Source organism: Poecilia mexicana, unplaced genomic scaffold (genome assembly GCF_051168715.1).
Source record: "Poecilia mexicana isolate PSO_F unplaced genomic scaffold, ASM5116871v1 scaffold_19, whole genome shotgun sequence".
Lineage (NCBI taxonomy): Eukaryota > Metazoa > Chordata > Actinopteri > Cyprinodontiformes > Poeciliidae > Poecilia > Poecilia mexicana.
In genome coordinates, this window is record NW_028263388.1 from 7,869,012 (window position 1) to 7,991,978 (window position 122,967).

General features: G+C 39.6%; 3 protein-coding genes across 5 annotated transcripts; all 3 read right to left on the reverse strand.

Moving 5' to 3' along the window:
* Window positions 1-31,028: 31,028 nt before the first annotated feature.
* Window positions 31,029-33,781, reverse strand: LOC106903763 (uncharacterized). The gene is made up of 2 exons (XM_014967748.2): window positions 33,270-33,781; window positions 31,029-32,977 (listed from the first exon to the last, which is right to left on the reverse strand). The coding sequence occupies exons 1-2, from the start codon at window positions 33,673-33,675 to the stop codon at window positions 31,992-31,994; spliced, it is 1,392 nt and encodes a 463-aa protein (XP_014823234.2). The 5' UTR covers window positions 33,676-33,781; the 3' UTR covers window positions 31,029-31,991.
* An 8,525-nt stretch (window positions 33,782-42,306) lies between these two features.
* On the reverse strand, window positions 42,307-47,809 carry wfikkn2b (WAP, follistatin/kazal, immunoglobulin, kunitz and netrin domain containing 2b). The gene is made up of 2 exons (XM_014967736.2): window positions 47,021-47,809; window positions 42,307-44,886 (listed from the first exon to the last, which is right to left on the reverse strand). Exons 1-2 carry the CDS (start codon window positions 47,204-47,206, stop codon window positions 43,339-43,341), a joined length of 1,734 nt encoding a protein of 577 aa, XP_014823222.2. The 5' UTR covers window positions 47,207-47,809; the 3' UTR covers window positions 42,307-43,338.
* A 9,076-nt stretch (window positions 47,810-56,885) lies between these two features.
* abcc3 (ATP-binding cassette, sub-family C (CFTR/MRP), member 3) lies at window positions 56,886-117,163 on the reverse strand. 3 transcript variants are annotated; one of them, XM_088000917.1, is made up of 31 exons: window positions 116,774-117,163; window positions 98,925-99,101; window positions 97,622-97,747; window positions 95,426-95,563; window positions 90,637-90,762; window positions 90,477-90,538; window positions 87,430-87,561; window positions 84,290-84,544; window positions 82,237-82,414; window positions 81,722-81,883; window positions 81,543-81,635; window positions 80,247-80,450; window positions 79,263-79,409; window positions 79,091-79,175; window positions 78,817-78,883; window positions 78,602-78,728; window positions 76,935-77,111; window positions 75,683-75,850; window positions 75,229-75,412; window positions 75,029-75,137; window positions 74,764-74,914; window positions 73,496-73,703; window positions 70,443-70,756; window positions 65,866-66,065; window positions 64,729-64,855; window positions 63,814-63,915; window positions 62,754-62,900; window positions 62,506-62,664; window positions 60,751-60,917; window positions 60,470-60,664; window positions 56,886-58,179 (listed from the first exon to the last, which is right to left on the reverse strand). In XM_088000917.1, the coding sequence occupies exons 1-31, from the start codon at window positions 116,849-116,851 to the stop codon at window positions 58,068-58,070; spliced, it is 4,677 nt and encodes a 1,558-aa protein (XP_087857043.1). In that variant the 5' UTR covers window positions 116,852-117,163; the 3' UTR covers window positions 56,886-58,067. The 3 variants fall into 3 exon arrangements, with proteins under 3 accessions (XP_087857043.1, XP_087857041.1, XP_087857042.1); XM_088000915.1 differs by having other exon boundaries at window positions 84,290-84,547; XM_088000916.1 differs by lacking the exon at window positions 70,443-70,756 and adding an exon at window positions 72,827-73,137 and having other exon boundaries at window positions 84,290-84,547; window positions 116,774-117,162.
* Window positions 117,164-122,967: the final 5,804 nt, after the last annotated feature.

Consider the following 122,967-nt stretch of genomic DNA (forward strand, 5'->3'; position numbering starts at 1 on the left):
GTACATTATGAGACAGATGATCTGTGAAAAGATCGATCTCCTCCAGCTCCTCCCTGAGCTACTAGTGTCGTCTGGAGAAACACACCGCTCTAAAAACAACCAATCAGAGCCAGGAGGAGGGTCTTAGTGCTGTCAATCAGTCTCATGCACTCGCTGCTCAATGTGCTAATGGCAAAGAAACAAACTAACGTTACAGGAAAAGCATTTTTCTGCCGTTATCTGTTTCTAGGCTAACTAGCCTCAGAATTCATAGTAGACTCTTTTGTGTTGAACCAGCTGTACCATAGCAGAGAGAAAGGTGGAGGATGTGAGGTGATTGATGGCACCAAGACCCTCCTCCTGGCTCTGATTGGTTGTTTCTGACTGAGCAGCAATTCTGTAGTTAATGCTGGGAGAAGCTCGATCTTTTAACAGATTATCTGTCTCATGATATACCAATGACATAGCGACAGTTTTAACGAAAATTGGTAAAAAAAAAATATGTATTTTTTTTAATAAAAGTTACATACTGCTGCTTTAACTAAGTTCAAGATTGCTGTTCACAAATGCTTTCCACTCAATCTACTGAGCTAGCACTACTTTGCAAAGAAGAAAAATCTCAGTTGGGATCGATGGCTAAAAAACTCGCAATTAGAAGTGCAGTAACATGTGCAAGGTACTGTGTGTGTGTGTGTGTGTGTGTGTGTGTGTGTGTGTGTGTGTGTGTGTGGGTGTGTGTGTGTGTGTGTGTGTGTGTGTGTGTGTGTGTGTGTGTGTGTGTGTGTGTAAAGTAAAGTTGAAGGGGTGTATAAACGCGTTTGCAAGGCGCCCTGTCTTCTGTGTCTTTTCCTAGGAGCTGCAGTATTATCCTGTCCCAGTTACCACTGAGGTTTCTTAGCTTCTTGGCAGCAAACTAATGCAAATATGAAAATTGCATCCCCTCCAATGTGACAACCTAAAGGCAAACAGCTAAACAAATCAGTCTCCAGACTCTGAAGGCAGAGCTCGCCTGCTGCTCTTGTTTAATGCAGGAGGCATTTTGCAGTGCGCGGATGAATAAAACATCAGAGCACCTTGTTTATTTCCATCCTTCAACCGTAACTCGTTCTTTACATAATTGAATTCTATCTGGCCCGTTCGAGGCAGTGCATCTAATTGAACCTCTAGCCGTTAGCTGGGGAATGATTTGTTTCCATACGCCGACTCTGAATTCTCACCAAGCGGAGCTCGGCGGCCTCTCGTAAGGGTCTGTATCGGGGCCTTCGGTCCCACCTGTGGTAAGAGAGTGGATTGTTTGCATCATCTCCAAGCTCTTGCTGGAGGGTTTTCCAGCCGCTCGTGTTTGCTTCTGCCTGGTGTCGGGGATCGTTCAGTGTGTGAGAAGCCATTCTCACGCCGGCCAACACACCAAACAGAATCTCCGCCTCGCTTCCTTCCCTCCTTCCTCTCCTTCTTCTTCCACACAATGTTTTTCTGTTCATGTGGAATGTGTTGCCCGATCTGTTATGTTGCACGTTGCAGCAGACTCTTCCTCCCCACTTGGCAAGCTTTGCTTGTGAAAGATGTTTCCCTCACTCTCTCCTGACTTCTCTATGGATGCCATTGTTGCCTGAAATTGATGGTCACATTCAGGTCCTGCTTCCTCCTTCTCACACAGGACAGCGCCACATTAGGATTCAGCACCAACATGGAAATAGGGGGAGCCACTTGTGGACACATGTGGGAAAGGGATAAAGGAAGAAGGGCAGCTCTTAAAGGAGTAGTTCAGAATTTCTAAAGGGAAGTATTGTTAAAGTAGTAACAAAAGTCATTATCTAGTCTCCATAACTTCTTCATTTAGTAGAGATCTGAGGTTGCTTTTAACAAGACTGCTGCCTGGAAACTTAACGGTTTTTCTAGGATGTTGATCAGCAATTCCAAGACGCCTTTCGTCAGCTGTAGTTGTCATGCCAGGCCAGTAGATGGCACTGTAATTTTAGCATGTCAGCGAATGTGCTTCCACCTTATTGTAAATGTCTCACATGTAAAACATATATTCCTTATCAGAAATTGTGCTAAACTGAACAGGTAAAGTAGCACAACGCAGCACAATGCTATCCTCCATTGTTTTTGTTGCGACACACTTACAAACAAATATGTCAAAAACATACTGTTATGAAAGTTATATACTGCAGCTCTAATGGCAAACATTTTCATAAAGTGACTCGGCTTGACTCAAGAGAAATCCTGGGAGGTCAAAAAGGTCGATAGAAGATTTACAGGTTCGACATCATTTGCATCTGAAAAGCTGTCAGGTGACAAAAAGGCAAACAGTGGCTCAGTGACAACCAGTCAACACCACTCGAGTGAAAGTTAGCAGAGTGTGAGAGGAGTTGTCCGTGTTACTGCAGCCAGCTGGACCCGGAGACACTGACCAGGTCCTGTCTCTTCCAATTAGCCCCACTCAGCCTCTCACTGCTCCTAATTTAATCCTTCTGCTGAGCTCAGCCCGAAGTAAACAGCTCATGTGCTCAGGCTATTTCACTACTAACCCTCAATGCTTCTCACTGCCAGCAGCTGTATTAAACAGGTCCGTGTGCAACCGATGTGTGTCGAACAGGGTCTTAGCAGCTATTACCGTCCCTCACTCCCTGCTTGTCTCATATAAACACCCAGAATGCCTGTGGATCAGCAGGGAAGAGCGGTTGTTAGCTGGACTCCTGGTTCTAACCTGTCCTGCGTGTCCTTGGGCAAGACACTGAATTACCCATTGCCTGTCTGCAAATTGATGTGTGATTGTGTGAGCATGGGGGAATTGGACTTGTTGTTGAAAAGTGCTGTGGCTGGCCGGTAAAAGTAGCACACTGCCTTGCAAAAGTTTGCATAACTATTGAGCTTTTCAGCAATAGGTCAAGTTCAAAACAAGGAATTGGTGGTTAAGCGATGAATCAAATAAGGAGTGGGTGACATTTCAGGATTGTTGAAAAGTAGTTCCATCATGAAGGTACGCATTAACTAACATGGCCTTCTGTGAAAATGTGATTGTCCCCTGTACAAAATAACTGCTTGTGCTACTTGCTATAATCGACAGTGAGTCTTTGACATTGTTGGGGAGGACTTTCAACCATTTCTTCTCTGCTGAATTGTTTCAAATCCGCCACAATGTAGGACATTCAACAGGAACAACTTTCTAAAGTCGTGACACTGAATCTCAATCAGAACTAAGTGCAGACTTTGACTAAAACACCCCCAAAACTTTCCAGAGGCAGACCCGCTTGTGAACTTTTGCTCATTGTCCTACTGAATAACCCATGAAAGCCTGAGCTTATGACCACAAGCCAATATGTGGATATTCTCCTGCAGGATGTTCTTCTAGGGAACAGACTTCAGTCCACCATCACTCTGCTTGACTCTCGATGTGATGTTCTTTTCTGTTAGTTTTATGCCAGTTATAATAGGACGAAGACCTTGAAAAGCCCCCCACTCCTTTCTCTTCTGTACACAGGATCTCTGAAGGTGGGCCTTTGTTTTCTTTTACTTCAGCAGTTTGCCTGGAACTCTAATAGGTTGCCGTCTTGGCCAGTTTCTTTCTTATTGTTAAATCTTGAACACTGACCTTAACAGAGGAAAGTGAGGCCTGCGGTGCTTTATATATTGTCTTTAGTTATTTTGTGACCTCCTGGATCAGTTGTTCATGAACATTTGGAGTCATTTTGGTAAGGTTCGCCATTATTCGATGTTGTTTCTAGTTGTGGATAACAGTTTTGATGTTCTGAAATATGTAGCTACGACCAAAACGATAAGAACATAAGAAATCTGTATGAAGCCAAATACTTTTTTATGGTTGTAGAAGATATCCAGTATCTGCACAAACCTACTGGTTGCCAATTTGTGATACAAATGCAGAATAGTTTTCCCGGTTGTGGTGGGTTTTGTAAGCTAACGTGACCGAGGCAGACATTTTCACTCCATTCATACTGAATGGCAGAATCAGTCTCGGAGTATTTACACTACCACCATAACACTTTATAACATACATTTACGAGCATGTCAGCTTCTGAGGGCAGACTTGACTGATGCTGTCAATAATTATGAAAATTAAGATTCTCTAAGTCATCCAAAATGACATAATTCCCCTGAGAAATAAAAGCTTTGAAGGTTCAGAGATCCAGCCCTCAGACAACGCGTACTAGAAAACAAAAAGTAAGTCGATCCTGATGTTTTGGAGTAAAAGAGGATGTGGCGGAGGTGGAGGTTACATTGGAATGAATGGAGCGGCCGAACATGTGGGGATCATGCATGTGCTAGTTGCCGTTGTCGCGGTGACTGACGGCCGGTTTCAGGTGAACTGGAGTGAAACCAGAGACTTGGAGGAGAACAGGCGCTCACAGGCTCAGGTTGATTGGGTCAGTGTTTCCACTCACACCTCACCATCCTTCAAAGGACTGTGCTGCAATGAGACACCCTGTCTAAGCAGGTTGTTCGGTATTCAAGGAGGTAAAGCATCTCTCCGACTCAGCCCGCTGGAACCTTTGCTAGGCTCACATCTTCGTTTTCTAGCTGTTACTTATCATCCATGTGAGTTATAATAGAATCCACAAAGACAAAAATCCCTAAGTGCCGCACCGTTTTATCACGGATCGTCACAGGAATGCATCCACCCATTCTCTTGGGATAGCTCAGCACATTTTACTCATCTATGCGTGATTTCTGAATGTCGTACAGCCTCCTATGATTAAACCACAAACAGTTTGGACAAATCGGAGAAGACTCTGCTTTACAGCCTCTGATAACCTAAACCCTAAACACCAACCAGCAGTAAGACCTGCCGTTGATTAACTTCCCTTCGTGATTCTGATTGATTGATTGATTGATTGATTGATTGATTGATTGATTGATTGATTGATTGATTGATTGATTGATTGATTTATTGGCACAAGTTGGGAAAGTCCTGTGGAGCAATATCTAAGCAACTCCAGATTCTAAGATTGGAGTTGCTCTACAGAAATAAAAGTTATTTGGATCTGTCACAATTTTGCCAAAGCATGGAAGGTAGAACCAAGCTGTTTACTTCACATGATGGGAAGTTAGGATATTCATGAATAACAAAGGACACACAAAGGCTTAAGCCTGCCATTTTCTAGACCATAACAAAACATTGGACTGCCTGTAGGGAAGCAATTCCTGTCACCATTCACTGAAAAAATGACAACAAAAAAAGCATAAAAAACTGACACCTTCAAGACAAAGATCAGTCAAAAGATATGATTAGAGTTTCAAATTTAATGAACTGTGAAGCACGGTGGTGGTGGTATCATGCGGTAAGGCTGTTTTGCCGTAAACACTACTGGTGCAGTGCACAAGGTGACTGAAATAATAAACAAGAACCTCCAGGTTCTTCAAATTTAGGATCGGAGATGTGAAAGTTGGACAAAGCCAAGTGTTTCGAAATGACAATGATCCTCAACCAATCGAAACTGCTTTCATAAAGGAAAAGGAAAAAGGAGGCATGCATAAAACTATTGGAAATATGCTATTCACATTATTCCTAAAGTGATTAAGACATTTCTGGGTCTGCTGGTCAACAGCTTTTGAATCATTTTCCTACAGCTTTGCTATCCAGTCCAGTAAATGTGCTTCTTAGTCAACGTTTTTCCCAAAAGATTATATGTTAAACAGATTCAGTCTCATTTGTCTTAGTAGTTAGTTTAATGTTATTGTTTCTTCTTTGCTCCTGGATATCTTAAGTCTTTTTTATTTGCCCCTTTAGGTAGTCTTTACTGCCAGTGCTCCCTTATTAAACAAACCGTTTGACAAAAGGCCATTGTAACCAACTTCAGTCCTGGTTGGATGTTTTATGTTTTCCTGACAAGAAAAGGTGCGACAAAATTTTTTTTTTTATTCTTTATTTACAATAAATCTCGGCAACTCGCTCCAAAGGAATGAACTCAATGACGACATGGCGGAACCTAGAGAAACACCAGGCAGCAGATCTGCTCTCTTTCTTTAAATAGACTTTCCAGACACAAGGCAGACTGCACCTCGCGTTGCCATGGCCCCTTTATTTGTTTACATTTTTAGCTCATGACATCATGCATGCCGACTGTGTCACGTGCCTTGGCCGAGCCCCAGCAAGAATTTGTAGCTGTTTAACCTGATCGGAATAATCTGCCACAGCAAAGCGCTTTGTCTCACAGCAAGACTCGGAAAACAATGGTGATCTAAAACGATGACGGCATTAGTGACTCAAATGGGCTATTTTGGATTTGAAAAGGTGTCGTATATACATGCACAAGCCACATGTTTGATGAATAGTGAAAAGTTGGTTGCTGTGGTGGCGCAGGGGTTTAGAACAACCCACTTAAGGAGGCCGTAGTTCTCGATGTCACAGGTTTGAGTCCCAGTCTGATGGCCTCTGCCGCATGTCTTCCCACTCTCTCAACCACTCTCAAATAAAGGCCACCTATGCCAAAAAGCCTTTAAAAAAAGTGAAAGGTCTCCATTGAAGATGGGGTGACGGTAGAGATGGGACAGGATGTTTGAGATATTTCAGTATGTCGCCTCCAGGCGATAGTAATCAGTTTTCTCCACCATCTGAAACAAAACTAACTAAAAATCTCTGCTAGCAGCTTAAATGGACTCTGCATCCAATATTTTTCACTCTGCCCCACGAGACAGCTGTTTTTTATTCGATGTTAAGAAATTAGCATCGAATAAAAAACAGCTGTCTCGTATTTCATGTCCTTTTCTTAGACATCAGTTGTCTCCCCACAAACAAAAAGCTTCTCACTGTGTTCATATTTACAATTTTGCTCTGTGTTGCTCCGATGCGCCAAAATGTGCTGTCTTTCATGCTGTTGCGCAAAAAATTCAAAAAGTATTGATGGTTTTAGAGAGACGACTAATCAGGTGGATCGGTACATTTCAGCTTAAGTTGTTTTAAAAGAAGTACAGTGAGGTTCAGGAACACAAGTTTGTTTGAAATTAAATGTATTGAAGTGAATTATTCCTAGAATAATTACTAGTTTCCATTCATTATCATTATTATTAGTAGTAGTAATGACCGATCTTCATATTAAAGAATTGCTACCATATCAAACTCTGCCTTTCGATGAAATAAGATTTGAACCGAAAATGTTTTATTTATCTTTAAGCATTTTCTTCACTCAGACATCGTAGGGTTCATAATCCCAAGCTTGAGGTTAGATGATTTTTTTTTAAAGACCAGTACTTTTTCATGAGCTCCTGGTCCACTATAGACTCCAAGAAACATTAATGAGAAAAGTTAAACTAACATGAATAAGAGAAAACTGGCCTAGCAGCAAAAGATTAGCTCAGAAACGCACACACACATACACACACACACACACACACACACACACACACACACACACACACGCACACACACACACACACGTGTTAGGCTGCAGCTTAGGTACAGAGAAACTAATACACTCGCAAAAACAAACTATCTATCTCATTACGTCCAGAGGAGGAGTTTGGAGGGAGTTGGATTGTGAGCAAATTAGTTTGTACCCTGAGGGCTGAGTCAATGCCAGCCTCAGGGACCTTCTCAATGTTTGTGTGTGTGTGTGCGTGTGCGTGTGTGTGTTTGTGGATATCTGTTGTTGCTCTGCCTGAGTTTTCTGGAGGTAGAGGACATCACACTTGCCCCTCTGTCTCTGCCAGAGTCCAAAAATAAGTGGGCACCTTTATCGACCCCCTTGTTGATGAATTCATCTGGGGGTAAATGTCAGCGGTGTGTCAGCAATGGGTATTATATTAGTCTGCTCATGTGTCTCTATCTACCCTTCTTCATCAGCCGTACATTGCCTTGAACAGTCCCCCCCTCGCCCTCCTCTCATCTCTTCTCTCGCTCCCTCTTTGTATTTACTTTGGGAGCTGAAGTGGCTCCTTTTAATTTTAGCCCGGTGATTAACTAGATGGCAGGGCTCAGGTTGTAAATAGATGTTGTTGTCGTATGGTTGTTGGTTTTTTTTCCCAGTTTGGAGACGAAGCAGCTGACTGGAATACCTGCAGAATACTAAACACAGCAGGCGCTGTGAGGCTCAGGGTCAACGCGAGTAACACACGTACAGAAATGGTATTCCTAGCGCCCAAGCTTCATGGGATTTTATGTGATAGACCAACATAAAGTAGTCAACAGAGAATCGTTGAGGTGAAGGAACAGTGCAGACGGGTCAAGGTTGAGGTTTAAAGCTGAGTTAGGTTACATGGGACAATTTCTTACTTCATGTCAAAAATGAGATTTCTCTCTTTCCTCTTTTTACCCGACTCAGCCAATATTCACCTGGAAAACCCACTGACCTCGACACAAGCCAAGAACTCGGCTGTTGTGTTTGTTGAACTTTCATGATTGCAAATTCCCTCCATCATTACCAGAAAAGTTTGGTAATGCTGCATATTCAGTGATAATTATTTTCAGCTTGCGAGGAAAAAATTCCTCAAACCTTTCATTCTCTTCAGTATCTCTACTGCTTCAACAATCTCTCCTCACCTTCAGATGATCACCTGAGACATTGACCTGGGACACAAGTCTTCAAGGTTGCAACATACATCTTTCTCCACCTTATCTGATGGTTCAGAGTCCCAGTCTTACCTCACAAAACAGGCAGCATGGTCAAATCCACACTGAATCCACAATGATCACACTCCCAAGCTTTGAGTTTGTCTTTGTCTTCTGATTAAAACCATGTACACCAACCCTTTGCTTGGCACACAGTTTTCAACAATGGAAGTTAAAAATAACAAGCAAGCAAACACATCCCCGAGAAAATGTGATAATTGGAACAGATTAGTTTGCCACACATGTGCATGGAAGTGCTTTTATGCACATTTGTCTGTTGATCTTTGTTGTTTGACGTGTTGATGAGCATTTGTGTGTTTTGGGGCACTTTGCTGTTCCTCTGTTCTTCAATAAAAAAAAAAAGACTTACAGCTGACATACACAGTAAGGAAGAGTTCAGTAAAACTGAGACGCTTCTTTACTTTTGCTTATTTTGGCCATAATCAATCTATTCTACTAGACCCGGCGTCCTCAAATCCAAGCCTTGAAAGTCTGTGTCCTGCACCTTTAAGATGCGTTCCCAGTCCAACTCACCTCAATAAAATGGCTGAATTACCTCCTCAGGATGCATTCAAGCTTTCCAGAGTCCTGCTATAACAACCTCAGTGTTTGACTCCGGCGTTTTGAAGCTGTAGCACATATACAAGTTGCAGGTCACCGGCCCACAAGGCCTCGATTTGAAGACCCCTGTGCTCGACCTTCTCCTAAAAGTTCTCTGTGTAGGCTTTGAAACTCCTCTAGAGTTGTTGTCAGGTCCAACAGGTCCAACAGAGAGACATATAACCTTGCATTGTTGCTCACACCCACACCTGAGATCAGTTCAGAATGGCTTAATAACCTGGCACTGAGACTGAGTAGCAGGAATACCCACGCATGTACTTCACATATAGAGCCGCATCTCTTATTGAACTAGCCAACGAATTCAACTAATATTCAGACAAATGGCCCACTTTCTGGTAGCTATAACCTTAAAGACTAATATTTAACAACTCTCACTGTTTTTACCCTGCTCACACTGGACAAATACCACATTAAGACACAACAAATTCAACCAGAACATGGATAGTTTTTGATCATTCTGGCTATGGTCTTTAGAATTTGATTTGAGAAAGTTCTGCCTCTCCAGGACCTGGCACCTGGTGTGATTACAGGGGGCTACATGGTAGGAAGACTGTGGGAATTAACTCTTGATGAATCTTAACTACAACACTATGGATGGTGTACTTTAGTGTTATTGCAAAAATCACCTTCTTTTTTTTTGTTGTTGTTGTTTTTTTTTTTTTTTTTTCTATTTCACCATCAATTGACAATGCAGATTAAGGTTCAGTTCTCAACAAAATTGTCCAAGGGGTTAAATTATCTTAATTAATCAAAAAGCATGTCAGGCAGTGTCAGTTCGAGCATTCACGATGCTGATGTGAGTAAATCTCCATCGATGCAGACAGAGTGTCTAAAGAGCATAGCATGAGATTGCTCAAGGTTAGGGTTAGGGATCAGAAGTGCAACATTTTACCAGCGCTTGTTGACTCCATGTCAGTTGCAAATATATGGTGGAGTCTTAAAGTTGCAAAATGAGAGTTGTTCTTGTTAACAAATGTATTCCTTACCTTACCTATACTTAAGTCACACCATAACACCAAGTCGTACACCTAACCTCACAGAAGGGGTTGACCACATTAGGAATGGACATTCATCCCTCTTCAGATGTTTAGTGAACCTCTTTTTAAGAACTCGCCTACCCATTGCCAGAAACCTTTTGCTTTGGCAGCCATGTCAACACCAACTTGTCACATGATGGGGGACGAATTCAAACACCCAGCTGTCTGCATCACCTGATGCCATGGAAAAAATAACCGAGACTCCTGAACACATGGCGGCAGAGTCAGATGTTTAAAACAGGCTGGGGGTTAAAACGGTGGAGACGGTAGCTGAGTTTGGCGCCTGGCAAGAGAAAGACATAAAAATAACAACAATAAGCGTTTAATAGACATTCACAATCATGACGCAAGGAAAGACTGGGACAAATAGTCATGCCAACTTGATGCCAACAATAAAACTTCAAGAATGGTGGTGTGTGGTAATGGTGGAGCTGGTTTATGATTTCAGTGACAGGCTAAAGAGGTTAGCATTGGCATCCTTTCCCAGAATGCTTTCTTAGAAGCTAAAACTGTTCTATTGAAGTTGGGTTTAAATACCTCAGCCTAATTAATTTCTTAAAAATATGTACTAGCTTCTTTCTTACTGACATCTGCTGAAGTTACCATGCTAACTAGTTAGCACTGATCCCTGTCAGAATAATACTAATTTACAGAAGCTGAAACCTGATGCTGCATAACAATATCGCCTTTTAAAATGTACGGTTTAGCTCTGAGCCCCAATAATACTGTTAAAGAACAAAATCAGTGACATGACTGCTCAATAGCAGACAAAAATAGGCTTAGTAAATGCAAAAATCATTACCCAAATAATGATTTTATATACTAAAGAAAAAAAAACTATCAAACATGAAGATACACCAATTGAAAGAAACTGTGCTGTGTTTCTTTTAGGTTGCACTCAACACATGATAGCCACAGCAAAAGGATAAAGCATGGCATTTTATGGACCTGGACATCAGTTTCACAGAAGCAAAAATCCATGCAGACACACACACACACACACGCACACGCACGCAGAGACACATTTCCACGCTCCCACTGCAAGTGTGTGACATGAAGAAGTGTGACGCCAGCACCGCACGTCACAGACTTAGTGGCTAAATTTGGCGGCTCTGAGTGGGTGTCGATGACAGCGGCAGAAGCCCAGACACTCTCTGCACATCAACAGGTCAAACACTGTGAAGGAAAATATAAGTGTGTAGCTTTTAAATCACCCTATGTACTGAAAGGCAGAGAACAAACTTCCCCCCTTGAAGTTATCCACACTTTACTGAATTACAACCGCAACATTCAGTGTATTTCTGAGGGCACTTTATCTCACAGATGAACACAAAATATATAATTGCAAAGTGAAAGGAAAAAGATGAATGTATTTTAAAAGTGTTTGACAAATAAAAATCGGAAAGATTAGGCATGTGTTTGCTCTGATATCCACTTTACTGTCTACTGTGCTGCAGCTTCTTCCTGATAGCATAACCTGTCGTGAATGCTAAGGCTAGTTAGCATAGCCGCAGATGACAGTGGATAAACAGTTTTCCTGCAACAATAAGTTGTTTCTCAGCCATCAGCACATACATAAGCTTGACTGACAGCGCTAAGACCCACCTCTTGGCTCTGATTGGCTGTTTTCGATCAGTTACTTTTTCAGACGGATTGATCTTTTCACAGAATGTCTATCTCATCTATGCTTTCGGATATGATGGCAGTTTTAACAAATATGTAAAAAGCATATATTTTTAATAAAAGTCACACACTGCAGCTTCAATACACCATCCCCACGGTAAAATATGACTGTGTTAGTATCATGGAAGTTAGTTAAACTGAGTAGCGATGCATACTGTACACTTAATATTTAAATGCACAACTGAAGCATCTCAGTTATGTTCAATGCATTTCCACTCTGACAGTCAGAGTTTTATGCGGACAAGTAATATTCAGACCGGAGCATCATTAGCATTCACTGTGAATCCAGACGACCTTGCTAATCCTCTGACCTTTTCCTCAACTGATTAGCGATTTGTTCATCGTGCCAGGCGTTTCCATTCCCTCCATCTCATCTGAATAAATGTCTGTTTCTTTTATTTTGTCACCTTTAGCCCTTTGATCCGGCGTACATCATGGCTGAACTGAATTGCGGATAATTTTGCCACAGCTTGGTGCCGACGAATCAGAGGGTTACATTTCTGCTGCTCTCTGCTTTGTCCCTACAGAGTTAGAAAGTCTCCGTTCAAACATCTGAAATCCATATGTCACTATGTCTGCTACGCTGATGCTAGGTGTTTGATACATGCTGATTTGTCAGCTAAAGCATTAATATATTCAGCATATATGTAGGTAGAAAATGTAAAAAAAAATATATCATTCATCTGGTCTGGTTGCTTTAGGGTTTTGAAATCATTCCCATGTTTGCACCATCAGATCATGATGTCTGAAGACGCCTACCTCAACCTGACCCACAGTCTGCACTCTGGTTTAGATGAATCACGGATCACACAGGAGTCAAAAAGCAACAAGGGAATGCGTCATGCCTCGCAAAAGTATTCACAAGCCTCAAACTTTTCCGAATCTCACGATGTCTCAGTCTCAAACTTCAAAGTTCTTCTTGGGGATTTTATGTGACTGACCTAAGCAGAAAGTAGTTCATCTGTACGGAAAGCAATGCAGAGTTTTCGCAATGTTTTGCAAACAGAAAAATAAGAAAAGCATGGGTAGATTTGCGTTCAGTCCCACTGAGTCGGCCGTTTCTAAAACCATCTTTTCCTTCTGCAGATTTACGTCTGTAAATCTCTTGCAGAATGTCTCGTTGCACCTCTGGGGACTCAACCTTTGCACCCAATCTTCTTTGCAGAATAGCTCATGGCTAGTCAGATAAGATGGAGAGCGTCTGTGGAAATCAATTTTAAAAGTTTCGCCTTCAAATTGGTTTTATGTCTGGGATTTGACCGGGCCGTTTACCAGATGAATATGCTTTCATCTAAGCATTTCTTTGTAGCTCGGGGTCACTGTTCTGCTTTGAGGTGATCAACCACCACCACCCAGTGCCAGGACTTACACAGACTAACAGGTTTTCATCCAAGCATGTGCTGAATTTAACTCCAGTCATCGGTTTCCCCGTCTGTTATTAAGTACCACAAGAAATTTCTAGAGTGTTCTTCATAGATTCCCTGGATATTAATGGTAACCTGACACTTATCTGGATGTTTTTATTTATAACCACCACCAAATTAAACCAAATTGCGCTATTTGTGGTCAGAACCCCTCTGTACATGCATCCAGTTTATCGAAGGCCATGGATTTGTTTCTCATATTCTGTTTTATTAGTTAAACAAGGCAAGTTGATCCGGTTAGCAGCCACTATAAATCAAATAAGTTATCATTTATTAGTCCCACTTTATCGCACTTGGGAGAAACAACTTGCAAACAAGTCCTTGGGGTAAAATGACTTTGTAGAGGAGACTGTTTTGTTTTGCAGGCTTTGTTAATGAAAGCTATAATTATCACACAGCAAAATCAATATTCTCACTTCCTTTAAGGGGGAAAAGAAGCAGGAAGAAGGAGGGGGGTTGGGGGCGTTGTTTCAGTAAGCCTGGAATGAGCCATGGGACTTTGGCTCTGCAGGGCTGGGCAATAAGATTTATGAAGAGGCTGTGTTCATAGCTGATTGGCCCTAATTGTCTCCCAGCTAAGCAAGAAACCCCATTCTGCTAAATGAGCCAACGATCAAATTCTGATTTATTTATTAGCTGGCAGAATCACAGAATCTCTTCATCATGCAGAGGAGAGAGCACCGACAGCATTTTTCAGGGTTTTGGGATGACAAATACGCCGTGTTTAAAGTACAACTTAAGTACCTTAAAACATTTCCGTGACTTGAACTCTGAATCTGTGTCGCGTAGAGTCTCTGTTTGTCACTTAGTCGTTCGTCGACACTACATTAGTTTTGTTAAACATTCTTCTGATCAACAGCTGTTTCATGGCAAAATTTCTTCGAAGAAAATCCCACTGATTTTTTAAGACATTGTTCAATTCTGATCACTGATCCAGCTAAGTCCGTTTTAATGAGGAAAGGAAAGCCCTCTTGGCAATTACTGAATAATAACTTTCATAGCTGATTTATCGAACATTTGGAAGATTATTGTTTTGTCTTATTTTTGTTATGTGTTGCTGCATACAAGCCAGTTCATCTATTCCTTAATTCCACCAAATTAATTTTGTAAGACATCTGCCTTGTCTGACAAATTTTAATGATCTGAGTGTCGATTTAGCAAAAGCAATAGTGGTTTGAAAAATTCATTTCTATTCAGTTTGGTGCTGTTTATGCTGGGCAAGTTCAAGACAAAATGCACTTTTAAAAGACAGATACTTATCATTTATTCCCTACTAATTAAATAAGAAAAGCCACACAATTACAACTCCGTCCAGTTAGAGTTCAGTACTGGCAGAAAATAGGATCCGATTTTTCTCCCTTTTTCAGTAATAATTTGACCTTTTTTAAATTTACGCCCCACCTACCTCTCAAAAAACCAGATGAATCACCAAGACCGTTCTGAGTGTAGCTATAAATGTTCAACAAATCATCTTTGATGAATGTTCCTTTTTCAATAGCTAGAACACATTTGAAATGGTTTGTCACATTCTTTATTGTGCAGTATTTCTTTTCTTCTTTTTTTTTTTTTTTTTACAAAAGTAAAGGAGAAGACTTTCTTGAATCAAAGAGCCACTTACATCACTTTTCAAAGTAACCTGATAGTTCAATTCTGAAATTAAGATGAAAATTATTTCCAGGTGAATTAACAACTAGACTTACATGTTCTCCCAAGTAAATTGGTTCATGTCAGATAGTCAGATAGTCTATTAAGTCAGATAGTCTAATAGCCAGTTTGGCTATCTCAACGGTACGATACAGTATTGTATGGTATAGTATGATACGGTACGGTATGGTATGGTAATGTATACAGTTTGTAATTTTACCATCTGATCTGGTCTGGTATGGTTTGGTTTGCAATGTTACAGTATGATGCAGTATGATACGCGGTATGGTACGGTTTCCTATGACTGGTATGGGATGGTCTGGTATAGGATGCTATGCTATCCTATGCTATCCTATGCTATGGTGTGGTATAGGATGGGATGGTATGGTACAATAAGGTATCGGACAGTATGTTATGGTACTCCTGTGCAGTAATACATCCTGGTCAACCGTGCTGTGAAAATGGAAATGGACCTTTAACAAAATAAACCTCCAGAATAGGTGACCGCCTGCTGACAGCCTCAACCAGGCTGATGGGGCCTACGTCTGCATTACTAGTTCTGCTTTAGCCTCAATAAACCTTGGCCTTTCTTATTATATTGGCCTCTAATTTCCAATATTAAAAGTCTTAAAAAAACACTCCCTACAATAGTGGTCTGTTTAAATAGTTGCCACATGGCAAATAAAACAAGTGGTTGATAAATATTTCCACTATTTAAGGCTTTGCCTCATTGACGTTTTGAACAGCCACTTTTCTAATTTCCTGAATGGGTTAGTTGTGCTGCCACAGCTCTAAACCTAATTAACGATTGACAGGAACACCAAATAAAGATTTGGTTTCAGCTCCTTGTTTTTTTTATTAGCTATGTTTGTTCTCCTCTGTCACAGCTACCACAACTAACTACTTTTCTGGTAGCCTCTCTGCCAGCACTGTTAATGTTACAGTATCATTCAGGCACCACAAGGAGCTCTTGTCTGTCTGTGCTGCACTTTCAACGCTTAATCCTACCAGGATTTTAGAAATTTCCAAGATATTTACATCCCTGTGGTGTTCCTGACATAGGCGTGTCATGAATATATCCCTGTTGAGCTTTGACTGCTCTGCCTCCACCTGACGACGCCCAAAAGGCAAACAGCTATCTTTTTCATTTGATATCAGCTCCCAGACAGAGATAATACATTCTGCACTATAAACTAGCAGGATATGAATACACCCTTAACAGGCTGTAACATGATGCTGATAACAAACATCATAAAGCCACAAACATCTGACTTCAGAGCAAACACACACTATAAACTTTTTCTTTTAGATAGTACAAGTTAGGACACATTATTTCTTTTAATGTAGGATCTGTGTAAAAAAAAACAACCTCCTTTGTATATTCAGAGCTATTAAAGAAGTCAGACACTAAACCAGCAGAGACTGTTTGTCTGAAAACCATCTTGCATCCTGGATGGATTCAGAAAAAAATAATGAGAAGTCTGCTAATGAGGCCAAAGGGTCACTAATGGTGAGTAAATTATTTGTGATGCAGCCCTGCTGTATAATGAACACGTCTCTGTCGACACCTTCAGAAAGATTCATCTGGCTCGGATTTCACACTTGATAATTACTTACGCTGCAGCAAATGGAAATAGATATAAGTCTGCCTTTTTGAAGCAGATGCAGTGAATTAGTCACTCTGTGGGTGTGAGTAGAGATTGAGGGACTTAATTAATGATTTAAATCATGCATTGGTTTCATGATAGAGGCAACATAGTTTGATAGATTCACATTACGAAGCAGTTCTATCAGCACCAAGACTAACTTGTACCTATACTTTTTGTTTTGGGAAATGGAAAGAAATAAAGAAAAGTCTTACCAAATAATTTCATTCTACTTGTGCAAATATCTTATTACACTTTAAATAAGACAAAACTAAATTACAGGGATCTTTTTAGCAAGATGTAGGAGCTTGTTTTCAGTAAATAATTCCTTAAAATTAGTGAAAAAGTTCTAGTTCCATTGGAAGACAGATTTACTTATAAGACAATTTCCCCATGTTATAAGTAAAATAATCTCCCAATGGTCCTTTTTAATCAATATCAAGGAATTATTTACTTGAAACAAGTAATTTAACCTGAGTAAATACAAAATACAATTTTTAAATAATCATTTTACTGAGGAAGAAAATCAAATCAACCTGGCCGTATTTGGAAAAAAAAAAAATTACCATCTAAGTCCAAAAGCTGCTATTAAGTTTTATGATAACAGGCAATTAGTCTTTTATGTTGCTATGGAGAAATCACAGCCCACTCTTTTCTGCAGAACTGTTTTCACTGAAAAGTTAATGCGCATTAACCTCTTATAAAAGGTCACGCCATGCCGTCTCAATTGGATTTCAGTCCATACTTTGTCTAGGCCACTCCAAATTTTTTAATTTTAAGATTTTTAGGCATTTAAAGGTGGAGTTAATGGTGTGATTTAGATTATTATTATTATGCTGTATAACCTGAGTCACAAACTCACGTCCAGACGCTCTCCTCCGGGATGTGATGCTGGAGCTCTTGGTTTCATCAGTGAACAGGTGCTGAAGCAGCAACGCGGTTTCAGATCAGCAGTACAGATGACTCATTAACACCGACCTTTACTTAGGGCAGCGAGGGCCTGCAGTGTTGCATCTGTTTGCTTGGGGTTCTTTGTGACCTCCTCGATGTCGATACCAAACCCAGAGAGGCTCACCACTTCACTCCTGTGACCGCTCACTGCATCTCGTTTGGTGGTTTTAACCCCGGAGGAGGTGTGTGTCCGTGACAGAAGCGGTTTCCCGGTTGGCAGAGGAAGTGAACAAATAATCAAATCTTAGATTATTGCCATACCAAAGGACGTGTGAGTAATTAGGAGCAGAAACACCGCGCTGTCACTTGTTGACCTAATTAGCCGTGACGCGCCGAATGATGACAGCCCAACATCAATTCTGTCGATAATCATTCGACCTCATAGAGGTTCTTAAATAAGTGATTTGTAGCTAAAAATGCTGTGCTGTCACTTTTTGATGATACAGTGATATTTTATAGCAAACTTGCCCACTCAGTGACAGCTGTAAGTGTGTAAAAAAACATTTTTTAATGATCTGTTCAATGACAGACGTTTCCCTCCGCACCAATCGTCTCCCATCCACGTTCTCTACTGTCACAAGCCGGTGAGCCTGTTGCACATCTCAGCTGTCACCATTTGCTTCTCTGTGTTGGTTTTTGACGTAAAAGTGTGTTAACAATGTAATGTGATGTGGAGTATTAATTCTACGCAGCATCAGCAAACCAGATTTTTTAAATCTAGATTTTATAGTCCCCTATTAATACTGAACTCAGCTTTTTAAAAATGTGGTTAATCGCAGGTACATTATGACCTGTGAAAGGGCCAATTTGTTTTTACCAACCGCTTGATGTTCTGAGAGGATTTAAAGGGGCAGTATTCTTTTTTTCTTTCTTTTAGCTTTATGTCATGTTATACTGTTATTCCCTCATGAGTGTTGCTTTGATTCTTTCATGCATGTTTGAGAAATCCTTTAATCTCCCGCGGCAACCATTCAGCTGGGCAAAACGCTTGTTGGGACATTCGAGGCGCAGCTGCTCCTCAGAGCTGCAGTTTCCAAGCTTCCCAGCTCCTGCATCACAGAGCAGCCCTCCCACACTCAGCTCCTTCAGACTAGCCAACAGCAATTAGCAAACACCTGGTGGAACTGTGCTTCTGCTGAGCTTGTTAGGAGCTTCTTTTCAGAGCAGCACTGGTTAAAAACATTGTTAAAGGGTTAATAGAGGAGCCATGTTGTGATGACTCCCTGAGTTTCAGAAAGAGCAGGAGCTTCTTAAAGAGACAGAGGTCCAATTTCAAGGTGTTAAATTGCAATGTCAAATTTCTTCTAGGTCATATTTGACATTTGCAGCATTTTTATATCAACTGAAGGTAACATGGATCCCTTCTGTTGTGTTATAAAATGTCACTATGTGGCTAGAAAATACAGAAATGTATTTTTAAAAATATCAAAATGGAAGAAGTGTGTTGGTGGGGAAATTCGTTTTTATTGTTTCCAACACCGAGTTTGTTCTTGGTTATCTTCTCTGTGTCAGAATCAAGACGTTCATCACCGAGCCGCCCTCGGGGCTGCTGCAGTTTTCTCCTCCATCCTCTGTGGCCCCTTCATCAAACACATTTTTACTCACTATCTCCCGGGTAAATATAGCAGACAAAATCATCCATGTGTGCTTATTTCCAGTCCAGACACACACGCACACACACACACACACACACACACACACACACACACACCCTCACACTCTCTCTCAGGGCAGATGTGCAGGCTTGAACGACACATTGTCTTTGAGCGGTTGCTAAAAAAAGCCCCTCTATCCCCCCTCTCCCAAAACCCTCTACCCGCTCAGAGGTTAGAGACAGAATTGCATAACGGCTGTGATGTCAGCGCCGCTCCTTGCAGCGTAACAAGTGACGCTGATGGCCATGAACACAGAGGGTGGGGGAAAAACAGAGGGAAAAGCTCAGAGTGGCAGAAACAGGGAGGAAGGACGGAGAACATCTGATGTCACGCCGCAGCTTGCTGCTCGCCCTGAACATGTTAGGCGTTTGTTTGCAGGCTCGTCTTCCTCCCACATGAAATGATGACTCAGAATTAAGCAGCAAGCATTTTTCATGCAGCAGCGATCGGTTGGTGGAAACTTGCCCTTGAATGTTTTTCTGCTCCGTCTCTCGCTCCCGGTGGGTGTTGGAGATCGGTAGACGTTAGTAAGCACGCTGCATCCATACGGAACAACTGTCTGGATTCTTGTTTTTTGTTTTGTTTTGTTTTTGTTTTACTCAACCAAATCCAAGTCTCGTGGAATCCCATTTCACACGTCGGGTTTGAATGCATCGTTGAGGCGTAGGGTTCATTTGAGTTATTTCATTGCGAAAGAAAACCGTCACACCACCGCTCAGGCCTGGACGAAGGCATTTCTTCCACTGGTTTGTGCTTTGCAAAAGTATTCACATTCTGAGAAAAGCAAGGATGTATGCAGGGATTTACACTGGGTCACTTTGCAGAAAGTCTGTTTATTTCTCCCTCTCTGGTGCCACATTATTAAGGAAATAACTAAATTACCCAAATTCTTGAGACACCCTCTAGAAACACTTATTTTAACAGTTCAGACTTATCGGAATATGTATAAATATGCACAGTGGAACCTGTCTTAACACTATCGCAGAAGCCAATATCTACCATCTTCTTTACCTCTGCTCTTGGTGTTTCAGCCAATCAACACCAAGGAAAGTGAATGGAGCTCCAGGATTGGCTGCTTTGCAACAACCATGGAATCAATCAAACTGTAAGGTCTGCAATTAAAAAGAAAAAGAAATAAATTAAAAAGTGCAGAATCTGCATCGCTAGTAGCTTTCCTGACCATGGTGACCTGATGATGCCGACGTCAGCTTATGGTTGTGGTGCCTCGGCGGACGGCGTCCTCCTCCACTCGTCATTCTCAAATGGTTGCACAGCTCCTTTGCTCACTTCCCCGCCGACACGCCGCGGTTGTGGTTGTTCCTAAACGACGCCTCCATCGCCCTGTCAGGAGGAAGAACTGGTTTGAGTCTGTGCACTTGTGCAAGTGAGCAATGACCAAAATAAGAAACAAAGGGACGCCATGTTTACTCGTGGAGCTGCACGTCATGTTTTGACTGTTCCATCTATAATAATTGCTGATTGTGATACAAAGCCCACGTTGCCAGCTAGAACCATGGATTGTGACTCATGATTTAAAAACATATTCAAGCACTCACTTTCATAAACTAATTTTTTTTTATTTATTTATTTTTTTTGGTCACTCTTCATCAAGCAAATTTGTGGTGTAATTTGATGATTTTGTGATTATTTTCAATAAAATATCAAATGTTTGTGGTATTGATTTAGAAACATTTGCTATAATTTCACATATGTATGACAGTAAATGCAACGCTGTATTCCTCGCCGTATAGATCACGGACTATAATTTGACATCAATTAAGGTTAAGGCAGCTGTTTCGTACAAATAAAGTTTTGTACGAAACATTGCATGTTTTTCATCGTTTTTGACCAAAAACATTTGCAATAATTAGCATTAGCGCAAGAAAAAGAAAGGGGTTTTGATTTTGAGTGAATTTCCACAAAAAATTGCAAGAAACTGGAGGCACTGATTGACGTAACCTGGTAGTAAGTTGATAAAAACTGTTTTGATAAAATAATATTGAAGCACACTATTATCTTGGCAGTTCTTGGCGTCCCTCTGAAGTCTAGAGGGCCACGTAAAAAATTAAGGCGGGCCTTGAGTTTGACACACGTGCTCTGAAGGCTTTCAAGTGAATTTTATGATAGGAACATCTGTGCTTTCAGCCAAAAAAAGAATAAAGAAAAGAGAATTAGCATTTTTATTTGGAGAAATATCCGCCTAATTAGAGAACAAGATTGAAGAAATAATGAGAGAGCAGTGGATCGCAGCGGGGACGGAGGAGGTAGATGGCTTCGCCTGTATTGTCCTGAGCTGTGGAGAGTCCGGGTTAAGCTGCGGTCTGACGAACAGGCAGGTGTTAAAAATAAAACTCTTTCCTTGAATACAGGTGAAATTTAGAGTAAAGGCAGTTGCTTATTTCGGCACTTCAACCTACATTGTGGCTGTTGGATTAAAAATCACCCACCCTCCCTCTCCCCTCCGTGCGGTGCAATCAGAAACCTGTTTTATTGCTTCCAGTCGTCCAGACAGGAAGCCCAAGGTGCTGCTATACTGGAGACGGAGTCCAGGCGCTCGTCGTCCCGACAAATATTCCACCGCTCAAAGCGAGCGGAGAGAACACCGGCGCTGACGTGAGGCCGCTGATGTCACGCTCTCTGCGTGATGGCAACAGCAGCAGTTGTTCCCCAGCTGTGAATGTAATCATGTCCCCAACACACACACACACACACACACATGCACAATCTAATGTTTAGTTGAAGCCTGGAGATAATTCCAAATATAGCATGGGGGTGAGGGGGAGTTGAGTGAATCATCAGGAGCTGCTAAATGTGTGTGTGTGTGTGTGTGTGTGTGTGTGTGTGTGTGTGTGTGTGCGCGTGTGTGTGTGTGTGTGTGTGTGTGTGTGTGCGTGCGTGCGTGCGTGTGTGTTTGCCTTTTGCTGAGCTTATATTCATCAGCTGTTCTCTTTGAAATGCACACACAAACATTTTAGCAAATATCGGTTTCTGCATTTTTTTTCCCTGTTACAGTTGCCTGTGAAACTATTCCTGTATTTTGAATGTTTTTTTATACATTAGGTGAACTAGGGTGAGAATTTATTGTATCATTTATCATTTATTGTGAACATTTCTTGTCATGATAAGAATTTTGATTTATCGCTGTCTTGATAAATTTCAATTCTAAACTAAACTAAACTAAACTAAACTGACATTGGAAATATTTGTAGTATTTTCTAAGCTGTTCCACAAGATAAATTAACAGCGTTAGCTTCTGGGTTAACACAGAAGTTAACAGTGTTAGCTTCTGGGCTAACATGGAAGTTAACAGCGTTAGCTTCTGGGCTAACATGGAAGTTAACAGCGTTAGCTTCTGGGCTAACATGGAAGTTAACAGCGTTAGCTTCTGGGCTAACATGGAAGTTAACAGCTTTAGCTTCTGGCCAGGTATCGCCTCTGGAAGCCCACAGACAAGATGCTCCAAAATATGTAAAGAAACTTGTAGAATATTTTTCTCACTTTCATTCTCTATTCAATACTTATTTCATTTATTTAGCATACATGATGCCCCATGCATACCAATTTTAGTTAGCTATGCTATGCCAGCTTGAGATCAAAGCGTTGATAAATCTGACTTGCAGCCAATCAGAAAGATGAACATGGCAAATAGCATTTCTATAAAGTATTTTAACTTATGCTGTATGATAATGGTTGAGAAACAAATTAGATTTTATGATTTTTTTAAAAATGATTAAAAAAAATATTAGAATTAATTATTTTTGTTGCATTTTCTCCTCTTATCTTCCCTCCCCTTTTCTTTTTTGCTTGATCTGCTCCTTTAAACCCTGAAGAAAGGCTCACAGTGTATGTCACATTGTGAAGGTTAAACCCGCTCCGGCCACAGACACGTCCAGCCTCATGAAAGAACATCATGTACTGAAGCCTGTACGCGTGAGCAGCCATTAGCGTCCACCGCTGTGGAGCAGCTGGAATAAATGCACAGGAGAATTGCATTCAGAGTCAGAGGACTTCAGAACAGCAGTTTAGCCTGAAGGTTATCTTAAGAGACTCTGGGGGGGAAAAAAGGAAAAAAGAAAGGAGATTCACATTGGCAGGCTCCCCGGAGACAGAACTTAAACCTTGAGAAAGCCTGACGAGCTACATGAAAAGGCAGTGACTCATCTAATCTTGTTTTATCGCCGTGCCAATCTGTATTCATGCAGACAACTCATCCCAGTAAGTCTGCATGTTCGCCCCCCTGCTCTGCTCACTGAGCTCACGTTGCTGCTGCTGCTGCAGAGGCTTCCTCTCAGGTTCGGTAAATGTTCTGTTTTCCATTTTGCCGACAAGCTTATCGAGGATTCATCAGGTATAGCTCTGGAGGGTTCACGACCTCACATTGGGGAAGGTGGGGGGGGATGAAGGGGTTGGGAGGAGGAGTGTTGTGGCATCAGCTCAGATGGTGTCTGACAGCCGACTTTACAGAACAAAGCCTTCCTTTATCTCCTGCCTTTTTACGCAAATATCTTCATCACATTACATCAAGAGTGGAATGTTCCAGTGCTGGGTTTCCTTTACCTCTGCAGGAAAGAAAAGACCTTAATTCCCTGCAGGCCTGGATCAACCTAAGGAGGGGATGAACCTAGTTTATTCTGTTTGGTAAAATAAACTACAATATTTACAGTATGAACTACAGATGTTTGTTTTAGAAGCAGTAGGACTTTCAGGTTATTAGGCAATAATCCGATTCCAACCTTGACCGTGTAACAATGGCGTCTTTATTATTTTTTATTCTTTATATATTGTTTATATTCTGATTATTGTTGCCTTTGGACAACCTGGACAATAAGTCAATAACAATATATAATGTGATAGGCATGTGATCAGTATCAATGAATAGCACGTCTAGAATGTTCTGTAATTTCACTGAACCGCATTGCATTCTGGGAGATGTAGACAGAAGAAACGCTCTGGCTTCTCAACCGCTCACGGCTAGCTAAGCAAGGTTGGTGGCATCAACTAACTCACTTACTCTTTGGTTACCTAGCAACTCGCTCTCTCTTTGGTTACCTAGCAACAACCCGTTGAGTAACCTGTGCAGCAGCAGTTTCAGGTTTTGCCGCATCCTGCCTCATAAGTGCTTAAAAATGAAGAACAGTGGCGCGGTGTCACCGGGGAAAATGAGAACAACGACTCGAGAGGAAGCTGTGGATGAAACACAAATGGTCACATCAGCTGTTTGGCAGAATTTCAGATATTTTACAATAAAACTATTCAGTAATTATTGATATTGACTGATATAAAATCCTTATCGCAATGTGTTTTTCAGCCCTAGGTAAGACTAACTTATAACTTAGTTTTACATAACATGTTATGTAAAGTTATAAGTTAGTTTTACGTATGGTTTCACATACTTAAGTAGCATGTAGAAGCTTATTTTAAGTCAATAATTCCTTAATATTGTTGAAAAAGAAATAATTAAAAGTCAAATAATCTGCCAGTTGAACTAATTTTTTCATTTTTATTAAGGAATTATTGACTTTAAACAAACTCCTATTTCTTGCTGAAAAGCTACTTATCAATTAACTTATACTTATATTTCAAGTGCACCAAGATATTTTCACTGGAAACCAGACCAAAAACACTTGGTAAGATTCTGTGTCTCATGCAGTGTGCAGAATAAATAGTACAACCTGTTTAACAGTTTTGTTTTTGTAATTTTTGTTTTGTTTTTTTGCTGAAACTCTCAAAAACTGTGTAACAATTTCCTTTCACTTAAAGAACTATGCACTTCTTTCTGTTGGTCTATCATGTACAATCCCAACAAAATATGTCAAAGTTTGTGGTTACAACATGACAAATTATGAAAAAGTCCAAGGGGTGCGAATCCTTTTTTTTCCAACACTCTTCAAACATTTCTTAAAGGTGCAGATATTTTATGATTAGTTCTAGTAAACTGCAAAACAAAACTCTCTGGAAAAACGATCCCTTTAAAGCATTTCTTTTTATTTGTTTTCCCAACCTTCAGATAGTAAAAGAAAGGACAACACAGACGGGAATGAGAACGCCGAGGCTTCCAGCGCCTGCTTTGTGAGCTCCTGAATCGCGTATTGTTCCTTTAACAGGAATCATTTCCCACCACACTCAGATCTGCTGCAGTTCCTTCCCATCACATCTTGTGATGTAAATGAACACTGAGCAGATTAGCTGTAGAAATAGAAATATTCTTTAGTTCCAGTTTACATGAAGCAAACACTCATTGCTTGTGTGCGCGCGTGTGTGTGTGTGTGCGTGTGTGTGTGTGTGTGTGTGTGTGTGTGTACTGGTGTCAGTGCGGGCTAGCAGATTGTTTTCTGTGTTTAGGCTGTTATGTGTGTCAATATGTCTCAGAAATTTGGAACAAATTTGAGCGTGGGAGTGTTGGCTCGCCAGCCCCCGTGTGCCGTTGCATGTATGTGTGTGTGTGTGTGTGTGTGTGTGTGTGTGTGGGGGTGTGTGTGCGTGTGTGTGCGTGTGTGTGTGTGTGCGTGCGTGTGTGTGGTCGAGGGAGAAACGAGAGAGCGAACACGATGTACCCAGGCACAGTTTTCCTGGCCCGTGTCCAGCTGCAGGAGACCGCTTTGGGCTGTGTACTTTGGGGACACCTCCTGTCACGTCTCCCTCCCTCCCTCCACTCTAACCTGATCCGCCCATGTGACCTCACCTCTCCAGACACCCCCACCCGTCCCCCCCGTCCTCTCCCCTCCCCTCTCACATGTCCTGCCACCGATACCCGTTCACACTTCCTGCCCTGTCCCATTTCTTCCCTCGTGCCCACTTCCAGTCCACTCCTGGTTTCCAGGCAGCCCCTTAATCACCCGACCTCCCTCAGCTCCTGCTTGGGTTTCATCCCCTGCCGCCTTTCTCTTGTCCTCTGAGAGCGTGGAGGAGCTTCGTCGTGTGTGTGCCAAGCCTGCAGGAAGACCAAACAGAGCACTCACACTCCTTGCCACCACATGCACCATGAATTTAAAAGCAACATCCTTCAAATCGTTTTAAGTTTTAAGTTCATCGACAACCTGTCTTATGAAGCATCTTTTCTTTTCCAAAAATGTACTTCATTTCAAATAAATAATTTTACATTGAAATATCTTCAACACAGTAAGTACTATAAGATGACATTAAAGATTAAATAATAAGCAGCAGGTTGACATATAAACATCGGCTCAGTTTCCTTACTTCTGGGAGATCGGTCAACGCTTCAGTGTGAAGCAGATCTGGTCCACCGATCTTATCGACAACTGCAATTTTAATGTATATCTCCTTGTTTGCTTAGTTTGGTTATTTTATTTTATTGCTGTTACTCATTCTATTATCTGGTCAATTATTTTGTAGATCAATAGCCCTTCTTGCTTTTTTTCAGTTTGTCATGTTTATTGAATACACACTAATTGGTGAATTATATATATATATATATATATATATATATATATATATATATATATATATATATATATATATATATATATATATATATATCTCCAGCAGTGTGCCAGCATCCTGTCAACATAAAACTGCTGACTAAAGACTTGGATTGCCACACACACACACACACACACACACATATCAAGAGATTTTATTTATTTCTACTAATCTGTTTAATACCAAAGAAGCTTATGGAAAACACTCCCCCAGATCAGGGAGGAGAGAAGTACATCCAGTAGTAATTAGCAAACACTGCTACCAAAAGACCAGAGGAGCGGGGAGGGCGACTGAGGGAGGGGTGAAGAACGAGGGAGTGAGAGAACAGGCAGGGTAAACGAGGGAAATCAGGGTTTAAGAGCTTTACTGCGCTTTAACTCCAGCAAATTATTCCGAGCCCCGAAAACAAAGAGGGGGGTGGGAGAGACGAGGGTCTCGGCTGAGATCAACACTGTGTGTGAATTAATGAAGCTTTATGCCGACACACACACACACACACACACCAGAGACTTCAGAGTCTGGAGGCCGGAGATGCTCTCTTAATTGTGTTTTGACAAAACAGAAATGTCTCATGCCTCATTTTCCAATTATAGCTGCTGCTCCGATTAGGATGAGGTATCTTTTTTTTTTTTCCGTGTAACTCGCAGGAATATTACCTTGGGCTGAGCACAAACATCTTTATTATTGAATAATTATTGAAATCTATAATAAGGAGTGTCGTAAGCAAACTGTTTATTGGAATGAACATAATCTCTGCAGTGCTGTCTGTTCTTCAACCTCGTCTTCCAACTAGAAAGCACTTATTAAAGTTCATTTATAGGTCTGAATGGACAAAGATCACATGGAGTTCCTCAAGGCTTTGATGTTAGACCACTTCAACAAGCTCCCTCTGTTTTAGATTACAGAATACCAGATTTCATTTTCATTGCAGAAACGCTCATTCTATTAGTTGCTGACTGCGTTTTTTCAGACGCACTCCACTTCATGAGTCACTGAGGAGTACGTTCATAATTATTAATGGATGTGCTGTAATTTTCAAAAAAAAAAAAAAAGTTATGGCCTTAATGGATATTAACAAAGCCTAAGAACAAAGAGCAGGTAGGCCTGTCATAATGAGAAATGATGGAAGATGATAAATTGTCCCAGAAATTATTGCAATAAGTAATAATGTTGTTTTGAGAAAAACTTCAGAAATGATCAATCTAAAAAGACTTCTACTTCTGCTGCTTGCAGGTATCTGCAGGTTAAATGCGTAAATAAAAAACACCGGCTGTAAGTCAGAAAAAGAGAAAACTAGCTGCGTATATTAAATATTTAGCAATACTGCACTGTTTCTGGAAATGACAGAATCAGCTAAAATCTGTCTGCCATCCACCGCTCAGGAGTTCTTCAGACTCACCGTACAACATGAGATCTTTCCACTAAAAAGTAGGGAAACTATCATAATAACTTCAGAGAACCCAACTTAAATGTCCCACCTGTCTCTTCAACATTTATCAGTCTACAGGTGTTTGCTAATGCATTTGAAACAAACAGAAGTTGTTCAGAAACTTTTTTTTTTTTTTTTTTTTAACGCAACCAGCAGAGCTAACTTACATCATAAATTATGTCACACAGATTTAGACCGAGGTGGGTCAGGCCCGCTCGGCTAAATATACACGTTTTTTTTTTTTTTTTTTAGCTTGGCGAAGTTTATTCTTCATCACTGTTAGAGGAAATTTGTCTATCACTGATCCTTCCACCGCTGCTGACCGTGAGGGTGAAACATTGCTTTTGTGTGTGACAAACCTGATAGATCCCTTATTGATCTTGAACACACACACACACACACACACACACACACACACACACACACACCGTGTACTCTTGCAGTGTGCCAGCATCCTGATTAAACTTCTAAAGCAGATTGCATAATGCGCGCAACAGAAGCAGGGCAGTGGAGATTTAGAACAGCAGCAGCCTCTCTGCCTGCGCTGAAGGGATTGCATAAGGCGAGGAGAAGGGATGGATTCGGGTCACGGAGGCTCCAGGAGCCGTCGTGACTGATTGGACCAGACACACTCAGGCAAGCGGAGCTCACTCCGCGTCTGGACGAGAGCGAACGAGGGAAGGCGGAGAGGAGACCAGCCTTCCAGCATGTCGACCCCTTCCACTCGACTGCTGGTCTATTCCTGACCAGCTGAAAATAAAACGTTAGGAACAAGTGGGCGAGTGCAAACATTTCCCTTCCCTCCCCTCACCCGTTTCTTTACTGAGATAATTCTCACATGTCTAATTGAGTTCATGAGCAGCAAAAATAAATAATTACATTGTAGGACTCTGAGGAGTTAGGGGTCCCCTCAAGGTGTATTGATTAAAACCTTAACATAATTTTCCAGCAACCTTTAAAATCCAAAGAGCCATTTTTGCCCTCAGTCCAGCAAAAATAAATAAATAAATAAAAAAGCAGATTTAGAGCTGCAAATATATCATAACCTTCTGAAAAAAAAGACACTGTATACATTTTGTTAAGTATCTACTACAGGAAATTTGTTATAATGTTTAGAGAGTGACCATTTTATTCCTATTTTTAGGTTTCAATATAAAGAAAAACCTAAAACTTATTTTAATGATGGCTACATTTTCTTATGTGGGATGTTGATAGTCACACAAAGTGTCCAACATAAAGCAGAGCTAAATTAAAATGAAATAAAAAGTACTTTGTGTCATTCTGTTATGAAATGAAATGTTATCTGCATTTGTTATTGTCTAGCTGTCTATATACCTTTTAATTTACTTTACCTATTTTAGTTTCCTTATCAAAGCAGTAACTAATTAAGTAAATGTGAACAGTACTATTTGACTTGGTAATAATTGATAATTGACTCGCTCTAGTTCCAGGATTAAGTAGCAAAACCAGCATGAATAGCTATTTGTTATGCTAGCAGTGACAAGGCTAACAACTATTAGCAATATTGGTTAATTTGATATATCTCTGTTGTTTATTCATGCAAACATTGAATAAATCTGTTCACAAACATTGTGTAGTGCTGTGCATACACTGGTTTAACGAGATAGTTTAGAAGCATGAATTAGAGGTACAAATAAACTGCAAGTCTTGAATAAACTGTTTTCTGTGTCTTTAGGTTGGAGTTTGTGAGAAACTTTCAATTTTCCAGGTGGCTCTGACTTCTTGGTCTACTGGAGCTGGATGTTCTGACTTAGAGTCTGTACATCCCAACTTTTAAGAACAAGCAGAACGCACCACAGTCACTCCAGTTAGCCTAAAGCTGAATGCTAATGCTATTGTTACTCCAGCCTAGTGAGTCAAGGGGGAGACAATTAAGTTTTTTCCAAATTCTGATAGGAAAGTTAATTACAAACCATTCAAGGGGTAAAAGTGTGTTTGAAGGTGTCACATGTGTTGCCATAGCTAAACAAGAAAAACAGGAAGCTAACATGAGTAGCTCTAACTATTTATCTACATTCTAGAATCAGCTAATGACCTGCTTAGCGTGGGAACTTTTAAGGCAGGTGTTCATGTATTTAAGCTCTTAGTTACCAACATTCACTTTCACTTGTTATATAATTAATGCTGTTGTTTGCCACTGCTAAGCGTTTCATACTGTGCCTCGCAAAGTATTCATAAAACCAGAACATTTCCTTTGTTTGACGTGTCACAACCCAAAACCTCAATGTACTCTATGTGTTGAATACATGTGAAGTGGGCCAAAAAAATCTGAAAATTATTGTGTTTGTGTTCAGCAAGCTTGACTCTGATGTCCCAAAATTAAATCAAATCCAACCAGTTGCCTCTTATTAGTAAACAGATCTACATATGTATAATCTAACTTTATTCTACATTTTCTGTTAATGTATCGCAGGTTCTTAGAGAACATTTGTTAAAATGCATCATAAAAACCATGCTGAACACAGCATACAAGTCAGGGAGAAAGCTGCTGAATGATTTAAATCAAAGCATATGCATGTGTTAGAATGACCTAGTCAAAGTCCAGATGTGAATCCTACAGATAATCTGTTTCAAGACTTAAAAATTCATGTTCACATGTTGTTCCTCCATACCAACAGAGATCTACTGTCGGGGTATGAAAACGTCTGAAACTAGATGCACGCCACACTTTTCAGATCCCTTTTTGTTATGGAAAAAGGGTAAAAATTGAAACTATGTATCCTCTACCTATAACTTTACAATTATGCACAGGAGTTTTGGACATAATACGTCAAAAATAATTTTTAAAAAAGTTTGACAACATGTTTTACAGTGGATACTTTATCAAGGAGCTGTTCGAAGAGTTTTGTTTTGCATCAAAAACAGCTTAATGCCCATGAAAAATGCAGGAAGACACCAATCAGTTCCACAATTCAGTCAGGAGTCACGCATGTTTCAGAAAGTTTGTTTTAATATTTTTATGAATGTCAAAAAGATTTACATAAAGAGTGTTCTACTTTCATTTACTATGAGACGATCACTGCTTTCTTTGCTTATCGCACTCAACTGGAGTCTATACTTGTATTACATCATTTGTGGGATGCAAAGTGTGTGTGTGTGTCTGTGTGTGTGTTCCTGTTGTCCATTACATAAGGAGAGCATCAGTAGCCGGACAGAAGTGACCCTGGGCTCAGTAACTCAGTTTGCAGAGTGAGGTTGTAAAAACCATAATTGAGCATTTGGATGCGGGACAGAAGTCTGCGGTCCATTTGAACAGTTCCCCTTTGTGTCTTTATTACATAGTCAATTATCTGGGTCTTAGATAACAGAGCTTTTTTTTTTCCCCACCACAGGACAATAAAAGTGATGCGCCAACAGAACCACAGTACTTTTCCTGAGCGGTTTTCTGCATTGCAGATGTTAATGGCTCCCTGAGTCCTCTGAAAGCTTTCCTGGGGAGAGCAGGACATACAGATAACATACTGACGTTATTCACTAACACTACGACGTCTCTAGAGTTTAGCATGGACGCCAGATGTAGGAGAAATGTACGGGCTTGTGCTGCCCTCTAGTGAAATGAAGGGCACACTGTTTTAAAATGGGTTTAAAAAGAAATTGAGTTTTACTTTGTTTTGTTTTTTTTAAACACTGCATTTATTTTATGCATAACTTTACATTTCACTTATCAACTTCCCTATTTTAAATCGGCCATTGCCATAAAAATCTTAATTCTTAGTTGTATTTGTTGTAGTTTTGTTTCTTTGTTCAGTCAGAAGTGTGTTAAGTTAGAAGACTCAGTCTCTTATTAGCTGTTTACCACCTCATAGCCTGCGCAAGCTAGTGCTAGCACTAGCTTTGTTTAGCAATCACATTTTAGTTAAAATATGATGAATACAGAGATAATTTAGTCTGCAACTCAAAATGGGCCTTGATAATTTGCCAAAACACAACAGTTGTGCCAGATTTGGTTGACAGATCCTATTAAAGTGAGAGGCACCGGAGAATCCCAGATATGGTAGCGCTTAACTCTAGCGATTGCTCGCTCTGCAATGATCTGCAGTCGAGCAATGGTCTGGGTCTCCTCCGTCTCTTTCTTGCTGAACTGCCCAGGATGCCTAAATGGTGGAGTGGCGAGTTTGGCTCCAACTTTATGAAGGAGGTCTTGAATGAGGAAGCCTTCATCCGCCATGACTTCATCTGCCGGCTCAAGCAGAGGAAGGATTCCACTGATCTTCGTTATGTCTTTGTCTGAGATGCAGCCTGTGTACAACGCTGAAATAAATGTCACCAAGCCACAGGGAGCAACTCCGATCAGCCCTTTCAGAGTGGAGTGGTTCTTGTAGGCAGAGAACGTTTCAGACTGTACGGTGAGGAATGATGGCGCCTCCAGAACAATTTCTGTGCAGTCCAAGATGACACGGACATTTGGAGAGAACTTCAGAAATCTCTGAGGCATACTGGCTTTTACCTTCTCACGACTAATCCACAGGTTGATGGAAGAGAGCATAATGAAGAGGTAGTTGGCCCAGGTGATGGTCACTCGGCAGACAGTGTCTATGCTGACTTGAAACATGTCAGCAATGAGCTGCTCCTTCATGCCCACTGCTACTCTGAATGAGTACATCAGGAACTCATCAATCAGAGGCATGGAGCGGTCAGGGCTGGCTTCAGCACACGCTTCCTCTCCAAGTTCCTGTGCTCTGGTCCAGTACACAAGGCGTGACGCAGAGGGTTCAATGGACTCCCAGAAGATCCAGAACACACGTTCAGATGGAAATTTGGTATAGAATCGGATCTGGTCATCAGAGGCACAGTAGCGGCTGAAAAGTGTGGCAGACAAATCCTCTTTTTGAAGTCTGTTCTCCAACTCCTTGATATAATCCAGAGCTTCATCAAGTGCACCTGTAAAACCACAAAATAAAACAACATAACATACGGTTAGCAAGAAGTTTCAATTATATCAATGTAACATTCCTTCTCTGAAGATCAATACATGTTGTGAGTCCGAGCATGTATGTATGTAGCCATTGACTTAATCTCTCCACAATGCATAACCACCACATAATCTCATAATAATGATTTAATTATTATGTGATCTTAATAATAATCACATTATGATAGTAACAGTTATATTTGACTGAAATTATCTTACATGGCAAATGTATACAATGTACTATCTTAATTTGATCTTTACCTGTGGGTGGATGTGCTACATAATCATGGTCCGCAGTAGCATCTTCAGCCTGGCTAGCTTTCTGAGAAAGGACAAACTCCTGTTTCTGATCCCTCTCGAAAGCAGACTCTCTCGTTGCTGCTGCAGTGAAGTTATTCCAGGCAAAAAGGGAAGGAACAGCTCCACTTTTAAGGCGGGTGGTAGATCCGCTAACAAAATCCTCCAGCGTGAAATGGCGGCTACATACGTAAGTGCTCCCTCTCTTGATACAAAAGTCGGGACCTTCCTCTCTTCGGATCGCTTGGATCCACTGCTTCCGTTGGTCCGGGTCAGTCGGGAACCCATGATAGGACAGATATGGCTGTTTTCTTGCGCCACTTGAACAATGAGGGACTGAACAAAAACAACTGCGCCGAGACTGTGCCATTTTCCTAGCCTTGTAATGCTAACGCTATTGCCACCGGAAATGGTCAAACCCCACATCCGCTTTGAAACGCGGAAGCGTGAAAAAGGTCTATTGGTCATAAACATAAGCTGTGTCCGAATTCAGGGTCTGCATCCTTCGAAGGACCGGTCTACGTAGGACGGGTCCTTCGAAGGCCGGGAATAAACTAAGACCGGAAGAAAAATATCTGTGGATTCGAACAGGTCTAGCCTTCACCAACTGTCCTCGTCCCCACCTCAGCGTAACTCATGTTGCCAAGCAACCGTGACAGCGTGAAGCAGAGCGGAGAAGAAAAAAAACATAGACATAAATACGTAGACGCCTCATAGATCGGCCCGTTGCTGCGATACGCAACAGCGTCCGCCATATTGAATGTGGAATATGTGCCAGTAAGCTAATACAAGTAAATGGACCTAACTTCAGAAAGTGCCGTTCTACAAAGTATTTTAAGTTAATACTTTGTAATTCTCACTCACATTAATATATTTGGCAATCAAAGAAAGAGATAAAGAAAGAAAGATAGAGTTTCTAACTTTTGATGTGATTATTTAATTGTTTTGAGGCATTTCTGAATAGAGCACAATGTTTTTATTTGATAGAAATTATTCTGATCATTTTTATATTGACATTGATGAACTGACACTTTTACAGTGTTTAATTAAATAACATATTTACATAATTCCATAATTTAATGTACATTTAACGTTTCAAGACAAGAAAATTATTTTTCTTGCATTTATTTTTTATACATTATTGAGAAATCACTTTTGATTTATAAATCAGTCATTGTCAAACATAAAACTACATATTTTTCTTACTTTTTTCCAGAGAAAAAAATATTTATTACATCAACTCTGCTATTGACAGCAAAGATTGAAAATAATTCTAACAGAGTAAATTATTTTTATTTCATTACATAAGCTGTATTAATACTTCAGACTGATATATTTAAAAATACACAAAAAGTTAAAGAATAAAACATTTATTTATTATACTGGGAACACTGGTCACAGGCAGGGCTTCAGTCTGCTGGTCACACTGGGAGAACTCCAATGACTTCTGAGACGTCCTGGTTCACAGCCAAGGATAAAAGAGAAATTATCCAAAAGTGTAATAGAAAATACGTATATGTTTCCTTCACATTCAGAAAAAGACATTTTCAGCATGTTGGGCTCTGACTCGTAGCTTCTTTATAGCTAAATACCGACATGGAGAAGCTGAGCTGGAAACAGACTGAAGAACAGCGGCTCCAGCTCTGATCCTGACTGATCTTTCCTCACTAAATCCTCTGGTTTTTTAATGAACTTCTCCTCTAACAGCGGTTTTTCATCAGCTCTCTCATTAGAAAACAGTGTGAAAACATTAGCTGCTAGGCTAACAATCAGCGGTTACTTCGGGCCAATTAAACTACATAGGAAATATTTTTCGGTTGTTTAGAAGCGAATTTCTGGCTGCAAAGTCAAGTAATTCTGATCTTTCATCCTTACCTGTGAAAGGTAATGGCAATGAATCCAGTTTGTTTCGTAAAACAGTTTAAACAAGTCCACACAGCACAGGACTTAAGGAGCTCCGATCGCCCTCCTGCCACATAGAAGATGGCGGACGCTGTTACGACTCAGCGGTCCATGAGGCGTCTACGTATTGATGTCTATGGTCATAAATGACGCTTTATGCATCGTTATGTAATAATGGGCTCTTTGCACCTCAGCTTCCGCGTTCGGGGTAAAGCGGCTCGATTGTTTCCGATCCAATACAAATATCATTTACAATAGGTGCTTTCAGGGCTTGGCCAAGGTTTGTACATCGATCCGAAGCCCCAACAAGTCAGCTGGAGAAAGGTTTTAAGATGTTCGCCTCGTTATGCATTCACTGACACGAAGGTGAGTTTTACTTAAACTTTGTGGCTAACATTAACGTTAGCTTATGCTAGTAGGCAATATTCTCGGACATTGTTCTTGTAAAATGTGCTATTTAAGTATCTAAACATTCTAACAGACAATGTATTTATCTAATTTTCAAGTATATTATGTGTGTTTATTGTCGTTAGTGTCACAGACTAACGGGGAAGTTACGGTTCGGTCTTTTTACTTCCGAAGCCTGACGAAGCTCAACAAGCCTCATAGCTTAACAGTAGCGCAGCTCTGGTGTCAGAGATCTGGTTCAGCTGTTCAGGTTCAAAGTTGCTGCTTTTAGAAAAATATGACCGTGTTGCTTCATGTCTCTGTGTTATTTCGTTTTATTACCTTTGCATGTTTCTTGTGAAGAGCTCAGGACGGTGTTTACAGCAGTATGTACAAGCGGATCAATTGCTCGGCTGTCTGGCTCTGGTCTGCTCTCTCGTTCCCATAAACTCTTTCAGGCTGAATATAGAAGTGATTCCATGGAAATAACTCAGGGAGGCTCCTTTATTTACCATCCGTATCTCCGGTAGTTTTAGGCTGGTCCGGACTGAAGTGAAGGCTGCAAACTTTGCTGTGCGGCCTTAGCTGGTAGCGACAGATATTTACAAGCCAACTTCTTAATTCAGGATCGCTTGGAAATTAACGAAAACTTAAAAGCCCATTATATTAGGAAGACAACAATGTTAATAGTATTGTTTTTTTGCATCTGAAATACGACTTAGTCTTTTCTACCAGTCATGGTAACTCAAAGCGGAAAAAAGTGAGCCGCATTAGCTCCTGGAGATGTGACGTCAACGCCTTAGGTGCAAAGAGCCCATTCTAATATCTGGTGTTCAAATGCTTGTCAATAAATATCTTTTCAGACATTATGTGGTTCATCATTGTTTTAGGTTTTTAAATCTGCTAAATGTAGAATTAAAACTCATTTCCATTTATTTTTACTTGAATATGATGTGTTTAGTTACCCAGGTGTTTAGATTCAGCCCAGTTTTAGTTACTTTAACCAAGTATTAGGGTCAAACCCATAACACAACCCAGGGTTTAATAATTAAACCCTAGGCTGGAAAAAGTACCAAAAAAAGTACCAAAACTAGTTTCAACCTTTTTAGAATCCATTTGTACCATATGATTTACCCAAGTCCTTTATTATCATTATTATTATTGTTGTTGTTGTTGTTGTTGTTGTTGTTATTATTATTATACTGAACACATAATGTATCAGTAGTAGTTAATTATAGGTAATTCCTATCACAAAATTATAAAGATTTTTAAAAAAAAAAATCAAAATTAGCAAGAAAACTTTTTAATCCAAGAATGCTGACAGTTCTTGATGTTCCATTGTGGTCAATAGGAAAACAAAGGTGCATTGTGAACCGCTGACACTAGAGGGCGCTGTTGTTACTGCTCCATCTTTAACCAAGCAAGGCCAACGTATGCAAAAATGAGAAAAGACAGCGGCTCAGCCTGAAAGCTGCTACTTTCAGGCCATTGTTACAGGCTGGGTCCTGTAACAATGGCAGTATGTACATGAAAAAAGATCCTTATGTTTGGAGAATGTCTTATTTTAGTTTTTGGAAATTATAGAACAGAGCAGAATCTTCATACCTTGTTTGGCTGATTTATGTGACTGTGAATGTGTCATAGTGAAACTCCACGTTTACAGTGAAACAATAACAAACGTTTTGTGTTTTAGCATGATAACTGCAGACATGTTAGGCTAGTGAAAAACAGGTTTTTGTGAACATATAAAATAAACAAAAATAACTTTTTGTTTCAGTCACATGTTTCAAAGGGGACTATTATTGCAGTCGGGCGACATGCTTCTTTTTAGAAAAAATGTGATGAACAAAAGACCTCAATGTTTGGGACAAATCAAACAAAAGATGTTATCAAAATGCTACAGTACACCGTTAGCTTAGCATCACAAAGCAATGTGAACAACAACGATGGAAGGTTCTGATTTTTCAAACAGCTTTTCCTGCAGACATATTCAACCACTTTTTTCTGCTAATGGCAGGAAAATATCTAGCGCAGGCTTACACAAAACACATGAGACACTCTCCTCATTTCCTGCAACAGAAACGTAAGGTCCAATCAGCACATGGCAACACCACCTCCTTGTTGACTGCACATATTTAAAACCAATGGAAAACTTCATGAGAAAAAAAATTGAGCGATAGAAGATATATTTTATCATAATTCTGAGGCCTCTTCCTTTTTATTGTTGCCGTGGGCAAATTTCTATAAGGTCCATATCAACCAAAACAGAACAGGCTGATGATTGTGAGCATCTTTATGCAGATTTTCAACAATCACCAAAAATGAAATTGTCTCCCTTTTTATAACTTGTTCTCATAAAGGAAGCACAAGTAGGAAGCACAAGCGTATGATTTTAAAATATACTTTAAAAGGGATTTTGTACATCAACTGGGACATTGTGGACAAACTTGAGTTTCTAAGGTGCATTGTTCAAAAAAGATAAGAAAAGCTCCATTACAGCTTTCTTCATCTTTTTTTCTCTTTTTTGTCACTACTGTTTCAGATCATCAGATTTTAAAATCAAACTAAGACAAACTGAGTCATTACAAGATACAATTTTAAAATGACAAGGATGCAGTGACTTTTATTTTTTTAAATTGCTTTCTTTTATATATTTAGAAAGAAAATAACTCAGAACAACGAAGGCCCGAATGAGACGATGGGCTCAGGATTGCAGATAAAAGTACCAGGAAATAATGGTTGGAAATGGCAAACGTTGGGCTTGTGTATAAGATTATATATTCAGAGAAAACCTAACTATTGAAATATTCAATATTTGCAGATTTAATCCTGACACAGCCTCTGTGTTGGGTTGTTTTTATGTCAATGGTGTGGGCCATTCTGACCAAGACCACTGCCAATAAAAAAAAAAAGACGCATCAAATCATCATCCAAGAGCAACGTTGGGAACAATTTGGGGACGATCTGAGGATTTTCCCACATGATGTAGTGTTTCACTGTGTCGCAGTACTTACATCGACAATATATCAACATTTTGAACCTACGTCCAGAAAACCCACCAGATTGTAACCCCACTGAGAACCTGTGGTCATTTCTCAATCCGTCAAATTGAGTCATGTTTCTGTCCGACAAAAACTTTGATCATCTCCAAGCACCAAAAAACATTACTCTCCTTAAATCAGACGAGTTTCAACATGTCAGAGAAAACCAATTAAGTTATTCAATCCAATTCTATTGAAGAAAACCTCACTCATCCCAAAGGGAAATTAAAGGTTGTGAGGAGCCTCAGAGTGGTTGCGGATGGTCAAAGGTCAAGGACATCATCAGTTGTTTGCTCTTTAAATCTCTGTATTACTGTAAGAAAACTGCACAGAGAGACTTTCTGCAATCTGTGAAAAAGCTAGAAGCATCAATTGTTTTTATAAGTTTTCTGTGTTTTTGTTACATTTGTGTAATTGTAGAACTCTTAGATGGATTTAAGTGTTTTTTCCAACTTTTTCCCCCCCATTTTTTTCTCTGCAGGTGAAGAGCTACACTCTTCACCTGCCAGTTTATACAGTAAAGTTATTTTCCCACGCACAGATCCAAACATTAGTTTCAGACCCGCTACCACCTACCAGCTTCAAACCTTTCGGCTCCCTCTGCCACGGAATGATATACCGTAGCAGCTCCAGTCAATGCGTGTGAGGTGGCCGCTCTATCTTTTCAATAGATCTTCCGAGTCATATGAACATAACAGATGCAGGGTCATGAATCAAAGGTCCTAAACCACCCATCTAGCTGATCTTTTCCACAGGCGCTCCTGTCCGATCTCGCCCGGATCCAAAACACGGATGCGTTTTCACAGATTTACACGCACACACACACACACACACGCACACCCACACACACACACACACACAGAGAGAGAGAGCTGGAGAGGCTCCCCCAAACCGAGCCTGTCCTCCTCTGTGGGTCCGTTCTGCCTGACCCAGCTCTATGTGTGAGCTCCGGCCTCGTGTGAACTGAGTCTGTGAACGCAACGACCCCATCGGATCGACAGAGGAAAAGACGTAAAAAAGAAAAACTGTACGCGAGCAAAAAACTTCTGCACCGCATATCAAAGCATAACTCATGTACCCCTTGAGTTGGCCCACTGCAAATTAGAGAAGCATCAAAGTGCGCGGGTGTTTGAAAAATGGAGATCACACATGTTTCAAATATGTCTGAATTTTAATTGATAATAAATTGTGCTTTTGTAGACCCCGAACCACACGTTAAAGTAGTTAAAGGTGTTTTTTAATAGACATAATGTTGGAGAAATAACTGATAGTGTGTTGTTTTCTTTTTTTCCCCCTTCCTTTTTGTAAATGATGGTTGTTTTGTTTTTAATAGTTGAACTCCTCTCCTCAGCTGAACTGTTGGTTGTAACTATAAATGTTTGGCTTCAGTTCAAGGTGCTTGATGAGACAAGGTTGTGCAAATGAACCGATGTGGAAATAATTATGACTACCCCTGACGTCCATTCTGTCGAACCTCTGCGTGCCACCAAGATAGATCTGACACGGCAGCACGTTGCGGCGGTACCTGAAAATATCATAAGTTTGGAACTGGGTGCCAATTTTTCCTTTGGAACATCCCAAATCATTTGTTGCCATGTTTAGAAAGTTAGTAGATACACATGGTTGATGTACGGAGACGTTCTGGACATTGTCAGATGCTTCGACCAAGTTCATATATCCAGTTCATAAGATGATACCGTACATGAGGCCAAAAAGAAATCGATTTTTAGTAGGTCTTACGAACAGAGAAACATAGGGCTGAGCAAAAAGTGGCCCATGCAGCAGATGGAGACCTTTTTGTATTAAGAGACCATTTCTAACTGTCAAATTGAAATCTTTTAAAAATTAAATATGGTAGTTTTCATCTTTTAACAATCACGCATTTTTAAACATTCTATAATAAATAAGACCATTGCAAAGGTACCTTTCTCAAAACAAGTTAAAAAAAATATAGAAAAGTTTTTCTTGCAAGTGAAAAAACATCTATCGATGGAACTAGTGCTTTTTAATCAATATTTAATAATTATTGACTTAAGCTTCTGTATTTAGATGACAAGTTTCTTGCATGTTAGTTTTATTTTACTTGAAGTAAAATGTAGTGAAGTATTTTTGCTGTGGAAACTAGACAAAAATACTTGATAGGTTTTTGTGTTTTAGCAGTGTAAGAATGTCCTTACACTGCTAAAGGATATGCCATATATCTATATATATAGTTTACACATTATAGAGCTGTATGTATACTATATCAGATTTGATTACTTAGAAGAGGTGAAAAAACCGTTTTACTTTAGGGCTGTTACGATGTTCCGTAGCAGATGCCAACGTTAGCATTTTTGACTGCTAACGTTTAGCTAGCCTTCTCACAACCCTTTTGTGTCTTTGTTCTCTTTCTGTTGCAGTGTTTTATGTACAGGCACCCATTATCAACCTGCCGATCAAATGATTTGTGAGCACATCTTTTTATTGTTTGCTAACCGTAGATTGGCAGCCAGTCCGACGTGCCGTCCTCATTAGCTGCCTCTGCTAGTCAACCAGAGAATGATTAAAGAAATACTTCCTCCATTTCTTAAAGGTAATGACCAGAGGTGTATTTCCTTTTTTTAGCTACTCTGTTGTTATGAAATAAAAGAACAGGAATTTAACCAAAAGTTTTTTTTTAAAGTCATACAATGAAAATGATTCTAGAGTTTATATTTTATGTTTGCAGTCCCATCATTTAGCGATAAGAGTAGTTAGCGCTGCTAGCATTTAATAATAATAAAAAGCTGTTTGGTTTGGCTTTTGCTATCTATATAGTAATGTTTAAAAGAAAACAAAAAACACCACTTATATGTTACGGTGGAGCACACTGCAGGGTTCAAGATAATAAAAATGACCTTGATTTAAATTGAAAAAAACGTTTTGAAATTTATGCATTTTAACATAAACTATGGACCACAGCTTTTCTTATATATTGTGTTTTCTCACATTAATGTATCAACGACAGTGTATTGTGAAAATTGAACACAAAATGTAGATGTTTCTCCTCTGTGATATTAATTGGAATGATACATTTCGTAAATAAAAGCATTTCCAGGCGATGCATTGCCCGGCAGCCCCGTGAACATTTCGCAGCTGTTAAGTTTATGTTGCTTATGACTTTGTCATTGGATCCCAAAGTGCTGTAGAGCTAATATTTCTTCACTCAACAGCAGCCAGTAAAGGAGCCCTGTAGTTGCGGTAATGTCCTGCCTCCATCGCCAGTGTGGATGGGGGAAACAGAACCTCATCTGGGAAGTGGAACACCCTCGTCGTAGCCCACCAAGGCCTTTTCCTAGGAACCCAGAGAATTCTGTTGGCACCGCATGAAACACATAACTCCTCTATGGGAGTGGATCTGAGGTTTACAACTCGGGCTCCTCACCCAATTAGGCTGGACCTCGCAGGCAAATCAAAATAGGGTGAAGCTTTTTACAATGCCACTGGGGTCTTTAGAATGAATGGTTCTGTTTTGAAGTTTTTTAGGGTAAGCATTGGGGGGGGGGGAGGCAGCTGGGAATGTACAACTCCCAAGTCTCTTTTATCAGCCTGTCAGATAAGCCACAGAGGTAGAGAGAGCTTAATGTCAGCGCACAGGAAGAATCCTTCTCATGGAGTTATGTGTGTGTAGATTATGCACATAACAAAACACATTTAAAAAACAATCAATTTATTTATAGAGATATTACATACACAATAAAATACAAAGCCTATATGGCAATAAATAGCCCCAAAAGAAAAGCAAAGTTAATAAAAAAAAGAATAGAATTGGTTGTAAAAAAAAAAAAAGTTGCAATAACAAATCATTTTAATCAAACAAATCAAATCTTATATTAAGTTTAACAGGTACTTTGGTTTGATATAATGTGTATATACAAGGTTCTTGATTGGAAGCAGAGCTGTAATAATAGACTATACACATACAAGGCCATTTAAATTATACAAAAATAAAAAAAGATTAGTTCTCCATTCTGATGGAGGTCATGAAAAGTAACAATAATTAGTAATAAGCTAGTGGATTGGCCCCCAATAAATTTCTGTTGTTTTTGCTTATTCTTTTTGGTTCATTAAAATTTTTGGTATCATAAATTTTATTTTTATATTGGACAGAAAACTTGGGTGAATACAAAACCACAAAAGCATTAAGATTACAAATGGCTCCGTAACCGTTTCCATACTGAGAAGTTGATTGAAAGCAACTTTCCAAAAAATATGGTCAATTGCAGAAAATTTATTATTTAGCATTTGTTACATTTTGTAATTTTAAAATTTGTTCAGTTTTATAGTTTAACAAATTTCCACCTTAAACAAGGTTGATTTTTTTCTTCTCTAAATAAATAAAACAATTTAACACTGCATTTAAATGTTTTCAGGTTATCATTAGGGTTCTGAAACCATTAGATTTGACAAAAGTAAAAGCAAAATAAATCTGCAATGCGGATGCCTGTTCACAGCACAATAAGACAAAAATTAAGGACATCTTCATCCTATATTATTAAGCAAAACAGAAACTAAAATATACAAAATCCTAGATGAACAAGATACAACTGGGGAAAATAAACGAGCAAAGAATTCCAAGAAACATGAACTTTCGAATCAAAAGATTCAAACAACGCCTCAGTGAGGTCGAGCTCACAAGAGTTTGTTACAGTTTTGTCAAGTCCACGCTTTGTGCAGTGAGAATCCTACTGAGGGCTGTTGGTGATTGCTTTGAGGATGTTGCAGGTGTTCTTCGAGATGACCTCTTTCAGTTTCCGTACCCGACGGGGAGTGGAAGCGCCCACGTAGCTCTCAGGCTGGAGTACGGCCATGCCTTCGCTGACGTTGCCCATGATGATGACCTGACCTTCCGCGGCCGTGCCCGTTATGTTTGGGCATGGGCAGTTCCAGTCCATGTTGAGGAAAGTAACTTCGAGAGGTTCTTTGCCGAAGAAGCGCAAACCCATTTTCTCGTCCTTAAAGATCTCCTCCACAGTCACGAGGGCGTGGCCCGAGTCTTTCTCTTGCGTAATGTCCGTCATGCGGCCCAAGACCACAAAGTCGCTCCGGCAGAAGCTCGTCACCATCTTGCCTCTCGGTTTGCAAGCTTTGCATTGGTGGTTTTTCTGGAAGGGGCACATTTCCTCGCAGAGCTGTTTTGACTCAAAGTTGTTGTCATTTCCCTCACAGCCTCCATAGATGAAGGACTGACACTTGCCCATGGTGCTAATGTACGCCCACCGGGGCTCATAGGCCTTACAGCGGCCCTGCAGGGCAGGCAGTCCGCAGGGCCTGGACAGCTCCGGTCCACAGCACTGTATGCAACCCTCGTATGTGTCAAACACTTTTCTGGGTGACTGGTCATTGCTGCTGTGACAGTGTCTGAAGGGAAAGCAGTTGTTGGATTTGGGCTCATAGTACCAGCTGACTTTCTCCAGCTCCGTTCCACAGTCCTCTGGGTTGTCAAAGGGGTTTTGGCATTCTTCAGGGAGGCAGCGAGTCAAGTTCTTGGGGCCCAGAGTGCTGAACACCTCTGCTGAGAGCACAGTGAGCGGGTGGTGGACCTGGACTGAACCAGACGGGTTCTGAGCTATGCAGGTATAGACCCCAGAATCTTGCAGCCGGGTGTTGTAGATGACCAGCTGGCCAATGTTTGTGACCACCATGTTCCCCAACACATTATTGGGCCTCATGATCACCCTCACGTCTCCCAAGGGCAGCCGTTTCTCCCACATGATCTGAGGCTGGGGTTGACCGGTGACATCGCACAGGAAGCTAGCTGTTTCACCCACGTTTACGGTCTGATGAATGGGGCTGGTGACCAACACGGGTTGTTCGGGTTCCAATGGTAGCGGGACGGTGGGCTGAAAGGGGGTAGTCGTAGGATGAACCGTGGTCAACTGGGGAAGCAAAGGGCTCATGTTGGGCCAGGTCAGGTGAAATCGACACAAGACAACTGAGAGGGTGATGCCCTTAGAACATGCCTCTGCATCCATGAAACACTTGTTGTAGTAAGTCATGCCATCTGAGGCACAGGTAAAGTTCGGCTCCTTCTCGCAGCGGTCCCGGCATTTACACAAGGGGCGGCCCTCCCAGATGACACACTCGGAGCCCTGCTGGGTGCACATGAAGCTGGCACACGATGCTTCCCTAGGCATTCCCACAGGGCCCTTCTTCCCATCCACGTAGCGGGCAGCAACGCAACTGTGGTTCCCACAGACATTTTGGCAACACTTTTCAAAGGACTCACATTCCTGTAAGAATCAAAGAGAAAATTGCTCATGAAGGATGTTCAGTGCATGGGGTGGATTTTACAAGTGAGGAGTAGGAAGTGCTTTGCACACTCCAATCAACAAAAACAATACGACACCTTGCAAAGCAGCCCAACGCCTGGCACTTTCTCACATTTTGTCAAGTTGCTTCAACTCATTTACTTGGATTTTATGTCAAAGACCAAAATAAAGTATCACATCATTTCAAAGTGGGTTTTAAGTAATACTTGATTTTCTGTGTATTTCTTTTTTAAGAAATACTAATCTTAGGCATGGATTTCTATTCAGCTTGTTATACACATAAATAAAATCCACTGCAGTTAATTACCTTCAGAACTCATGTAACTTGGCATATATAGAGTTAAATTGTGTGTATTTTACTCTTGCTATTTAATCAAGATGGTTTGTGAGGGACTAAAGACTCTCTCATGTATAGCCAAACAGTCGATGCAGTGTCAAAGGATTGCAGGACATTCATATTTACACACAAACCCGTCATACATGGCGCAGACCACCTGGGGAACACTCCTTCCGATTCAGTATACATCAGAGCCTTAGAGATGAACATGTATAAATTCACTGAACAGGTGGAGGAAGGGACGATGTTGGCTGAGCATGACAATGCCATTTGACGATGAATTATACAACTGTACCTAATTCCTCAACTTGAATGATGTACATGATAAGCAATCCTCAAAAGTATTTGTGTCGCCGACACAAAAACCAGATAGTGAGAGTGGACTGAAGCGTAAGATCAACATTGCGGTCCGCAAATGTCTGACCAATCCCACAATACATTGCATAGAGCTCTGGCCAAATAGACCAACCAGGGCCTAGTGTCAAGAAAAAGACTATTTTTGTCATGCACCTACCTTAATAGCTGCGTTTCCATAACAAATGTGTGCAAAACTTTATCAATATACTGCTAATATTGAAAATCACAATTTCACATTTGTGGTGTTTCCATTAAATAAGAAGCACAACTAAAACCACACGTGAGTAAGTTTGTTCACGCGATACGTAATTAAAAAACACGCTGCTTCATGATCCCCCATCTACTTCCTGTTGCCGTCTTCTTTGTGGTTTGCGCCAGTGGCAACATGTGATTGGTGATCATATGAAAAAAGTGTTTCCATTGCAGTTCTGCAAAATAGACCAATTTTTATATGGCTAAAAACAAACATCCTCATCCTAGAGACAAAACTTTTGATCAAAAAACATTTTTTTCTAAAATGTCAAATTGCACAATTATATGGTCGATGGAAACGCAGCTAATGAGAATCAAGTTCAACACTTTGGATGAAGTATGGGAGAGGCTTCAGAGGTTTGTTAGAGAATATTAGCAAACAAGCGACATAAGGAAGACCAAGGAACACAGCAGAGTGGCTAGAGAATAAGTTTAAAAGCAATTTAAGTTACATAGCCACTTGTAGGGCTTTGAACCTCTCAATGAAGCACCTTTCAATCAATTTTCCAAGAATGAAAAGAGTGAACACAACTCCTAACCTACATAGAAGCCAGGCAAAGAGAGCGTTAGGCAGAAAAGCAGCCGAAAGCTCCTTGGTAACAGGAAGAACTGAGATCTACACTCAGGTTGACAAGACAACTATTAGTTGTGGAACATTGTTAAAAGAAAGCCATAAGAAGTTCAATTTCAGACGACTTATAGATAAACATTGTGAGAAGAGATCAAATTTGAAGGTTCAGGGCTACTTGGCAAACACTGTGTGACAGAAAACTAACAAGCCTAGAACATGGCGGTGGGGCATCATGACCAGGTAGACTGACAGGAAGCTGATCAGAGACATCAGAGTGATGCATGGGGTGAAAACTGGTTAGAGGACGCAAAAACGTGAGATTTTTATTTGTAAAAAAAAAAAAAAAGAAGAAGGAGAAGAAAAAGAAAAACAGAAGACCCCGATGTGTCGATTTCATTGCAATTATATAATATTATTTATCGGTCTTTCAATCTGTACTCATACGGAAAAAAACATTATCAAGTTCAAAGGGTGTGAATACTTTACGAAGACACTTCATAGCCCTAAAATACAGATTTCAAACTTTAAAACTCTTCTGCCTACCAGTGATTAAAAACAACAAAAAAAACATAAACTACCTCATCAGAATCACATTCCCGCGTGCAGGTGCTCATGGCATCCACCCACAGGTTGGGGTTCATCTCATTGGGGCAGATGCCCGCGTGCGAGTAGGTGACACGGGGCAGAGCTGCGCCGCCGAGCTCCATCCGCGCGGACGCGCACGCCAGGAACCAGATCCACCGTGGAAACAGCATCCAGCGCATCTCAACTCGACAAGTGGTGAAGATCGGAGACAGAGATGCGGGTCTGAGATCCAGCGACCCCCTTAAAAAAACAAAACAAAACAAAACAAAAAAAAAAACACTTACACTTGTTCAAAGAAATGCCGGCCGACAGGAAGCAACCTTACACGATCTGAGCTGATGAGTCCCGGTGAAGTCGCGGCGCTGGCGGTCTGCTCTTCGCTCCCTAATCTGCGGCCATCACTCGCCAAGTGGCTCGCAATAAGACAATTAGGAGTTGCTCCTGCGATGCAGGAAGAAGCTGTTTTAATAAGTCGGAGCGCCACTTGGGGTTGGGGCAGAGGGGGGGCACCTGGCCGTTAAAGGGATTGCTGGTAACCCCGTTTAACCCTTTGCGGTCTCCAGCGGCGCCAGGGCGCGCGGCGCGCCAAGACGCGCGGAGTTAAGAAAGGAAACGTGTTGCTTTGAGAAGATTTATTTAACGTCTGCTGACATTAAAACCAGATGTTCTGTTTATCCGCGGTCTTAAGGTGGAAATGAAAAATTAAGAGCTTTGCTCTAGAGCAGGAGTGATGTCGACGCCGCTCGTCCTGCGGCAGAAGGTCAGGCTGACTTAACGTACGTGAGTCCAGAATGATTGAATCGTTAAATCCGCTGGCGGATTTACAGCCGTTTCTCAGTCAGACATGCAACTCTCTTGAGCAATAATAAATTTTGAACATAAAAAAAATCACATTAGCTTAAATTTTCATCAGAAGGTGCAAGGCATCAGGTATTTATGCTCTTCTCAGTATATATTGGTGTTAAAGCAATTAAATCTTTCTTATAATTTTTATCCTAATTTTCCTCTTGTATATTTATGATACGTCTTTGTTAATGATCTCCAACTTTTGAGTTCTGTGCCATCACCCTAATCTTTTGTTTCCATCTAAAAAAAATTAATTTGGGACTCTGGCTCAATACATTAATTAAAGATTAATTAAAATCTAAATCTGCCTGAATCATTTTGAACATAACTGCATAGATGGCATTAGAAAGCTAAACATGTCCCATGAACATTTTCCACAAATCCATTTAAGTTTGTGACAAACAAAAACTTAAATGGATTTCAGTTGGAATCCATGAGATGCGTCGTAGTGATGAAAGGCTCCAGCTGGGATCTGAACCTGGCATCACCAGGCAGCACCGGACCATTAACACTGAATTTGCCCCAGTCAAAGATGATCTGTTTTAGATTTTCATATTTTTTCCACACTGAAATAACATCAAAGATGGGGAAAAAAATAAAAGAAACTAAACTGGTAGAAAGAGACATAAATGATCTCAATAAGGCAAGATTATAATTTCCACTTAATTAAGCTTAAGTGGAAATGTCCTTAAGCTTAATTAACCCTGAAAAATCTTCTGAATTTGGCTCATTTTTATTATTATTATTTTTGTTATAACACTTATTGTCCACTTCAGTCTGATTTCATTCATCTAATGTCTTAACATGACATAGCGATGGGCCTGAAAACACTAAAATGTTCAACTTCCATCTGATGATGGGGCTGACTGTGACATGATAATTCATTTTCTAAGAACAAGAACAACTTTTTTTTCTAGACTTCAGTATAAGTTATGATGAAAGAAACATTGTAATAAACATCATACTGATATAAACCAACAGCAGGGAATTTTTATTTAATAGGACACACAGTGGAAAAAAAATGTTTTTGTTTTTACAAATCAATCAAAATCAACGAAAGTGGGCTGTTTTGACAAAAAAAAATCATCTTTTTAATGTCAAAGTGACAACTGATTTCTACAATATAATGAAAGTAGTAACAATATGCAGAAAGAGACAAATAGGTTGATCAGTGCTTTCAAAATCCCAATTGAAAAATGCCCATTATACTACTATATAATTTTAGATTTGCTTGGTATGTTTGTGCTCATTTTCTTTTGTTGTGGTAAAAAAAATCAATAAAAACATGGGACACAATCAAAATGATATCCTTTATAAGTTAGGTTTATGTGTGGAGGCTACAGTCCTCAACGTTGTTGGTTTGATTCCCGGTCTCGGACCCTCCGCTGCACGCCGTTCCCCTCTCTACATTCTGTTTCCTGTCTATTTACTGTTCAGTAAAGGCCGATGGTGCCATAAAAGATTTAGAAATAAAATTTGTTTCCATCCATCAGTACAAATATACAAAAGAATGTCATCATGTTCACCACTATTTTCTCAAATAAACACCAAGTCTTTATCTGCATGTTGATGTTAAAGCTGCAACATGCAGAGAATAGAATGAAATTAGTTTGTTTGTACTCAAATTAAAATCAAATTAAGCTGCATTAGAGTTTTAGTTTGTATTTTCTGAATTGTTTGTAGTTTTTATCATGTGTGAGATGTTTAACTAGCTTAAAACACAGTGGAAGTTTAAATCCCATATAGCCCAGACAGTTAAATTTTGTAAAAAAATAAATAAAAAAAATTAAAAAGTGGAGAAAATACCTAAGTTTTAATTTGGGACATCTGTAAGATCTGTGTGTAGACTTAACTTTGGAGTTCAGTTTGTTGCTCTAAAAATCTTCTGTTGGACGATTTTTAAATTGCTAAAATCAGACTAAATTGTGCATTTTTCCATATGCTGGGCTCTGAGGACTTCAAATGTTTATGAACATTTGTCCGTCTGTCTGTCCGTCTGTCTGTCCATCTACCTACTACCTGCAGCAGGCACTGGATCTTCTTCGGATCTCGTTTCTGTTATCATGGCCGTAAGTGAGTCTTTGGACCTGGAGGACTGTTAAATGAAATGCTTCATGCCTCAGCTGAGCCCACAGTACAGCAGACGAAGCCCCAACCCATCTCCATTTTGACAATATTTGTGAGAAAAACACCAAAAATACTCTAACTTTTCCTTCAGCTTGAGGTGGAGATGAACCCCCGACCTGGAGGGAAGAACAGTCCATCAGTTTTTCCAGCATGGCCCCAGAATCAGAGAAGCTGACTCTTACTATCGCCACCTCACACTCAGCTATTAATTACTTGCCTGGGAGGTCATGAAAACAACAACAACATCACAGGGAAAATGCAAAGATAAGACAGAGAGATTCTCAAACCAGAAAACTGACCGTGTCCTGAGGTCACAAACACCACATGTGTCAGGTTGTACCAGCAGTAATGTCTGTGAGATGTAGAAAAAAAGTGTTAACATTTAAGTTTTGTGAAATACACTCATTTCAATACTAACATTAAGCAAATTTATTTTCAGAATTCCAATTTGTGCAATTATATGGTGAATGGAAACGCAGCTGCGGTACACTCATTCTTAATACTACTTGCTGGGTTCCCATTAACCACAGAATTGCACAACTTGAAATTATGAAAATAAATTTAAAAGAAACACAGCAATTTTGGAAAAACTCATGGTTTTCTATGGAAAGGTTTTGTGGTAGGATGAAATGGTTTTTCAGCCTCATCGAAACAAAACTGCAATGGAAAAACTTTTTTCACATCAGGAGTCACATGATCGTCAGCTGCACGTTACTCCTGCCAGAGACGACATAGAAGACAACAGGAAGTAGTAGGATGATGACTTTTTTTAAAATAAAAAGTTGTGTCTCATTTGAATGTATTGAATTTATAACTTTTCTGTAAAATTACCGACTACAATTTCCCCAAACCGCCACACAGCTGCGCCGAATTATTTACCGACGTCCCTTCTGATTGGCTGATAGATAAGAGCGCGAGCGCCTTGGCCAATTATCAGTATATCTCCCGTAAGCGTTTACCTCCGTTGCTGCTTCATTTTTAATGACTTGTTGCGTTAACCAGCTTATTCACGTGCGATTTTAGTTGAACTTCTTGTTTAATGGAAACGGTGCATTAGCGTAAAATGTGTTTTTCGACATTGACCGGACATGGAAAAGGTTTGTGCACATTGGTAATGGAAACAGCAGCAGGTGTTCCGCATCACTGAATCAAATCATCAACGAGTTGTCCGTAGAGACTTAAAATAGCAAACATGAAGGCTCACAAATCTGAGTTGTGAAGCTGCAGAGGTGAGATGAGGACAGTACAACTTATGAAAAAAAAAAATTACTTTGAAGACCAGGAGACGTTCCCCTCAGCAGGCGTGTGTGTTGGCACGGCGTTTAATGAATGAAGCTGTTATTATAATTTGGGCTGCTCATTCCTTTCCTGTGTAAACCGCTTTGAATGGTTTCCCCCACAGTTCAGCTGAGGACAGGGGAGCTATTAGTCTGCCTTCCAATGCAATAACTACGGACTCACGCTGTGCCAGAGTGTATGTGGTGGGGGTTGTTTGTTCTTGATGCAGACACTGATTTTTCTGAATATGTCTATGTTGCAAACCTCTGCGTTTTGTTTGTGTGAAACAAGCAAAGCCATTGTTTATCTGGGATCTTGAAGAGCTGGCAGAGCTGAGGCTCTCAAACCTGTAAGAAGGATTATAATTGTGTTTCTCCACTAATCACAAACAACTGCTCATATTATGCACGTATGATTGCTTGTCAGCTTATCTACTCTAAAAACTTATGTCACTGACACCTGAACAAGCCGGCCATTTGACGTAATAAACATCAGACCAAGAAAACACGTTGTCCTTTGCTGCCTCTTTAGCGATGGCATGTTTTTGACGGAAGCTGTGTGCGCAAATTTGTCACTCTAAGGAGCAAAATACGTTTTGTTCAAGTCTTCATTATTGAGCTGAAACAATCTTATTATACAGATGCCTCTTGGGTTGATAAATTATGTCTAAATGCATTAAGTATTAATCTAAAACCCCTTTAAATATGAGGTGTCAAATAGCATTTTTTCTTAGGTAAGGATCCTGCTAGCTTAGGACGCAGTAAGCTGCTGAAATCAATGCATTCTTGAGTTGAGCCGGTTACATTTTATACCGTGTGCTTTTGGCACCGACTGTTACAAAGAAATGTAAACACCAGGGCTTTCGAATCCATCTTTCTTAACAGCTATATAATGAAACATGGCACCCTTTGCTAAAATACTGTGGTTGGCGGCTCCCAATGCTGGGTCAGCCCTACGGGACATTAAACCAGAGGGAAGAAGAAATATGGTTGGAATGAAAACCAAGCCTGACCCATTACTCTACAATTCAGTTGCAAAATAGCTTTCGTTTACTGTCCTTTTAATCTTTAAAGTTCCAGGAAGTTTCGTCGTATCGCCTTCATGGTCTTCTTGTATCCAAGACGAGTCCCCAAATTATCCAGCAGGATTACTTTTAGTGTCTCTTACATGTTCAGTTGTGATTTCCAAAGATAGAAACCACCAAGACGTCCAGACTGTACCACAGAACCAACAGACGGAACAGTTGACTGAGCTCCAGAACCCAGAGCAGAATCCAAGATGGTTGCAACTAATTAAACCATCATCTGAACCAAACATAAGCCTTGCTCTCGTCTTGTTCTAGACTGCAGCAGTTCATGTTGATGGACCTAAGAGTTCCTCCTTTTCCAAACCGACTTGCACCTAAAACTTTTCTGCATTTGTTTCTCAGAGATGAACATTGATGTACATTTGATAGTCAAATCTTTAGGTACGCAATTTTACTCTGAGCATTCGTCCTCTGTCTAATTGTGAAAACATGAGGGTTATTACTGATCGGTTAAATGATCAATATTTCCAATATAACCATTCAAGTTCAACTGAATTGGTTTATTTTCTATAAAATATGCAAGTAGAGCTCATTGACAGAGAATTTAGTCTAGACAGGTCAGTTTGAACTAATAAGTTTTAAATAAAACTTTTTTTTTTAAATTGTTGTCTTAAGGCTATAGATGGCTCACAGAGGAAATCCCCAACTTGTTCTCTATAATCAAGTGGGAATGAGCTCAGACACTTGATAGGCATGCCTTCAGGCCAGGTTATTTAAGGATTCAATCTTTGATGGCAGTTTGTTAGAGCACAAAAGTATTTCAACATTACTGGGAGACCAGGATAAGGACTTGTTCTACAACATGGAAAGAGACAGACTAGAGTCCACTGGTGTGGTCAAGAGATTGCACTGTAGCTCAGTTTAGTAGTTTGCACTGTTTAGACATTTGAAATGTTCTACATTTTTCATAATTTGTCATCAATTAACAATGGTAACTTGTGTTCACTTCATATTCATTTTGTGGTTCGATAACTACCATCCATCTCAAAATGGATTAAAGTCATTTAATTTCACATGGACATGGAAAATCTTAATTTATGAGCTTCCCTATTCCAAAGTTCAGAAACTTCTTAAAAAGTCATTTTGTCTGCCTGTTCCCAGTGTCCTTGATGGCGGCCACAGCACCCCTGGTGGGAGCAATGGTGATGGCACCCTTGACAGCGTCATTGATAGTGGTGGTGGCGACGTTTGCCACAATCCCCTTGGCGGTGGCAATAATTGGCTTGATGGCAATTAGACTCCCATTGGTGTAAGTCAAAGTCTTCTTGCCTGCATCCACAGTCCACAGTTCTACTGGCACCAGCCACAACCTGGCTGTCTGGACCCACTGTTGCATTGGAACCAGCCACAGTCTTGTTGCCTGCAACGTTCACAGTTCTATTGGCACTGGACCCTGTCTCATTACCCACAATCACAGTTCTGTTATTATCATCAACCACAGTTAAGGTGATGGCGTTGGCCGTAGTCATGTTGCCGTTAACGCTTCTATTAGCAGAGGCCACCACAGTCGCATTGCCAACTAACACAGTTTCATTAGCACTATTTGCAATGGCCACAGTCCTTTTGGGAAGAACTATTGTCCCATTGGCAGCATTGCCACAGGTCACCGACTTGTTGGCGCTGGCTACTGTTTCCTTGCCCATAGCAATACTCCTGTTGGGTTCAGTGACAGTCATTCTTGGCCTCTATGCTCCTGTTGGCATCAGCCACAGTCTTGTTGTTGCATATTACAGTCATATTGCCAGCAACCACAGTTTCATTGGCGCTGGCATTAATCTTGTATTTGTATGGCACATTTGGAAATGTAGGTTAACCAAGAAAGCTAAACATTAAACTAAAACATCCATTCACCACATTAAAAACGATATAAATATGAAATGTATCAAAAAGTCACACTAAAGTTGAGGATGAAATAATTGTTGATCTAAAATGTAAAAAAGGTCTTGCCAAAATGTTTTTAGGTCCATTGGCAACAAGAGTCGGGGATGGGTCAGTGGTAGCTGTGTTTATCCATATAATCAACGGAAGCAGAAAAATCGTTAATACAAAAGGACTCCTGTGTTGTGTCTAAAATAAGAAGATTATTTTTGTCAGTGAAAATCTCTCTATGAAGAAAAATAAAAAGTAAAGTGGTGCATCAGCATCAACCTCCAGAGGGCCACAAAATGCTCCTAATTGTGCTCCATCTCCCTGGATGTTCACTGGTGTCAGTGTGATGTGGTCTGTTGGCCACTAGATGGCAGCAATGTGTTTCCAATATGATTGTCGGTATGTGTGAAATAGGCATTTTTGAATAGATTGTAAGCAAAGAGAGCTAAGACTAATCTATACATGGTGATGAGGGTTATATGATAGTGTTGAGGCCAATCTGGGGTTTTCTCTAGGTCCTTCTGACCATTTGAAAATCTTCATGTCAAGGTTAACAGGCTATTCTCACTTGCCCTTTGGTGTTTTCATTGTCATATTACTAAATGTCAGTGCTACATAGCAGAACTGATCAAATCAAACTACATGGCAGACTGGGATTGCTTTGTTTCACTACCCTGTCATAAATTTGATTTAACAAACACATGTGGGGTTCCTCAAGGCTCGGTTTACGGCCTACTTCTTGTCACATTCTCTGAATAGCTCAGATTGTAGAGTAGCATAATTCAAAATATTTTACCACATGCTGATAACACTCAACTTTTTCCACCCCAACAGGACCACAGCGTCTAACAGGAAGAGAATGAGCCTGATCTTACTTTTATGTCAGTGACGGGAAAGCCCAGGACTTCCAGTAACTTATCGGAGAACTCTGGAGAGTGAAAGAACATCCTAATCAGATCATATTTGCAGACATAATATTCAGAAACATTCTGGCAAATTCTGAATTAAGTTTTCTAAAAACTTCTAAACTTTTTCGTCAGTCATGCTTTTATGTCTGAGTTAGGCGCCTGTGGTACGAAGTGCTGGGGCAAGTCAGAACCCCAGAACCCAACTCTCCTGCCACTCCAGATAAAATTGGCTATGGGCATTACAGAAGATTCTGGCAGCAGAGCTCTCATTCACCTCAAGACATCTCAGTTTTTGGCACATCAGGGACAAAAACAGGGTGTGTACATAATCAGTTTTTATAAGCTATCATCAGTTAGGAGCTTATAAAAACTCCAAATATTAAGTTTGGAGGAAATATTAAGAAATCCTAGCCGCAGATTGCCTCTTAATAGAACAAGAGGCATATCTTGTCGTAAGGGATCTGAGATCTGCTCTTCCTAAAACTGTTGCTACCTCTAGCTCTTTTACTGGGTCTGGCTTGTGGAGTTATCAAAAATAAAACCCACCCGGGTTAGTTTTAAAAATGACACATTTTCCATCTGTTTCACAAACACAAAACAAGCAGGTACAAGCTGCAGAGGTCATTTCAGGTGTGGGATTTTCATTTGGAATCTTTCTCTTTTTTTTTTTTCCTGAAACACACCAAGCAGTCCAAGGAGCCTTAAAACAGGGAGCAAAACAGGCCACCGTCAGTCAGACTGCAGGAGGAAAACAAGCCCTTCGGGGAGCTAGTGAGAACATTCTTAGAAAAGCACGGTGAGCTTAGAAAAAATGTTTACCGAGAACAACGGTGGTGGGTTACTGCAGGATCCCAAAGAGTAAAACCTCTCTGCAAGAGGGAGGCTGGTAATTACCAAAGTGTGCTACACCTGGATATGTGAAGACTAACAGGATTGTTGTTTATCTCCACCATACTGTTAATCCAAACTTCACGTTGCCTGTAGATGAGCTCAAGGACATCGTACCGTAATCTCATTGGAATAAGTTTAGATGGCTGAACTTACATCACCAAGTGCAATGTAAACATTCGGGTGCAGTGGTTTAAAGTTTAAAGAACGCCACCCCTGGAGTAAAAGCGCCATCTGGCGTTTATTATGCGCCTTTGCACGTTTGATAGACTGAAATAATGTACTTACTAAGCGCCACCTGGCGTTCAAAGAGTATAGCAGCACCATCCGGTCGAGGTACCATTAGCAACTGTGCTAATGTTTTTGGTCAGCTCTTTACGAATATTTTAACTCACAATATGCACCTACCTACCGGGTTGTTTGTTTTAAATCAGGTTGACCGGGTTGTTTTGTTTGTTTTAAATCAGGTTGACCGGGTTGTTTTGTTTGTTTTAAATCAGGTTGACCGGGTTGTTTTGTTTGTTTTAAATCAGGTTGACCGGGTTGTTTTGTTTGTTTTAAATCAGGTTGACCGGGTTGTTTAGTTTGTTTTAAATCAGGTTGCATACACAGATTCAGGAATTCAAGATAAATAATACTTGTGCTGTGAAAAAGTTTCAAACCAATCTAAATGTGTCTCCACTCAGACACATTTAAAATGACATTGGTTAAGTCTCAAAAAAGCCAAGAAAACTGTTAAAGGAAATAACCCAAAGACTTCAACCCAAAGAGGGGGGCAAGAAAATTCATAAACAAGAAATTAAATATTTATAAATGTGATAATTCAAAAATAACTGCAAGTAGACACATTAAATATTTCAAGTTCAGTTCAGGTTGTTTAATGGTAAAATGGGGAATTAACTAATTAGACATAATCGGATATTGTTTTTGCCCTTAACACAGAAATCTTCAATTCTGTTTCATTCCTTCAAATTTTCCCAGAAGAGGACCATTTGTGATACTTTAAAATGATTTTACTGAACAGTTCAATTATCTTCTTGAGGTATTTCAAAGTCTATAGCTGGTTTTTCACTCAGAACATAAATTTGTGTTAAAACTTTCAAAATATACATAAAAGGAGTTTTTCTCCATTTTAAAATTTTACCTTTTTTTCACACGATGTGACAACACAATTTAGTATTCTCAGAGTTAGTCATAAAGTGAGCCACATGTTACCACATCAACAAACATAGTTTTTATCTGGTAGAGCTAAAGTCAGGAACAAAGCACACACTGATTAATCTTCCGTTGTTGTTTTTTTGTTCTGTTTTTAATAAAGGCATATCAATATTATTATTATTATTTATTTTCATATTTTTGTGGTATAGAATTCAAGTTTTTATACATTTGGTTCACAGAAGAATCACACATATAACTGAAGCATCCCTAGATGATACAAATCTCTCACAAGTAGTTTAAATAAAGGTACAGTACAAAAATAACATGGGTTTTTATCACAAAAGTGTATTTTTTTTGTCTCTCGTGAGGACGGTACAGTGGCACAGTCTTCTTCTTTGAATAGTAAAATAAAAGTTCCTCCTTGTTAGCTGTTTTGCAGCAATGAGCCAAGTTTAAATATGATACATTCACTGGCTTATCACACTTATCACACTGGCAGAAGGCACGAAGGAGCAGGCTTGGGTCAAGCAGCGTCTGCGTGTATGGCTTTATTTTTTCCTGTTCATGAGACAGAAGGACAGCTGTAAGAGTGGCTGCAGGTGTTAACAACCACTCCGAAAAAGAAAAGAAAGGAAAAAAGAAAAGAAAAGAAAAGAAAAGCATGTCTTCTGATGAGAACTAGAACTTTTCCCCCCCAAATGCAATTTGACCCAAGCCTGCAAAAATGAGTTCAGGCTTCATTCAAAATGAGCAGAAAGTGCTCCTAAAGAAAAACATAAACACAATCATGTAGCAAGTCCAGGTAAGAACAAAGTGATGAACAGCTCTGCTGCCATGTTTAAAGCCCAGAGTCAGGCTGCGATGAACTGAGCTGATCCTCTACTGTGCCAGTCCTGCGTCTTTAGCCATGCCGTAGAAGATTCCTCTCTTTGATATGAGGTTTGTGGGCGTATCAAACTCTGCTATCTGTCCCTTGTCCAACACCAGCACTCTGCAATGAGAGAGAGAACAAAAGGTACTGACCATCTGTGGCTGTTCAATCAGGACTTTACTAACCACTAATGCACCCTCGCTAGCTAGCTAGCTTTTTTGCATGTATGGGTAAGTGCAAATTTACCGTCAGCTGTCAGTCATTCCCTAGATTAGGGCTGGGCGACATGGATGGAAAACGTATTGCGATATAAGTGTTTCATGTCAGTCGATATCGATAATTATTGATTTGGTTTTCATTTTGTTGTTGTAAATATCTGAAACACTGCCAAGCTGGTGACTTTCCTCCTTTATTCTTAAAAAACAACTCCCCGCTGTTGTTTTTTTAAGCAGCTATGAGGCACGGTGGCAAAACCTGAAACTGTTGCTGCACAAATTACTCGACAGGTAAACCAAAGAGCGAGTGAACTGATGCCGTCAACCTTGCTTCGTTCACCGTGACAGGTTAAGCAGATAAAGTTCAATGATCACGTATCTATCACGTTACCCTAAATTTATTGTTTGTTCAGTCTAAATTTTAACTGAAGGTGGCATTAGAAAGGTCTTTAAAAGCCTTAAGTTTGACTTGCTACCAAATAGCGGTTAGCGTTAGCCTCAATTGCCTCTAGACACAACGCAATGAAGATGGGAAACTTTTGGTTGACAGAAAGTGACATCCATGAGAATATACGAGATGAAATAATCCTGCCATGACAAAATGACAGACCTTAATTTAAAAAAAAAAAAAAAAAGACTTAAGGATGCGTGGACACCCTGACGAACACACCATGAAGAGACGGACTTCCTCTGTTTAGTTAGAAATGGGAAATCTTAAACTGTATGCCAGATTCATATTTTGACTTGCACTATGCATAATAATGTTTCTCCTTTACAAGGAGACCATCTACTTTGTATTGGTCTCCAGGTTCAGTCCTGCAACTTTTACAACTTTTCTCTGCTTCAACACATCCGAGTCCAACAATCAGGTCATCAGCAGGACCCTGGAGAACCTGACTGCATACTGAGCAGGTGATACGGCTATTTGATTTAAATCACACAAAACGCTAATAAAATACTCTAAGGTTCGTGATCATAGCTTGTCAAAATGTGGGAAAAGTTCCTGTTCTGGTCCCTTAAACGTTTAGTCATAACACAGGGACAACACCACATGTTGGCCGTGTTGCCAGCTGCCACTTTCTCAGCATAACAGCAGTGAGGGACAATGATTTGCAGACGTCAGTCTCCATCAGGCTTAACCGTAAATGTCAATGGTTCCTTTTATTATGAGTCCTGCTTCCTGCTCCCCAACGAGAACCCAGCATCCGCCGGCTCTGTTCCCAACGATCAGAACTCCGCTCGATTCCCCAAGATGGATGTCGGCAGCAGAAGCTGGGAGATGTAATAAAAGCCGGGTTCGAACAGCTGATCTTCTTTACACTCGTGTTGGCGACGGCCATTACCGGAGGTATTAAGGGATCATTCAGAGGACAGAGGCTATTGTGATCAATAATTCACGTTAATGTGTGACAAAGTGTTGACATTGTCCATAAAAGTGTTCGCTTTACCGTGACGTCAAAAGACTGTAGCTTAGGAACAGACGGGGACTCTGATCTGTGTCTTCACTCTGTGTTTTTCCATCGTCAGTCGCTCATTAAATCGTCTTTTTCTGATCGAGAGTCTTGGATTTTATCGTGATTTTTCTGTGAGAAGCAGGGCTGGGCAATTAATCGATTTGATCAATTAATCGCATATTCATTAAATTAATTGCATATTCTGCCTTTGAAGACTTAATTTTTGGTAAATCTTGATTTATTTTTTCACTTTTGCACTTTTTGGGTTTCCGTAGTTCAGACATCAACAGGCCCATGGTCGCCATCTTGTTTGACAAGCGTGCTTCACAGCTTCTATTTATTTGGGCTTTAAGATCATGTAAACTCACAGACAGGATGATTGAACTAAAAACCAGCTTTTCAAAATATCTCCATTTGTAATTTTTATTTATTTTAATCAGAGATGTATGAGAGAAAAATAGATTAAAATTGGTATGAAAAAATCTGATTTTATGTTTAAGCCGTATCGCCCAGCCCTAACACAAATCAGTGATTGTCAAGTGGAAGATGGATTTAATAATCTGACAATCTAAAAATTGCTTTTGTATCAGAGTAATAGGGGGCTAAATGCAAATGCACACCACACTTTTCAGATTTGTACTAGTGAAACGTTTTGAAAACGTTTGTTTTTATATTAAATTACAATAAAATACATTCAAGGTGGTGAGAAGATGTGGGGGAAAAAATCTGCCCTTTTCTGACCTTGTGTAGTCCATAATAGTGTTCAGTCTGTGTGCGATAGTGAAGACGGTGCAGTCTTCGAACTGAGTGCGGATGGTGGACTGGATGAGGTCGTCCGTCTCCAGATCGATGGCCGCCGTCGCTTCGTCCAGGACGAGGATCCTGGTTTTCCTCAGCAGAGCTCGAGCCAGACACACCAGCTGCCTCTGGCCCACGCTGCAGATCAAAGACCAGCAGACGTTCAGTAACAAGAACCAGATACACATCTGTTCAGCGGCTCCTTTTTAGTCTGCTGAGCGCACCTGAGGTTCTCTCCTCCCTCCGAACACTCCAGCTCCAGCTTTGCCGGCTGGTTGCTGACGAACTTGTGGAGGTGCGAGTGCTCCAGGGCTTTCCACACGTCGTCGTCGCTGTACTTCTCAAATGGATCCAGGTTCATCCGCAGAGTCCCCGAGAAGAGCACGGGTTCCTGAGGAAGAGACAGACACCGGCTTGTTACAGACAACGAATATGGAAAATCTTAAAAGACAGCACATTTTCAAAATATCGCAAAAAAAGCAAATTTGGCGTATTTCCATCTGTTGGTTTGAAGTAGGGATGCACCGATCCAATTTTTTTTTTTACTTCCGATACCAATATCTGAGGTTTAGTATCGGATTGATGCCGATCCGATGCAGAAACACAGCGTTGAATTGACTTCAAAATGTTTCTTTTTTTAAAACACGGACATAAATGTTCTGAATTACAAATTTATTTGATAACTTTGCACACCAGTAGCTTCACAAGCTTGGTCAAACATGTAAAAACTTTAATTTGTTCAGTCAGCACACTTATGGGTTGAACAGCAAACGTAAAATAAGTAATAAATAAAACTGAAAGTGACAAAAACAACTTGGTCCAACATGTAAAAATAAACTCCAACAAACCTTCCTCCACTATGGTTCAGAAAGTTCAATTAGGAATTCTGAATATAATGCAAAATAAAAAACAAAACATGATGCTGCTCAGAACACAGAGCATAGAATTTGACTGAATAGATCTGCTCTTACACACGGTCACTGATACCCAGTCTAGAGTTTTTATCAATATCGTGATTGATATGAATATGAGATCGGAGCATCTCTAGCTTTAAGTGAACCAACCAGGATTAAAGTGTACCTTTGCCAGATGTTGTTACTCATGCCTAGGAAGAAACTCAAATTTTCAGAGTTTCGTGTCCATAGTAAGGCTCAAACCCACCAGTGGATGAAAACCAGAGGTTATCCTAAACTTTTCTCTTGTCCATCATTTTACCAGATAAAAACAAATCTGTCGTATTCTATTTTTACCTGTCACTTTTTAAAATAATAATGACCTACTCAATTAAATTGCATATCATTTGCTTTAATTAGTATTTAACAAGCTGAACAGACAATCCACACTGTGCAATCGGAGGTCACACAGATCCATACATGTAACTCGCACTTAAATTATGAAGATGGACATGAATTGTGCAGCTGCTTGTGTGTAATCAAATGTCTGTGAGCACACAGACCTACCAGTGGATGAGAGAGTTCGCTACGTCAGAACTTATTTGGTAAATGTGTTTCCATCTCCCCTTTAGCGCATTAACACCTTTTCACAAAATCCAAAAACCACCTCAACCGGGCTTTAAAACATTTTTGCGAAATTTAAAATGTTTTTTTCCATCAACCTTTTCCCCCAGTGGACTATAAGCCTGGCGGGCCACCAGGCTTTATTTGCCACCCGACCAGACTGAGCGTTGTTTGTTTATTTTAAATAAAGTTTTAGAGACCAGCAACAGTGGCAGTAAAGACAGATTCATCTAAGTTTATAGTTGACGCTTTCCTGCCCCTGCATCTGCCCGTTGGCCTCACACACATTTCCAAATTATGATGCCTGCTCACGCACCTCTTCATCTTTGTAGCTTTTAACATCTTCAACACAAAAACATGGTGGAGGAAACCCCATTTCCTCCCAATACTTCAAAAAATGCATCAAAAACCGGTGACAGAAACACGGCTGGTGTGCCTGCGGCGTAGTGACGGGGTTTGTACCTGAGGAATGATGGTGAGTTTGGACCTCAGGTCATGCAGGCCGATCTCCGATATCTTCACGCCGTCAATGGTGATCTCCCCTCCAGCGGCTTCCAGCAGTCGGAAGAGGCAGAGCGTCATGGAGGACTTCCCAGCTCCGGTGCGACCCACAATGCCGATCTGCTCAGGATCAAACCGGGTGGTCACCTTTTCCGTGCCTGATTAAAAATCCATATTAATTTAAAAAATAAAAATAATATTGTCGCTACCTTCTCTCCTCCCTTGACGCTGAGCGTGATGTTCCTCAGGACGAGGTCCAGACCCTCGCGGTACCGAACACTGTACTCGTTGAACTCCACGTTGCCCTGCATGGGCCACTCCGGAGGGGGCTTCTTCTCCTCCACCTCCCATGGGGCCTAGAAGAGAGAACACACCTTTTTCTGACAGGAACACTTTCTGGTAACTTTTATCAGAAGGGACATTTTCTTTTTTTTTTTTTTTTTTGTATTTTGCTTTTAAACCAAAGCATTTCATCAGGCGTAGAGCAGCTAGTGAACGGAGGGAGCCGTGCTGCTAAAGTACAGCATGTACAAAACGCAGTGTTTGTGTGGGGCAGCAGGCGGGGGGCTTGTTGGAAGCAGGTAATGTAACATTTCTGGATCTAGTTACGGTTTATAGGAGCCGCGCAGCTCGAGCTGAGCAGCACAGCAGCTTTATGAAATGTGGCTGAATTCCTGCGTTTTTCATTCTAGCATGGAGTCGGTCTGGAGGTGTGTGTGTGTGTGTGTGTGTGTGTGTAAGAGGGCGGGCGGAATCACTGATTTAAAAGCAAACACATGCTCAGCCCTGCATGAGCTTCTGTGGAACATGAGAAACAAGCATTGCTTCTAAAAACATTTTAAAAATAAAACAATGATGCAGCTAATGATTATTTTCGTAGCGATTAATCTGACGACTAATCGATTAATTTCATAAAAAAATGTGGTAAATTCTGCAGCTTATTTTATGTATTATTAGAAAAACATAAGAACAAAATTCCCTTTTCAGATAACAAGAATAATCATATTGCCTAAAATGCAATAACAGCATTCCATTAGAGAATATATTTACAGACACAGACGGTTTTTCATCTTTAATGCAAAAAGTTTTTATATATTTTTAAACAGTTTTGGCCTAATTACTGCTCCGAACTGTGTAGTTCTTTCAGCAAATGGCTACTTAAGATTCTTTATACTCCACTTAATGATTATTGTTGCACAAATAAGTAGACGATTATTCCAATAATCAATTAATCTGATTAATTGTTTAAACTGAGGATGCTCCACATACCTCGGTCTTGGTTTCGGAGTATTCTTTCACTCTCTCCACCGCTACTATGTTGTTCTCCAGGTCGGAAGTCATCCGCACCATCCAGTTCAGAGACATGGTCACCTGTTCGAATAATCCTGGTTTTAAAAGTCGCTCAAGGCCACATGGTGAAATCTACTGACCAAGATCCCTGCTGACTGGGCTTTACTGGTGCAGCAGCACAGGCTCCCACTTTTGAGGGGGCGACCAAAAAAAAGTTGTTATTTTTTTTGGGCACAAACATCCCACTGCTTGGGCTCAGTTCACTGGTTGTAATTTTAAAAACATCGTTGGATTTTAATTAATTTAACACTAAAATATCTTCAAATATAAAGATGAAATTATGGCACGTCTTTTTGGGACCAACTTGTTGCCACCTTCCATGAATAAAATATATTTTTTCGAGGGCATAGGTCACCAGAAGTGGCTCCAGGAAAGAGGCCCTTATTCTTCTAAATCCGGCCTTGGCAGTTGAAGAAAAGCATCACCACAGCATGACACTGCCACCACCACGTTTCAGCATAGAGCTGCTGTGCTTAGGGGGATGTTTTCCTCCAATTGTGGACAAAAACTCATATCTCTGATCAGGACTTGATTTCTTTTAACAATAACTTTCCTCCTGCCTCTCTGCCATAACTTTCAGTTCACTAATTAACTTCTGAAGACACCTGCTTGTTCTGGATTTTATTTAGAGGCATTAAAGTAAAGGGAACATGTCACACATTTCATACATAGATATTTTTTGTAAACCTTTTCCACCCACTCCCCAATGATGCTCCTCTGTGTGTTGGTCTCTCGCTTAAAAATAAATCAAAACACACAAATTTGGAGTGGAAAAGGCTCTGCAAGTGCAGCACATACAGTAAAAAGTTGCTCAAATAGCAAGAGTTACATCACCTGGAGCGCGTATGACACGGACAGACCCACAAGGCCAGGGCTCAGGGTTGCCTTTCCCAGCACAGCGAAGAGAGCGGCAAACAACACGATGCAGTTCCCGATGAACTCGATACGAACTCCCAGCCACCTGCGTGACAACGGGCGTCCAGTTAGAAACCGTCCCACTTTATACTGGCATTATGCAAAGACTCTGTGTCAGGGTGAAAAGATAACAATAGGCCAGAGAGGTGATGGTCGGTGCGCTGAGAGGAAATGAAACGTTTCGTCATCAAGATGGTTATAAGAAATAATTACATCGAGTAGAAATGATTGTTGTCTTGCATCTTGTTGGCACTTGAAAACAGATGACCTTAAACAGAACTTTGATTCTTTTTCTCATTTACATGATACAACATGACTGTACATTTCTAAACAATTTCTAAATAGTAAAATAACTTTACAGACATCAATGTTTCCACTGACTGGGTTTTGGAAATGTTAACATGTTTGGAATTTAGTGCCAGAAACTCAAACTATTTTGCAAGTGTCCAAGTTGTTAATTCCCACTTTATTTTCTTTACTAATAATTACTATTTGCTTTGTGAATCAGAGGCTGAGCAAACAGTGGGAATGAAGACAGGGAAAAACGGTTCTGTGAAGTCAGACATTAGTGGATCTGGGTTGGTTGCATTTTTTTTTTTTTTTTTTTTTTACATTAATACAAATTGTAAAGTTGAATCAATCTAAGAATATAAGCTAGTTTTTGGATTTCTTAAACTATATTCCCCATTTGTGGGCTTCTTCTTTTACAAACAGACACGGTGTCCTGACCCGTCTTAAATGAATTGCTAAACGATTAATCGATGTCTAAATTAGTCGTGATTTATACGATTAATCAGTTCAGCCCTACTTTATTTAAACCCTATAAATTAAAAAGAAAACATTGAATGAATTCATATCTATTCAAAGATAGGCAAGCAAATAACTTTGGAAATACAGTGTAAAAACAGAAACCTTGCTCTATTTTAGTGTTGGGATTAAACCGCCATGATTTCACTCTGCTAAAGTTGCTCGGTCAAATATTAACATTTTCTACAAGCGTTTCCTCATAGACCAAGGCAGTTAGTGTTTCCTGACTTAAACCGGAGGGAGACTTACCTGTTGGACACGATACCAGGGTAGTAACTCTTTTGGTTCTCGTCCACCTTCATATCGCTCATCAGGACAAAGGCAGTGTGTCTGCCGTAGGCTCGGATTACGCTGGAGCCGGTGATGGTCTCAGAGAAATGGGAGTATATGGGAGAGCGGCTGACCGACTCCAGGCGCTTAAGCTGCCGTGACGTGGCAACGTAAAATCTCTACAGGCGTCGAGGATGGAGAGAGACAAACATGGCGTTACAACCTGACGAGGCCCTCGCACGTGTTCAGAAATTACAGAAAGACAAAAATGCACAAAGATGAGTTCAAACACACACACGTACACACACACACACACAAACATGCGCACAAATAGTAATAATAATAAAAGCAGCTAAAAAAAAAAAAGAACAAAACACCTGCAGAGTTATTTGATATTCCGGGTTTCAGATTTGATCATTTGCCAATCGCCATCAGCTCGTAAGCAGCACGCTGACCTCAGGAATGCTGTACGCTCTCTGTGCTGCGGCATGTAAACACTTTAATTAATTCGCCGGTGCGCTGCTGGATAGTAATGTTGCAACAACAACTCAGCACCAGTGGAGTGGAGCTGCTGGTGTTTTGTTTTTCATTACAGATGCAGCATATTGTCTTAAAAAAAAAATCACATTTATAGTCTTGTAAAGAGGATTTATTATAAAGTGTTAGGAGCCTACAAGCCTTTAGTATTGACAGTATTTCCTCAGTTTGTTTCCCAGATCAGTTCAGGGAAGGAGGGGGTAAAAAACAAAACAAAACAGAAGAAGAAACAAAGAGTCATGCAGCAAAGAGCAGACCATGCAGGGTGGATGTTATGAAAAAGCAGCAGGACAGAAATTACCCTGTTATTACAGACTTTGCTCATTTGGAGGTCCAGGTAGAATCACAGCATGAACACACACAGAGTCTTCCTTCGATAACCACCAACTCTGAAGCCTGGCGCGTAAATACTGATGTGCTGGTTTTGATCCCAGACAGCCAGCGCTTTGCAAAAGTGTTCCGAACCCTCGGCATTCTTCACGTTTTGTTTCCTCACAGCCACAAACTTGAATGAATCGTAGGGATTTTATGTCGCAGACCAACAAGTAGGGCATGAAATTTGATTTCCAAAGATTTTTTTGTTCCCCCCCACTGATGAAAATCTGTAAAGTGTGGCATATATTTACATTCAGGCCTTTTAGTCTGACACCAGCACAAATGAAACAAACAAATAAATGTCTGAATACAGCTAATCTAAGCATTTAGTGCCACTTTTTCTTTTTAGCATAATCAAGTAACTACCGTGTTTCCCCGAAAGTAAGACAGTGTCTTACTTTCTTTTTATCCCCAAAAGCCCCACTATGTCTTACTTTCGGGGTATGTCTTATATTGGAAAAAAATTGTTGAATTTTTTGTTTTAACCATAAAACGCGGAAGTGGGCAGGAGGCGGCGCTCATTAAGATCAGAGGGAGGTGGCAGACGCGGCGACGTATAGAGAGGGGGACGGTGCGGACGTGGGCAGGAGGCGGCGCGCAGCTAGATGAGAGGTGTTTCCCCGAAAAGTAAGACGTATGTCTTACTTTCGGGGTACGGCTTATATTAGCCGACCCCCCTGAAGCCCCCGATACGTCTTACAATTGGGGGTGTCTTACTATCGGGGAAACACGGTATGTTAACTTCAGTTGTTAAAAAAATGCCATAAAAACACACATATAACTTAAACAAAATGACCATGTAGTTTAATGCCTTAAAACTGGGAATCTGTCTCTTTAAAAACTCCTGTTCTTTTAGAAACTCCGTCCTTCAGGAAGCTATCACATTAACCTTTTTACCAACGTTGCTCTGAGAAGTAGCTCGTATGATGAGCTCTGCAGGTGTTTGCTAATTGCTGCTGGCTAGTCTGAAGGAGCTGACTGGGAAGTAGCAGGGAGGGATGCTCTGTGAGTCAGAAGCTTGAAAGCTTGGAAGCTGCAGCTCGGAGGAAGAGCTGCGCCCTGAAGGCAGTGCTAGATCTGACCAAGCATTTTGCATAGCTGAATGGTTGCCAGATGGTCAAAAGATTTCTCAAACAGGCATGAAAGAATCAATCAACACTCGGGTATGTTTTTGATGAGGGAATAACACTATCACTTGATGTAAAGCTCAAAAAAGTCGATTTTTGATTCAGCAGATTTGAACGTGTTTCCATTTTGTTGTACTTTCTGTTGGTCTGTCAAATAAAATCCCCAAAAAACAGACTAAAGTTTGTGCTGGTAAAATATCAAAATAACAAAAGGAGCATAAACACTTCTGCAAGTCACTCTTAAATGTTCCTAAACCAAGCCCCATGAACCACTTATGCCCAGTTCTCCTTCTGATTGTCAATATGATGCATCAAGGAGCTCAAATCCCTTGGTTAGTAACCAGCAGTTTCAAACAGTTGTAACAAAGCACTAAGTAGCAGCTGATTTTTTTTTACAGTATTCATTTTTTATTTGAAAATCGCTCAGTAAAAACGTGATTACTGCGAGGATAAATGTTCCACACACAGAATGTAGTTCTTTTTAGACGTCAACAACAATGACTTGGTAGGCTACTTTAGTCACTTTGTGGACATTTTTAAATAATATTTAGCCAGACAAATTATATTACAACAAATATTGCGAAAAGAAGATGTGTACCTTCTAAGATAATTGCCAAGCTAACGTTTAAATTAGTCTCTGGAAACAGTGATATGGGCAAATATTGTCATATCTTCAAGACTGTGAGGTATTTAAGTGAAGCAGAGAAGCAATGCTGCTGGGTTGAAAGTGTAGAGAAATATATATAATATATGTAAATATTGGTTATCAGTTTTAGCAGCAATATCAATATTGGATATCAATACAAGCCCAAATGTTAATATCGGTCCATCCATACACTTAACTAATCAAAACTTGTAGAAGCTCTCAGAAATCATACCACAAGTTTTGTCTGAGCATAAAGTTCCTCTGGTAGGAAAATCTAATGTTACACTATGATTTCTGCCTTTTATAATTGGAATGACAGAAAGTGTCCTTCGAATAATCTTTTTGCAGCTACATCACTTTAGCAGGCAAAGCCTCCCAAGTAATCTCTGTATACAACAGAGGGACTTTCAGCTGTTGCCATTCATTAGCACTGGATGTCTTGCTAATGATGGCAGAAAATAGACAATGCTGCATCACTGGCAGAAACAGTTTATTTATAGTCTTCTGAATCACAAATTTACTCAAAAATGGTCATTCGCTTATGGGAAATTAGACAGATTGGGTTTACCAGAATGGTTTCAACTTCCTGTCCAGAAAGAATTACTCTACTTTTCTCAAACAACATTTCTCCCAGCTTCCTTCTCCTTACTGGACAAATGACCATACAATTATTTGCGTTTTAAACCGGAGTTTTTTCTATTACTACTTTTCTGGATCTCCATTGTGTTAAACTTGATACTCTATAGTTGGGTGTTTCAAATCTCAGGAAGCTATGTACGGCACTTATTGTGTGTTTATTTTGTTTTTTTGTTTTGTATTTATTTTTGTCATCAAAAATAAATACAACTAAGGTAAGCTCAAACTTAGGCCTAATCTACATTTCATCCACACGAACACGCTGTTTAATATTTAATAAAAACAATTATTTATAAGAACTATGACCAGAGCGGAGATTTAACAAAAAAAACTGTTTAAGTGTGAGCAAAGAAAAACTTAGATTTAGAGTCCCGTGCATTACGGTGATTTAAAAAAAAAAATCCAGTAATAAATCCACAGACTTACTTTGACATGATTCCCAATTAACATTTTCTTGTGTTTTACTAACTTTATATTCTAATACGCTACTTAAAAGTAGGACTTGTAAAACTTACACATCTGTTTACACAAACGAACCTCCTGGCGCCTCGTTTAAATCCCAACAGTAAACTGTGGTAGTTTTGAAGCAATCTGATTGGCTGTCAAAGGTTTTAGCTTTGCTCTACACTGCCCCCTGCGGGTTTGGCATGTTTAAAACAACGCTCAGGAGCGGATCTGTGCGAGTTCATGCGGATGAAAACTTTTCTGAAACCAATCAAGTGTGTACGATATATTCTTAAATGTCATTAAATGAGTTACTCGTTTTTATACGTGTGTACAACGCCACAGTTGAAAAAGAAAAGCTATTAGTATGATGGCAATAATAGACCTTTGATGTTAGCCTTTAAAGAGGATCAACAAATTTATTTGTGCCATAAATAAAACCCTGCCTCAAATAATTCACTGTAGCGAAATTCAAATTTAAATCCAAAATTTCAGATTCTTCAGCTAATGTTTTGCTGCACATCAAATACGATTTGTTGACGTAAACAGCCCAGCTAAATTCTGCTACTAGCTAACGCGCTCCCGCTCTAACCTTCGAAGCTACTACACGTGAAGCTGCTACTACTACAAACTAGCAGAAACAAATCAAACCACAGCCGATCTAAAACACTACGGCGGCAACGATTACTGCCTCAAACACATACAGCAGTCTATAAACACCACACTCGCTCGGCAACACTCACACCCATGCATGTTGTATTCATGAGTTAGCACACTTGTTTCCTATTTACCTGAACCCACCAATAGAACACCATTAACGGGGCTATGACTATGAGGAACATTGGGGTGAGGGCAGAGCATATGAGCAGCACATTCAGTGTGTACCAGAAAGTGCGCATCCATATGTCAATATTATCGGGGATGTGGGAGTCTATAGCATCCACGTCTTTGCTGAAGCGGTTCAGTAACCGCCCAGTCGGGGTGCTCTCGAAGAAGGTCTGCGGGGCTCGCAGGACCCCCTGCAGCATGTTGCAGTGTGTGAGCTTGGCCGCCCGCAGCATACAGTAGGCCCGGCACAAGAGGCAGTTAACCAAAATGAGCACACCTGCGAGAAGGGGGAGGACAACACAACAACACCTGTGTTAAATAGTTAAGGATCTGCTCCGACTGTCTGTCGTACACAACAAGTTCAACTTTCTCAGATCAACAGAAAACTATTAACACCTGATGAAGTGAGGGGAAAAAAAAGTTAAATCTGTATTTTTATTTTTCATTTGGCACAGGACGTTTTGCTCTGTGGAAAAGTGGCATTCTTCACCGTTCTGAGGGATTTTCTGTGCCTGCAGAAAAACATTGTGACTAAGAATATCAGCTGTTTCAGTAAATCAGTTTGGCTTGTTGATTGTGAATAAAGTGATGAGTGCAGGCAGTGGTTAACTGAGGCAGAAACACTTTATAATCCACCTTACAAAAACTTACAAATAACTCTGAGAAAGAAATTTATGCCATCCAGGCAGCTGTATACTGCAGGTAACATATTGACTGGTTAAAAGCTCTCCACAGAACCCCAATTTATAAAAATATAAACTACTAGGAATTGACATTGACCCTAAAACAAATTAAAATGTGTACACCTAAAATTCATAGATTCATAGCGTATGCAATGAAATACAATGCTTTAGTATACATCCTTCTTAAAATGTTGTATATCTTGTTATATTACAAAGTAACTTTTTTTATTAGGATTTTTTTATCATTAGCATAAAGTACAAAATATTTGGGAAGTAGAATAAAATTGATAAACTTTTTTTTTTACACAAGAATCTGAAAACTGACAGACTGGATATATGGCGTCTGTAAGTGTCAATTTTCAGGTTTTGCCACAGGTATACAGCTGGATTAAACTCTGGACTTTAACTGGGCCAGTTTAATACTTGATATACTTTTATCTAACCAAGTAGCACAATTATTAAAGTAGCACAACTATGTGAAACTACCTAAAACTTTAAAATAAACACATTGAAATTTAATGGCACAAAATGTGAAAAATTCAAGGCTTATGAAAACGTTTGCAAACCATTGTAAAATCCAAAGCAGTACGGCACTTATTGTGTTTTTGTTGTGTTTATATTGATTTAAGGAAAAAAAAAAAGTGAACTCTGATAGTGTGCACAACAAGCCTATGTAAACATGGGAATCCTTCATTGTTTCTAATCAAAGCAAATCTTTAAAATGTGGCTGGCCTTGTCTAAAAATGAAACCGCTTACAAAATCTTTCAAAACATTGATGCACTGTGGTCTGAAAGGAGGAAAATGAGAGGAACTCGTATCAACCCGGAGCAGCTGTTATTACGCCACGGGAGATCTAAGATGCTCTAGGTTTCCATGGCGATAACCTAAACATTGCACAACATTGTAGAGATCGTGAGAATATCACTGATGCAGCAGTGATAACCAACCTGGACACCCTAAGAGTAGAAACAGCGGCCTACTTTAAATTAGGCTGAGATGCATCATCATGGATCCACTAGAGGGCAGTAATGAGCTATTTAGGACAATTTCTAATACTTTGACAATGTCTTTTACCCTTACAGGGGTGGGCAACTCCAGGCCTCGAGGGCCGGTCTCCTGCAACTTTTAGATGTATCTCTACTTCAACACACCTGAGTCAAACAATGAGGTCGTTAGCAGGACTCTTGAGAACTTGACTGCACTGAGGAGAAGATTCAGCTGTTGGATTCAAGTGTGTTGGACGAGGGAGACGTCCAAGAGTTGCAGGACATCGGCCCTCGAGGACCAGGATTGCCCACCCCTTCCTTAGAAGGATTATGAGATATGTGTGTGTTGTGTGCGTGTGTGTGTGTGTGTGTGTGTGCATGTGAAGGGTGTATGGCAGCACGCTGTAGGCTGGACAGAAGTGTATTGGCTGCAGGGAGAGAGCAAAGTAAATCCAGCAGCAAAGAGGAGTAAAATCAGCAGCAGCACGAGGCGCTCATCATCGACATCACATGCTAAGGGAAACAAAAGCCGTAACTGGAAGGTTAAGAGATTTGCTGCACCAAACATGCAGGCCGCATGCCACTCCAGGAGGAGGAAGAAGAGTCAGACATGAGCGAAGAGGAGGACAGAACGCTTTTACGGCACAGCAGACGGAGGATCGCCTGCCGTAGAGTACCTGGACAAAGACGTAAATGAAAGCCAGGGGGGCAATGACGACGGCGAAAATGGGCGTGCTGCTAATGATAACGATCATGGTGGAGAGGGAAACGAAGAAGGTCCCGAGGAACATGAGCACGGTGGACGGCAGCGCCTCGTCGATCACGTAGATGTCCTTGGAGAAGCGGTTGATGATGCGTCCTATGGGTGTGGTGTCAAAGAAAGACTGGGGTGTGTGAAGTTTGTTGTCGAGCAGGTTAGCGTGCAGCTTCTTGGCTGCGCCAATGTTCCCCATGGCTAGAGTGAAGGAAGAGATCATGACCAGGATACCTGGGAGGGGGTTGAACCACAGGAGAGGGAGAAGAAATGAAGGTGCAAGGTGGAGACACTGGCAGGTCGCTAGGAGAGGAGGTGCGGCAAACACCAGACTTCAGATCCACAGCCTCCTCCGTGCAAAAACTGCTTTCTGTCAAGCATAATGAAATCTCTCTGCACAAGAAAAACAACAAACTACCTGCAAATCAAACCATATCAGATTAATTTTCCAGCACCAAGAAGCTGTGTGGGTGGAAGTGACAAGCCGTAGCATGAACTCAAAGTGTCTATGCTCAATTTCAAGACAAATAATGAGAAAAGACAAGTTTAACTTTTTAAAAGATGCTTCGATAGTCAGTGTCTGGTTTCTTACCTTGTGTAATGCCCAGTGCTGCGTACACCCCCACCCTCATGTTAACGTTTTCCTTGGTCTGATTCGTCAACGAGTCACTGGTCCACTGGCTGAGCCAGATGTTGGCGCCGATGGCGGCGGCGCTCTGGCAGCCATAGAGCAAGCAAATGATGACCGACAGCACTAGTCCCACTGCCTTCGCGTACTCCAGGAACACTTTGGTTTTTACCTGTGTCAAATTCACAAATGTCAGCAGCAGGATGGTTTTATCAGCAGGTTTAACTAATTCAAGTTTAAGACCGTTTAAGACCATTATGAAAAAAATTTAAGACCTGTATCGGAAAGGAATTGTACAAAAGTGTCATATTTTCTATATTTTCTGATGCTCTCTACAGTCGTTACCCCCGTAGTTCATCCTTGTATGGGATGGCGACAGAAGACGAATGTTGTCCAGCAAACTGGCGATAAATTTGAACTTCCCCATAATAGACGCAAAAAAACTTAGCTAGCTGTCCAGCTACGTAACAAGAGTAAATTAGCAGCTTGTCACCGGTGGGGGCAACCTCCTCGAGTCACAGGATGCAATAAAGATGTCTGCAAGCAACTCAAACTTTTGCCTGAGAGAAAAGTCCTGCGAGAAAAAAAAGTATTTAACTAGCTAGCTAAATGTTAGCATGTTTTCTTTTCCTTTTTTTTTTTAAAGATTTAGTCATTTGGCTTGTTATATTTTAATGACGTCTTTGTTAAAAATTTGAAGAGAAAACATTATTGTGCTTCATAAATTTAGTACTACGCTTTGAATGTCATAACATTTAGTGACTAGTGTTTCAGCTGCTCTCTGCTCAGCTTTCCCCTATAGCTGTCTGGCTCACAGGTACGGTCATTATGAAGGCTAAAAAACTGTTTTTATAGGAACTTGTTGACTTGTAAATCATTACAAGCGCTACCTGGATAAAGGCAAACATCTGTACAGACTGATCAAGTAAATTACATTGAACTGCCTTATGGGGTGAGTTAGACATGAAGTTAGGAACTTCAGGGATCAAGGATATCTCTAATGTAAAGGGCGAAACATCTGAACCTGCTATTCATTTTTTAATTAACCAGCGTTTTACACAGACAAGTACAGAAACAAAAGCCAATGACCAAATTGCTTTAAAAAAATCTACAGCAACAGATTTGTTTTTGAAGTAAAATATTACTGACTTTGAAAGAAAAACTTTCACTTTAAAAGAATTGATGCAGTCCAAAACTAGAAAAAAACCCAGAACAAAATGTTCTCAACTGACCCGGCCCGTTTCTGCCGTCTCTGCCTGGATGAGTTTCTGGACCTCCTGGGGTTTCTTCTTCTCCTGAGCCTCTTGGTGCTTCTTTTGGCTCTGTCTCCTGACTGAGCGGCACCGGAAGTTCTCGCTGTCTCCTGACAAGATGCTGATCTGTCTGAAAACCAGAGAGCGGCCAACGGATTTAAGTCAATGGACATAAAAACAGAAAGGCTGTCTGATTCCAGTAGGATGCGGTTATGGAAGCTTTACTACTTCTAATTTCTCACACCTCATAAAATTTTTCTTTGCCTCATTAACTGTAGGTTCGTTGTCCACCATGTCCGTGTGGTGGTTGCTAAGGACGTCGTCGGGGAACAACTCGTCGTCTATTAACTCATCTGGGCAAACAGAAAGACAGCGTGAAACCAGCAAACTCAGCCGTTAAAGTCAGAAGGGATTGACGGGAAGACAGAGAAAGTGTTGCTCAACCGGTGGCCTCGTCTTCCTCCACGATGTCTTCCAGAGCGTAGTTCCTGAGAAACTCCGCGAAGGCCCCGTTCTGCTTGAGCAGCTCCTGGTAGGAGCCCATCTCCGACACCCGGCCTTCCACCATCACCACAATGTTGTCCACCTGCGGCAGGAAGCTGATGCCGTGCGTCACCAGGACGCGAGTCTTGGAAACAAACAAAGGAAATGAATCAATACCAATAAAAGAAACCCCAACGGACACACCTTTTATTCCAAACCCAAGTTCAGAGAAGTTTTCCACACAGATTCCCATCAGAGAAAACAGGCTCTTATCAAAGGCCAAGGATTTTGTTTACGACACAGAATGAGTCATTTACTGATAAAAGCTGATACGGCTTCCTCACTGGGAGAGCAATAGGATCCAACTTCCTCTCCCGAACGCTGCGGTGGTTTCTGTACCTGAGAGTTTCCTCACCTTGCCTTTCAACAAGCCCTCAGGGCCGATGAGGTTGTCGAAGATGTGCTTGGACACGTGGGCGTCCACAGCGGACAGCGGGTCGTCCAGGAGGTAGACCTCAGCGTCGCTGTACAGAGCTCGAGCCAGGCTGACCCTCTGCCTCTGACCGCCAGAGAGGTTGATGCCCTGCAGAGAGACAGGATGGCGTCATCTTCTGTCAAAGATGTTTTTTTTTTCTGTTTTATATGTCATCAAATCAGAAAACAAAAAATTAAAAACAAAACATTTTAGATTAAGAACACAAGACTTCCTCTAAGGAAGTGCTGGAAATGTGTTCATGCATGTGGGATTTTACGAAGTGTAATGAAAATTGTGATGCTATTGGTATGAAAATTTTATCTCTTTTTCTTAAATACCTCACTCAGATTAGAAGTATTCAGAAACCTTTACTCTTCTAAATAAAACCCAATGTGACCATTTCTCTTAAAGACATTATCTAATTAATAGATGTTTATTGAAGAGTTTAAAGAGAAACGCTATCGTACGAAGCCATAAGATGTCCCTCTTTTCAGTTTGCTTCAAGTTACATAGGAAAAAATGAATGTTTCGGCCAACACGCATAACCTTGAACACATGGTGGTGGCAGCATCATGGTGTGGGAAAGCAGCAAATCTGAAATAGTTTAACCCTTCATGACCCAAGTTTCAAATCTGCCTGGATATTTTTGCTTTTTTTAATTGTACGCAGTTCTTTATGAAAGTCATATGAGTAAATATATTTGCCCATTTATCCATAACAACTCAAACTTTCAATATCTAGCAAGTTATTTACGCAATTTAAATAAATATGGAAAAAAAGATTTCGAGTGAAACCCGATATTGTCTGGAAAGTGCAACGTCTCCCCTTTCAGAAACTGTTTTCAGGTAGAGCAAAGTGTGGCGCAATTACAGTTCTGCAAATGTGGCTGGATCATTAGCGCTCAGTTTGGTCTGGAAGGGTTAACAAAACACAACAATCCAGGAAGAAAACCCATTGGAGACCGCAGAAAGGCTTACAGTGGAAGAGTGGCCAAGTCAAAGTCCAGACCTTCCTTCAGTTGAGTATTCACACCACACTTTTCAGAACTTATTTCAGTATTTGAAAATGATGCATCCTCTTCCTTCCACTTCCCAACTACACACTGCTATGTGTTGGCCAACCACATAGACCTCCTGAATGCAGAAACATTCAGCGGGTAGGAATATTTTTTTCTTTTTTGTTGCTTTTCTACCTTTTCTCCGATCTCTGTCATGTCTCCTCCGGGCAGCACTTCCAGATCTGGCGTCAAGGCGCAGGCATCCAGAACACGGCGGTATTTGGACTCGTTGAAGCTCTTCCCAAACAGGATGTTGTCCCGCAGGGTGGCATTTTGTATCCACGCCTGCTGGGGAACGTAAGCCACCGACCCCTGAGAACAGAGTCAGATTTCTGTTAGTTCTCCCAGTTTTTTTTGTGTCCAGAGTGCGTGAAATGTTCACATTCTGAGTGTTAGGGATTCCAGCTGGCTGCACAAAATAAATCATTTGCAAATCGTTCCACTGTGTATGCAGTGCAAGCACTTGAAACCTGACACTATAAAGCCTAAACCCGACAATTTACGATCTACAAAGTGACGACCTGGAGCAGCTGCTGAACATCAAAGCTGCACTCATTTCTTTTTTTTTTTTTGATCTGTCTAATTATTTTTTAATCCGAGGTATAGCTGTCAAAATGCTGATCTTTTAGAAAACATTGAACTTTAGCTAAAAAAAAAAGTACAGATTTCTAACAGAGTTTGGTTTTTTTTTAAAAATCATACTTCACTGCTTCAGGTCATCAAATACATTTCAGGAAAAGACAAAGAACCTGAGCAAACAGAAATGTAATAAGTGATCATTTTATTCATTAAGGGGGAAAATATAATTGACCATGAATTATAGCCAATAACCACATCTGGGCATTAGTACTTACGGATTTTAGAATAAAGAAAATACTTAAACAAAACCTCTTTAACGCAGGTCTGTGCTGTATGTATAAAAGAAATAGAAAAATACTTTGAAAAATATAGTTTTCAAAGCATTTTCCAATAATTGGGAAAATATTACTGCACTATTAAACAGTTGAAATAGGATTGCTGAAAAAGTATCTGTTGGAAAAATATTAGTCATCATTTTTATAACCCCATATTTACTTATTGAATTATTACATTTAAAGTATTTGTTTTACTTAGCATCTTATTGTATTCATAGACTCAAAGAATCATTTATTACTTGCACCTGTTTAGGTTTATCATCTACTAATTTATTCTTTTTTTTTTGCATTCTGCTCTCATCACCAAGTTCACATCTGCCTGTGCAGAGTTCACTGTGACCTTCTGATGACCTTCTGACACTCCGACGTTGCAGAAAAGTATTGTTTCCTGTGTGTTCAAACTCAACGCAGCAAAGACACAGACTGTATAAGTGAGGTCGTTTCTGTTGAAGTGACGTTACTGGATTTGTAAACTCATCCCATTTTCTCCTGGGCAGAGAATCAGTCTCCAATTCAATTCTGTCTTGAATGCTCCTAATATTCATTTTTATAACAGAATCCTTGTTTTAAAAATTCCTGCACAAAAACCTATTCAAACTTGAAATTAAGTGTTGATTTTGAAAAGTTTGCACAATGATGCAACTGTAATCTGTGGGAAAGTATGAAAGATTTCATCGGGGCGAAAAATGTTTACTTTTAATTAATTCTTGTGGTGACAGAAATCATAAAAGTCTTTTGTTTCAGTCAAACAGAAACTCTTCAGTTTTTACAACAGTGAGTCACGTGTTCAACCCTTGTTGGGAAACGTTGCGGTAGGTTCATCTGCAATCTCGTAAAAAAAAGGGAGACGCTACTTTACAGGGTAAGTAATTCTCGGTGAAGTCGTACCCGAACAGAAACTTCGCCTTCCACTTTCTCCATGTCGCCCAGCAGCGCAGAGATCAGCGAGGACTTCCCACAGCCAACGTGACCCACCACTGCGACCAGGGAGCCCTGGGGCACCATCACGTTGATGCTAGCAACACACAGCAAACATGTCAGAGTCAGAAGAGTAGAAACACAGGACTTGTGAATGGATGTATCTGTGGCTGAGCGTGGCGTACTTGTCCAGAACAGGTTCATCTTCTTTGGCCCACGTGAATTTCCCGTTGACTACCGAGACGGCGAGCTCTGTTGAGTAACAACGGGATAAAAGACTTTCTTTTCAACAGCTTTCAACTAATGACAGACGAAAAAGCCTGAGTCATGTCACTGCTTTTTAGGTCCAGAGAGACTGGGTGAAAGGCGAGACGACTTTGCAGAAGGATTTCCCTTTTGGAAGAAGTCAAAAGAAACCCTGACAACGCCCTTTAAGTAAGGATTAAGCTTTGCTTTTACCTGAGCTGGTCTTTCTGTCCACGGAGTCTGGGTCCAACTCATCGTGACTCAGGAAATTTTGGATGCGCTTCAGCGACACGCTTGCCTGAGAAGCAGAAGAGAGACGTAAAGCTGCAGAAGAAAACGACGCAGGGAGGATGAGGAAGAGAAGAAGAGGGGGAGGAAAGGATACCTGCACGAGACTGCTGATCACTTGGGGGAGCATGTTCAGAGGAAATCGAAGGATGTTGAAAAGGGAGAGCGACACAAAGGCCTTCTCTGCGTCCAGAACGTTCTTCTCATCCACAGTGACGAACACGGCAAACGTCGTCAAGGCAACCTGGGTAAAGCAGCAAAACGTCAAGGCCTATTGTTGCACTATAGTAATGCAGCAGTTAGCATCATGTAAGCACATTATTTTACTTGTTTCAGAAAACAAAAAAACAAGTGCTTAAGGCATTAGTTTCTGCTTGCATTCAAAGATGACATGGGGCTCCTCAGGGCTACATGTTTGGTTACTTTAATTCAGTTTCTATTAGCCGACCCATTTTATATAGTATATCTCCTGCCATACATATGCTGCATTAATAAGGATTCCCTATATTATGTGGGGACTAAACGTCATTAGTATCCAGGGAAAATGTAATTTGCTTCATATTTATAATTAGAAAACTTGAAGAGGGAATAAATTAAAGGGAAGTAACTGCTTTTAAGACCTACTAGAAAGAATATATGTCAGAAAACAGGTATTTTAAAATCTCTATAAAATAAAACCAAAACTGACCAAAGTACTGATGCACCCAGAACCAGAATCTGATTAAAAATGCCAAAGTAGTCTAAACCAGTTTAACTTGAATTATTTATATCAAATCTCCTATTTAAGGTACTTGTGACATTTTTGGGGGCTCGTCTAGGATTTGGATCAGTCATCAGCTACTAAATTCTTTAACTATACAACATTATCAAGATGCAGCAACTTGGTAAAAGTTTAAAAACACAATTATAACAAAGATAAGTGATGACAGTCTCCTGCTAAAACAAATTGAAGAGGAAGGAGTTTCAGAAACAACATAAAAATTGACATTTTCGTCAAATTTTAAGTTAAAAAAGAGTAATGTGATCTTTTCATTCTTCTCACTTCTTACAATTAGTAAACAGTCAAACATTAAGAGCTTACAAGGAAAGGGGCACTGGTCCAGGCCATGGTGGAGAGTGCTCCCAGGTAGGCTGTTTTTCTGAGGACGATGAGCTCCTTCTGCCGGATAGCCAGGACCTTTTCTTTGAAGGAGTTCTCCCAGGCGTACAGCTTGAGGACTTTGATGCCGTTAAGGATCTCATTCATCAGCTTGATACGAGCGTCCTTGTGCTGCATCTGCTCCACCTGAGGATGACAAAACGGCATTGTTTTTATTGTGGATGTACAGCCCTAGAAATACCCACTATACATGAAAAAATAACAAGCTACCTTAAAATGTAAGGCAGATTTGGAGGATTCAATGACACACGGCAAGATTGTACATGTGATTTATATGTACGATGCAGAAACCAACTGGTTGGAAATTCAAAAATTCATATTGACCATAACAAAGTGCTGCCATGTTGAACTTCTTTGGCACAGACTGAGGGAAACAATTTTCAAGTAATTTTCTCCATCAGTCAGGTGTTGAAATTAGAGGAATGAGAAATATAAAAGGCTTTTAAAGGGAGACTGCATCTTCTTCGACCCAGACGTGTCATTTGAGCCACAGGAGAGCGAGACTTTGATCAGATAACAGGAAGGCTGAATAGACCACAGCAAAGGTGCAAGTTTTCTAAATCTCACAATATTGAAATAAACTGCCTTTTTAATCTCGGTGTTAAGGCAAGAAACTACATTGTCCTGGGAATCCATATGGAAACTGTTGTACTAATGTTAGCCTGCACTAATTGCTAAAATAACATCCTTAAGACTATTTAAAATTCAGCATAATTAGCATATCAGCAATGTTTTCAATTCCACATAGGATTAGTTTTATTACTTCCATTGAGATTGTTTCTTTTTCCAAACCTTCACTCCTGTTTTTTTATTATTATTGTTTCATCTTTTTCTGTGCAGCTGGGTTGATTTTAGTCAATATGTTTTTTTTTTACTTTGCTCTATTTAATTTCCATTTGGGATCAATAAAGTATTTTTGAAATTGAATTAAATTTAAATCAGTAGGTTGGAACTTTACAGAAACTTGAGGTCAGTTTCTGTAAAGATGTCTAATTGTCTAATTGGGGCATCTCTGTATCAGAAAGTTTAAGTCGGCTCAGCACTGGCACCCGGGCCTAATCCATCCACCCAGAGCCCAAAATGTTAGAACCTGTTATCTGTTCTGTAGTCTCGAGAAGATTCACTGTAAACAATTCGGAAGTGCTGCGTAATAATTACAAAAAGTACTAAACAAATACTCAAAATTAAATGAATCCCACACAGCTTCCCTTTCTGTACCTGATAGGCGCGCGTCTTCATGGCGATGACGGCATTAAAGGGGATGAGCATGATCATGACAGCCACACCAGCCAGCACAGATGGACCAAGGTTCTGCAAAATGTGAAAGAGACATCAACTTTCACAGTGCTGGGATTTTTAAATGTGGTTAAATTTGCTATAATGTCTGTGATGTGTACCTGCCAGAGGAAGTAGAGTGCCAGCATAATTTGCAGAGGAGCAGACCAGAGCATGTTGAGGAAGGTGGTGAGATCCATGAACCTCTGTGCGTCGACAGACATCAGATTCACGATTTCTCCCACCGTAGAGGAACGCTTGGCAGCATTCGTTATGACCAGAGACTGAAAAAAAAAAACAATAAAAAGTGGTGAGGAAAAATTAATACTCCTTAATGCAAAACTATTATTATTAAAACTGCTGCTTAGTCCACTCTGTTGACCGTTACACTTTCATTAATATCTTCAAAGCCAAAGCAGTGCAAACAGAAATTTTTACTCCACAAACCAGCACAAACACAGCTGAGTTGATTGACACCAACTTTGCTTGACCTTTCATGACCTCTGGAAACATTTACCAATATCTTTAAAATGATAGAAGCACAAACGTAGCACAGACATTTGCCACCCATTTTGTTAGATTTGAAGAAAGCGGGGTGGTGAACTGAGGTTTTAGAAAGTGACTGTCGGACGTGTACCTTCCTGTAGATGGCTCCTATGAGAGCGGTCCGGACGTTCATCCCTGTGACGAAGCAGTACTGAAAGTGCCGGTGGAGGATGAGAGTCTGCAGGATGGCTGTGAAGAACATGAGGAAGGCCAGCGTGTAACCCCACCAAACAGGGGCATCCTCCTGTTTGGTGAAGGAGATCAACATCCTGGAAAAGTAAAAAAAAAAAAAAAAATCAAAGTTACAAACAACCAAAGCGTTCAACAAAACTCCCTCATTAACGGGAGTGATTTCAGGTGTCCTGTGTCAAACGTTTGTACTGAAATGACTTAAGTTGATCAATTTGTACCAGGGGACAAATTATTATCAACTAAACCTCTTTATCTTTTTTGCAGCTGATGGAGGCTGCAAAGTTAAAAGAAACACCTTTTTCTTTCCAGAACTTTGACGAAGTGTAAATGATGAAGTCTCAGTTTTGTCATTTTCTTAGATTAATTCTTAGCATTTGAGCTATATGGAGGCACACTGTTCAACATCTGATTCTTTATGTGATATTATAAAAAAAATATAAAGATAAAAGGAAGACCCTGAATGACCTCCATAACTCTGGATATGAAAGCAGAGACTCTTCAGGTAGGAGACAGCTAATGTATTAGGGTGAAGGTAAACATTTGTCTTCCTCGCTGTCGTTATTTAGGAAAAAGAAATAACTTTGGTAATCCTTACTGACCTTTAACTGAATGAATGTAATTTAATTTATGTCAGGAAGTGAAAAGATTCTGAATTTTAAACAGTGTAAGTAAAAATCTTGTTTCAGCAAAACCTTCCTGACTACTGAAGTAAGCTAGCATGTCATCTTTCAGCTAACTTTTCAGATAGCCTGAAAAGGTTTTTACTGCAGCATGCTAGTCCATTTTAAACCAGTTAGCTTTTTTAACAGTGCTGTTTTAGCTCATTTTTCCTTCTGTTTCTTAATAGCTAGCCGACCAGGCACACTGCTCATCATTTTCATACTTTAAATTCTTTAGGGTGGTTGCGAGACTTTGGCTACTAGCAAAACTAGAGAAACAGGCGGTAACACTTTATTTGAAGGGGTGTGCATAAGACTGACATGACACCGTCATAAACATGACACAACACATGTCATGAACATGAAGAAGTCTTTACGAATGTTTATGACAGTTGTCATGAAGTGTCATTCGATAAATAATGACACTTTAATGCAAAGTTGCTCTAAGTCCATTAAGTTGCATTAAAAGTCCATTAAAAGTGCCAATGTTGCATGATTTTGTAAATTATGATAATTTAATGCAAATAAAGTGTTACCAAACAGGCAAACAACAGCAGCAGGATGCTTGTTGCCTGTCAAAGATACAATCAAGCCCTTACTGCCAGCCTGGGTTATTTGACTTGTTAGCAGGTGAGATTTAAACCTCGATAAGATCGGACAAAAGATTACCGGCTGTGGGTCAGAGAACATGTAGTTAAAAACTAGAGAGAAGTAGAAAAGGCATCTTGAATTTGTCTGACATACTTGACTAAACACACCAGCACACTTACAGTTTCATCACTACTTAATTTTTTATCCATTTTTAACAGAAGATTTTAGGATATGCAAGTAGAGTGCTGCATCTTGAAAACTCAAATTAAGACTTGAGGGTGTTTTGAACTCTCTGCCTGTGCTGCACAGAACAGATACGATTGGTATTAGTTAACAATCTTGAGTCATATGACAAAATGCATGGAGGGAAATTTGTTGGTGAGCAGCTATCATCTTATCTGACTGAAACTTGGAGATACGGCTTTACGGCTTTCACACAACATTTGCCTTAATCAAATTTCCACCCAGGGGCCATTAAGGGCCTGAAGAGGAAATCTATTTACATCTCAGACAAAGCTAGCACACAATTTTTTCTTAAAAGAAAGCAACCCTACTTTGGATAGATGCAAACGCAACATGGGAAAAAAAAAAAAAAAAGTGTTGGAAATAGTTGTTTTCAGAACTGGAACAAAGAGGGCTTTATTTGCTAACGTGTTGCAGCTGACGGAGACTCTAAACTTTATTATTTAATTTTTTCTTTACCTGAGCAGCTGGGGGTTGACGAAGGTGATGGAATCTTGCAGGAGCTTAAAGCCTGAGCCAATCAGAAAGTAGGGGCCAAACGCTTTGATGAGGGCGCGGAGGAAGGACGGCTGGTGGGGAGCCGCTTTCTGATTGGACAGCAGCACCTCCACTTCCTCCGGGCTGGTTTTGCCCTCCGCGGCTCCTCCTGACACGTGGTTTGTGGCCGATGGTTGCTGCTTAGCGTACGTCGCCTTGGTGGTCAGATTCTGTTCACTGCTGTCAGAGGGGTAGGAATAAAATTTTAAAAAGTACATGGAAACATCAAAATAGGGTTCATATGTCATTAAGGCCATGGTGACACACACTCAATAGTAGAGATCTATTTTATAATGAATAATTTCAACAATTAAAAAAAAAAATGTAATCACTCAGTGCCTCGACTATCCTCCAGGTTTTATAATATTCTTTTTTTTCTACTGAAACAATAGATTACAACCAATTCTCACTTTTTAGGGCAAAATTATTAAATTTTTTCCAGTTTAATCACTGATTCTTACAAAACAGCTTTAAACAAGCTATAAAGTCATGCAGGAAGCAACATATTGGGTATTTGCTAATATTGTTAATATCGGTATTTGTATTTGTTTTGTGTTTTTCTGTTTGCTTTTTTTTTCCTCATTATTTTTTTGAGGCCCCCACTTTGAAAAATCACTGTTGTAACTGATTGGAAAATAAACTCTCCTTGAAAGCATAATTATCTATCACTGACTGATCTGCAGTCTTGTTTGTGAAAAGGCCTAAAAATGAAACTATTTCAAACATTAAAAAAATATGGGTTTGTGTTTGTAGATAATTACACATCTGAAGGTGCTTTAGCCATAAAAATGCAGTGAAAAAGGAGCTGCTATAACTCTTTTTTAACGCGTCAATAATTATTTTAGCTCCAATTTCTACATTGTAAAACATTTTTATTAGTTATTTTGTCTCAGGATGAGATGGACACTTTTACCAGCGAGCAAGTTTCAACATGCAGCGGGAGCAAAGCATGAATAATCGTCCCGTCCAATCAACTGCACTTGTTTAAGTGGTGACCGTTAAATCCCTGAGCAGTCAGCTACAATACGGGGAATGAGTCAGCTTGTTAAAGAATATATAGTTATTTACATAAATACAACAAACCTATTCTAACACAAGCTTAGGGTGCAGAAAACCCTCCATTCGTCAACTAACCGTCGAGCTTCAGCTGAATACAAACAGGTTTGTGTGCAGCTCAAAGAATAAGACCAATCCAGCTTTGACATATCAATTTACGAGTTAATCTCAGTCCAGAATGAGACACACGGAAAAAAGTTGTGGCACTGAAACAGGAAACAGCCTCCAGGAGGCCAGAGTTCAGCAAACCTGTTATGCAGGTTTTCTTTTCTTTTATTTTTTTAAAGAGTAATTAAAAACGTAATAAAATTGTGCTCCAGGGCAAAGTAAAAAGCCAGAGCAATTGTAGCTGAAAACATGTTGCGGTGTAATTAGCTGAGCTATTAAATGATTTTTATTATGAATTAGCAACACAGATGCATCTAATTATCTTAAACTGAATCTTTTAGCACCCTTTTTTTTAAGCTTTATCTTTTCTTTTTACTCTTTAAATCTGACAAGTTGATGAGCTGGAAGAGGTTGTACATATTAGAGGAAGCCATCCCACTGTGTGGGTTACAGAAAGCGTGCTCAGAGTTTCACTTGTGCAGCTCAAAGACCATGCAGAAAGAGACCCATCTTCTAACACAACATCCTCTGCTCTCTGTGGTCTAACAGGGAGGCAAAAAGCAACACGACTCAGCTGCACCAATTATGCACAATTATAAAGGTTTCAAAAGGTTTTTACAGCTGCACATCTGAAAAGTCTGGCGTGCATTTTGTGTTTAAAGCAATTAGGTTTTTCGGGAAAGGAGCTTTGCACATGAAGAAGTTGCTCCGTCCGTATTTGAAAAGTAATTTAGGGTCAGACAGGCTCAAGGGAGAGAAAAAAAATAGTTAATTTAATTTGACTTATAAGAAGACATCTTTCCCATGTTATAAGTGAAAATCTGCCAGTGGAACCAAAATGTTTTCATTATTATTGAGGAATTAATTACTGAATTACTTGTTGGTTAGTTTAGTTTTATTTCAAGTGTACTAAGACATTTGAGCAGGAAACTCAACCAAAATCACTTGGTGAGGTTTTGTGTTTTTGCAGTGCAGTTTCCTGCAGAAACCTGCAAAGGTTTCACCAACTCAAAGACTTTCAAAGACCTTTTTAAGACCATCATGAATTAGATTTAAGACCAGTATCACGACAGATACTTACACAGAAAATCACAAAATTTATATACAAGTCTGAAGCTTCTTGGCACAGAACGCACATAGCATCAAATGAGTTGGCAACAGAAGTGGAGCCAGTGGCAGAGACAAACGTCGTCTGGGCAACAGGCGGTAAATTTACACTTTCCGATGATGGATGTAAAAAAAAAAAAGCTAGCTAGCCAACAAGGGTATAGTCAGTGGTAGCTTCCACCGCCTCGAGTCACAAAACCCAATGAAGATGTCTGAGTGCGACTCAAACTTTTGCCTGATAGAAAAGTTCCACGATAAATATAAATTTCATCAAATATATAAGATATAATAGACCAGCCACAACCAAATTTAAGACCTGTGATTAGTGTATTTAAGACCAACTTACAAATTTTCTAATGAATTTAAGACACTTTAAGTCCTTAATTTTATATACATTAATTTAGGACTTAAGACTTTTTAAGGGTAGATTGTATTTAAATGTATTTTAATACAAATGCAAGCCACATGTGTCATATTATGTGTGTAAAATTAAAAAATGAAATTATGCTTGGTCTATCACATAAAACATTAAAAGACATTTAAGTTTGTAGTTGTGGCTTGACGAATGTCTGAAGCTATTCAGACATTTTTCTAGATAACTTTAGACATTAGGCAGCATTTTTACAGGTAGAAAATAATGAGTTGCAGACACGGTAGAGCTATTTTTCAGTTCAATCTGACATTTTAAACACTCTCAGATTGAGCTAGACTTTATTTTTGAAAGTTTTCATTGTTGGCAAACTTTCTTTTTTAATGAGTAGCAAAGACTGAATGAAAGCCCTAACTCGTACCTCTTGACCTTGGTTTGCTCCTTCTCCCACTCCTTCAGGAGTTTTGGCACCATCGTCTTGGAGCTGTCGCGCTGGTTCAGCGACCACAAGTCTTTGGCTTCAAGGGGCATTTTGTAACCTTTGATGGCCAAGCTGGGAGAGAGAAAAAGCAGTTGAATTCAATCAATCACATACAGGACTACATTCAAGTGAAAAACTTCAGTAGCCTCAGTTTTTATGAATCTAATTTCTGTTTCAGTGATTAGCTCCAGACTTCAGAGCAAGCCTGGGATGCTTACTGGTTTCTAGACTCACTAAGGTCTGGAAAAGTTGTGGTTTTAAATGCTTTTCTGCTGCTCCATCTGTTGCTGCACACTGTCACTCAGCTCTCGTGGCTGAACGAGAACTACAACATGGTTCTCTGGTGCACAAAAAACAAAAAAAATAAAAAAATAAAAAAGCAACTTTGATATGGAAACTAAAAGATCGCCTCTAAACACTCTTATTGGGATAACATCATTTTATAAATATGATGTTATGCACTTGTGTTTTAAATTAGTTTGATACGTCACATTTCTACTAATTGAGAAAAATTTGGTTCAAAGTTGGGTTTTTCTGGAAACTTGAAATATCTTCCACATGAAAAGTTTAAAGTTATTGGAAATAATTTCCTGGCTACAAAACAGCAGCACATAAACGAGCACAGAAATTGCTTTAACAGTTTCTCCAGGTTTCACCAACTCAAATTTCAGACTTTTTAAGACCATAAGAATGGAATTTAAGACCTGCAGATAAAACGTACAAATGTCGTCCATTCAACTGGCTATCAAGGATGTGTTAGCAGCTAGTTATACGGTAGCTTCAACCGTCCTGAGTCACAAAATGTAATGACGTCTGCACGCAACTCAAACCTTTGCCTGACAGAAAAGTCCTATGAGAAAATAAAATTAAGCAGAATACAAGAGATTAAATAGTTCTGTTAAAACCTGTGATTAATATATTAAAGGACAACTCACATTTTTTAAAATAAATTTCAGACATTTCAAGGCCTTGATTTTAGATCTATGAATTTAAGACTTTTTAAGAATGCCCCATTTAACCAGTTCTGCCACAGAGAGTCCAGTGTTGTCTCCATTTGCAGGTCCTCCCCGTTTTTCATAACCCCTTCAGAAGTGGTACCAGCCAGACCAAGCTGTGTACTGCATGTGTTGTCTTGGTTAGGTTTTAATCTTATCAACTCAGCATTTCTGGCTTTTTATCTTTAAGATGAAATGAAATATCCGGCTTTATTTGAATCAACAATGATAACAGCCACACGGAAGATGACATGCAATGTCAATTTAAGTTTCCACCATCAATCTGATCTCCTATGCGGTCGTGTTCTAGCGCATATCAGGCTAGATGTAACAAATGAAAAATGCATAATAAAAGTTGAAAACACTTCATGGGTTTTGCTGGCTTTTCAATAGCCAGAAAAACACAGTCAGTGTGTTTTTCTGAAGTTAGGTGAAACTTCAGCCAAGTTTCACCCAATTTCAGAAAAACAGCCAGTGGAGACACACCCAGCTTGGCTGAAACTGAACCAAACATTAACCTGCTAGACTGAGACTCGGTAATGAAGAAGTGGCCTTAGATGCTCCTGCAAGCCAAGAGTTTTACAGGAAAAATGCCTCGTTAATTTATGTGGTTTACCAAATAATGTTCTCCCTACCACCAAGACAGACGGTTTAGGCACAGACCTATAAAACCAACGCACAGAAATCAAAGGGAACTGTTCTTTCACACAGAAAAACACCAGTGCAAACTGCATATTGAAAGTGGGAAGAGAAACCTTTTCTTGTAATACTGATGTCCTCCCACTCAGTCTTTGACACAGAGCAGAGCCTCAATGTCATCTGAGGTCATCTGAGTGACGAGAATCAGAGTATAGAAACTAAAGGAGGCTCAGAGTTTCATTCACTCTATGTGGGTCACAACTCATTACACACAAGGTTTGCAGCAGTCATTCGAGTCTTCAGTTTTTCATATTTCATAATTTTCTGATTTTTATGCTAAATGATTTATTAGGTTAGACCGGAGGTGTTTAAACGTTTTGCCAGAAAGTCCAGAATCGTTAAGTTGCATTATAAATGACCATTATCAATGACATTTAAGACCCGTATTTCCACAGAAATGTATTAACATCTAACTGGTGATAAATTTGCACTTACTCATGAAAAATGCAAAAGGCTAGCTGGATAGCTAGCAGTGGATTATTGGTACACTCAAATGTCTGCAGATGTCTGAGTGCAACTCAAACTTTTGCCTGACAGAAAAATCCCGAAAGAAAAACAGATTTTTTTCCCCCATCTATGTAGAATATACAAGATGACTACATTTAAGACCTGTGACAAACATATTAAATTTTGTTTCAAAAATGAATTCAAGATGTTTTAAGGCCTTGATTTTAGATACATAAATTTAAGACTTTTTAAGGACGTGTCAACACTAATAATACTTTCTAAAGCTTGGTAGTTATGGGCTGTGTGTTTTTCAGCATGAATGAGAAGTCAGTCAAGGAATAGACGACTGGTATTTTTAACCCACTGAGAAGTCGACAAACTGATCAATTACAAGACATAATATGGCGTCACAATCGGTCAGAAAAGTTATTATGATAATAAATTTTATATAGTGGTTGATAAAACTCTTTAAAACCTCTAAACTGTTGAATTTTTTTCTTCAGTCCCCCATAGAAACCAATAGAATTAGTCCAGAAAAAGATATGAGAAATTAATTATATTGTACTGTTACATTAAAGTTTGTCTGTATTTCTCCTTCTTTAGCAAATTAACAAGTTGCCAATCTGAATTTAGATATTTCAACACAGTTTCACTCAGCAGCAGCTTGGTTTTTAACTTGGATTTGTTAAAAACCAAGCTGCTGCTCTTTGAAACGGAGAAAAGCTAAATAAATAAAGCTAAAATATTCAACCTTTTATTTTCCAATTCTGAAATATTGTAGTTACGATAGATAGCAGTGTCATCATAAAATCGTATCACAAAAACCAAAAAGAATCAGCGGCCCACCTTGTGAACCACCAGAAGGTCACGGTGGACAGAAAGCCTGCTGTAGTTTCAGGGCACGGATTCTGAGGAGAAATCAAAAGAGAAACTCAAGTCAGGGCAGTTAAATATATATATAAGACATATAACTTTGCTGCATACTGCTGCAAAGTGTGGGACTCACAGGGTCAGTGACCACATTGGAGAAGAGAGGAGGTTTCTCATTCAAGCAGCAGAGGATGAGCTCCAGGAGGATCAGGCCAAAGTAGAAGTAGAAGGAGGTGAAGCGCAGCTTGTCCGGAATGCCGTCCTGAAATGCACAAAAAAAAGGAAAAAGAAATACTGTGAATTATTTATCCAGGATAAAAGAAGCTTAGTCTGATTTAACTTCAGACAGAGAGAAAAAAATGTGTTTGTGTCTTTATGTTACGTGTATGAAAATCTCTGGTTAGTAACCAAGTTTCCAAATTTGGGCGTTTAGTCAAACGTTAGATTCCACTTTATTACAAAACTGTGCAGCTTCAATATCAAGCATTTCAAAGGACTTCATTCAGAAACCAATCACTTTCCAAATCTTGAAAACGCCAAATTGAAATTTAAGGATTTCAAACACCTGTAGGAATCCCATAGTAAACTTTAATTTTCCACGTAACACTTCACACTGGAAGACATCTTAAATATCCAAAATAAAAACAACAAATAGAAGAGAAATAAAATTAAAAAAAAACATGCAACCAAAACTTCAAATAAAGCAGAATTTGAAATCTCTGCATTTCAAAAAATATGAAACATTTTCATTTATCGTGTGATTAATTGCTCAAGTTTCCCCCCAGAAAACTTACCAAGTCTGGTGGTTGGATGCATTCATCCAGCGGCCCGTCGAGTTTCTGAGTTAAAAAATGTTTAAAGTCGACGGGAAATGTGAAAGTATCTCTTGATAATTATGTGATTTTGAAAGATTAGAAGATTAATACCTGAACATCAACTATAAAGACTCTCTAAAATGCTAACATTATAAAGAGAGTTAAATAAATAAGCAATGCTAAGCCTGGTGGGGGCACAAGTAAAGTCTGATGGCCCACCAGGCTTATGATACACTGAGGGAAACCCTGACTGATTAATTGCTTATTGCCACAGAATTAACTGGTTGAAAAAAGGCCTCAGACAAATCAACCAAAAACAAAAGTCGCGTGAAAGCGAAACGACGGTGTCCCATTACTGTTTTTAATGTAAAGCTGCTTCAAAGCCACAGTACGTGTTGAGCAGCTTACTGATGATTCATCAGAGCAGACAGCCTGAATAATGCATGTGTCACTCTATACCAGTGGTTCTTAACCAGGGTTCGATCGAACCCCAGGGGTTCGATGAGTCGGTCTCAGGGGTTCGGTGGAGCCAATGCCGTGGAGGTAAAGACACACTGTGTAAAGTCATGATGACGCCCCGCTTTGCCATCATTTGCTGCAGAGGATCACGTTACATTGCTGAGCCAATAAGTGCTGCGGAGGAGCACTGATTGAAGGAGCTCCACTCTCAGCATGGATTTTAACTTGTGTCTTTAATTACTTCAGCAAAACTCACAGTTTTTACCAAATTCTATAGTCTAAATCTGCTCCTTAGTCGCATCTTTTCAGGGTTGCTACTGCCTCTAGTGGCGTGGGGGTGGTAACACAGCTAATATAATTACATTACTAAATCAGAGTACCGCAACGTATTTTGTGTGTCGGGGGGGTGGGGGGGTGGGGGGTGGGGTGGAATAAGAAGGGTTCGGTGAATGTGCATATGCAACTGGGGGGTTCGGTACCTCAAAAAAGGTTAAGAACCACTGCTCTATACAGACAAGAGCAGCAACAAAATACAACATTCTGCATCTTATAGACATTTCAAAGTGACTAATAAGTTTATAATAAGCTTCAGTCTAGGTATCAAAATTAAAATGAAAACATTTTATTCTTCCAATAATCAATAAATATGTTTAGCAGCAATAGAAATATATACTTTAGTTTTAATTACAATCTATTATTATTTCATGTCATACACTTTTTTGAAAGTACAGCTTTTTTTTTTTACCAGCCTCCTATGGAAATCTCACAGCGGCCCATATTTGTTTTCCTGCATACGTCAGAATGAGAATATTAACCTTATAAAGAGGTTAGCTGGGGGTAAAGCCTCTTCTTATTATGGAGCTTAATCCAATAGCTCGGGTATTTAAACACGAGCTCAAACCTTCACACAAAAAGCAAGCGGCGATGCCGGAGAGAGCAGAGGAGCAAAGCCTCCTGCAGTGCGAACAACGCTGACCTGGAAAACGCCTACGCTGCACCGACTCATGCTTTATGACCCGTAAATGAACATTTAGCTGCGACGCTGTGTCACTGCAGAGTCAAACTTTGAGTCTGGTTTCGGAGGATTTTTTTTCGGGGCCCCAAAGCGGTTAGACCATGTTTAAAATCGTCTGTTTCTCTCCTGATCGGGGATTGTGCTCATCAGTCAGAAGAGAGACTTGAATCATAAACGACCTCTTAGATGTTAGAACGGGTGATGACTCAAATGTTTACCGTTTATGTCATCTAGTAAGAAGTGCTTACATTCCTAAAAGTAGCATCATCTTCAGCCGTGTGCATCAAACGGGTTTCTGTCCATATAAAGAATGAAGATGAAGATGTGGTGGGTGAAAATCTTCATTTGCTACACTGGTTTTCTATTGTTTTGTATTGGTTCTCAGCATTTTTACTTCTTTCTTAGCTAGCATGTTGGTTTTAACCAAAGTCATAAACGCTGGAAAAGTTGTACGACTGTGAGAAAATGTAATCTGGTGAAAATCTGGGTCCTAAAACTCTTCACACAGGGAGACCAATAATCCTGAAAGTCTTTTTTTTGTTGTTATTGTTTTTATTGCATCATCTCATTCCAAAATAGTTGGAGAAAACGGCACACAGAGCTCTGTGAGTAAAGTGCCATATATATAAAAAACATTTGTTTTGGCATGTTACATTTAGAAAAGGTGGTGGCAGCATCATGCTGAGGGGTTGCTTTATTTAAACAGAGAAACTGAGACTTGACGATTGATGTTCACAGACGCTCTTCATCTAATCTCACTGCAGTATTTAACTTTATTTTTTTATTTTTCAAAAAATGCTTTACATGTTGCTTAAATGTGTCACATAACATAACATGAAACTAATAATCTGTGGGGAAAAAAATCAAGCCCTTCCACCTCCTCCTACGGCCATCTGCAGAAACACACCTAGCCAGAAACAACCAATCAGAACCAGGAGGAGGGTCTTAGCGCTGTCAATCATCCTACTGTATTCCCAAGAACATATCCCACAATGTACAGCGATATTTTAAATATCTCTGCATTCAGATGAGGCTCATTCGACAGATTAAAAGTATCTTTTGAAAATAACAACCTTTATTTGGGTTTTTAGCAGTTAAATGTCATGTAAGCCTGTGGCGACAAATCATTTAATCACGTAAAAAATTAAAACAAGCTCAATAACTTCTACTTGTGTGATTGTTTTTCTATAAAGGCTTTAAAACATCTGTGTGTGATGACTCTATGTAAAGTGTTTCACTTAGTAATAAAGTTCCTAAAATAATAGAACTGTTGAATATTTACATTTATTGAATGGGCCTGTAAGCTTGTGGCTTTAATAAAACACAAATGTAAAAAAACAAAAAAATGTGAGCACGACAGTCACCACTTGCTTAAAATAACCACTACAACTCCATAAATATATACTGTATCATATCCTGTTATTACAGTCGGTATGTATGCGCTGCAATGATGTGGATGAATTTTCAACAAAACCTGTGCTTTTTTTAAAAGAACAGAAAAAAACAACGTTTCTTTCCTTTGAAGCGGTCGTATTTACTAGGTCACTAGTCCTTCTCCTTTTTTCCCCGGGAAAGTCTCAAACTCAGCTAGCTAAGGAGCTTACGCCGCTGAAAGGCAACAATCTAAGCACTCAGCCAGGTAATGACCTGCGTCACTAGAATTAAAGCGCATGCTTTCCTGCTTCCAACGCACGAGTTACAGTTTGTTGTCATTTCTTTTTCACACTTCCTGCCCGTCTCGCAGCCTGCGGGTTCATTTGATGCGGAGTCGGCGCGGCGCGCACGCTGTAAGTGAGCCGCCAGGAACAACAAGTCCAGTATTCTGCTCCCTGTGCTTAGTGTTGCCCTGAGCCGACCCCTGCTGAAACATCTACTCAATGTAAACTCCACAGCAGCTCCCAAAAACAACACACAGCACCACTGAGTGATCAAGTGACCTGAAACGACTTGGGAGTCTGAGTGGTGCATTATGTAAAAGACTGCAGAGAACAAAAAAGAAAAAAAAAAGGCAGATTTGACTCAGTTGGGAGCTGCAGAGCAAAGTTATTAGACTAAAACTGACAAAAGCTGCAATTGAGAAAACATTTTCGTGAACTGAAACGAATAAAAGCAGTACTTAATGAGGGCAAAATTATAACTAGCTGGAGCTATGTAGTGCACATATAAACTAAGTAAATTACGTCACTCGGTGCTCCTCCTGAAGCCAGTCTGCAAAATGGCAACAGCAAAAGTTGGAAGAAAACACCAGTCAATTGGTTGTTCAACAATAATTGAATCCATTTTGTGAAAAAAATTATCTTCTGTTGAATATTTATTACTGAACCGATGCATGCATAATCGAAATGCAATACTTTGGTTCATTTTTAGGTGCAGAATTTAAAAAAGACAAAAGATTGAGTCACATGCAATCGTTTTCATTGTGTTCTTTGACTTGAAGCTACAGGTAACTCATTCTTAGCTAGCTAGCTACCAAGGTCAAAGAATGAAAAAACTCAAACTAAACGTTTAATAGAAAACTAGCAATCCTACTCTTAAAAACGAATTAAAACAAACTGAATTAGTCAAAAAGTAACAGCGAAATACAACTAAACTATAATGAAAAACCCCAAAATCATTGAGGTGGTCTGCGCTCTTACCTGGCTGGAGGCCTTCAGGATCTTGGAGCGGAAAGGCACGATGGCGCACAGCACAGACAGGAACCAGAAGATGAAGAGGACCCCTGAGGACTGGACCCCGTGTAACCTCTCGTACTGGATCAGGAACGTGGCCAGCAGCTGAGAGAGGAAGAGGAGGAAAAAAAGGAGAAGCTGAGTTTCATATTAGCCGGAGCAAAGCGGCGGAGGTCCCGTTAGGTGAGCTGCACTCTGACAGGGGTTAGCATCCTGATTACAATCTGTTTTCCATCAAACACGGGGTCAGACTCCCGTTAATCCACAAATTTTCTGGATTTGTCGTAAGCCGGCGCAGCTCTTCTGAAGTGTACGGATTATCTGAGCCGTTCATCTGAGCCTTTTTAGCGCTACATCGCAGCTAAATGCTGGAGTCAGAGCCGCAGGGGGAACTGAAACTAGCCGTGATCCGAGGTTATGCACTATGACTTTATATTAAACTGTGAGCTTTTATCAGAGATCAGATGGGAAAGTGGATATCTTTGGGTTTAAATGTCGGATTTACTGATGCTTTTGCAAAACAGGAAAAAAAAAGAAAAGTCACAGCAAACAGAAGATTAGTGACCCTGGATCAAATCAGAACATCATGATTTGCTAAGATCAGATGGGAGAAGGTTAAATTCTGGAGCAGGCCTTGAAGAAAGAAAAGGGCTGCAATGAGTAGTTAATGATCTTTATGACATCTGATGGTGATGTTCCTCCAGAGATCAGCGCGTTCTTTCCGTTACGACTCGGAGAAACAAGAGCGCATTTATATTCAGCTGTCCTCCGTCTCAACCTCAGGTCGTCTGCAGCCTCCATCAGTAGGAATTATATTTTTTAAAACCACATCCATTAACCAAAAACATGTGTGAAAACATATGTAAATGTGGTGAGAACGAACACAAGCAAATCAGTAGCTAGACATTAACATTTACTGTAATTCTGCTTCACAAAATATGACAGACTGCTGCAATTCAACAAGTGTTTTCTATCATTTTAAAAAAAAAAATAACTCTATGTGTAAATCTAACTAGTTTAACTTAAAAGAAAAACGTCCTTCTTCTCAGAGTTAAACTGAACACTGAAGTATTGTCACAAAAAACTGCTGAAAGTATTTTAATTTCTTCCATCTCTTAGATATTTGCACTGAAGTAATGACTGATGTTCTACCTTCATGATTCTGCTGAAAGTATTGTCAGTGATCGTTTTCTTACTTGAATTCTTTCAGCTTGTCTTGTAGGTAATAACACGGGTCTCTGCATATTTCACCAAGTAAAATTTTAAACTTTTTAAGACCATTAAGAATGAAATTTAAGAACTAAATATTCACAGAAATATACGAACTCCGTCCAGACAACTGGAGATAAGTTTCCATTTACCCGTTAAAAACATATAAAAAAGCTAGCCAGCTAGCTAGCAAGGTTAGCAATGATAGCCTCAAGTCAAAGAACGCAATAAAAATGTTTGCATGCGTCTCAAACTTTTGCTTGAAAGAAAAGCAAAAGAATGTAAAGAATATATGAAATTAAATAGTCAGGACAAAATTTAAGACCTGCGATTAATGTATTTAAGGCCAACTTACTTTTTAAAAATGAATTTAAGACAATTTAAGGCTTTAATTTTAGGTATATATTAAGGTATATATTAATTTAAGACTTTCTAAGTGTCTGCCCTGAGCATGACATTCTTATTCCAGATGTTTTACAAACGTCTTTTCATGCAGCAAATTCTGCAACAGGTTCCCATGAACTGAACGACGAGACAAGTTGTTTGCCTTCACATTTATACGTTTTCCTATAAAAGCAGAAGGTTTGGCTGCCTTCACTGCTGGAGACCAGCTTGAATGCTCAACCACAGGGGAGCTGCACAAAATTCAGCTCCGCGTGACGCTGCTGCGTTAGAGCAAAACAATCTTATGCTAACACAGTTTGTTAGAACAATAGTTAGCATATCATTTTCATACGAGATGAAACCTGCAATTTAAAAAAAAAAAAATCTGTAGGGAGTGCTGCTGGTCCCATCTGTTATCACTGCAACAGCATCACAGATGTGCGCTCCACACTTTGAATTTGCATATGCAAAAATAAATGTACAACCCCTATGCTGCAGGACATACAGTCCATGAATGGCCTTTTGTAAAGCTGTCGCTCTTTGACCCATGCTACGCTGCACGTTCCTTACCATGGTGATGCCGAGCACCAGCGGGGTGATGAAATAGATGGGGGGCGGGGACTGACCCTGCTGCAGCTCGTGAAATGTGTAGAAGAGGTCGGCCCAGCACACGATCCAGAGCAACAAGCCGAACGCCTGAGGGAAAAGGAAAAGCAGAGTGAGAATAAAACAAATGAAACGATAGAAAAACAAAGAAGAGGTGGGAGAAACAGGAGAGAAGGGTTCAGCAGTTCACTTCCTAGTGAGAAAAACAGGAAGTTGATCATTTAGTTTTTATTTGTCTGTGGTGTGATGATTTGAATGAAGCCTTCCTTTACTTCGCCTGTTCTGGTTTACAGATCAAAGGTGCATGTGAATTAAAACTAAACACACTTTTTAAACAGTTTCTATTGTTTATGAATTATAGTTTATACACTTTTCCAATAGTAAAGTTCAAACACTTTTCAAGCATTTTCAAGGTACGTTTTCAAACCTTTCCATCACCACACTTTGGAGATGAAACCAGAATAAATTAATTAAAAACGACAGATTCAATTCACTATTAGATGACATCATTTATTCCTGTGGTAGTAACCTACAGTGCAGGGACAAAGAAAGCTAAAACACAGTTTTGTTTTCAAAATTCTCTTTAACAAACCTAACACACTCACCTGGTCCGAGAACGAAGCAAAAATTTTACAATTTCAATGACCTAATTAAGATATAAAATATAAATCAACCTTTTTCTCAAATACACAGATTAATAAGTCGTTGAGACACTAGGGGTAATAAATATTCATTACATTGAAACAATCCAAGCAAATCATGTTAAGGTAAATTATCTTAGAGCTCAAATTAAATACTTAAACATAATATACTTTTAAAAAAAAATTTTTTTAAATGTTCTCTCAACGTTTTCTGGCTTTTAGCAATTAGAAATCACTTTGGTAATTCTAAATTACCTGAGACAAGAAAAAGTTTGTCTTATTTAACTTCAGGCAGTCAGAAAAAAATGTGTGTTTTCATTCAGTGTATGAAAATATCTGGTTTCAACTCTAAATAAAATATGGACTTTTAATCAAACATTTGATGGCACTTTGTTACAAAATGGCGTGCTTTAAATATCACACACTTTCATGGACTCCAAACCTTGAAAACACCTAATTTAAATCAAGCCTTTCAAGGGTTTCAAGCACCTGTACAAACGCTGTCGATTCAGAAATCTGGACTTTAAGTTTCAGGCTCCTCCATGGTCGAGCTCCTTCCTATATTACTGAACTATTTACCGTTTTTTTCCTTAAGATCTTACTTAATGAGACAATGTCCCACTTACTGTTTTGAACCTGTTCAGCAGCGACATCATGATGTACCCTCGGCTGCTCTTCTTCAGGTAGTAGATGTAGGCCGGAGAGGCTACCCATAGGAAGACACAGGGCAGCCATGCCAGGACGGACAGCTGGAAACACTCGGAGAGGTCGGGCAAGTCCGTGTGGAACGTCTGGTTCGGTTCCTGCAGAGGACCAGACGATTGGCTGGTTAGTTCACACAACAGGGTGTCTCAAAAAGAAAAACTCCAGATTACAACACCTGGGTCATCTCACTGGACAGGACAGAAGCTTCAAAATAGATGGAATCAGAGTCAGAGAGATTAAACAACACGGTTATGGTTAGTTTTTTAGATCAAGTAAAGGAAAACAAAGGAATCCTGAGCAAAAACATCTCAGTTGTTACTTTGTTGCACCAGAAGCCCAATAAAACTTTCCTCAGAGCCTGGAGTCAAGAAGCAACAGACTTCCTCCCTCCATAAAGTGTTCATAGCTCTTGAACTTCACCACATTTTGTCACCTTACAACCATAAACCTCAATGTGAGTTCAACTTGATTCTTTTTTCTATTTTCAGATGACAATGTCTGGATTATTATTTTATAGCCAAAGCTTCTTCACAACTATTATTCTATAAATATTTGTTTTATTCCTGTCTTCATGGTGATACCTGTTCACTAACGTTCTATAACGAAGCTCTGAGAACATCTCAAATTAAAATACATGCAGAGGAACTTCTTTTACTTATCATTTGAGTTGTCAAGGTCTCCGAGCGTTTTATTGGGGACCAAAACTGCGACATTTGTTACATTTTCAGCTGATGTGGTTCGCTTTCACACTGCAAGCTAAACTCTTCAAAAACCTGTTCACCTCCTCACCTGTGGTGGCGCTGTATAAAGAGCCACAGAAGGTAACGACACAAAAACCTCTGAGGAAAACATGAGGGCAGCTTCCTTATTCATGAAATGTAAACAAATGTGGAATGACATCTGACTTTAGCTGGTGTAGGACTGAATTGGTTTGTAAAAGACCACAGGCCATTTCTCCCACTAGCGTTGGACTCGTTTGTTTTGGTTACATTTACCCATAATGCCCCACGGTAGACTCCGCTTCCTGCTTTTGGAGCGGTCTCTGGTCCACTTTGTGTTCACATAGGCTTTCGAACAGAACCGGAGTTCACTTCAACCGAACCAAGACCAAGGCTTGTAGGCTCAGACTTTGTAGACAAACAACTAGAGTTCGATTAAAGCGGACTAAACAGGGTTGGTGTGAACGCGTTATAAAACCACAAATTATTTTCTTTTCAACTCACAATTTAGCTTTTTCTTTTTGCTCTGTGACATAAAACCCACTCAAACACATTCAAGTTTGTAGCGGGTGAAAGAAAATTCAAAGGTCATGAATGCTTTTTCAAAACACAGTAGCAGCTGGAGGATCAGGTTTACATTATGGAGCTCCTTTCATGCCTGACGTGCATTCCTATTACCTGTAGGGACACTTTGGCCCTTTGCAGATTCCTACACAACTTCTTGAGGTGAGAAAAGGAGACATTTTGAACTGACTTTGAAAACTAACAACTAGGATGGACAATGTGGACCTAAAAATGCTACATTTCTTCCAGTGGTAACTTTCTATTTATTGAATTTACACTCATAAAAAGACACTAAAAGACATTTTACTAGAATTGATTAGGTATTTCTCATCTTTATTAGAAAGAACCTTCAAAAAATGCTTCAAAACGCAAATATCTTGACAGTAGACAATCAGACTAAAGAGAAGCAACTGAAGCTGCAGGAATCTGACACACTTTCCCACTGATACGAGATGCAGAATCTGTCTTCATCTGCTCCCCGTAGCGATTTCAGTAAACAGTTATTTGTTGCCTTTTTAATGTACAAGAGTGATATTAAAAGATTTAATGCAAGACAGTGTTATTAAAAATATCCAATATTTCAAAGAGTGCTTAACGGTATTAAAAAAGACACCGCCCAGTGGCTCTGAAGGCCAACATTTGTGTTGCCTGAGGCACTTAAAGAAAATCAAAAATCAATATTTGCCCCCGTCGTGAATCTGGATTTGACCTCTGTGTACAATGGATGTGTTGTAGTCACCACACTGTAAAAAAAATGTGAAGATTTTTTTCTGGGTTTTTTTTTGTTTGTTTTGTGACGCAACCATTTCAGATTATTAAACAAATCTGAATGCAAAGATAACCAATCAATCAGAAATCAAACATTTCTGAAAAAAGGGTAATTCAAAGTGTTCAAATAATCCAAGTGATCAATAATCCATTTTTTTATGGTTCAAAGCAACAGTAAATAGGTGGGTTTTTAGTATTAATTTAAAGGAGCTCAGTGTTTCAGCCGTCTTATAATCTTATTTTCTTTTATAACTTGCAGTAGTAGATGTTTAATGAAAGGGCTCCAAGGATTGAGCCTTGGGGAACCCCGTATGTAAACTATAAAACAAACAGTCTCCAAGTAAAGATTTTACTAATCAAAGCAAAACAAATATTTTGAGCAAATAAGTTTTCTGCTGAACTCTAAATCAGCAGAGCAATTCAAGGTTCTTATTACTTTTTCTCCTATTTTCACTTTGGGAACAAAACAAGAATACTTTTGACTGCACTGTGTCTGACTTCAAGTGATTTTTCACAGACTTGAAAAATGTTAACCTTAATATAAAGTTGTGCCTCTTCTTAGAAGAAATCAATGAGTGTTCATCCAGTGAACTATGAATGAACTTAAACTCTTAGAGCTACACTCCATGAGTTGTAACAGTGATTCAGCATTAAGGTGAGACTCCGTCACATCAAAACTTGTGCAATAGCCGTGACTCATCCTTTAAGGTTGTTGGAACAATAGGAACAGTGGAGATCATCCGGAGGTGAAAGATAAAGTAAACATATTTCATACTGCAGTGAGTCGTGACCCCTAGCGCTGCTTCCCTGGACAAACACGCCTGAAAGCCCGCCCACAGGCGGTTCAAGATAAACACAGCTGCCAACCTCCCCTGCTCCACAGACCACTCCTATCAGTACTAACCCGTGTCCACCACTGAGTGTGTGAGCAGAAGAAGAGTGAAGAAAAGAGATAAAAATGTCTGCGTCTACCTCAGAGACCTATTCCGAGGAAACACATTTTGACTGCTTGACTAAACAAAAATAGAATTTTGGTACGTTTTAGTTTCAGGCATCGAAATTGACAAATTCAGCTTGACGTCTCATGGCTTTCTTTTTACTTGAGACCTTCTCTATATCGCTCTATTTTAATAATTCAAATGCCAAATATACCTTAATATGTGTGTCACAACGCACAGTGGAAACCGACTTGGTGATACGGCATAAACTAACAGCCCACATTTTCTGCTCTTGAGGGTTCAGCCAATCAGCATTAAGGAAAAAATAATGGTGGTCTTGGATTGGCTGGTTCTGCAACCACCAGTCAAAGCATGTCTAGCAGCATTCCTACTGGGTACTTCAGCTTCCCAAGCATCATTTCCTTTCTAGTATTTCAAATATGCTCTACAAAAAAAAATGTATTCATTAAAAAAATTTGCTAATACATTGGCATTAGAAAAATGCAGAGAAAAATCAAATATCCCATGTAAAATATAAAAAAATGTGAACAAGTTCAAATGGTGTGAATACTTTTGTGAGACACTGCACACCTGACAGTAAGTCAGCAATTGCTGAAAATGACAGAGGTTTAGCTCTGAGTAGGACCATCTAAATCCCCAGTTGCTGCTTTGACTGTTTCGTATAGAGCTTAACTAAGTCAGAGGACTCCAAAGCTCTTTACACTGCAGTCTGTCATTCATTCGCACATTCACACGCATGATAGTTTAAACTACTGAAGATATGTAGATGCAGTGCGAAGAAAAAAAAAATTATGTTGGAATGATTTTGCCAACATTGGCAATCAATAAAGGAATAAAGCAATATCTTGATTAAGAAATTAATGTGGCAAATATTCCAACAAAAAATAAATAAGAACTTTACAAACTTATTTGATTACAGAGTGGCAAAATTTCTAATAGTTTTGATTTAACATTGTTTAATATTCAATTTTTTATAGATTTTTCTAATTTTTTTATTCATATTCAAATTTGTATTTATTGTCAGTTTCTTAGATCATACATTGATTTATTTTCTCCTATTTCCTTTTTTCATTTTCTCTTCTGTTTTTTTCTAATTTACCTTTTTTTTCCCCCCTTCATGTTCTACTTAATTTTTCCTTCTGAATCTTTGCAGGAGCTAAACTAACCAAAGGAGAAGAGGGTCTAGTGGGCGGGAACTCAGAGCCCGCTTCTCACCTATTGGCCAATATCAAGATCCAAGCTGGGAAAGATTTGTATTTTTCATTGTTGGATACAATGTTTTCCACATTAATTACACTTTCAAGCCATTTATATATTCCTACTTTTATTGCCAGTGTTGGCAGGATCAGTCTTCCATACCAACAAAGGCGCTTCTAAAAACAGGACAATTTATTGTAGAAACAAATTATTCTGGAAAGATTTGAAGCAGAGAGGAAGCAAAGCCAAGGAGTTGGAGAAAAAGGCAACAAATTACATCAATGTAAATAGTTTATATTATCTGAGGCCAGTTCGGCGAAGGCAGAGATCATGTGAGGAATTTAACTATTCGAGAATTTTATACGAACAGGATACAGCTGGGACAGACTAGAGCAGGAAACGAAGTAAATCATGACACCAAAAGAGAAACAAGAGCCACAGATGGAGGTGTGATAACCGATATGGAAGAAGATTCAAAAAGGAAGTTATGTCTTCAATGTGGCAAGATGTATAGTTCATAATCTCACACACAGCACCATTCCTTCCTTATTAGTTACCTAACATGTTTCCTTTAAGCCCTGAGATGTGAGGAAGAGGTAAAACAGGTAAACAGAAAAGAGAGAAAAGCTAAAACAACAAGAAGGAAGATAAAACAGACAAAAATTTGTTTATCCATCTCCCACTCCATCCTAATATCATTCATAAACAACATTCCCTCATATTTTGATTCCTCTGTTTGAGGCAGAAACCCAGACGAAGCAATTCTGATTATAATCAGTCAAATGTGCCTCAAAGCTTTAGCTCAAAATGAAACATTTTTATTTTATTCTGGCTTTTATGGCCAGGATTTATTGAACCCCCAAACCTGAGGAGGTGGAGTGGAAACTGATTGACATACTGCTGTAAAGAGTTCACACCCAAACCTTCAGAACAAGTTTATAATCAGGTTTAAAATGAATGTACAGACATAAGTCTGAGTGACACAAGTTCCTCGCATTCTGGGTGAACTTCCAAGTATTCTTAGAGGCAGTTTTGTTGCATAAACACACTCACTTAAAAAAAAAAAAAAAAAAAAAGTAGATTAGATGCAAAGCTGTGTTTTACGATTACTGGCAGATGATTTTGCAACTGCTCAAGCATTCGTGGAACGCTTAACCAGCAAATATCAAGCTACAAAACCATAATTCAAGAAGTTAGCACAAAATGAGAAGTATAGTTCGCATTAAGAGGAAATGTGTGAACGGTATTTAGAAAAACAAAGGGAAACATAATTACAAAAACTATTTCTACTGATAATCATCGAAAAAGGGGGAAGCTGCTGTTGAACCATTATTGTCTAATCATGTAGTTCAGGCATCCCAGAGAGCTGAAAGACAGTGATGACAGAGTGAGGCCCGTTGCGCCTTTTCATTCCTTCTCCTGTTGCTATGAGATGAAGATGACACAACTAAACTGTAGCTATAGTTATTTCCTCTCCAGCGACTCTTTATTCCTCTGGAGGAGAGTTGCAGAGCACGCAGGTATCGACAGGGAAACCAGACTGAAATGTGGCCTTTAAAATTTCTTACTGATTGCAACCACACGTGTCACTGAATGGGTTTGAATGAGCTGGTTACTTGGCAACAATGCTATCAAACCATTTGTCCATAAAATGAAGGGGAAAGCCTACATTTGCCTCGTCATTCGAATTTTAATGCTGGACTTAAAGGAGGCAAAAGGAAATCCAACATTTTCATTATGATGCAATTGGAGGAAAGAAAAAAAACAGATGGGAAAGAAAGTCTGTGAAAGAAAAGGATTATGCAGCTGTTTCTGCTGTAATGAACCAGAGTTAGAATCATTATCTTCAAACGGAGAAACCCTGGAAGAGAGGCAAATCTTCCCTGACCTGACAGAGTTACCCCAATAGCACCGAGTATTGCTCCATTCTGTTCTTGGCGCAGCCTAAAATGTACAATTTTGCTAACTCAACAATGTCCCATTTGAGCACAGCTAAAGCACACCAACAGGAACGCCATCTCCGATAGAGCTACAGCCTGTCAGGGTTGGTGTTACATGTACTCGGCCTGCTTTGACCTTGTCAGATTTATGTTCTCTCCTAATAACTAAAGCCATTAATTTGACAAAGAGCAATTTCCTCTTCATAATTTGCAAGTTGGCTGGCAAAGAATAATCTGTTTAAACTCCCACTGTCAGCACACAATGCAAGACATATCCTGCTAGTCGCAGCCAGTTGTTTATGCCATGTTAACGTGGACTGATGTTTAAATAAGGATATAAAAGTCAATCCAGGGTATTGGCCTGGGGCTTTTTGAAATAATCGGCCTCACCAGATTTGAGAAACTTCCGACCCTTCCTCAGTGAGTCATGAGGCCATATTCTGTGCAGAAATGTTTTTTTTTTTTTTTTTTTTTAATCATTGAATTATAAACAAAACTGTATTATAGGCTGTACATGTTGATGGTAAAGAGAGAATCCTCCAACTTTCTGGGTCTTTTGCATGATGTGTTCAGATTATTTGGGCCAAATATTCCCAGGATCCTGCCAAAGGTGCATAGAGAGAGCAGCAGGAACCCCATTACAACGTATCTATCTGTAGATTTTTATGTGGAATGTAAACCCAAATTTTTTGTGAAGAATTTGCCTCTTCACTGATTTTTTCCCTCGTAAATTTTACCTAAAATATTTGAAAGAAAATGCTGGTTAGTTAGCAGGAAAACCTAGGCACAATGCTACTTGGCGTGGTATTATGAGTTTGGAGGCTCTGATTGGTTGTACCCCCAAGACCGGACTTTGGTGAACTGTAGCTGTTAGCTTCTATGATAGTGCTAAGATGGTTTCCACAGCATATTAAGGTATATTTTGAGTTAAAAATAAGGATGGTTCCAAGTGTTTTTAAATGGAAGATTTTAGCTATTTGCTGGTGGCTGTGGCTCCAAACTCATGAATACTGGGGGTCTGACTGTTGCCAGATTGTAAGGCGTTTTCTTTAAGTTTTGTTTCAAATCAAAACATCCTCAGCAGGAGCAAGGAGCGAGTTTACCAAAGACTGGAGATGTCAAATCAGATGAATCTGTGGAAACGTAAGATAAAGCTACGTCCCATAGGTTACATGTTAGATGATAGTAGACCCTAGTGAAGCATATTGACCTGACCTGCACAATCTCCATTTACTTAACACACAGAAGAAAGTAGAGAGTGCAGAGTGTAAAAGGTCGTTGGTGAGAGAGTTAAGTAAGACACAGTCAGAATCACATGTAGAGTGTTTTTGGACTGATTTTATTGAAGTATCGGACTATGACAGAATGTCGATTCATCAGTAATACGTTATATTTAGGTACAAATACCACTTGTTTTCAATCATAGCAGTCAAGAAGAACTGCAAAGATCTCAGCACACAACACAAATATAACGATGAGTTTGACCAGTGGGACAGAACCCTGTGAGAGGGAGAGATGGTCACCGACATTGTTTCGTCTGAAGATAACTGCTGGCCTATCAGTAAACGCGGCATAATCACAGAGGGCTTTTATTGACGGTAATGTGTCTGCTCGTGTCGGAGCAGAATTGCTGGAAACCCAATACGTCTGGTGTGTACTGTCCCCTGTGGATTCAATGCCAAGGAATAATAAACGTCCTCGCCGAAGTTACGACGTTACGAACAATACTGGAGGAGCAGACAGATTATGGCCAAGATGCGGCGCCAGATTCTGATCCATTTTGGGGAGTCATTCAGAAAAAAAGTTGATTTGAGAAGAGTCAAACAATTAACAATTAACAGGCCTTAGCTGGTAAAACTTTTGATATTTGGTGTAAGGCTACACCTTAACCTTAGATAAGAAGGACGTAGTTTATAATGCAACTAAAAGTGAAATCAATGCAAAATGGGGAAATTCCTTATTAACCTTTGAATTCTTATTGCGTATTGATCCGCCGGTTTCTCACCTGGTAAATGGAACCATTCATTATGTCAAATTTCTCAGGCATTTCTATAAACCTAACGAGTGCAATGACTTTCCTTCAGACTACATTTGCTGTTTCACCTTTCCGCTTTGCTTCTTGAGTTCCTGCCACACGCCTGACTCAATACAGATTTGTAAAGTAAATAATAAGATCAAGTAGTTTATGCTTTCAATTTATATGAAAAGTTAAGCTGTTTTCTAAGAAATCTGAGCAGTCAAAAAGCCACAATCTCCCAAGTCTTACAGTCTGTCTGCTTGGTATCTTAATGGAAAGTTGCGCATCTAATAATGAAATTAATACTTTAACAACATAACAGGTTTAAAATATGTTTTCCACTATTTTGTTTTTTAGTTTCTCAATGTTCCTACTTCTCTCCATGGCCTGCTCATACTATATTTTACTGATCTGATGAACTTTGTCCCGATCAGAGATGCACAGATTTTGCCAACAGCGTCATCTCTTGGAAGACGACGCTGTTGTTTTCTTCTTCTGCTCATCATCTGGTCCGTCTTTCTCTTCATCTGTTGGCCGTTTGGCACCACCAACAGACTGGCTAGTCTTATTTTAGACCCTGTCGGCGCTGACGCCCGCAGGGACCCCTAGTGGGTGGATACCGTTGTCGAGATTTAGGTCACACTGGCTTTGCAGTCAAGTGGACAATAGAGCAGACAAGGAGGTGTAAAACAGAGCTTTCACAAATCGGTTGTAAGAATAGGGTAGGGGGAAATGAGGATGCATCGGCTGGTAGGATAAGACAATAGACCGTATTGGGTTCACCAAAACAAGAAGATACCATTTTTTAAAAGATATAATTAGAACACAAAAAATCCCTATTTTTAAGTAAAAGTTTCACAAACTGTGTTTTTAGGAATGTCTGTAGAATATTCCAGTCCAGCTATCACAAGTCACTAACATTATTTTTCTAACATAATCCTAAAGTTGTTCTGGTGCCAACATAGAATTGATTTGTGTAAATAGAATAAAGGTTTCATAAATTTCAAACATCCAGTTGTTTTTAGATCAGACTAAACATTTTAGATTGTGAAACAGCCCGTTAGCTTAGCACCAACAGGAAGCTCAGAGGCCAAGTTCAGCCTTGTTAGCAGCAAACGGCTGCCCAGTCAGTTTACTGCAACACAATGCAAAGAAAAAATGTGCATAATATGCATACCGCAAATTTCTGCCTGGAATGTAATAAGTGTTAGCTAATTATTTAAATCACATAATCATCCCATAATCTTCATCTTCACATACAGGAATCATGACAGCTCACATTAGCTTCGCCAGATGAAGTCCCACAATGACTGTAGACTTAAAGTGACAGAACAAGCAACGTCTTGAAAAACATTCCAGAAGGATCATCTACAAAAACAAGACATGGAAAGGTGCTTAGTCCTTTGACATATTAGCAATAAAATGCACTGTGTTTGAATCTGCCAAATGAGGATTAATAAGGAACTTTTTAAGTTACATTAAAAAAAAACTGCCTCAGTATGATGTGTGTTAACCAGAAAAATATTGGATTTTTGAGTTTCTGACTTTTCAGTCAAGCGGAAAATCATCTGATCAGTTTCTTGGAGAACCTCTAAAATATGTATATTTTTAATTAAGAATTGAGAAAGTATCGGCGTTATGATTTAAGTCTGTGAAGGTTTACGAGAGGAGACAGCAGTAAAAGGATCTCCACTCAGAATGGGAGGACGGAGACTCTAGAAGAGGAAGTGCTGCCAGCTAAACTCATTGACACCGATATAGAAATCATTAGCGCCATTGTTCAGGCGATTTAGACAAAACACTAGACTGTGCATCAGAGGATTTTCTGAACCTCGACGCTGACAGAATCGAACCAATTAAAGTAGATCCACTGCAGGCCTGTTGCAATAAGCAATAAACCAATTAATCACATAATTTAAAACAACCTCAATAATTTGTGTTTTCACAATTTATTGTTTTGTCTCTTTCTACCAAAAAAAACTGCCTCAGTATGATGTATGTGTTAACCAGAAACATTTTCTACCAAAACCTGGAAGACAAAAGTCTTCAGTCTGGAGCATTGGTCTCTACTAGCACCATTTTATTTTGTTGTTTAATTTACTTTAGATATTTGAAATGTCGTCCAGTTTTAAATGTTCATTAGAATTTAAAGTTTATTGATATCTCAGAATGTATTCTTGCATTATTTTCCCATTACCGTTATATTACTTGAAAATAATCTCAAAAGAACAATATTACTGTTACAATTTATCGTCCAGCAAAATTTGTTATCGTCACATAAACTAATGTCATTTTGACTATGAAAATACGTAAGACAAATGTATTCATCAAATTTAAAACACTTTATTTCTGCTCTCGTAACCTGTAGTTTTAACATCACGTTCCTTCCTTCAAATTTTGAAATACAGAAAACACATATTTCACAACTGTCTCTCTCCTTTGTTCCCTCTCTCTCTGTCAGGTTTTATATTTGGTTAGTAGTACTGAAGTCAGCGACATTTTAGGGATTTTTCAGCAAAATCGAAAACTGAAGTGACGCAACGTTTCTAAATATACGAAAGAAGTAAATCAGATCCTGAAAATGCAGCAGTAGGGAAGTTTCCCACGGAGCCCAACGTGTCACAAAAACTCGTCGTGCCATGGCGGCTTCCTCTTTACGGTTTCGATTCAGCTCTGGCTGCAGTCGCGTCCAGACCCTGATGCTTGCAGATGAATCAAAGAGCGGCACCTCCCTGCGTCTCCTGTCAGGGCTGCTCTTCCTCTTGGCTGTAATCCAAGATGCTGCTGACAGTCTGAATTATTAGTATATAATGCTGCTGATAAACAGGCTTCGGGTGAGCCTGGTAATGTGTGCGGTATATGCCATGCATTCTGTCTGCTTCTGCATTCATCCGTGAACAGGTGACGCCTTTGAAGAGAACATTCTGTTTATTAAATTATACACGTGTCTGGCAGAAGTTTTCCACATTGTGTCACGCTACAGCCACACAACTTAATGTATTTTACTTATATGTTATGTGAGGGAGCAATGCAACACAGCTTATAATTCTGAAGTCAAAGGAAAGGAATGTATAGTTTGAGACTTTTTTGCTAATTCTTCTTTGCCTTTCACAGCGAATCCTTAGTCCGTTGGGGTATGTCACTACTGACTCTGCATGTCATCTAGGCCATTTTGTCTTTGCAATGTAGCTCAATTTATGTCAGGTTACACGGAAATTATCTGCAAACATTAATTTTATGGACTTTGACTGGGTGATTTTAAAAACATGAACATGCTTTATCCCTTTCTTTGGCTACAAGCAGAACTTACTAATTAATTTTTTTTTTTTTGCTGAAATACAAATTGTTTTTTGGGTGGTAATTCATACTACTAACTAAATGCAACCTCAATCAGACTTTTGTGTGAACAGTTTAAAAGCTAAAAGCAACCCACACACAGACGCCTCACCTCAACGGATTGTTTACGTAAGTGATCATTGATTTCGTCGTCACATATAATATTGTCACAATTTCATAACAAGACAAAGGAAAGTACGAACAAAGGAGTGTGCCAAGTGTCGACACTGCTTTCTTCAGCCATTATTCACATAGGAAATTGCCACGTCTGCCTTCTTCTGGTGCAGAATTAAGGCGCAAGTCTCACATCAATAAAGTAAAAATCTGATAAAATGCGACATCACCATTTTGACTGCAGACACTTTGAAAACTATTGCATACGTACTCAATTTTGTACCACATCATACAAATAATTGGTTTATTTATACCTATGGAGGTGGGAAAAATTGGATGTTTTGTTGGTGAAAAGATCATAGTTGGGTCGTTCAGACTGCTGTGACAAAGCTGCCCTCATGAAATCATAAAGGGGCCTGGGTGATAAATCAAATTTTCAGTTTATGAAGATTTATCTTTGTGAAATCTGTATTATTTCTTTCTGCACCAATGCACTCCTCTGGTTTCCATAGTTTGCCTGCCACCATCTTTTTTCATAAGAATGTTTTACAGCTTGTAATTATTGGGACTTTGTTGTGTCAGGTAATCTCCCCGAAAGAACAAAAATCAGAGCAAGTTTGGGAGAACATTTAGTTTTCTCATTTGTAATAATATATAAAGAAAATAAAGTTGGAAAAATTAAATTGATCCAAATCGGAAAAAATAATCACATTTGGGTCGCTTTTGCCTGCTGTGTAAATGTAGCCTTACTCTACCCCCTGTATGGCTTATAGCAAATTGCTAAGTTGAGTTCTCATGTCTTTCTCATAACAATGGCTTTCTTGTTGCCAGATTTGTGAGGGGAACTACTAACAAGTGTCTTTTCCGCAGATTCTCTGCAGCTCCTCCTCCATATTAACTACTGGCCACTAGGTTGCTTTTCTCTGTAGTTCTCTTCTTTGCCTCGCCTATCATTACTCCTTGAAATTTGAGATAATCGCATTGGGTAACTTCCTAAGAGAGATGGCTGAACTTAAGTTGCACTGAACAGTAGATTTGTATTGTTAGATTGGTTTTGATCCAGAGGCATCTTGCTGCAGTCTTTGCAGAGTTTATGACATACTTCATCAACTTTGCCATCAGGTCTGCTTGCAGTTTCAAGGCATTTCTTCAGAAAACCTCTGTGCTTTGCTACAACCCTTGTTGTGCATCAATGAAGCAATAATCATATCACCTCAAAGCTGTTAAAAACAAACCAACAAGGAGAGACATGGTTTGTGATTGGCCTTCTCTTGCCCCAACGCCAACCCCTAACAGAACCTGTTTAGGTTGGGCTTGACTTGATCATGCCCTTAACAAACTCAATAGTTTTCTGGGTATGTTTGAACTGCATGGGGAGGGGCCATCCCCCGCAATCTCTGGAAACTCACTGCAACATCACTGGAGCTGTAGCCAAGCCCAGACGTACATGTAGATCTTGTTAAAATGAGGCATGACAAGCAAACGCTCCCTCTGGGGCAAGACTTCAAAAGCTCTTTGTCTTGACGGGACACACAGCGCATTTCACTGAGGAACCACAGTTAAGCCACAGTTAAAGTTTGTTTGAAAACTGCCATACTGTTTCTACTGCTTCATTTTTAAGCCTCCTGAGGTTTTAAGAGATGGGGTCATTTGAATCGAACAAGTTTGTTTTTTAAGAGGATTTTTTTGTGTGTGTGGTTTCGGGAACTGACGGTCTGACGGGACAATCTTCACCCTTGCTTTCCCGCTAGGACCGTGGGATGGTAAACAAAACAAATAGAAAAGATATTTGCAGATTTACCCATTTGCACATTTTTCCTTGAAAAATAACTCCAAATTTTTTGTGGAAAATTCACACATTTGCAGATTTTTTTTTTTTTTTTTCTTTTTGCAAAACCAATCTAAAATATTCTGGATTTTAGGAAGGGGAAATGCAGCTTGGGAAGCTGAGATATCCAGACACAATGCTACTTGACATGCTATTGGCAAACCACCCAGTACAGGAGCACCATTCATTTTCCTTGGTGCTCATTAGCCTTAATAGGCTAACATCCAATAAGACCGTGAATGTTAGCCTATTCAGTAGTATCAAGACGGTTTACATTTTGTGTGTTAATGCACACTAAGGCATATCTGGAGTTTGAACAAGTAAAGTTGGCAGGTATAAGCATTTTTAGAGGGAATCCCCGGTATTCTTGCACAAGACCAAAAAGCAGAACAGAAAAAAAGAATATTTGGCACAATGAGCATTTTAAAACTACAAAGTCTGACAAGTGTCTACATTTCTTCATTAAGCTAACTGTATTTATAAAAGAGGGATAAAATAACATTAGTTTATTATAATTGCAACTTGTTTTTTTCTCAACTGCAGAAATTATTGTTACTTTTCAGTTTTTATTAAAAGCAGCAGCTTTAACTATTGGCCATGGAGGAGGTGAGGTACCTTTATTCAAGGGTGTCATATTCTGAGTCTTACTCGCAGCGGTTTGTCCAAATATAAACCTTGTTTGAGCTGTCAAATGGACTTCAAGCTGCTGTTTAGACGTCTTAAAAAGAACAACTCTGTAAATAGGACAATTGATCAAGCCTAAGTATTAACTCTGACCTGCACTCAGCATGCACTGCTGAAAGCTGGGGGATTACAGATCCCTCCTGTTTGTTTGAAGTGGACGTGAATAGCAGCAACTAGTTTACGCCACCTGTCATGGCCTCACAAAACAGTTACATCTCTCAGCGGGTTCTACCCAGAGGCAAATCAGCTGGACACTCAAGCACAGCGATGTGTTCGTGGTGAAGGCGGTATTTAGGAAAGAATGTGGGCTGCACAGAGGAGAGGGAAGGAAATCTGGTGTTTCTTGATAGAAACTTAAGATTATTTTAGCTGCTCAAGTTGTCTTTAGAGAAATCAAGATTTCTGTAACAAGCATGTTGCAACAGAGAAACTAACCACAATAACCCAGATTTTAAAAAAAAGCTTTTCTTTTCAAGAAGAAGCCGAAAAACGATGCAGGTTTTTTTTTTTTTAAATATTATTATTATTATTATTATTATTTGCCTGAAATGGATGCATTTAAACAACATTTTATTTATTTTATGTCACCATTTCCTGACTTTTCTTTCCTAAATTAGGTGCAACACTTCAGCAACTTCCCTTCGCTGCCTGAGAAATACTGACAGGAAGAAAATATGCTGACTTTTCTGTCCAGCAGAAAGGACAGAGGTGGAGAATGTGACCTTTGGTGAAGTGAAACAAAATATTGGTGTTAGGGGGACGTGAACGTGAGATTAAAAAAAAAAAAAAAAAAACTTCATAGCAGTTGCTCACATTTGCAATCATTTAGACAACATGAATGACAAACCCAAGTCGCATCTGCATATCCAAAACAACACAAAACAAAAAATAGATAGCTTACTATTTATCTTAGAAATAATAGAAAATATAAAATGGCAATTTATATAAATACTAACAATTAATCACATTAATTGATTACTTATGTGATGTAATTCTAGAACTGGTGCACTTTCACAAGGCTGTTTTGATTAAATTTTAGTGCAAGATGTCTGAGTGACCTCCCAGCATGCAGTCCCACTAATGGCCTAGTCATGTGATTCAGGTGTTGGAGGAAAGGTCAATGTTAAGGCTGCAGGATTCTAGGAAAAATAAAACCGGTAACATCATCTACCTCTCTTTTAAATCCAGTTTGGAGAGCTTCAATTCAAAAACCTGAAACATCTTGAAGAGCAAGACTCTCAGCCACTCCAAGATAAACAAAGCGGGCCACTCCTTTCCACACACCTTTATTATTATGGCTAATAATAATATTTTATGTAACTGCGCAGTAATTTGTCTGAGCAATACAGTAAAATTACTATACAATGTAGTTTTGTGTGAAAACTAAATACAGTATTAGTGCACTCAGTTACTGTCAACTGTTGTATTTTTTTTATTGAATTTTATGTGACTAACACAAAGTAGTATATAACTGTGGAGTGGGAGAAAAATGACACATTTTTAACCAAAAAAATATCTCAAAATTGTGGCATACTGACTTACTAAGTCAATGATTTATAGAATCACTGTGCTTTAACCACCTGTTTTTCTAAGCTGGTGTAACACCAATCCATGATACAATTTTAAGACATTTATTTGGGAAAAAATTGAAAAGTATGAGTCATTTTTGTTTATCGTAATTATGTAGATTGTAGTTTTGATTTTGTCCAATGGCAATGTTTTTGGTTTGAAAAGAGGCTCAATATGGTGATGAAGTTGCTAAATTGTCAGCGTGACCTAATGGGTGGGTCTGGCGGTCTGTCATTGGGGGTTAAGATCGGGTTTCAATACATGTACGTATTGGCCAATCGCCGATCACCCAAAATTAAGGAGATGAGGGCTAATTCATCAATCGGCTGATGTATCCTACAAATTAATCCAAATAAAACACACCAAAGTGAGACAAAAAAATGTATGAACACTGCAAAAGGACTGTATGTACATATTAAAAGGATGCATAACTATGATTGTGTGGAACTCAAAAAAGAACAAACAGAGTATGCTCTGGTTGTAAAACTGCATTTGCGCCATTTCCCCTACTTTGACTTCCAAATTTTGACGTCCAATTTTGCTTCCAAAAATAAAACAGATACGTGAACATCATGAGCTTCAAAAAGCAGCTTGCAAATATTCTGGATCCGTCATACAGGTGAGACTCTGTTCTATCCACCATCTGCACCTTTTTATCACCGCTTCCCATAAAACAACTTTTTCAGTGAGGAACCCTTTGATATAATTCAAACACAGACTTGTACTGTGGACAATAGAGGTTAACTTAACCTTCTGATAAAAGCGTGTATGTAAAGGTAAATCATGAGGGTAAGGATAAATTAATTTTGTGAAATAAACAGATTGAAAAATACTGGAAAAATGTATTATAGACAGGTAAAATGAACCGGTAACAAAATGATGGAGAAAGCTCAACATCCAAAACACACACACACACACACACACACACACACACACACACACACACACACACACACAACAAATGCATCTATCAAGCATGGTGTTTGGATGTGTTATGATTTACATGGATGTCAGGAAAAGCAAAAAGGCTGTACTGACCAATAGGTAAGTGAGTTAGGTGGAAAATAACTTCTGTTTTTTTTAACACACATCAGTTTCACTACGCTAAAATAATCCATGGACTGTAAATGAGCAAACCCTCCACATGTTATCACTGCATACAAATGATACTCAACAAAGCATTAAGCTTAGGACTGCACCGTATATTGTCTGTCTGCAATATCCAATATTGGAGCTGGGCAGGACTGATTGGATGCAATACTTGGCACACTATTATGATATTTAGAAAACATAAATTAACGCTCTGCCAATGAAAAGATGTATATATATATATATATATATATATATATATATATATATATATATATATATATATATATATATATATATATATATATATATATATATATGCCCACTTAAGACTTTTATTGCCCTTGATGTATAATCCTGATGCAGTTTTTAATGGCCGAACTGTTAAAGCTCATTGAACTAGCTGGAGAGATAATGATGATGATGGTGAAGATGATAATGATGATGATCATGGAAAACAAAGAAAAGAGGCATGAAAACCTAAGTTAACTTATATTAAATGCAATATTAAACAATAGAAATAGCTGCATCTCAAAGCCCTGATATAATGTTATCATGTTGTTTTTGGGACAATTTTATGATTGCACCAAACGAAAAAATTATGTATAATAGTATATATTGCAGTTATCTGTGTGCTATAATAGTCCTGGCAAGGCTACTGTCTAATGAACTTATCAGAGTTACGTTTGCACAACGCAAATAAGTCTGCAAAGCGCTTTAAACGCACTCCAGATGTAACAAGTTTGAGTGAACACTTCATTGGCTTCAACATGTCTTCCGTAAAGGCAACACGAAAGTCTTCATGTTATTAACTGGGAGCTCGTTAACACTGTAAATGCAATTAGGGGGCGAGAAGGGGGATATTTATAGGAGCTGCGACAGATACTTCAGCTAACCGGAAAGACAACAAACGCTTTGCAGGTTCCAAACCACTGAGGGAGTGTTATTTAGCAGCACACAGCAGCGGTGACGAGAAACGCACTCACCCAGAAGTGGAGCTTTGCTCCGCACAGCCACTCCATCTCCTTTGTGGCGGGAGAGCCGGTATCATCGGAGGAGTTCATTACTCCGTCGGTCTACGCGGAAAGGTCGAGTCCTGTCTGCGGAGCCGCTGTCCTTTATCCCCTCTTCACGCGGCAAGGCGCCCGCGAGCTGTCACATGCCACACGGACAGGTATGCGTCGCTGACCGAGGGGGCTCCCGGTTTCCTTTTTGCGTGTCCGACCGCGAGCCGTCCTGTCTCGGGAAACTGTCGGCTCCTTCCGCTTTGGCGAGGAACGGGAGGGGAAGAAGTCATTCGTATTCAGCCAAGAATAATTTTCTACAGGAGGAGGCTGCTCTGTCTCGATGGAAAAGGGAAGGCGTCAGCTTACTACCAAGCTCCGCCCCCTTCGCACCGAGTCTCCACGCCCCGCCCCTTCGCCTTACTAACACAGATCTCTGCTCAGCAGCGGGAGTCTCGGGTTCATTGCTGAGTCATGACTCATGACAAAAATAACGTTAGAGGGACACCATGCTTTGTTCTTATTTATTTTTTACTCCAAATTAACAAAAACACAATGATCTAAATTCATGTGATTTATCTGAAGTCTTCCGTAAAAAGGTCAGAAGGTGACACTCAGTTAAGTAAACAAGAAAGACTATAAAAAACTACCTCATCTTGCAACAGATGGTGCTGGCCCCTCCAAGTAGTGATAGTCGCATCATGACTGTGTGAAAATGAAAAGAAGAAAACACCGACTGATGGAGGTCTGCGTTCATAAAAATGGGAAACGATGATTTTATAGCTTATAACTAGTTAAAAAGTGTTCAGAAAAATTGCTGGAATCTCTTCATATAGTAGAAATTTCTAACTAACCTTGACTTGAAATTCAAAATGGCCACCAAGCCTCAAATGCTAATTGACAGTAGCAGAAATAAACAACTTAATTGCAATTCTGTGGCTTTTCATGATATCAAATCACATGTATACACACTACTGTACAAAAGAGGTGTTTAAGAAAATATTCCTTTAGTGTTTGAATGCAGAGCTCCATGTTACCTACTTGTTTTGCTAATAGCTGTTCACAATCAACAAGTGTCTGCACAGATCATCATCCCTCCACTGCCACGCTTGACAGTTGATATGACACGTGTGTTTTTGGTTTTCTCCAAAAGATGTCGCTCCAGATCTTTTGTGTTGTTCTTTAGAGAGATTTTTTTTCTCTCCAGGCAATCTCTCCAAACAGGCTGTGCTCTGGGTTTATTCTCATTGCCTTCAGTGTTTAATATTCTGACTCAGCTCTTTTGTGGGATGGTCCTTCCTGGAGAGATTTGCAACTGATTAAAATGTTTTTCCGTGTTAATATTTTCTCTCTCTCTAGAGTGATGTTCTTCGCGTTTCTAGAAAATAATAGAAAATGGCACCATGACGAATGCCTGTCATTTATGTAAAATTCACCTTCTTGCATTTTTGAGGTCTGTGTCCCTGTTGTTATAAGAAAAGCAAAGAAAAATTACCTTTATTTTATTTTAGTAGTAGTTTCAGCCCCATCGTTCATTTTGATTATGTTGCTGATTAAATAATAATTGGGTTTTCCCCAGTGTATTTTCAGCCTGGTGGGCCACCAGGCTTTACTTGTGCCAACACCAGGCTAAGCATTGCTTATTTATTTAAGTCTCTTTAAAATGTTTGCATTTTTTAAGCCTTTATAGTTGGTGTTCAGGTAGTAATCTTCCAGTGTTTTAATAACACATAATTATCAAGTGATATTTTCAAATTTCCTGTCAACTTTAAACATTTTTACCTCAAAAACACAATGGGTCGCTGGGTGAATCCCCAGCGCCCAAACACGAGGCTAAGCAAGATTTCTGGGGGGAAACCTTGTGGAACTTATAAATTTTGCAATATAAAAATAATTAATTTTCATATTTATTTATATTTTTATTTGGTTAAAATTAAACATGGATGCACCTTTTATGCATTTATCTCCAGTTTTATAAAATATTTCATATGTCTACATATTAATTTGCAACATTCCAAGTCATGGGACTGTTATTTAGTCCAAACTGTTTCCGCTTTAGTCTTCTGCTGATGATTTGAGCTCCAAATGCAATCCAACAAAAAATCCCTTAGTCTTTGAAGTCTAGTTTCTTGGTGTTTTCATTCATACTGACTGGTCATGCTAAACTCCAGCCTGATTCTTCTCCTCCTCTCCGGGTCAGGCAACTTACTCTGTCACTTTTTGGTATAAAGAAACAGACTCATAAGCCAGGGTGTGCTTGACCACTACAATTAGAAAAAAAAACATATATATATATATATATATATATATATATATATATATATATATATATATATATATATATATATATATAAACTTTATTATTTTTCCCTTTTTTTCATAAAAAGTTGAAAAACATGTCCAGAGTAAGTTGGAGAATTTAAGAACATTGAAGACTCCTTCGTCCATCAGGCTCATTTGCTTTTTCATGGATGCCTAAAGTGTTTAAACATCATAAAATAATAATAATAAAAAAAGTCAATACTTTCAACAGCATGGGAAAAATACATAGTGACTTTAGTTGTACTAGTTCCTAATTTGCACAATCATTGTATATTTTATTACAGCCATCATAGAAGCTTACTATAGCCTGGCTGTCTGTCAACACAGAAAGCATTGGTCCTAAAGTCTTCTATGAATGGCTGACTTATTATTTGCGCAACACACCTTTAAGGGAAGATTTACGCCTCATTTTGTTTTCCTACATGTCTTGTCGGTGAATTACTCATCGGCAGAAGGCGAGATGCGCCTTATCTTGAACGTAACTTTGCGGCTGTTGCCGGTTTTCCTGCTCGAGATGAGAAATTGTTAAACCAGGATTTGCCTCAAAATGCACGTGGTGTGTGACTCGCAACAGATAAAAGCGAGGGTCTGTTTAGACTGCAGTGACCTCAGATCCCCTCACCCCGGGGCCATAACTGCCTCCTATCAGCCACGATGGGTCACAAGCAAAGACAAGAGTCACACAGGGATCAATGACTAGGAAACTGTTAATCCGAAAAATCATTCACACATCGTTTCACACCAAGGCTCAAATATAAATAGTGAGTGCAGAGTGGATCACTCTGTATCAGCGGTATGGCTAGAGTGCTGTTTTTGTTTTTTTCAATTTTGTCATGCTCAAATGTTTCAGATCATGAAACCAATTTAAACATTAGACCAAAATAACCTGGGCCAATGCAAACAAAAATTGTACTTCTATTTTACTTCTATTTAGCCTGCCACCACCAAACTCAACAGATCTTGAGCTCAAAGTCGCAAACGGGTGATGGTTTATACTTTGTGTAATGTTATCTCTAATGATTACGTAGAATTCATTTATGTGATTTCTTGATGTCTATTTCTTCTTCTTCTACTCTTCTGACAAGGTTTTCCCCCTCAAACGGTTGTAGTTCGATGGAGCAACTTTGACCAGATGCACCATACCTACTACATTCAAGCATTAGGTCTACAAAATTCAAAAGTTTCAATTTTGTAGACCTAATTAAACCTAACAAACCTAACACTAGTCTGATATGATATTCCAATTTTCTGAAAAACAGAATTCTGGGGTCCATTCATAGTAAGGAGGAAGAATAGATAGTATGCAAAATTAAACAAAATAGTGTGAAAGGACCACATATCATTTGAACTTAAATACTGAAATAACATTTTGGTGATGCTGTAAAGGCCATGAGATCAGAATTTGCAGTCTGTGTGACTGAGATGTACAGAAAATTAGACTTCGAGTGCAGAGAAGCAGCCTGTCTATCTCTGAGGGCGCTGATTCTTAAGTGCTCTCCTTAGTGAATCGTCCGCCTAGCTCTTGTCTCCACGCAACTCTATATGAGGCGTTATTCTAAACCTCAGCTGAAACTCCAAGGTAGAGTGCCGTCCGTGCTGCATGAAGAACACGTCCTGTCATCCTTTGTCTGACAAAAGTAACAGAGAACCAAACGGAGAGAGGGGCAGCAGAGGCAGCTGCTGAACTCATTAAACTGGAGATAAGGAGCCATATGAGATACCAAGCGAAGTTCTAGGCTGGGTTTTGAGTTGTGGTGACACTTTATCTCCTCAGATCAAAACACAAGATACATTGAAGCTGAAATGAGCTAGTTCCAGATTAATTTTTGATAAGAAAAGAGTTTAATTTAAAGCTGCAGCATGTAACTTTCATAAACAAAATGGCTTCTTTTTTTTAACATATTCATTAAAACTGTCACAATGTCGAGAAACTATGAGATGGGTAATCTATGAAAAAAATCCAGCCCCTCTGCCTTCTCGCTGTTGTCCTACTGCTATCTGCAGAAACACACCAATCAGAGCCGGGTGGAGGGTCTTAGAGCTGCCAATCAGCTTGAGTATATGTTCTGCTCACAACATTGCCCTTTCTCTTAGGGTAAGGGTTACGATTATTTTTCCCACTGACCAAATGCACTTCCAGCCAGATTTTCTGTTGTTGTTGTTGTTGACCAGAAGACAAAGTTTGTTGAATTTTCCCTTTTCCTTCTCCACCGGGGGATCTGATTACAAATCCTAAAGTCCATCTGTTCTCCTCCTGCAAGGTGAACCATTAGGACGGTTCACCTTGGCCTGCAGGAAGAACCCTCTTTATCCTCAATCAGATGGATTTCTGTTTTGCTAGCAGGCTGCTAACGAAAGCCACCTGAGGATGGTGGAGCCAGGTTGGCCTGTCACAGGTACCAGCAGTGTCATGTTACACGCAATTAGGCCCTGACAGAGCGGCTCCACCCTCTGCCCCCTATAAGCTCATTAAACTCTCCGTGCTTTCCAGGGGGGATTTCTCCAACTTACAGGCTGCTGTTTGATTTGGATTACACAGAAACAAGAAACACTAACAGCTATCACCATTCAGGTACAAAAATAAATGCAAAACGTACAACATACCAACATGATTAAGTGCATCCATCAATCCATCCATCCATTTTCTTCCGCTTATCCGGGGTAGGGTCGCGGGGGCAGCAGCTTCAGAAGGGAGGCCCAGACTTCTCTCTCCCCAGCCACTTCTTCCAGCTCCTCCGGGGGAACCCAAAGGCATTCCCGGGCCAGCCGAGAGACATAGTCCCTCCAGCATGTCCTGGGTCTCCTGCTCCCTTCTTCCCCCATTCGTGAACAAGATCCCCAGATACTTAAACTCCTCCACTTGAGGCAGGACGACCCCCTTGACCCGGAGAAGGCACTCTACCCTTTTCCAGCTTTTCCGGCTCAATTTTGTGCATTAAGTGCATATTTGTGGAAATGATGCATGTTTTTCAAAATATTAAGGCAAAACAAATCTGAAGAGTCACATGGATGAATTATTTCTGTTTTGCTTTGTAGATCTAGAACCACTTTCCCTCCATTATGCAATTCTGAGTCAATTTTCAAATTCTACCACAGATTCTCTGATTGATTTAGGTCCAGACTTTGACTGGGCCATTCTACCACATTTATATATATGCTTTGATATAAATGAATCCAATGCATTTCTGACTATCTTTGCAGTTATTCAGTGGACGTTTTCAGTCTAGGATTGTCTTGTATTTACCTCAGTCACTGCTAATAAAATGCATACCACAATCTGAAGATTTACAATAAAAAAGACTACCCATATATCTTCATTTCTATTCATCTACTGCTGTTCAGTTGAAAAAGAAACTAACAAATTTCGAAGCAACAGGGGGCTAGACTGCCAAAGCATGCTGCACTTTTCAGTTTTTTATTGATGAAAACTCTTATTTTATTATTTCATATGTTATGTTCGACTGTAGTAAAACAAAACAAAACATAAAATAAATTAAGAATTTTCCTTTTACTTCCCACCACTTTGTGCCATCCTGTCACACAAAATACAAATAAAATATCTTGTCTCTGTATTTTATTTGTTAGTTTGTGGTTTTATTCTGACAAAACATGAAAAAACTGAAGGCTCACAAATATTTTTTGCAAGGCACTATGTGAAAGAAAAGCGAAGAGTGATTGGAGATTTGCAAATATCTCCTGCTACAGTATGACACCACTGAAGAATCTAAGGAATCTGAAGAATCCTCAAACTGGAGCACAAATCTAAACATGACCATCTGAGATCCCTCAGCTTGTATTTAACCTAAAACCATATTTCATAACTAACTCTGATCAGGCAGAGCAGTACAGGATGG

What these genes read in the sequence shown, in the direction of transcription:
- LOC106903763 (XM_014967748.2), bottom strand. Translation starts at nt 33,675, where the DNA reads ATGGCACAGTCTCGGCGCAGTTGTTTTTGTTCAGTCCCTCATTGTTCA. An exon ending in TGTAGCACATCCACCCACAG is followed by an intron (nt 32,978 to 33,269) that starts GTAAAGATCAAA and finishes GTGGTTTTACAG; the next exon opens with GTGCACTTGATGAAGCTCTG.
- wfikkn2b (XM_014967736.2), bottom strand. Translation starts at nt 47,206, where the DNA reads ATGCGCTGGATGCTGTTTCCACGGTGGATCTGGTTCCTGGCGTGCGCG. An exon ending in GGGAATGTGATTCTGATGAG is followed by an intron (nt 44,887 to 47,020) that starts GTAGTTTATGTT and finishes TGATTCTTACAG; the next exon opens with GAATGTGAGTCCTTTGAAAA.
- abcc3 (XM_088000915.1), bottom strand. Translation starts at nt 116,851, where the DNA reads ATGAACTCCTCCGATGATACCGGCTCTCCCGCCACAAAGGAGATGGAG. An exon ending in CCAATGTGGTCACTGACCCT is followed by an intron (nt 90,539 to 90,636) that starts GTGAGTCCCACA and finishes ATTTCTCCTCAG; the next exon opens with AATCCGTGCCCTGAAACTAC. An exon ending in GGACCAGTGCCCCTTTCCTT is followed by an intron (nt 79,410 to 80,246) that starts GTAAGCTCTTAA and finishes TGCTTTACCCAG; the next exon opens with GTTGCCTTGACGACGTTTGC.